The sequence below is a fragment of the Microtus pennsylvanicus genome, chromosome 15 (genome assembly GCF_037038515.1).
Source record: "Microtus pennsylvanicus isolate mMicPen1 chromosome 15, mMicPen1.hap1, whole genome shotgun sequence".
NCBI lineage: Eukaryota > Metazoa > Chordata > Mammalia > Rodentia > Cricetidae > Microtus > Microtus pennsylvanicus.
Window position 1 is genome coordinate 16,818,940 of NC_134593.1, and position 144,179 is coordinate 16,963,118.

At 40.2% G+C, this 144,179-nt stretch overlaps 3 protein-coding genes and 1 pseudogene across 10 annotated transcripts in view; 2 read left to right on the forward strand and 2 right to left on the reverse strand.

The window, feature by feature from the left end:
• The first annotated feature begins 233 nt into the window (after nt 1–233).
• Nucleotides 234–30,028, forward strand: Mphosph8 (M-phase phosphoprotein 8). Of its 2 annotated transcripts, XM_075949450.1 has the most exons (14): nt 234–562; nt 4,933–5,088; nt 6,241–7,092; nt 10,740–10,833; nt 13,980–14,228; nt 14,921–15,046; nt 15,125–15,213; nt 19,594–19,734; nt 19,991–20,077; nt 21,717–21,871; nt 24,397–24,551; nt 28,072–28,199; nt 29,341–29,424; nt 29,727–30,028. In XM_075949450.1, the coding sequence occupies exons 1-14, from the start codon at nt 332–334 to the stop codon at nt 29,766–29,768; spliced, it is 2,589 nt and encodes an 862-aa protein (XP_075805565.1). In that variant the 5' UTR covers nt 234–331; the 3' UTR covers nt 29,769–30,028. The 2 variants fall into 2 exon arrangements, with proteins under 2 accessions (XP_075805565.1, XP_075805566.1); XM_075949451.1 differs by lacking the exons at nt 21,717–21,871; nt 24,397–24,551; nt 28,072–28,199; nt 29,341–29,424; nt 29,727–30,028 and adding an exon at nt 20,890–21,654.
• A 25,147-nt stretch (nt 30,029–55,175) lies between these two features.
• Pspc1 (paraspeckle component 1) lies at nt 55,176–115,406 on the reverse strand. Its single transcript, XM_075949452.1, has 9 exons — nt 114,861–115,406; nt 110,193–110,494; nt 104,885–104,980; nt 101,614–101,810; nt 96,185–96,269; nt 82,351–82,456; nt 61,266–61,323; nt 58,026–58,195; nt 55,176–56,025 (listed from the first exon to the last, which is right to left on the reverse strand). The coding sequence occupies exons 1-9, from the start codon at nt 115,227–115,229 to the stop codon at nt 55,840–55,842; spliced, it is 1,569 nt and encodes a 522-aa protein (XP_075805567.1). The 5' UTR covers nt 115,230–115,406; the 3' UTR covers nt 55,176–55,839.
• On the forward strand, nt 106,045–106,549 carry LOC142836079 (cytochrome c oxidase subunit 6A1, mitochondrial pseudogene; annotated as a pseudogene).
• Nucleotides 115,407–128,616: 13,210 nt separating the features above from the next.
• Zmym5 (zinc finger MYM-type containing 5) overlaps nt 128,617–144,179 on the reverse strand; it is a 15,976-nt gene continuing 413 nt past the window's right edge. For 3 of the 7 annotated variants that reach the window (XM_075949196.1, XM_075949198.1, XM_075949197.1), the window contains exons 2-9: nt 143,402–143,444; nt 142,970–143,056; nt 139,075–139,532; nt 138,804–138,894; nt 134,392–134,674; nt 132,347–132,509; nt 131,407–131,613; nt 128,617–129,964 (exon numbers count right to left, since the gene is read on the reverse strand). In XM_075949196.1, the coding sequence (XP_075805311.1) occupies nt 129,239–129,964; nt 131,407–131,613; nt 132,347–132,509; nt 134,392–134,674; nt 138,804–138,894; nt 139,075–139,455 (1,851 nt within the window). In that variant the 5' untranslated portion in view covers nt 139,456–139,532; nt 142,970–143,056; nt 143,402–143,444 and the 3' untranslated portion in view covers nt 128,617–129,238. Of the gene's footprint in view, nt 129,965–131,406; nt 131,614–132,346; nt 132,510–134,391; nt 134,675–138,803; nt 138,895–139,074; nt 139,533–142,969; nt 143,057–143,246; nt 143,445–144,179 lie in introns of all 7 variants that reach the window. The other 4 variants (XM_075949192.1, XM_075949194.1, XM_075949193.1 and 1 more) reach the window with 2 other exon arrangements.

Here is a 144,179-nt window from a genome sequence, read left to right on the forward strand (position 1 = left end):
TCGGGCAGAGCGACGGCAGCCTGCAGGAGGATGAGCGCTAGCACCACCCCTCGCCCTCTCCTCTGCCGACCCCTTCCGCTGGTCGCCACAGGCAGCGTTCTTCCGCCTTTCGACCCGCCCATCCACTTCCCGTGGGCGTCTCTGGGCTCGGGAGACTGGTCGTGATTGGTTACTATGTGTGTCAATGCGGGGTTCTGAGCCCACAATTGGCTGGCTTTCCTCACGGCCGAGTCACGCCGCTGAAGCAGCTTACGGCGGAGCGGCAGGCGCGCGGAGCTGTCTGGCTGCGCGTCTCCGGCGGTTTTCCGCGTCGGTTTGCAGCGCGTTTGTGATGGCGGCGGCGGCGGGGGCCGCGGCCGAGGAAAGCGCGAGTGTGGCTGCTATAGCAATGTCAGTTCCTAACAGCACCGGCGGGTGTCCCGGGGCCGAAGGAGAAGGCGTGGGAGCGGCGGGCGAAGAGAAGGACGTAGCCCCTAAAGGAGCGGAGGTCGTGGGGGATAGCGAGGAGGATGGGGACGACGTGTTCGAGGTGGAGAAGATCCTGGACATGAAGTGCGAGGGAGTACGTGGGGGGCTGCGCGGCGAGCCGGGGCGGGGGGAGAAGCCGGGCGGGACGGTGTCGGTCCGCTAGCGCCTCGCGCCATCTCGGACGGGACTCCGGCCGCCTCCGCGGAGGATGGATGATGCTTAGGGGAAGTTTCAAGCGTTGTTTTGGCAGAAGGGACGACGCAGGCGCGTGTGATGTTGAGTAGCAGGTGCGAGACAGCTGGCGGCGGGGCTTGGGTTGCCTCCGGCGTTCGGGGGTACGGTTCAGGGCCCTTGGTCTCCTTTAGGACGGACTGGTGGGGATCATATGAGTCGTCATAGTTCATTCTCCACACCGTTGTCCCAATAGCTTCTAAAAGGAGAAAAGTGCTCCGTGGTTTAAATTCAGGAATTCCCGTTCGGCTTCACAATGTAAAACCCCAGTCACACCGAGCGGTTCGGACGGTCAGCGTTTCTGAAACCTGGGTGTCATCCCTTTCTCCTCTTCGCGTTTTATGAATTTAGAGTAAGGTTGAAAGAAAAATCTTAGCACATTCTGCTTGGGCACTTCACATTCTCCTCAGCCGCACGGTGGTGGCGCACGCCTCTAATTCCAGCACTCCGGAGGCAGAGGCTGGCGGAGAAATTCTTACTCTGTCCTTCCAAGTCTCGGGGTCCATCTGTTTGTGATGCCCTTCCCCTTCCCGAACCTTGTAGAGCCAGATACTTTCTCATTTCTGTCCTTTTGGTCTGTGGAGGCCTCTAGTTAAGGCATTGTATTTTCTGCTCTCGATTATGGGCTCTTTTAATTCGGGACGTGGGCTTTTATTTATGTGTTTATTTATTTATTCATTTATTTATTTGCTTTTCGAGACAGGGTTTCTCTGGGTAACAGCCCTGGCTGTCATGAGACTCACTCTGAGACTGACCTCGAACCCACTGAAATTCGCCTGCCTGTGTCTTCCTGAGTGCTGGGAATAAATGCACTCGCACCACCGCCTGGCCCGTGGTTTTTATTAATGTTTGAATCCCTGATATTTATTCCAGTAACGGCATTTGCCAGCTCCCCCCACCCCCGTACTGAGGACTGCATGCAGGGTCTCAGGAATACTAAGCAAGAGCTGTACCTCCGAGCTCTAGCCCCAGCCCTCAGATTATTTGATGGGTGAATGAAATGTGGGTTTGGAGAAAGGAAGCAAGGGCAGTAGATAACTTTCATGCCTATACGATGCTTTGTTTCTGTTGTGTTTTCTGTCGTTTGTGATCTGCCATATGCTGTCTTTCTATCTTTCTTTTTTTTTCTTTCTTTCCGAGACAGGGTTTGTTTCTCTGTAGCTTTGGAATCTGTCCTGGAACTAGCTCTTGTAGGTCAGGCTGGTCTCGAATTCACAGAGGTCAACCTGCCCCTGCCTTAAGAGTGCTGGGATTAAAGTCGTGCACCACCACTACCGCCCTACCTTGATTTCGTTTTCTTTCTTTCTTTCTTTCTTTCTTTCTTTCTTTCTTTCTTTCTTTCTTTCTCCATTGACACACTTTTTTTTTTAATTAACTGCTGTTTACCATGTATTGTGCTTAAGTTGACTTGATGGTAGATTTATTTTTAAGGCTGTGCCTTTCTCTAAGAGCCCCCACCCCCTTGTTGTCGTCGAGATGGGATTTCTCTTTGTAGACCAGGCTGGCCTTAAAACTCAGAAATCTGCCTACCTCTGGCTCCTGGATGCTGGGATTAAACGTGTGTGTCACCACTGCCCTGCTTGATGGTAGTACAGATTCTTTTAAAGATATTTTTTAGCCTTTATTTTTATTTTATGTGTATTGGTTTTCGAACTGTGTATATGTCTATGCACCACATGTGCCCAGAGAAAAGGGCATTGAGTCCCCCAAAACTTGAGTTACAGATGGGTTTGAGCTGCTGCATGAGTACTGGGAATTGGTCCCAAGTCTTCTGGAAGAGAAACCAGTTCTCTTAGTCTTGAAGGCTTGGTATTGGGCTTTCCTCTGCATCTCCCAGTGTGGATCCATTCACCACCTGTGATTTGAGGTAGGATCTCCCTCTGAAGTTGAGGCTGGCCTAGATCTTGAGACCCTCCTACATGTACTGAGGCAGGAAAGTCCTCATGTCAAGGTCGAGTTAAATAATTGAAATTCACTGTCATTATTATGGAGCTAGAGAGAGAGAGTGCCAGAGTTCAAATCCCCAGAGCTCATGTAAGTGGGTGCAAGTCTGTAATCATGCTGTTCCAGCTGGGTGGTGGAAGCAATGCCTGTTGTACCCACCTGTTATAGTGTTGAATGAACAGGCAAGATCCAAGCCTCACTTTGTCCCCCACTGTGTGTCGCATTTGTGAATGGTCACACATGGATTCTGGGTACCAAAGTAGGATCCTCAGTAAGAGCAATAAGCAGCTTTAATGATTGCTCTAGCAACTGGCTCCAGTTTGGGGATTTTTTAAAAATTTTAAGATTATAATAACACAATTTCCCATTTTTCTTTTTTCCCTCCAGATCTTCCTATATATCCCTCCTTGTTCTCTGTCAAATTTATGACCTCCATATCTTAAAAATAACAATGCAAGCTTGGTACGGTAACACACCCCTTTAATCCTAGCTAGCACTCAGGAGGCAGTGGCAGGGAGGTATCTTGAGTTTGAGGCCAGCCTGCTCTATGTAGTGAGTTCCAGGACAACCAGAATTACATAGTGAGACTGTATCTCAAATAAATCAATTTAAAACTCCTGTGAGTTTTACTGATTACTTCTGTGATCTTTGACTAATTACTTATTCTATCTAGCTGCAGTCTTCAGATTCAACTAAGTACCTACTTCATAGATTGTTGTAAAGGTTAAGCTATTGAAAGTAAATATTTAGACAGTGTATGACATTTTGCAAAGCATATCATGAACCCTGTGTTATTAGATCTGTCTGTGCCACATGCCTTCTTTGTATATGTATGTATATTTTTTCTTTTAGATTTTTACTTTATGTGTGTTTTGCCTGAGTGTATGTATGTGCACTGCATGTGTGCCTTGTGCTTAGAGAGGTCAGAAAAGACTAGAATTACAGTTTGTGAGTCCTCCATGTTGGCATCAAACCCAAGTCAAGTCCAGGTCCTCTGCAAGAGCAGTAAGTGCGTTTGTTTGTTTGTTTTGAGAGATAGTTCTCACAGTTTAGCCCAGGCTGGCCTGAAATTTACTATGAAACATAGGCCTTGCCTCAGACTTTGCAACCGTTTCCTCTGCTGCTTCGCAAAGGATTGTGTGTGCACTTGCTTTTGTTTTAAGATTTATCATTTATTTATATGTGCATGAGGATACCTTTGGAGACCAGAAGAGGGCGGCAGATACCCTGGAGCTGCTGGCTGAAGTGAGCTCCCTTTTGTGCTGGTAGCCAACTTCTAGTCCCGAAAGAGCAAGAGCAGCAAAGTGCTTTTAATGGCTAAGCCCTGTCTCCAGCTCCCAGCTGCCATTGTGTTGTCAGAGGTCCGGTTTGTGCCAGAAGCACCTTTACCTGCCAAGCCGTCTTGCTGTCCCCAACTCCTTAAAACTTTACTGAGATCTGCTTGAGGAGTTAATGACATTGTCAAAGAAGTACAAGTGTACTGCTGCTGTGTTTTTTTGTTTTGCTTTGTTTTTTTATTCTAAGCAGTTACTAAAAATCTTTGACTGACTTGAACTTGCCTTTTTTTTGTTTTTCATTGCTATTTTAAGAGTATACATTGTTTTATGTTATATATATATATACACACACATAAATATATATATATATATATATATATATATATCATCCCCCCCCCCCCCCGAGACAGGCTTTCTCTGTAGCTCTGTAGCTTTGGAGCCTGTCCTGGAGGTTGCTCTTGTAGACCAGGCTGGCCTCGAACTCACAGAGATCCGCCTGTCTGCCTCCCAAGTGCTGTGATTAAAGGTGTGCTCTGCTGCCACCACAACCTGGCAAGTCTTTCTCTCTCCCTTTCCTTCCTTCCTTCCTTCCTTCCTTCCTTCCTTCCTTCCTTCCTTCCTTCCTTCTTTCTTTCTTTCTTTCTTTCTTTCTTTCTTTCTTTCTTTCTTTCTTTCTTTCTGTATACAATATTCTGTCTGCATGTATGCCTGAAGGCCAGAAGAGGATGCCAGATCTTTGAACTCAGGACCTTTGGAAGAACAGGCAATACTCTTAAACGCTGAGCCATTTCTCCAGCCTAAATTTTTGTTTCTTTAAAAAACAAACCAAAAAAAGTTAATGGTACTTTTTTCTTAAACCACTGGCCTCAAGAGATGAATATGCATATTCTCAATATGGTGTTTGTTAATTTTCATTTTGATGTACTTTTCAAGTTGTCATGTTCTTAGCAGTTGGGTGGTTTTGAAATTTTAATCAGTAATGTATCTGCTTTTAATTTAATTTGTACTACAGGGTAAGAACCTTTATAAAGTCCGATGGAAAGGATATACGTCTGATGATGATACCTGGGAGCCCGAGATTCATCTGGAGGACTGTAAAGAAGTTCTTCTTGAATTTAAGAATAAACTTGCTGAGAACAAGGCTAAAGCAGTCAAGAAAGATATTCAGGTATCAAATTTTATCTCATACTTTTTTGGTTTGTTACTCTTTTTTTTTGTGTGTGTGTGTTTTTTTTTTTGTTTTTTTTTCAAGACAGGGTTTCTCTGTAGCTTTGGAGCCTGTCCTGGAACTAGCTCTGTAGACCATGCTGGCCTCAAACTCACAGAGATTCACCTGCCTCCCGAGTGCTGGGATTAAAGGTGTGCGTCACCACCGCCCAGCTGGTCAAGTTTTTTATTTATACAAATACCTTATTCTTTATTTTCTGAGACAGGGTTTCTCTGTGTAGCCCTGGCTATCCTGGAACTCATGTAGACCAGGCTGATCTAGAACTCATAGATCCTTCTTATGCCTCCTGAGTACTGGGATTAAAGAAAGGCATATACAAACCCAGCAGTGGTGGCACATGCCTTTAATCCCAGCACTCAGGAGGCAGAGGCAATCAGATCTCTGTGAGTTCGAGGTCAACCTGGTCTACAAGAGCTAGTTCCAGGACAGACTCCAAAGCTACAGAGAAACCCTCTCTCAAAAAACCAAAAAGGGGAAGAAGAAGAAGAAGAAGGAGGAGGAGGAGGAAGAGGGAAGAAGGAAGAAGGAAGAAAAGGAACTATTTAGGATTATAAAACACAAATGAGTAAGATTCCTATGTAGTTAATGTGCTTGTTCCATTGAACTGAAATATAACAAGTTTAAGAACTCAGGGAAAGGTAATAGCTGAGCATATAGGTATGCTTGCTGCCACACCTGGTGACCTGAGTTTAATTCTCAGACATCATATGGTGAAAAGAAAACAGAATTCCTCAGGTAGTCCTTTGATCTCTACATGTATACTGTGGCATTCATGCAATATGCATGCACGCTCACACTAAATAATTTAAAAAGTCAGTTACAGCCCATCATATATGAGACTGTTACTTTTAACTCGTGTTTCAGTTCGATACCTCCAAAGCACATTCTTTTTCTTTGTCTCCTTTTTAAATTGACATTCATCACCTCCAAGTCCTATTTGCTAAGTCAGAAACATAAGTAATAAACATATTGAATTTAGGTAATTTAAAGAAGTCAAATCTGCTTTAAAAATGTTTTCATTCGATTTAATCATTAGTCCTCTCAAAACCCTTGAAATTATATTAATGTTTTAACCCTCTTTGTATTTTACAGAAACTGTCTTTAAGCAGTGAGATATTTGAGGCAGACTGTGACAGTGACCAGCAAAGTGACACGAAAGAAGATGCTTCACCGAGGAAGAAAAAGAAGAAAGTAAAGTGCAAAGAAGAGAAAAGTCCAGATGATCTGAAAAAAAAAAAGACAAAACTGGGCAAACTAAAAGATAAGTTCAAATCAGAGCTGGAGAACACCTCTGAAAATTTAGGTTTTGATGTAAGGACAAAGAAAAGAATTTTGGAAGTCAAGGAAGAATTAAAGGACTCCAAAAAGCCAAAAAAGGATGAAATAAAGGAAACCAAGGAATTAAAGAAAGCTAAAAGGGCTGAAATACGAGATTTGAAGTTTAAAATACGAGAAGATGTCAAAGAGAACCGCAAAACAAAGAAGGAAAGGTCTATTGAGTCTACACTGGAGTCTGAGTCACCTGTACCTTACGAGTCCTTCTGTCCAGCGGATGACGGGGAAGACTGGCTTTCTGCAAACAGAGAAGAGAATCAAAAGATAAAAACTGTAAAAGATAAGACAGGACTGGATACAGTGCAAGAGGGTATTTTTGAGAAACAACTGGATGGCCTTGTAAGTACAGAAGAAGATGATGGTGCTCGAGTTAGAAGGAAGAAGAAAAAGCCAAGGAAGTTTGAGGAACCACAAGAAACCAAGAAGCTCGAGAACACGAATACATTTTTAGAAAGGAAAATGATACCTAAAAAGCAGAGACATCAAGACAAGGGCAGAAGTAACCTAGAGTTAAGTAAGTTACCGTCATCTGTGCCTGCCCAGGCCCTGAAGGGCTCCAGACTGAGTGGGGAAGAGAAGGGCCTCAGGTCCCCTGACTCAGCAGAGGAGGTAAGGGCTGTAGAGAACTTGCAGAGTACAAATTGTTACTGGGTATTGAAGGGTCAGGGACTTTGACAAAGAATGAAGGAAAGGGTCAAACTAGAATAAAGTGTCATTAGATGTGGTGTGACTGGGCAGCTGCATGTGCTCAGGTCTTCATGCTCTCAGACCCCAAATTTACCTCTTTCACCTTGTTTTCTTTTATCAAACATGACAAAAAAAATTTTGTAGACTTATTCAGGTGTTGTGCAACATTGTATAGGTAGGCCTATTAGCTTCATCAACTTACTAAGTTTCATTTTGGAATGTGTGTGTATGTATTCTCTTTAAAAATATTATTTGAGGAGACTGGAGAGATGACTCAGTAGTTAAAAGAGCACTGACTGCTCTTCCAGAAGACCCTGGTTCAATTCCCAGTGCCCACATGGAAACTCAAAACTGTAATTCACTTTCACACATATAGACACAGGCAAAACACCAATGCACATAAAATTACAAGTTATAAAATAGATACTATTTGAGAATGTGATACAATATATTCACCCCCACTCTTCCCCTAATTTCTCCCAGATCCACTTCTACCTTTCCCCTCCCCCAACTGCGTGTCTTTTATATTATTATTATTATTCTCCTTTAGTTTCATATCCAATTTATACTGGCCATATACTTCTAACTGTGGGATCCTCTACTGGCACATTATAGTCTTAATCTAAAAGAAAGCCTACTCCTTAACCGGCCAGTGGTGGCAAACGCCTTAATCCCAGTACTCTGGTGGCAGAGAAAAAAAGCCCATTCCTGGGAATCGCCAACTCAAGAGCTCCTCAGTGAGGGGTGGGACTTGATGTCGCCCTTCCCTTTTGTGTTAGAATGATGCCTAGCTTGATCTCGTGCCTTTCTACCTTCCTTCCTTCTTTCCTCTCTGCCTCTGCTTCTCTCTAACAAAATGTCTTATACTGTAGCCCAGGCTAGTCTTGAGCTGATTCTTCCACTCTCTCCTAGGTGTTGGGGGTGAGGGGTTACAAATTTAGCTTACTTTTTTTCCTTTTTCTTGAGTTGGGAATCTCACGATGTAGCCCTGGCTGGCCTTGAACTCAGAGATCTACCTGCTTCTACCTCCTAGGAATTCTGGAAATAAAGAGCACTGTAACCAACATTTATTTTTAAAAAGATTTTATTTATGTTTATGTATGTACATACTACGTATGTGCCAGTACCTGCAAAAACAAGAGGGTTTGAGATTTCTTGAAGCTGGAGTGCTGGGATTAAAGGCATGCACCACCACCAACCAGCCATTTTCCACTCTTGATTCCTCCCCTCCCCACCCCCAGAAATTTTATGGGACCTTGTATATAAAGTAGATAGATAATACAAATCAAACATTTGGTGATAAATCATAAATTTGCTTTAAAAATAATCTCTGGTATTTATATGCTTTAGCATTTAGTATATAAATTTACCTACTAATGAATATACTTTTTAAAATTTTTTAAGATTTATTAAGTATACAGTGTTCTGCCTGCGTGTGTGCCTTCATGCCAGAAGAGGGCACCAGTTCCCATTATAGATGGTTGAAAACCACCATGTGGTTGCTGGGACCTCTGGAAGAGCAGCCGGTACTCTTAACTCTGAGCCATCTCTCCAGCCCCAGATACACTTACTTTAATATAAAAATTTAAATCTTGGCTGAATATTTGATTCTGCAAAATGTATTTTTTGGGAATTGACCCATATCTTGATTTTATAGTTGTTGATGAGGAAAATATCTCCTTACACAAGTATGTAGTATAAAATAGCAGATAATTTAGGGCCATTTCAGAAACCAAAGTTCTAATCTCAAGACAAAAGATTAGATTATGAAACAAGGTATTAGGCTAGTCTAGAATGACCTGACTGTAGCTGAGGATGACCTTGAATTGAGTCTCTTCAAATTACCTATTCAGGGATTATAGGCAAGTACTAACTTGCCTAATTTACATAACACTAGGGCTTGAACGGAGGTCTTCCTGCACGCTGGGCAAACACTGTCACCTGAACTAGTATAAGAAAAGTTTTTACAGTGAAAACACACAATGGACTTGAGTATGAGGAATCCGGAAGGATTGACTTAATTTGGTGGTACATTTGAGCTTGAACTAATTTTTGGTTGTTGAAATTCAGAAATGTGTTTCTCTTGTAAAATTTTTTGCTCTCTTGACATTTCGGTTAATTGACTCCATCGCTGAAGCTTTGGTCTATAGAAAGATAGTAGGTCCTGTTTACAGGCACATAGCTACAATCTAAGAACTTCGAAAGCTGAAACAAGGATTGGGAATTTGAGAAACCCTGGAACTACATTGCAAGACCCCATCTGAAAAAAATTCAAAAGAATTATTTGTGGTAGTATTATCCTTAGTGAAAAATGAGTAAGCTTGTTTAGCCATGGGGAAAATGATTCAGAAAATACTAGTGTATCAACCTGGGGACTATAATAGTCAATTGAAATATAAGGTCAGTGTATCAGAAGGAAAACTTCAGAAAATATGATAGAGAAAAACCAACAACAAAAAAACCCACACGTACAATGTAAATAAAAGCAAGAGTATTGTCTTGCTTACAAGGATTCAAAGGAATGTAATAGTATGGTTGCTTAATGAACGTTTGGGTTTTGTTACTTTATTAAAAATTTATTTGTATGAATATTTATTCTGCATGGTTTGTGCATCTGCAAAGTCCAGGAAAGCACACCAGATCCCTGGAACTGGAGTTACTCATGGGTGCTGAGGACTGAACTCAGCTCCTTTATTTATATTGGTTTTCTGAGACAGGGTTTCTCTGTGGGACAGTCCTGACTGTCCTAGAACTCACTCTGTAGACCAGGCTGTCCTTGAACTCACGGAGATCCACCTGCCTCTGACTCCCAAGTGCTAGGATTAGAGGTGTGTGCCACCACTGGGCTCCCAGGTCCCTTACAAAAAGTGCTCTTAACCTCCGAACCATCACTGCAACCCCAAGAGGAAGGTTTTTATAGAGTTAATTTTGTAGCAGTTTAGTTTTTATCATACAAAAGAAGGCATTTCACAATGGCATTTTTATACATGTATATAGTAAATTTTGATCATATTCAAGTGTTTTTTGTTTTTTAATTTGTTTGAGACAAGGTCTCACTGCATAGACCAAGCTGGTCTTGAGTTTATGTAGATATGTCCCTGCCTCCCTAATGCTGGGATTAAAGATTTGCATCACTTTGTCATGCTCAAACATTTGAAATAATAAATTCTCTCTTTTTTTAAAATATTTATTTATTTATTTTATTATGTTATATACTGTCTGTGTGTATGCCTGCAGGCCAGAAGAGGGCACCAGATCTCATTACAGATGGTTGTGAGCCACCATGTGGTTGCTGGGAATTGAACTCAGGGCCTTTGAAAGAGCAGGCAATGCTCTTAACCGCTGAGCCATCTCTCCAGCCCGAAATAATAAATTCTTAAAAGAAAATGGGGCAATGAGTATTGGGTTTTGAGTTTCATTTTGTTTAGGCTTATGTCAGAAGGATAATCTTGATTGGAGGACAAGTGGAAGGAAAACTGAATAATCAGCAGCTGTGTGTTTGAGGACTTGTAGATAGACATGGATGCTTGAATATATTGGTTTGCAAATATTTTGTATTCATCTTTTAGGAGTCCAAAAAAAATGAACCCAAAGAAAAATACCAGAAAAGGTATGATTTGGACAAAGAAGAAAAATACCGAAAAGAGCCAAAGGGAATAAAATGTAAGTATAAAAATTAAAATATTTTCATCTTCATTGCCATTGTTTAAGAAATTATTGAGCCGGGTGGTAGTAGTGCACGTCTTTAATCTCAGCACTCGGGAGACAGAGGCAGGTGGATCTCCATGAGTTTGAGGTCAGCCTGGTCTACAAAGTGAGTTCCAGGACAGCCAGGAAACTGCCTCAAAATACATACATACATACATACAATTACTGATTTTATATGTATATGTGTGTCTGGGTGTGTATATATGTGTGCATGTGTAAGCAGGAGTCCTTGAGTGTTCTAAGAGGGCACTGGATCCCTTGGAACTGGAGTTATGGATGATTGTGAGCCACTGTGTCGGTGCTGGGAATCCATGGGGTCCTTTGCAAGGGCTATAAATACACTTAACTGCATAGCCATACCTCTGTTTCATCTTCTATATAAAGAACTTAGTTTACCCTGAAGATTATCTCTTTTCTACCCTGTCATTTTTTTTTGTTTGTTTGTTTTTGTTTTGTTTTTCGAGGCAGGGTTTCTCTGTGGCTTTGGAGCCTGTCCTGGAACTAGCTCTGTAGACCAGGCTGGTCTCGAACTCACAGAGATTCTACTCTGTAATGTTATAAAATTTTGCTCTTCAGGGAATTTAGAGCTTTATACTCCATTTAATAACTTAATTTAAAGCCGGGCAGTGGTGGCGCACACCTTTAATCCCAGCTTTTGGGAGACAGAGGCAGGCGGATCTCTGTGAACTCAAGATTAGACCAGTCTATAGAGTGAGTTCCAGGATAGCTGAAACTATACTGAAAAACCCTCTTTTTTTATTTTATTTTTTTACTTTAAAGGTTGAGTGTCCCTTTTCTGAAATATTGGGGACAAAAAAGTTCCTGATTCTTCATTCTAGTTCATTGATATTTATATGTATTTCTTATGAATGAACCCAAATCTAAATCCAAATTTGATTTTATATGCACATTATATAGTCTGAAAGTAATTTTGTGACATATTTTTAGTGTTCCAGTGTTTTTGTGTCCTGTTAAGAAATTAAGAATGAAATTTTCTACTTGTAGATTTATATTGGTAATCAAGTTTAATTTGGGGGGTATTGGGATTTCTCTAGTGTTTGGTGTATATGTCTGTGGGTGTTTGCCCCATGCACTCAGAGGCTGAGGAGGACATAGGGTTATTGTTCCATCACTCCGCCTCTCTTACCAGGGTCTCCCTTACGCTGAGACTGGGGTGAGTTGCCAGTCAGCAAGCCCCAGCAATCCACTTGAACACACCCCACATAGTTCTAGAATTTCAGACACAGTATACCTAGCTTTTTTTTTTTTTTTTTTTTTTTTTTGAGCTGGGAGATGTGAACTCAGGTCTCGTGATTGCACACAGGCCTTCTTGCACCTTATGCCATCTCTTCAGCTCTCCTGACTTCAGGTGTTTAGCTTCTTTCAAGGCTAACCTCAAATTCAGAGGCCTGCATATCAGCCTCTGCAACTGGGATTAAAGGGATACATTATCTCACCTGGCCAGCCACATACACTTTTAATTCTCCTTTTCATCCCAGGTTAGAGGTTGTCTGCATCTCCAATTGTAAAAGCAGATTTTATCTTAGGTCTAGACTCAAGACATGGCAGTGTTAATGCTGTTACTTTAGTGGCTCATACATAAAGTAACAGTAAGGACTGCATCTATTTTGAACAATACAAGAAACACTACATTTTAGAGATTTGTTGGGGATTCAGAATACTATCAAATCAATATCTGAACAAGATGTCCAGGGTGAATGCTGCTGTTCAGGTGTTTTGAACTAGTTAGACTTCTGTGATTGTGACAAGGGAAATCTCAGCAAACCTAGTCTCAGCCTACCTTTCCTCCTGGCAAAGGCATCAATCAGCCCATGTATGCCTGTTCTGGAGCCTGTGCAGAAGTTGGTGCTAAATGGGGGAAAGTGCATGGTGTAAGAACACTGACCATGCGCCTGATAAAGCCACCAAATTCTACCAGCTTTGAACTAAAACAGAAATGGAAGGAAAACTGGGTAGATCAGTGATGAGTGCTTAACATGCAAGGTCCTGAGTTCTCTCCTGAGTACCAAAAGTGGGCATGGGGATGGGGTAGAAAAAATATGTAAAGCACTAGATAATTTGGAAGGGCTATTATAAGTACTGATTACATAGGTTTATACTAACAGGAATATTGGAAACCAGACCCATTAGTCCACAAATATGAAATAGTTTTATTTAAGGCAAAATATGCCCTTGAAATTGGCATAAAAGATGAAGGATCTTGCAGGGGTGGTGGTGTTACATTCCATTAACTCCAGCACTTGGGACGCAGAGACAGGCAGTTTGAGTTTGAGGTTTACAGAGCTAGTTCCAGAACAAGCCCCAAAGCTACAGAGAAACCCTGCCCTTAAAAATTAATTAATTGATTAAGGGTCTGGTATGATAGAGTGTGTCCAGCTTGCACAGGGAATCCCCTGCCTGCTGTAGGAATTCCTAGCCAAGTTATTGATTATACAAGACTTAAACTCATTAGTATAGGATAATTATTGAAACATTTATCAATGTTTCTTGCTTGATATAGTTGTCCTTATTATATATAATTTTGTATTAGGCTTAGAACTCTCTTACTTAAACAAACAGGGGAGGTGCTGTAGGAATTCCTACTGCCAGTAGCCATTAAGTTACCCACCCACTTAGGCGTGGCCTCTTATATTATTTATGCCTATGTAAAGTGCGCGTCAAGGCTCTTTTCTGGCTGTGGGATTCGGTTGCTGTTCTCTGTTCCAGCAGAGAACTGTGACTTGTAAGTGTACCCCTAAATAAATAACCCTCTATTATTCTCAATTCTGAGCTAGTGTGGGATTTCTTTTAAGCGTCCTTCTTCACATATCCCCTCCCAAAATGCAGGAAGGAAGGATATAAGTCACTCAAGCAAATTTGAGTATACCTTTGTCACAGCTTTTTGGATACTGAGCAGCCAGCAAAAAGACTAGTTAAAATGATTTTATGACTGTAAATCTTACTTTGCTTTATAACCAAGGCAAGTATTCGTAATAATTACAGAAAATACGTTTATTCAATTGAATACAGATTTCTTTTTTCTTTTGATTGTAACAAATTTGCAACTTACAGTTAACCATGGGTTTTAATTTTGACACTAGCATTTAAGGAAATCAGAAGTGCATTTGATTTATTTAAAAAAACAGAAGACAAAAATGATGTTGAGAATAATTTGAAAAGAGAAGAAATACCGGTGGATTATAAAACTACAGATGATCATAAAACCAAGGACAAGTGTTTACTTAAAGAAAGAAGAAATACTAGAGATGAGACCGACACTTGGGCATACATTGCTGCAGAAGGGGATCAGGAAGTTTCAGACAGTGTATGCCAAACGGATGAGAATTCTGGTGAGTTTGCTTGGCATTGTTCAATAGAGTGACTTTTTTAGTTGTGCCCCATACTTTTCTCTCAGAATAAGGATTTTATTTGGATCTCCTGAATACCTTCTAATATTGAAGACTCAGGTCATTCTTTGATATCTAAATGCATCAAATATTTTGTTTTCCAGCTTAATGTTTTTATTTTATTTTTGTTAAAGAAACACTATCTTTTCATTTTCCATTCTTCGATCGAGGGGCATTTAGGTTGTTTCCAGGTTCTGGCTATGACAAACAAAGCTGCTATGAACATAGTTGAGCACATGTCCTTGTGGCACGATTGAGCATCTTTTGAGTGGTATTACTGGGTCTTGAGGAAGGTTGTTTCCTAATTTTCTGAGAAATTGCCACACAGACATCCAAAGGGGTTGTACCAGCTTGCATTCCCACCAGGCTGTGGTGCTGTGTGACTTTAATTCCAGCACTTGGGAGGCAGAGGCGCACAGATCTCTGAGTTCCAGGACAGCTGAGACTACATAGAAATCCTGGCTCAAACCCCCACCCCAATAAAATAAAATAATTACATTTAAATGTAGTATAAATAAAAGTTTGTTTGAAATGTGACAAGTTTAATAATCAGGCTTATGGCTTTATGGTTTTTTTTTTAATAGTACTCCATAAGATTATATGTTAATGATGCTTTCTGTATTTCTGTATTTCAGATGGCAGGCAACAGATTTTGAGTTTGGGTATGGACCTACAGTTGGAGTGGATGAAATTAGAAGATTTTCAAAAGCACCTTAGTGGGGAAGATGAGACCTTTACCACAACAAATACGATTCCAAGTAGTGAGTGATTTGCAAATTATTTGGCACTTGCACAAATCTAGATTCATAAGATCTAATGCACCTTCCTTTTCATCACAGATTTGTTGAGGGATGCCGTGAAAAATGGAGATTATATTGCTGTGAAGGTCGCGCTGAACTCAAATGAGGAATACAACTTGGATCAAGAGGTACTTTGTTGGTGGGGGGGGCTTGGTCTTACAAAGAAGCACGGAAAGTAGTTCTCGCACAGTTCGGTTATTTTTTTAGAAAAGTACATACATGTTCACATTGCCAAGGTTGATCACTCTATAGACCGTGGAAATGTACATTAGAATTCCTGAAATTCCAGCTCTCTAAAATGGCTGGTTTAAGTAGTACATTATTTAATTTTTTTTTTTTTTTCGAGGCAGGGTTTCTTTGTAGCTTTGGATCCTGTCCTGGGACTAGTTCTGTAGACCAGGCTGGCCTCGAACTCACAGAGATCCGCCTGCCTCTGCCTCCCGAGTGCTGGGATTAAAGGCGTGCGCCACCACAACCCTTATTGATACATTATTTTATAACTTTTTAAGTGTCTCATCTTCTCTAGACAAAGATTATATGATTATATTCTCATAGGTTTTTTCTTTAATGATATGTTTTTAATTTTTTAAAAATATTTATTTATTTATTATGTATACAGTATTCTGTCTGTGTGTATATCTGCAGGCCAGAAGAAGGCACCAGACCTCACTACAGATGGTTGTGAGCCACCATGTGGTTGCTGGGAATTGAACTCAGGACCTTTGGAAGAGCAGGCAATGCTCTTAACCACTTGAGCCATCTCTCCAGCCCTGCTTTTAATTTTTAAAGTTTTTCATTAACCTTTTTTATTGATTTGGGGGGATCTTTTTAAAATTTTTTAATCTGTTGGTATAGGTTACCCTCAGTCCCTTTTTTCTTCTTTGTTTTTTGTTTTTTTTTTTTTTTTTGAGACAGGGTTTCTCTGTGTAACAGCCCTGGCTATTGGTCCTATAACTCACTTGTAGACCAGGCTGACCTCAAACTCATAGAAATTCACCTGCCTCTTCCTCCCAAATGCTGGGATTAATGGCAAGTCCCACCACTGCCTAACGCCTTCAATCACTTAAAGAAATTTTTTTTTTCTTTAAAAAGCCAGAGCCATGTAAACAGGCCTTGTATAACCAATGATGACCACACTTGATCCTCCTTCCTTTACCTCCAGAGTGTTTACATCATGCGGGAGTCACGACACTCACTAATGAAATTTTCCTCTGATCATTTTAAATAGTGCTTTGAATTTTATAGGTAGATAATATATGTATATGTTTGTGTATGTATTTTTATGTGTATGGATGTTTTGCGTGTTCACCAAAGAGGATATCAGATCCCCTGGGACAACCGTTAAAGATAGTTGCTAGCTGCTGTGTGGGTGCTGGGAATTGAACTCAAGACTTCAGAAAGAGCAGCCGGTACCTGCTGAACCATCCCCCAGACATTAATTAGTTTCAGTGTGTGTCTGTGCATCATGTGCATGTAGGAGCTGCAGAGGCCAGAAGAGGAGTCAGGTGGTTGTGAGCTGCCATGTGGATGCTGGGAATTGAAGTGAGTCTTCTGTAAGAGCAACAAGTGCTCACTGAGCCTTCTCTTCAACCCCTTAATTTTTTCCTCCTTTGGCCCCAGCTGCCCTAAAATTAAATGTGTATATTGTTCAGGTTGGCTACAAATTTGCAGAAATCCTTCTGCCTTCCAAGTTACATGAGCCATCATACTTGCCACCTTATAGGGTGGTTATACAATTTAATGGCAACATTTATCTTATTTTCTTTTTTTTTTTAAAACCTATCTTCTCATTTTACATGCCGAATCCATTTCCCAATCCCTTCTTTCTTCCTGCTCCCTCCCATTTTTTTTCATTGTTTTATTTTTTTTTTTTTGAAACAGGATCTCACTGTATATCCCTCACAGGCCTGAATCTCAGAGATCCATTTGCCTCTGCCTTGAGTGTTGGGGTTAAGGTACACCACCATGCCTGACAGCAGCCCTTATCTTTCTTAAATCCTAAGAGCTAGGGAGACATTAGTGTATAAAAGGCTTCCCATCAAGTGTGAGGACCCCAGTTTGATTCTCCAGAATCCATATAAAGCCAGGCTCAGTAGCTTGCATCTGTGATCCCAGTGCTCCTAAGGCAGAATAGGAAGTAGAGACGGGAGAAATTCTGCTGTATGTAGTAGTGCAGAAGAATCAACTTTGCCTTTTTTTTTTAAACAATCTTTTCTCATTTTATGTATCAGTCACGGTTCCCACTCCCTTCCTTCCTCCCACTGCCGCCATCCCACTTCCTAAAATTCTCAGAGAGGGTAGGCTTCCTCCCATGGGGAGTCAACAAAGTCTGGCATATCACTTTTGAGGCAGGATCAAGGCTCCCCCCACCCCCATATTTAGGCTGGGCAAGGAATCCCTCCATAGCAAATAGACTGAAAAGCCAGTTCATGCACTAGGGATAAATCCTGGTCCCGCTGCCAGTGGCCCCACAGACAGCCCAGGCCACACAAATGTCACCCACATTCAGAGGGCCTACTTTGATCTTATGCTGGTTCCTCCCCTGTCAGTCCAGAGTCAATGGAAGACCTTGCTTTTAACAGGGTGAAAGGCAAGGGCCTAGTTTGACCTCTTAATCTCTACTTATGTACAGTCCTTATGCCCACACATGTCATACACATCACACACATACACACACATTTTTAAATTCTAGGGCTGGGATATGGCTCATTCAGAAAAGCGCTTTCCACACACGCATGCAGGACCTGAGTTTGGGTTCTTGGCACGTGTATATAAAGAGCTGGGAGGCAGAGATAGGTATAGCCCTTGGGCTTGCCAGCCAGTTCATGTAGCTGAATTTAATGAGAAACTGTTTAAGTTTAATTAAGGGAGCAGCGGGCCACGTCCCGGCTAGCTTAACCCTCAAAATAACCACACAGAAATTGTATTAATTAAATTACTGCTTGGCCCATAAACTCTAGCCTCTTATTGGCTAAATCTCACATCTTGATTCAACCCATTTCTAATAATCTGTATGTCACCACGAGGTCGTGGCTCACCGGGAAAGATTCACATGTCTGACCTGGCAGCTTCATGGCAGCTCAGCTCTGTCTGCTGCTTTCTTCCTCCCAGAATACAGTTCTGTCTTCGCCTAAGTTCTGCCCTATCAGGCCAAGCAGTTTCTTTATTGATTAACCAATGAAAACAACACTAATACTGAAAGACCTTCTACACCATTTCCCCTTTTTCTGTTTAAACAAAAAGGAAGGCTTTAACTTTACCATAGTAAAATTACATGTAACAAAACAGTTATCAAGCAAGAATTACAGTTACAGTATTTATATCTATTTTGTCTTTTATCATAACAATGGAAAACTAACCATAAATTCTTCAACTCCATCAAGACTCTAGAGGGATATAATATTACCTAAGTGAAGAGGAAGTACTTTGTAAGCAGCTTCCAAAACTCTAGAAATGACAGAGACATCTCGCTGCCTGGACAGTCACCCAAAGTTTTTCTGTACCGTTGGGGCATCCATCTTCAGCCTACAGGCCCATAGTATCCAGCAGATATTTCCATGAAGCAGAAAACTTAAAAGACAGTTCAGTCACTTTCTGCTGTGTCCTGCAGAATGTCTCGCAGACTCTTTCATGAAACAGGAACCCCAAAGGATCATCTCACCTTTAGGCAAGTTCAGCAGTCCTCTCTCTGCGGGTTCTTCATGTCCAGTTTATGCAACTGTCCAGACAAGAGCAGTTTCTTGCCCAAATGGGTAACCAACTCCATAAGGAGCCTCTTTTATATCCATCTTCCTCTTGAGGTAGATTGGTGCTGCCAGGAGCAGACGTGTCTCATTGTCACGAAAAGCCCTAAGTTATTAAAACATTAAATGCCACATTCTGTAGTCTTTGAAAGATATGAAGAATGCCTATCTAACTGAAATATATCTCTATATACCTAGAAAATCTAACATGACTACAAGCTTTACTATTATCGATGATTATCCATTAACAACCTATATTTCCTAATTATACATTACATTTTTAAATGAACTACACAATCACAATACTTTAATCAAAATTAGAAATACGCATATAACAAAATTGACCTTAAATTAGTAAACCAAGATTCATCAATGCATATTATTCATATCTATATCAAGAAACCTTGTTTCAGGAAAAAATAAGGTGTAGAGGGGACTGGAGAGATAGTTCAGTGATTTAAGGGTATACTTGCAGTTTTCAGCACACGTGTTGGGTGGCTCACATAGCCTGTAACTACAGTTCCAGGGGATCTGATGTCTTCTGACATGCGCATAACCCCACAGAGATACACAGGCTTTAAGGTGGCAAGCTTTTGAGGAAAACAGTGGCCTTTATTAGAATATTTTAGTAAGCAACCTTACCTAAGTGGATGCTTAAATTAATGTACTTCAGCGATTTCTCATTGAAATATCTTGACAGCAGAGACTGGTGTCTAAAATGTTTCTGATTATAGAATATGTGGTTTCTCCTTAACGAACTCCCAGGATTCTAGTGGGATGACACTTCTGATGTTGGCTGCGGCAGGAGGACAGGACGACCTGCTGAGGCTCCTTATCACCAAAGGTGCAAAAGTGAACGGGCGCCAGAAAAACGGGACTACAGCTCTCATTCATGCTGCTGAGAAGGTTTGAGACCTGACTGCATGAAGGGACACTGAGAATCTGTTTTTGTAGTTAAATAATAGTCATAACATAGCCTTACTGTGTGATTTCAGTGGGTCTGTGACATGTGAATTAAATTTTGACATTAGCAGTACTTTGTAATCAGATTTAGAATACGACTTACCTGGGTGGTAATTTATAATGAGTACAGTTCCTAGGTACACTGACAGTGTACTTTAAAGAATTCTTGGAATTAAATTTGTTTTTTGTTTTTTAATAGAATTTTTTAACCACTGTGGCTATTCTTTTGGAAGCTGGAGCTTTTGTAAATGTCCAGCAAAGTAATGGAGAGACTGCGCTCATGAAAGTAAGTCTTAGTTTCACCCTGGGTATTCATGTTGGTACTGCAGACTGGGTAGTCCCTGGAATTCAGCAGAGCAGTAGAATATGGTGGTGTCAATAATGTACTGGAAGAAACTCAGTCTAAGGGACCCAGCAACAGTCATGGGATGAAGGTGGTAGGCATTGAGTCAGCAGAAGAAACGTATTGGCACGAGTCGGGAACGGAAGGGACTGGGGGTGTTTCAGTGATTGAGAGCTCTGCTGGAAGCAGATGGTGTTGAGTGAGGCAGATAGAGCCAGGATGACAAAGAGTGTAATTTATTAGAGATTTATAGATAGTATCTGTGGTGGTCTCCAGACAAGACAGAAGGAAGAGTTTGTCAGCTAAACTAGGCTTTTCCTAGAAGCAATTACTATGTCTAATACCAGTTAAGAAAATGACATGAGACATCCATACACATTCAGCTGAATCTAGCAGGAATTGGGAATACAACCAGGATCCCTGTAGTCACATGAAAGGGTGTCCAACACCCATCTTCACAGGGTTAGAAGCCTGGGAATAGGAAAGGACTATGAAGTGCTCTCATTATTGTGTATTTGGTGAGTCCACCTCCTTTGAAATTGTGGCTTGCAGATAAGCTTTGAGTTGAAGATTGTTGAGTCTTCCAGCTACCCTGCTTGTGCCCTTCTTTGAGTGGTAGGTTGTATGTACCTCACTGACCGTGGCCCAGAGTGGCTCCTTCCTCTGCAGTAGTTCCAGATTTCTGGCTCCTAGTTTTGTTAGGACTCAGAGGAACTAGTTGTCCCTAGGTGACTCTGTCTTCTCTCTTCCCTGAGGTGCATTTTTGCAGAAGCTCTGTTCTAAGTAGGGATCTGCCTACAATACCACATTCCACTTTGTCAGGTATGAGCGGTGAGTTGGATTGTAGTACAACTCCAGGCTTATCCTGAACCCTGTGTTTTTTACTTCTCTTGGGCCTCCTGTCAGACCCTTAAAGACTTGGTCATTGCTTTGTGAGCCCCTCCTAAACCTGATTTGGGTGGTGTACCCAGTCCTTTTATTCAGGAGTCTGGGCTTGTGTCTTTAGTCTTCAGAGTACTGTCTTACTGAGAAACTGCTAGACAACAGACACTTGCACCTCTGTAGAAAAAAGAGCACAGGACGGGGAGTACAGTATTCTACAGGATCATCAGGATTGGGGTTGTTCCTGAGGGCACAGGACCGGGTTAGTTCGGGAGGGAGAGGGATTCAAGAAAAGAGAGACTTGTAGGAAGGTTCCTGAGGTGACTAAGTAATATTAGTCTGAACCTAAATAGTGACAGGGATCATGTGAGCAGTTCTCCAGTGTTTTGGGGGTAGAATTTGTAGGTGATAGTTGATTTTCCTGAGTTAGGAGCTCTGGCAGCCAGAGGCAAGCAGCAGCTGGGGTAGAAGAAAGTCTAGAGAATCAGGACATTTGTCCTGGGGACTGACTGTTCCTCCTTACTAAAACCTATAGTTTACTTCTTCTGTGCTGTCCTGTTACTAATGCTGTCTTCCCTTTCCTATACAATGCTTTGCCCTCTTGAAAAAGCTGCCAGGTGTGTGTGGAGAAAACTACCCACCCCAACTGAAGTTACTCTGGTTTACAATGAAAAATTGCCACTCTTCTTTTCTGACCTAGGCATGTAAAAGAGGAAATTCAGACATTGTACGCCTGGTGATTGAATGTGGAGCTGACTGCAATATTTTGTCAAAGCACCAAAACAGTGCATTGTACTTTGCAAAACAGTGTAACAATGTGCTTGTGTACGAACTGCTGAAGAGCCATTTGGAAACGTAAGTGTCAGGAGAATGTGCCATGGTTAAGGCAGAGTGAGATAATGACTATTTATTTGAGGATATCATATTTGGAATAGTTTGTGTAAGAAAATGTTTTAAAAAGATTATCCTCGCCGGGCGATGGTGGCGCACGCCTTTAATCCCAGCACTCGGGAGGCAGAGGCAGGCGGATCTCTGTGAGTTCGAGACCAGCCTGGTCTACAGAGCTAGTTCCAGGACAGGCTCCAAAGCCACAGAGAAACCCTGTCTCGAAAAACCAAAAAAACAAACAAAAAAAAAAAAAAAAGATTATCCTCTTGGATTTCTTAGTAGATCATGCATTTCATAATTGGCATACTTATTAGGTGCGTATCTGTGCAGGTTACTAAAATCTTAGAAAACCCTGGGACCATTTCCTTAACATGGTAAATTTAGGAATGGAGCTGTAGCTCGGTAAAATGCATTTAGGAGGTTAGGGCAAGAAGAGTCTTTGCCCGCATAGTTGGTTCATGGCCAGACTAGACTACGTAAGACTCTCAAAAAAGTTGTCTACTCTTAATTTGGCTAACATCTTCATGTGCACATGTGTGTGGAGAGGGAGGAGTGTGCATGTGGAGACTAGAAGTGGACATCTGTGTCTTCTCAACAGAACTCTACCCTACCCAAGTGCATTATTTTTCAAGTGCATTTGGAACCATATTTTGTTTCAAGTTTATGTCTTTATCAGTGAAGAATTCTTTTGTGGTTCTGTGAGCTTTTGCCTAGCATATATGCTAAAGCCTGCGGTTCCATCCCCAGTACCACCTAAAAACAAAATTTTTTGGCAATGCTTGCCAAAACAATGCTTGAGAAGTAAGGTCCTTAGTTTTCACCCTGGACCCTGGTGAGACAGCCTGGAAAAAACAGTCCTTGCCTTCTGAGCTTGAAAACTAAACACCATATATTCTAAACAAAAAGTAAATTCTAGGCAAGGGACTGAGTTGCATCTTGCCCTAGTGAAACTTGACAACCTGTTTCCCATAAAGAATCCCTGGAGGCTAGTTCATCCCCACCCCACTGTTTGTTTGTTTGTTTTTTCTGAACATGTGGGTAAATGCAGAGAGCCTGTCAGGGAGGTGCCCAGCCATCTTCCTTTGCTCAGAACTGAGGGGCTCTCATTTCTAATTTTTCATTCATGCATTAGCCAATCGCAAAGTGAATTTTGTGCCAGACAGTCTCAAAGGCCAGTATTATGGAGAAGACTGAGTAAAAGTTGCCCTTGTGCAACTCCTGTTTGATGAAAAGGAAATTTAAAGGCACTGTCATGAGAGGAGAACTGCGTGGGGCAGAGTTATAGTTCCTTCTCACAAAGGTGCTACTGGGCTTTGTGGTTCGGGTACAATCCAGGTATTCAGGCAGCTAAAGCATAAGGATTCCAAGTTCAAGCACTCCTTAGTCTACAGAGTGAGTTTGAGGCTAGTGTAGACATGAAATGCTGTCTCAATATCAGAAGTGAGGAGAGGCTGGAGACGTAGGTAGCAGATTAAGAGTGCTTGCTGCGCTCCCACATGAGCAAGGTGGGACGTGGTTCCCTTCACACCTCTCACCTTTGCACTGTGAGACAGTGGAGACAGGAGGCTGCTGGGGTCTCTGGCTGCCAGTCTAACTGGATAGTGAGCCCCAAGTTCAGAGAGCAAGCTGCTTCAGAGTGGTAAAGGATGGCACAGCGCTTTCCTCTGGCCTACCACTCACACACAAGCACACGACACAAAATCAGAGAAGTAGTTTCCAAAAGTGAAGTCAGGTGACTGTGTACCTTAGTGGTAGAGCACTTGTTTTAGCCATGTGCAAGGGCCACGGTACTACAAAAAATAAAATTTAAAAGGTAAAAAGTAATACTGAGTGGTGGTGGCTCAAGACTTTAATCCCAGCACTCAGGAGACAGAGACAGACGGATCTCTGAGTTCAGGGCCAGGCTGTTCTAAAGTGAGTTCCAGGACAGCTAAGGATATACAGAGAAACCCTGTCCCAAAAAACAAAAGTTAAGAAGCAAAGTTAGTGGGAAAGCTTTATGGGGCATTGTATATCATAAGTACATCCTTTGGTGGTTTCCTTCTGCAGAGGGGTAAAGGCAGGGCAGGATCTCATGTATGCTAGTCTAGTTTCAGACTCACTGTATCTGAGGATGGAGGATGGCTTCCTTCCTTGACTTCCTCCTAAGTACCAGGACTGTAGATGCATACCATCGCCTCTGGTTTATGTGGCGCTAGTGATCTAGGCTTCATACTGAGCTACATCTGCAACCCCTAATGTGTGTATTTTAAACTTGAGTTTTACAATGTTAAAATGATATAGTACACAAAGTGTAATGATCAGATCAAGGTAGCTGGAGTTTAATTTGTTAATAGTTAATTTCTGTGGTAAGGGTAATAATTCAGTATACCTACATTAACAGTTAAGATAGGGTCTCACTCTAGCCCAGGGTGACCTCAAACTCATGGCATAATATCTGAGTTCTGAGTCACCATACCCAACTATTAACAGTCTCTGTCTTTTCTCACTAGACTTTCAAGAGTTGCAGAAGAAACAATCAGAGATTACTTTGAATCTCGCCTTGCTTTGTTGGAAGCTGTTTTCCCAATAGCTTGTCATCGACTCTGCGAGGGACCAGATTTCTCAACAGATTTCAATTACAAGCCTCCTCAAAACATACCAGATGGTAAGCATATGCTCCCCTTCAAACTTGAGTGTTTGAAGCTATAGTTTGTAAAGATGAGTTAATTCCTAAGTAGACCTTTACTTTAAAGGAACTTTTTAGCAGAATCCACTGTGATAGCTGGCAGAGCTGCTCTGGCAGGAGGCCTCTCCATCCCACCTTAATCACCACTGGAGTCCTCTTTCAAATGTTAGGAGTTGGTTCTTGATAACTGTAGTTGTTTATTAAATCTAACTAGAAGATAACTTCACAACGCTATGCCTAGAACCTTTTTTTTCTCCTAAATTTTATTATCTCTACTGGGTTTCCCTTGTTTTCTTTTTCTATTGCTTATGAGACAGGGTCTCACTGTGTTGTTCTTGTTGGCCTGGAACTTGCTATGTAGTCAAGATAGCCTTAAACTCAAGAGATCCGCTTGCCTCAGCCTCCTGTGTGCTGGGATTAAAGATGTGCCCTACCGTGCCTGACTTGGGTTTTGTTTGTTTGTTTTTTAATAGTCTTGTTCCACTACTCCTGTCTTAGCCTTCTGAGAGCTAGGATTACAGACATGAAACAACCTTGGGTGTTGTGTGTCAGCAATGAGTCCTGTCCCCCCTCCCATTGAAATTAATGACAGAGCTATAAGCAGTTAATGATGCCTAGAGGATCATTGATTGAGTTAATAACCCAGCCATGCTTGAGTAGGCAACCTTAACTAAAGATAGTGGCCATCAAAAACAAAATAGTTCGGCAATGGTGCCTTTAATCCCAACACTCAGAAGCAGGTGCATCTCTGAGTTCGAGGTCAGCCTGATCTACAACACGAGTTCTGTGACAGCCAGAACTGTTACATAAAGAGACCCCGTCTCGCAAAAGCAAAAAAGGGTGGGGTGGGACCTATTGGGAAGAAGCAGTTTACTTGGTGGGGAAGGGAGAGGAATAAGAGGGTAATGATGGCTAGAATATAAGCAGAGTATAGTAGATGAATATATGAAGTTATAAAGGATAAATAAAGCAGAAGGGCTGACCCAAGTTCAAACACAGAATCCACAGTAGAAGAGAACCTATTCCTAAGGGCTGTCCTGTCTTCCACCTTTGTACCATGGCACCTTCAAGGGTGCTGGCTTATGCCACCAAGCCTGATGACCTGAATTTGGTCTCTAAATTCCACATGGTAGAGAGAATCAACTCCCAAAGTTGTCCTCTTGCTGGCCTCCAAACACGTGCTATGTGGGTGCATGCACAGAGAATAAAGTTTCTTGTTTTTTTTTTTTAAAGCATTGATGTAAACTACATCATAATATATTTGACTGACATGCATTTGAAGACTTCTAGAAACTAAAACAGAATTTTGCACATGTATTTATGATTCAGGTGTTATCTTAGGACACTTTTTTTATGCACATATGTGCAAGCGTGCATTCATGCCATGGTGTATGGGTGGAGGTCGGAGAGTAACTGCAGGAGTCAGTTTTTTTCTTCCACCACGTGGATCCTAGGGTGGGAATCATGGTCGGGTATGGTGGGTAAGTGTCCTTTAACTGCCATACACAAACACCATCTAAATATTTTTTAACATTTTATTATTTATTTATTATGTATACAGTGTTCTGTCTATATGCTTACTGGCCAGAAGGCACCAGATCTCATTACAGATGGTTGTGAGCCACCATGTGGCTGCTGGGAATTGAACTCAGGACCTCTGGAAAAGCAGTCAGTGCTCTTAACCTCTGAGCCGTCTCTCCAGCCCCACAAACACCATCTTAAACATTTTTCCTTTCCTTTTTTTTTTTTTAAATTTAACTTTATGTTCTTCACTGTTTTGCCGTGGGTGTCAGTTTCCCTGGAACTACAGTGACAGCTTGTGAGCTGCCATATGGGTGCTGGGAATTGAATCCGGGTCCTCTGGAAGAACACCCAGTGCTCTTAACTGCTAAGCCATCTCTCCAGCTTCCTTAAACATTTTTTTCATGACATTTTTGTTTGTGTGGGGGTGTGCTAATGTCAGGATGTGTGTGCAAGTGAGAATAGTTTTAAGGAATTGGTTCTCTCCTTTCATCATGCAGGTTCTTTGGGAGTGAAAATGTGGTCAGGTTTGGCAGCAGGTGCCTTTACTCACTGGGCCGTCTCTCCAGCCACCTTAGTACTTGTGAGGCGCCAGGGCAGAGTGTTTTTGCTTATTGTGCATCACATAAACTGGGTTTAGTGGCACATCACAATAATCCCCACACTCAGGAAGTGAAGAGGCAAGTTTATCTTTTTGGACAATAGTGAATTTGAAGCTATCCTGGACTACTTGAAAATCCCTTGTCTTACTCCTGACAGTCCTCCTTCCTTGGCCTCTTAAGTATTGGGCTTAGAGCACACAATACCCTAACTGACTCGGGGCTGTTCTGAATATCTAGGCTGTGTGCATTGAAGGAAAGGGGCATTTGGCTTGATGTTACCGTAGGTAGGTAGGTAGGTAGGTAGGTAGGTAGGTAGGTAGGTAGGTAGGTAGGTAGGTAGGTATAGATGGATGATAGATATGCACACACTCATTTTGTTAACTTATCAATTGACATCATGGAAACATCTTATTTCAACCTTATGCTGCTGTAAATGGCACTGATAGAGCTGAACCAACCACGCCTACATAATTATTTTCTGTTTTGCTTTTCCTTACTTGCATGAACCAGAAAGCCTACTAGTCTTGTGAAAAATTTTTATGGCACTCCATGCTTTCTAAGGATAGGAGGTAGTTAGAGCTTAGCTTTCACAAGTCCCTCGGGTCATTTCCATGTACCACCAAAACAAAACTCGTTGTAGGCAAAGTAGAACTTTATACTTCTGGAGAGGCTTTTGATTCCTGAAAACTATAACCATGCATTTCTGTCTCCTAAACCATCTTGCTGGTTCTCAAGTTTGTTTGTAGTGTTGTGCGTGTTACATATAGAGATGCTTGCACACCAAGCCTGATGGCTTAGACTTGATTCTGGGAGCCCACACGATAGGAGAGATCCAGCTCGCATAGGTTGTCCTGACTACCACACATTGATGTTAAACTATGTAAATTTTCTTGTTGTGAAGACACAGTAACTGAGGCCGGAGAGATGGCCCAGTGGTTCAGAGTGGTTGCTTCTCTTGCAGAGGACCTGGGTTCAGTTTCCAGCAACCACATGACAGCTCACACTCTAACTCCAGTTCCAAGGTTTCCTAATCTCCTCATTCTGGTCTCTACAGGCAGCAGGTACAGATACACATGCACACAAAATACTAATTTCAGTAGAAAAAACAAACATGAAAGTCTCTTCCCTGGTGGTTGCTTGGACAAGGGGTCAAGTTCTGTGGTTTGAAAACTGTAGGATAAAGTGCGAGTGTTTTGAGTAGGAGCCTTCTCAGGCTTCTGTACAAGTAGCAGGAGGATCTACCAGGGACCTTCTACTGCCAGCAGGGATGACCTCACCCCCACACACCGACAGCATTAATCTTTTCTACTGCCAGCAGGGATGACCTCACCCCCACACACGGACAGCATTAATCTTTTCTACTCGTCCTTCTTCAGGCTCTGGTGTCCTGCTCTTTATTTTCCATGCAAACTTTTTGGGTAAAGAAGTTATTGCTCGGCTCTGTGGACCATGCAGCGTGCAAGCTGTAGTTTTAAATGATAAATTTCAACTTCCTGTTTTTCTGGTAAGATTTTCTGTAGTTAATTGAAAATTGTGATCAAAAGTCATGTCACTTTACGTTTTATTAAGGTTTTTAATGTGTCTCGGTGCTTTTAAGTGCATGGTAAGTATGGGTGTGCACAGCATATATACACACAGATGCACATACATACAAAATATGTTCATTTTCATAATAGTGACACTTGGACAACTCCCATTTTTTTATAAAAGAAAATGACCAAAATTTTGTTTATAAGTACTTAAATTCACTTTAATGCCACTAATATATATATATTAGTTTATATAGGACCATGTATATATGGCCCTAGAACCAACATTCTGAGAATAAATTCTTAGCCCTGAGACCTTTTACATAAGGCCAGAATAAAATGGTTGTGTTTATGCCTGTTACCTAATGTATAATTCTTTTGACATAAAAGAATGCCTTTTGGTGTGTTTTGGTTTGATTTGGTTAAAATAAAGCTACTACCCAACAAACCTTCAATTCCTGATACTCTTACATGATTGCTTAATTCTGGTGTCAGGTCACATATGTGCACCATCACTCCTAATTTAAAATTTTACATTTTGCCATTTGTGGAATTCTTTCCTGGTGCCATTGTTAAATGAATATAGTCATTTCTTCTGTGCTTGCACTACATATATTTTATGTATTAGAACCTTAGATTTTTGTGTTTTTTAGTGTTTGAGATAGGGTCTCAATATCAAGGCCCTGGTAGGCCTTGTTAACATTGAATGCTGAGTGGAATGTGATCTTAAAATCAAATTACACTACACTGACTCAGAACAAACAAACTTGAGGGTGGGATGTGGGGGACTTGAGTGGGTAAGAACATTTGTGTACATGCATGTCACAGTGGGTGAGGACATGCCAAGTGATTGGCTGACCAGCCTGATCAGTGAGAGATCATGTTTCATGGCAATAAGGCAGAAGGTGATATTTTTGACACCACATTCAGCACATTTAAAAAAACAAACAACCCTAACCAGAAGCTGAGCCATCAAGTCTGAGCTACACAGGGAAATCCTGTCCCAAAACTTAAAAAGAAAAAAAAAACCTCAGTTTACTGATCTCCACTGTAAAAGGTTCTAGGGTTTGTAGATGTCAGAGATGTTGAGTCTGACTTTTCTCTCTTTCCCTCTAGGACAGTCACTTTGTTTACTCCTTCAGCCCTGTCGCTGGCCCCAATAAGTTGTTCATAAGGTTGACGGAATCACCCTTTGCCAAGGTGAAAATCTTTGCTTCATATTTAGGGTAACTGCTCAGGTTGTCAGTGCTCAGGGTGCAGAAGAATCCTCTCTCCTAGGGCAGGGATGTTGGTTCTCTGAGGCAGTGTACCCTAGGTGAAGGTGAAGTCTGAGGGCATCCCTGCAGAGCATTCCAGTCCTGACTTGAGTACTAATCTGCCATTATGGCTAGGCACGATTTTTTTTTTTTTAATACAGTCACTCTTTAGCTAAAAATAGCAGCAACCCAATATTCTTACAAGGTGGGAGCTTTCATGTGTACTAACCCTCATTTTCTTTTTAGGTCAAGTTGCTAATAGGTGCATACAGAGTACAGCTGCACTGACCTAAGTACCAAGACCAGGGCTGTCTTTGAAACAGTGTGGAATCCTGGCGCATCTGAAATGTTCAAATATAGTTTCCCTATAAACTTGCAATTTAAGCCTGTTTGTTGCCTGGTAAGGACAAACAGGGCCTTTATAATGCATAGTCTATGTGTAAGTGTTTGTGCCATTGTTCGAATGTTCAATGTTCTGCATAGTTTATTTCCACAATGTGGAACAGTACATATGAGAACTATTTAATTAAAAACTTTTGAACTTGAAATTTTCTACTAGTCTTTTGAGTAGTCTTTGAAAAAACAGATTCAGGCTGGGCTATGGTGGCTCTTGGCTAACTCTAGACTCTAGTTCAGGGTCAGCCATGCCTACCCACGGCATGTACCCTTTCCAAACAATTCATTACTGTGGAGATAAATCTTTCATCAGTAAGTAGGAATCTCATACATATACACACAGGCATTGTTTAGAGAAGCTCTTCCTACAGAATACCTGTTGGCTCCATTCTGTAACAGGATTACAGGTGTGTCACCTTGTATACAGGCCAAGGTCACCTTGTATATTTGTCTGTGCTTTTTATAAGAGGTTTCAGCCCACCAGGCAGTTGTGGCTCAGCCTTGACTCCCAGCATACAGGAGGCAGAGGCAGGTAGTTAGTTCTCTGTAAGTTCAAGGACAGCCAAGGCTAAAAAGAGAAACTCTGGTTTCAGTCCTAAAGAAAATAATCACCAAGCCTTGAGCAGTCAATACATTTTTACCTGTGTAGGTCTTCTCAAATCCAGTGGCTATATATACAATATACCTAAAGATAGATTTTCCCCCTTTTTATTTGAGCCCTGTCTCTCTTGGAATTCACTATGCAGACCAAACTGTCCTCAAATTAAGAGCATCTGCCTGTCTCCAAGTGCGCCACCAAGCCCTGTCCAAGGTTGTGCCAAGTCATAAATCACCATACCCAACAAAATGGCATTTTCCTAGTTTGTGATGAGAGTAGACTTGTGCCACTTTTGTTATATTTAAAAGTATATCAGACAGTAACTTAGCTTCCTTTATGTTCTTTCTGTATTTCTTTTCTATGTTTCCTTTTTAATCTATACTATAAAGCAGGTGTTTTAATGACAAGTCCACTTACAGGCTTTTTTTAAAAATGTATTTTATCCCTCTTTGAAGGCCACATAGGCCATGCTGTGGTGGCACAAGCCTTTCTTTGATCCTTGTGTGTCCTGCATGTAGATGCTTCTTAGGTCTCAGGCAACACCCTCCCCGCTGGTCAACAGCACCACATCTGCAACAGACAAAACAGGACAGGAACAAGAGAAAACACTATCAGGGGTTTTGCCACGACACCATAAACATCTTACATTGTTAGCATAACAAAACAGGAAATATGATTCTTTCCTAAGCAGATGGGAGAAGAAAGGAACCGTCATTCCTAGCATACATTCTACAACATTTCTAAATCATACTTTCAAAAAGGAACCTAAGGGAAATGTCATAAATCTGGGGCCAAGAGGAGCTCTGAAGCCGAGGTGGAGCAGCATGACCAACCTTGTACCTGAGCAGCGATCCTGCAGACAAGTGCATGTCTTCAGACAAATCTGTTCCAAGAGACTATGGAATTTTCCTGCCACAAATGAGAGAAATCTGTATCCGCTCCTGTAAGACCCTTCTCTCCTTCAGACCTCATTAGACATTTCCAGTCTAGATATCTACCTACTCAGGCTTCACAGTGCTATTTCAGAAACACTAGAGCAGAGCTCCTAAACTGCAGCTTTCTACCTGGCAATGAGAAGGTCCTGGCCCTTTTTGCTCTGAACCCAAAGTCTGGACTCATTCCCCAAGGTCAAGGACAGAGATGATTGTGGAGAGGCAGTACAGACATTGGAGAGAGCCAGTAATGTTGATATCAAAGTGAACATTCGCCAGACAGCCATTTCAAGAATTAACAATGTGGGGGTGCTTCAGCCAAGGTCTCCAAGGAGCCCCAACCAGTGATTAATCTAGCTTGATGGTGAGATGAGTTTGGGGTCACACAGAAATTTCTGTACTGAACTTGGTCATATGCAGCAACATAGAAAAATCTTTAACCCAAAGAAGAAAACCCTGTTTATCTCTCTTTCTCTCTCGTAAGGTCCCTATGTGCAGACCTGGCAATCCTAGAACATACACATACATACACATTCCCCCTTATTTCTCTTGCTCCAGTATACCTCAGAACTACACACATTATAAATGAAAGAATGCAAAAAAGCAATCAAGAGCGTTCTCAAAGACGGCGTGCAAGCATTGTCTCATGGACAGAGATGGCATTGTAAGGTTTCAGCTCAAACTCAGTCAAACTGTCTTCCACAACAAAACATTGGGCCTGGTGGTGTGGCACATACCTTTAATCCCAGCATTAGCAGGTGGAGGCAGAACTTGAGGCCAGATTGGTTTCAGACTTCTAGGCCAGGTAGATACTGTCTCAACCAAAAGAGAGAAAAAAAAAAAAAAGGAAACACTAGAACTCTGACTGGGGCTGTAAGCTCTGGGTTCAAAGCAGAGGACCACCAGGTAAAATGGTTGGGCAGTGGGGAGCATGCCTTTAATCCCAGCACTCTGGAGGGAGAAGCAGAGGATTTCTTGGTTTCGAGGTCAACCTGGTCTACAGAGTGAGTTCCAGACCAGCCAAGGCTTTGCGCAGAGAAACCCTATCTCGAAAACAAAGAGTTAGTTGTACATCCCTGTTGTCCCAGCACTCTGCTGCTTGAGGTAAAGGAATTGAGAGATGAAAATAATACCCTGGCGAGAGACTGGCTGCTCTTCCAGAAAGCCCAGGATTTGATCCCCAGCACCAACACCATGGCTCACAATTGCCTGCAACTCAGTTCCAGGGAATCTAATGCACTCTTCTGGCATCTGTAGGCACAGGGCACACATGGCACACAAAACACACACAAAAATGGAAGAAAAGTTGTAGACTAGTTTGGACTACATAGTGGGTTACATAATAAGACTGTCTCAAACTAGTCAAACACCAACGCTGACTTATCTATGCCAAGGGTAGTAAGTACAATCCATGGGGAAGTGCCCTTCTAAACAAAGAACTGCCACCTAACCGAATGCAGCAGTGTGAGCCCAGCATACCTGGCTTTTAAGCTCTTCTACATTAGACCAGTGCCTGGAATTTCAGCAGTTTCATGTTGTCTTAACAACCTAGGAATAGAAAAATAAGATTTTAGCCATTTAAAAATCAGACCTTATAACTGGTCTCTTAAAAGTTCCCAACAGTAATGAAGACTTCAATAAAACACCATTTGGTGCTGCATGGCCTACTTTTATTTTGAAAAATTATTTTTATTCAGAGGGTAATTTCTCTGATCCAGAAAGAATACTTAAGATTCAGATTTCCTACCTTGGCACTAAACTCTATAAACCTTAAACTCTAAAAGATATTCAGATATATTAACAATTGAAAACTTTTATGGATATTTATTTTGTGAGAAGGCATTCTACAACATAGGTCAGAAGACAACCTCTGGGAGGAAATTCTCCTCCACATGTCAGTTCCAGAGATCAAAGTCAGGCAGTCAGCAGCAAGTGCCTTTACCCACAGAACCATCTTGACGGTCCACTTAAAAGGAAAACCGGGCATGGTGATGCCCACCTTTAATCCCAGCAGTCAGGAGGCACAGACAGGCAGATCTCTTGAGTTCGAGGCCAGCCTGGTCTACAAAGTGACTTCCAAGACAGGCTTCAAAGCCTCAGAGAAACCCTGTCTCTGGAAAACTAAAAGGAAAAAAACAGAAAAGTTTTTTTTTTTTAATTAAGCCTTCATCATCATAGTTCCCTTTCACAGATAACTAGCCTCTTGACACAACTTTAAAGCCTTGTTATAGGAGCTGAAGAGATGGCTCCAAAGTTAAGAGCTGCCAAAATCTGGGGTTTGAATACCAGCATCAATATGGTTGCTCATAAATGACTATAAACTCCAGTTTCCAGAAGCTCCTACACCTGCTGGCCACAGTGGGCACCAGGCACATATGAACTGTCAATACGTGCAGGCAGAACACACATTTTAAAAACTTTCTGTGCTTGTACCAAGGTCAGCTACAGCTATCGTGCTCCATCAAGTACCTGTCGGGACACTTTAGGTATTGTTCTCCACAGAGCATGAAACATGCAATTACAATCTGCTGCTTGCAAAATGTGTTTGGATAACATGCTGGAATCATAAATAAAAAGTAGGGCACAATAGCAGTGTAATAATCACAACTATCAGATTTAGGTTCAGTTTTCCTTTGTTTTGAGACAGGGTTTCTCTGTGTAGCCCTGGCTGTCCTGGACCTAGCTTTGTAGACCAGGCTGGCCTTGAACTCAGAGATCTGCCTCTGCCTCCGCCTCCCTGAGTGCTAGGATTAAAGACACAGGCCACCCAACACACATACACACACACACACCCTGTTTCCTTCTATTTAAAAAAAAAAAGGTTTATGTTGTTTACTTCATAAATAAATACATTAACACTTTAGACAGATAACAGTCTGGGGAAAAAGTCATTATTTGACTAGAAATCTCTTAGGAATTTTGTCTCTCTTTTTTATTTCCAAAGATTTAGGTAGGTAAGAGTGTGTGTGTGTAGATGTGGAGGGAGAGAGACTATGAATACAAAAGGTTCAGTTTTAAGTTAGGAGAGTTAAGTTTTAAGTTATATAAACACAGAAAACCAGACATCTCCCTAAACTAGGAGTGTTTTGAAGTACCACTTAAATCTTACACCTGGCGTAAGGAATACTGTCCCAAATTCAAACTGGATGAAATATTCATGTTAAAAGGTCTTACAAAGTTCTGAACATGCTTACTGGGGATCCACAGAACTGCTGTGTACTTTAATGCTTTATAGAAACCAAGCTTTAGTTATGAAACCTTATAATTTTTTAAAGTGTGCCATAAATCAAACCAAACCACTGTATTGGCCAAGTGTGGGTGTCAGTATTCAGGCATCTGTACTGTGTTGCCCTTGGGGTCCTGACAGGCTATGTCCTGAGAAGAGCACCTCCTGTGGACACTCACTATGTTCCCTTCTAAAAGGGCCCTGCACACCTCCCATCTCTCTGTTCCTTTCTCTCTCCTTCTCTGCCTGTCTGTCTCCCTCCAGCCCTCTCTGCCTCTCTTTTCCCTCTTGTTCCCTCTCCACTAATAAAACCCTCCACGTGAGTTCTTTCTGTTGCACGGTGTCTTTCTTGTGCCATCTTTAAATTCCAACAATAGGAAGGAGCATCTCTAAGGACACAAAGATTTTAAAAGGGGCATTTTATATACTCACATACACAATACCATCCATAATCCTATGATTGCAAGAATATTAAAGACGCCTTCCTTCCAGGAAAAGGCCCATTCTACCAATGTATCATTCCCCAGGCCTTTGAGTGGTAGAAAATAAGACTTTCTCACCAGGTATCAGATATAATACGACACTCAATGTACAAAGAAATAACTGTATAAAGCAGATACCACAGCCCAATATTAGGCAGGCTGTTATTTAAATCATATGTGAATAGTAAAAACTCAACAGTACTTAAAGGCAAACACAATGAAAAAATTCTTGCTATAAAGTAACCTAAAGAAAAGGTGATATTTCCTGACGTCTCTAGTTTCTTAGTAAGAATGACTTTCCACCAGAATGCTCCCTTCTCAACAGCAGGGATTCTTTCCCAAGAAATACGTGTTTAGAGGTCTTATGTTTTAAGGCTGGGGGCTCTGTTAGTAAATATGACAGGAGAGCCCATGAACACTAGACCTCACAACCAATATGACCCTTTCCATTGTAACAGAAAATTCAGGCTACTAAGGCAATAAGAGTAGGATATTTTATAGAAGAAATTTATCTTTTCCTGTCATATTTATGATTAAATGTTTGTGTATATGAGTGTTTTGTCTGCATATATGACTGGAGTTGCAGACGGGTGTGAGTCACCATCTAGATGATGGGAATTGAACTCGGGTCCTCTGGAAGAGCCATTTCTCCAACCAGCTCGTTTTTTCCCCATCAAAGGTTACAGGTAATATTTGATGGTGTGAGCAAAGAAATGTTAGGCTTGCAAATACATAAAATATAATAATATACAAATTGATGTCATCAAATACGATTTTAATTTTGTTTCCGAGGACAGACATTGTGTATCCCACACTGGCTTTACATTATGTAGATGAAGATGACCCTGAACTGATCTTCCTTCCTCCAACTTTCCATGTGCTGGAATTACAAGTGGTTAATATAGGAAGCAAAGATAAATCCCCAGGTTTGGGTCATCAGACTTGAACATAAGCCGGAGCAGTGATAAATTTGAGGCAACTGCCCTGCCCCAGCCTCCTGAGATGATGTCATACACCAGATACAGGGAGCTGGTCCTGGGGGCTCAAGTCTACCACTGAGTTCGCTCTTCTTTTTGAGGAGACAAGTAGATGTCTAAGTTGCCCGAATTACCCCTGCACTAGCTAAGTAGCACGACAGGATTGACCCTGTGATCCACCTGCCTCAGCTCATGGACAGCTGGACTTACAGGGCTGCACCACCATGCCCAGAACTACGAGGCTTTTCAAAAACAAAAATTCAGCACCACCTGTATAGTCAAAGTAAAATACAGTCACTGAAAACCATCAGAGTGTAATCAGGTTTGGCTGACCACACTGACTGCCATTTTTTTCTTTTGCTTATTTTAAACAGCACCCCACTATGAAAGCTAGGCTGGCATGGAGCTGGAGCTCCTGACATGCCTCTGAGTGCTGAATAATGGGCACGGCATCCCTGAACCAGTAAACTCATTCAGTTTAAGGAGGAAAATGAACTTAAAAGAGCTGCAATGTTTTCATTAAAAGTTCAATTTTCAAGTAGATTATTGCCATCCCCAAGAGGTCTGCCAATTTGTCAACCATGCTAATAAAAGGCGCTGGAGGGCTGGACAGACAGCTCAGTGGTTAAGAGCACTTGTTGCTCTAGAGGACGTGGGTTCAGTTACAGCACCCACACGGCAGTTCTAGTTCCAGGGGACCTTGTTTTGGCCTCTTTGGCAAAAGAAACCTATGTGAGGCACATACATACATACAGGTAATGCTCATACACGTAAAATAAAAATAAAATTTTTTCATTAAAAATGTTAAAGGCGCCAGACATGGTGGCACAGGCCTTCAATTCTACCACTTGGGAGGGAGCAGCAGGCAAATCTCTTTGAGTCCGAGGCCAGTCTGGTTTACAGAGCAAGTTCCAGGCCAGGTTCCAAAGCCACACTAGAAACCCTGTCTCCTAAAACAAAATCAAAAACCAAAACAACAACAACAAAAATTTAATTCACCAGACAGGGAGCTAGAAGTGATGGGAAAAGATTCACAACCCAATGCTTGAGCGAGGACATTAGATCAGAACAGAGCAGAGCAGAGGGCTTCACCACCCCAAAATGTTTTCTTTCTCTTCTTAGATGAAGTGACCCACAAAAGAAACAAACCCAGACAGACAAAAACCACAAAGGATCTCAAGGTTAACAGCAACCATCTCATTTCTCACTTGGGTTTCCTTTCTTGTAACTCTGCAGGGCCCCCAACCCACTTCTCTTTGTCTAGGGGAGCAGGTCTAAGGCTCTTCGGTACCTTCTAGGCCTACTTTTTCTGTATTGAGTTTTGGGGACAGTCTCACTACACAGTCCAGTTTGGTCTCAGTCTCACAATCATCCTCCAGAAGACATCACTTTATTTTCAACTTTGGTTTGGTTTTGGCGACAGGGTTTCCTGCAGCTTTGGAGCCTGTCTTGGAACTCCCTCCGCAAACCGCCTGGCTCTACCTCCTGAGTGCTGGGATTAAAGGAGAGCACCACCACTGCCACCCAACTAAACTTTGTTTTCGAAGACAGGCACTAACTACTCAGTTCCAGGCTGGCCTGGCACTCAGAGATCCACCTGCCTCTGCCTGCCTGCCAAGTGCTAGAATTAAAGGGGCCTACAACCACACCTGGCTTACTTCCAACTTAATGCTGGGCCCATTTTGTCTTCCACCCCTTGTCACGATCTTCCACACTGCTGCTGCAACCACTCACCCTCTTACTTCTCATCCTGGCCGCCTTCCAGTTTATTCTCCAGAAATAACGACCTAAAATACAAACTGCTCCCACACCCAGTGTTTTCTCATCTCTCAGGCAAAATCATCACAAGTATCTCCAGTGACAGGGAGGTGGATTATACTTTGAGCAGAAGTAGGTGGGGGTAAAAAGTCTTATTCGAACCACATATACAACCCAGCCCACAAGCAGTGATTTGGGTTGTCAACTTCATTACATTGGAGCAAATTAGAAAAGAAACATCTAAAGAGGCTTCCGTGATGAGAATGACCAAGAGCTTTGGAAATGCTTTGCCAATATGTCTACTGATCTTAGGTGCTAAACTGGTTGGGATATAGAGAATAAAAAATTCCCATCAGTTAGAATAGACATCAAGCTGGGCGATGGTGGCGCACGCTTTTAATCCCAGCACTCGGGAGGCAGAGGCAGGCGGATCTCTGTGAGTTCGAGACGAGCCTGGTCTACAGAGCTAGTTCCAGGACAGGCTCCAAAGCCACAGAAAAACCCTGTCTCGAAAAAAAAAAAAAAACAAGAATAGACATCAAATGGAATTATGACCCAAATAACTAAGCCGCTCCACTGTTTATTCTATGAACACATTCGCACAACACATGCCCACATATGGTAGAACGGGGACACTTAACTGCCCAAAAGACCTTTTGAGTATATAAAACAGCCTATCATGAGGTCTAAAATACTTCAGAGAAATAATGTACATACAGTGTATACATATGTATGTCCTGAATATATCAAGTGTCCTATGTCTGCATGAAAACTTATGGAATACACAAAATCAGTAATGCTACCCTGAATAGTGAGGTTGGGAGGCCAGCAGATAGTTTAGGAACTAGTTATGTGGCATTCTATACCTAACTTATGAACAAAGTTAGTCTACTCTGATTTTTAGTTTCTTCATGCTGAAAACTGACTCATCACAAATAAGAGCATGTATTATAAATACCCCATTCTGGAGCACACTGTGTAACACGAGCAGCTGCAGTTTTCTGAGGGGAGGTCTTCCATGGATCCAAATATCAAACACAGCCTCAACACGGCGCCACGTTTTTACATGCATGTTTATTGAATATGTCAGCACTGTTCAGCTACAAACATTTTACCACCAAGTGACCTGTGTCTCACCTTTTATCCCCCCCCCCTTTGGTTTTTCAAGACTGTTTGTATAGTCCTGGCTGTAGACAAGGCTGGCCTCCAACTAAGAGATCCACCTACCTCTGCCTCCTAAATGCTGGGATTCAAGGCGAGCGCTTCCACAGCCCAGTGTGTCTCACCTTTTCATTATCAACAGCTACCTTTTGAAATTTTTACTGTTCAACTACGTATATGTATCTGGGCGTGTTTGTATACATGAATGCAGTTCCCAGAGGGGACATAAAGGGTTACTGGATCGTCAGAAGCTGGTTGTGAGACTACAGACATGGGTGCTGGGAACTGAACAGGGGTCCTCGGCAAGAGTAACAAGTGCTCTTCACCACTGAGCCATTTCTCTAGCCCAATTGCTACGTCTTTTACTGATGACAGTAAGCGAAGATATTTTCCCTAAGCATCAAGAATTTTTATGTGCATACTTTTAAATGTTGCAGAATCTTCCATCATGACATCGATCCTAATTATCATAACTTGACTTAAAAAAGTCAAACATCAGCCCTTCCCTTCATTTCCCATAGATTCCTAACAGGCAACTAACCAAAGTCCTAACCATAATTCAGTAATAATCCACGGGTCTTCCGTGTTGCTTGGGCCCCAATCTTTGGGCATGCTCCATGTGTTCTACCCTGCACCAAACGGCAGATGTTGACTTCTCTACTCTCAGCACGTAAAGCCTTAACTCTTCTCTGCCTGGAGTGTAAGGTGCTTCAAATTGAAATCTTCCCAAATAGCAAGTTATCTGAAAACCAAATCCAAATGCCTTTAACATTTTTATATCCATGTTGGTGTGTACAGTGCAAATATGTGAAAATCAGAGATCTTGGGAAGTCAGTTCTCTCCTTCCACCATGGGGGTCACAGAGATCAGCACCAAACTGGCTCTCAACTCTTGCCAAGCCTTCCTCCCAAGTTGTTGGGACTAGAGGCACAAATCACTATGCAAGACTTAACCAGCATGAATACCCTGCCAAGAATCTCAATGACTCTTAACAGCAGAAGTAGATCTAGATTCCCAGTCTTAGTATGAGTTTCTACAGCCTTGTACCTACTTCCCAGGTTCCAACATGTCCTATGAGATGCTATCTGGTCATATATATCCCCCAAACAGATGTAACTTACTAGAAAAAGAAGAGGCATTTGTACCCACGCAAATTCCTAGACAAAAGGCCCCCCCCAACTCCTTTTTATGGTACAACAGAATTCTTGAGTTTTCCCTTCTTCACAGTATGGAAACAAGTCTCCAGTTGTTCGAGTCCCAGTGCTGCCTGTTCTTCATTGGTGAACAGTGTGCTACCTCTATTATCTTTCAGAGATCTGGGGTTTCTGGCAGAAAGGAACCTGCCATCTATTTCATGCTGCCTTTGGCTTCAGAAGAACATTTGTTGAATGGACCTTTTTACCCTGTCTGCCACGCCCACTACAGAAACAGACGTTCTGGTGCCTTTTGTGAGACAGGTCTTGTCATGTAGCAGCACAGGAACTCATGATTCTCCTGCGTCAGCCATCTGCATGCTGACATTAAAGGTGCACACCACTACATACTGCTTCTTACCTATGCCCAAGCAATCGACATCATTCACAAATGTAACTACTAGTAACATCTCAGAATAATTCATCCCTAAGCCCCGCACAATTTAAAATCATTTATTGACCAAATACTATGTTTCTTTTATTGCTTCATCAGAGTGGCCTAACAGCCCCAAATATTTCTATTAAATTAATGTTTACTTCACATTAAACATCCCATAGCACAATGCCTGGGAACAGAATGTTTTGGGTTCTGCAATTTTTAGTGGGAAAGAATTCAGGGATGTTTGTATATGTATAGTAAGTGGGTTTTGTTTTTGTTGATTAGATAGGGCTTCACTATGTAGCCCTGGGGCTACCCTAAATTTCACTGTGTAGATCAAGCTAGAATTAATTGATCTACTGGAGCTTGCTGCCACAGTCAGCAAGTGACAGATCTAGGAAAAGCGATTCCTGCAGGTTTTACGTACAGAGGGAGCGATGCACAGCATTCTGATGACCCTGCTTTCACTGTTAGCCCTCAGTCAGGGAGAATTTCTACTTGTGGCATCATGCCAATGGCCTAAAGTTTCAGATTTTGAATCTTTTAGATTTCAGACTTCCAAGAAAGGTCTAACCTCCAACTCATGACCATGTACCTTGTATTCCCATTACTAGGACAAGGTGTATGCCAACATACTTAACTCTAAATCACTTTAACAAGGTAGTCAAATTATTTTGAAGGACCCCAAACTCTGTATTATTTCTATATATATATTACCCAGTTAATTTTGTTTTTGACTCCGATGGTCAAAAGAACTATTGAAGGACAAATAAAAACAAAAGGAAAAACAAAGCAATGAGCCAACTATCCCAGCAGTCAAGTGGCCTAATTGAACCTGCATTAATGTGGCCAAAAGTGCTTCTATCCCAGAGGGGCATTTCTGGAACTCCAGATAAAATCAGCTCAGAACTGAGTAGAACAGGCAGACCTGCCTATAGATGGGAGCCTGGGTGAGGTTAAGAACCAGAGACAGGCTAATAAAAATAACATAGGGTATTAGGGAAATAGTAAAGACATTGAGTTTCTATACAAAACAATCTATTAAGTTTGTAATACTCCACAGAGCTAATTCTCTCTCCAAACTTGTTCCCTGTTTACTCTGGTATACAAGAATAAAATATTTAACCATCATTTTATTAAATGTATTAAAATATATTTTATATCTCACATATTATGTATGGCTATGTAGAACAAACTGGTTTTAGCTAACTTGAGTCCACTCATTTCTGTGGAAAAGCACTAAAGATATAAAACTAGTGGAACACTGATGAACACAATATCAGCAATATAACTTGAAAAGTTCCAAAATCCTTTCAAATATGAGGTACCCCCCCACCTGATGTGTAAAGAACAGACCCTCCAGCATGTGCACACTGACGCCAGCTGTCAGCTCACTTTGGAATGCAGAGCAGGCACTAAGGTGACTTTACAAATGAAGACCAAACAAGCCAATACACCATAAAGAAAACTGTCAATATATATCATAAAAAAACCTGACATCTTATAAACACGAAAAATAGTTACAAAAGCTCATTTTTAATAACTTTTAAAGTATGAACAACCACCCAGTGAATAGTACCAGGCATTAGCCCAGGGGGAATGGTGGCACAGCTTAGTAGGATATGGGCCTAACACACAACCCTGGGGTTTACTACCAAACACCACAGTGGAAACCCAGTGGCCACTGTTAAGGAAGCAGGCATGTGAAACGCCAAGGAAATCTGGTGACTTGAATTCTCCAAAGCATTTTTGGTTTTGGGGGTTTTTTTTTTTGACAGGCAGAGTTTCTCTGTTGTCCTAGAACTCACTTTATAAACCAGGCTGGCCTGAAACTCAGAGATCTGCCTGCCTCTGCCTCCTGAGTGCTGGGATTAAAGGTATGTGTCACCGCCACCCAGCCTCTCCCAAGTATTTTAATAATAAACACAAAGACCAATCTGGATATTTTGCTGTTTTGCAAGTAACACCTAACTATGAATTACAGATTTTACACTGAGCTTGGTAAGGTTCCTGGGGACCTCGGGCACATAGGTCAAGGGTTTCTGCACTAGACTATACCCGAGGAGTAGCTCAGATGGGTTTATAAAATACCCACTTGCTCATCCAAACATGTTCAAGGACTCAGTCCTGACTACACCCCGACCTTGAAATCATTAGTTTCTGTAAGCAGAAGGTAAGTGTGTGGAGCTGTGTGAAGGATGACCACCAGCATGGGGTGCACTGGCCTCGACTGCTAGACTAACCTTTCACATCTGAGTTCCTAGCAGCTAATTCTTTCCACCTTTAGTTTCAATCTTCTCTTCAATGCAGAAAAAATAAAACAAACAAAATAAAACCGGGTTGGCTTAGCTTTACACTTAAAAAGAAAGGCCACTTTTCCTGCAGATACTGTCGTAGGCCCAGGAAACTTCTAGATCCTCCAGTCTTCCAGCTTGGGAATCCAACACCAAATGCCACTGCATTTTGTAAAACTGACATACAAAACACACTGTAGTTTTAGTTTTAAGTTTCTCTGATACTGCCAGTCTGATCATTCACTCTCCAGCCTCAGAGAACGATGTCTTGATGCTCATCCATTCAGCTTTTCCCTGTCTTCCACGTGCTTATTCTTATGTAATGCTTTATTGAATGAAAACTGGGTGGCACATTGTCTGGCTTTTCTTGGTCTTAAATAATGGTGTATTTAAGAATCTGTTTATGGGTTTTCTTCTCATATTTCTCTTGCCGCCTAGTAGACCTCAAACTCAAAAAAGGACCCAGTGTATTTTCTTTATTGTTACAGGCACAGGCTGAGACAGAAATGGTCAATAAATATTTATTGAATGAGTACACTATCAGAGTTTCTCATTAGCATACTTTTATTGATACTGAAATACCCACTCTTCACTGTGTAGATTAGCCCAGGCTGGTCTTGATGAGAGGCAGAATTACAGATGTACACTTTCACACTCATTTTAGGAAAACTCATTTTAAAATTTAGATTATATATTTTTTTCTTGAAATTCCCCTTAGAATCCTATGAACACTCTCAAGATACCAAAACACACCCATGATCAGGTCCCTAATTAAGCAGTGAGGACTCTGCATAAAACCTATGCCATGTCCTCACATAGATTTCTAAACCACCAGTTACTTACAGTCTAATAAAATGCTACATCGACATGAACTATTATGTACTGTTTAGGGACTAACATAAAAAACCCTTTAAGTATGAACCAAATGTTGACTGAATCCATGAATTTGGAGTCTGTAGAGAAAGGGCAACCTGCACTAAATGGCAAGCACTGTGTGCTAATAACTTGAGTACTAATAAAGATAAATAAGATGGAGGCCTAAGAACTAAATGCATGTACACTTACAGAGCATGAAATGAAAAGAGTGACGAAATACTACCTGAGCAACCTACTAAATAGGGAAACACAAGGCACCAAACAGCTTAGGGAACAAGGTGGGGAGGTACTGAACTGAGAAGACTGAGGACAAATCAAAGTCCTGTAGTTTCAAATAAATCTTTCACATTATAGATGGGGAGAGGCTGCATTTGAAAAAGAAAAGGGAGCTGGCTCTAAAGCTATAGAGAAACCCTGTCTCGAAGATAGAAAGATGGAGAGACAGAGACACACAGAGAGAGGGGGGGGTGAGAGAAAGACAGACAGACAGACGGACGGACGGACGGACGGACGGAAAGAAAGAAAGAAAGAAAGAAAGAAAGAAAGAAAGAAAGAAAGAAAGAAAGAAAGAAAGAAAGAAAAGGAGACCAGATGTTACTCCTTTAAAAGGATGTACTCAAGACTTTGTGGAGACAATTACAAAAAGAAGAGAAATGGTTAGCTGTTGTCATGGTCTCAGTAACTAATGATAATACCTTGAGAATAATTTTTAAGTTTATTTTTAACATACATGCATATTTTGCCTGCATGTATGTCTGTGAATAATATGCATGCTGTATCCACATGCCAGAAGAGAGTGCTGGATCTCCTGGGAATGAATTTACAGATGGTTGTTAAGCCACCATGCAGGTGCCTGAGAATCAAACCCATGCTCTTAACTGTTCAGCCATCTTGCCAGCACCTGAGGATACTATTTATCACACAGGAAAGCTTTGCAGTGTTTTAATGCCTTTCGACCCACTGCTGAACACCTGCTTGCAGTAAAGAAGCGGAAGCTCTTCTTTTAGAGTTATCCTTCCGCCATCGCTCCTGGACTTACCTTTCACACTACAAACTCCTGGAACGCTTTGCATCTTCCTCTCTCCTGGCAATACCCAGCTAAATTCACTCTGCATTATTTGTATAAGAATCTCAAATACTCCCTACTGTCATTAAGTGTCCTAACCCTGTGTGTGAATATTCAAGTACCCAAGGTCTCTGCTTCCTAGAGCATTACTATGAACCCAGCCAGTTTAAACTTAGCTACCTAAAGACACCTACATGATCTATTTAAATGTTATCATCCTCGTGCCTTCTTCCCAAACTTCCCAGAAGTACTTTTATTTGCTTCCAGATTGTCAAAGTGCTTTCTTTTTATTAGTACTATGCATATAAAGTCCCAAGATGAGCAGGAGGCCATTTTCTCCTTCCACCATATGATCAAAAGGCTTGCACACAAGCACTTTCTGTGTGCTTTATTACTAACACAGTACCACTTTCCACATACCACTAAACTTGAAATCCTAACAACAGGGACCTGAGTTGCAAATTTGGGTACATTCACTAGGAAATACACAGCTGTGCTTGAACTGGCCCTTCATTCACAATCAATAAGGACATCCTAGGAAACAATGGTAAATCACTATGTAATGGCTAGGGTTCCTACTTTGTTCTTTTTCTTCTTGTGAGACTGGGAATTGAATCATGAGCCTCAACTGCTAAACAAATCCACTACCACTGAGTTGGATTGCTGCCATTTTTGCTGATGCTAGTTTTCTTGCAACAAGGTCTGGTTTAACTCATACCAGCCACTGTCTAGCTGAGGATGACTCTGAATTTTGTGATCAACCTGCCTTACCACACCGGGCAGGCCTGGCATTGAAATGGAACAAAACTGAACATTATACATTTAAGAGAAATTTTGTATGTCGAATCCTTTTCAGGATATATGCATCCTGTACTGACATTAGATTATCAAGCAGGCAATAGATACAATAACAACAGTGAAAAGGAGACAGCATAACTCACTGCCAGAGAACTGTGAGCTACAACTCGTTCCTTGCTCAGTTGGCAAACACCCACTATTTTTGCTTAAAGTAACAGATCTTTCACAAATTCGAATCCATAATAGAGGATATTTAAACTGTTTTTTTATGTTTTCACAGGGTAGGGAGCATAAGAGACTTGCTCATGCTTCAATAACCATTCTGTTACAACCCAGCACTGAAGGGTCAACCATATATCAGCATAATTACGGATTCTAGGAACACAAATCGTGAGATAAAATTTGGCAAAGTCACTGTATTAGGATGAATCCTGTCCAGTATAAGAACATTTCAAGTTTCTAAAAACAAGAGATAAGACTACACAAATAGTTTGTTTGAGCACAATATATCCAATTATCACTCCAATAGCTAAAATAAGCTACTTTACATTTATTGGTATTAGCCTTTCTACATGTAATTCAAATACTCAATTTTCTTTAAAAAACTTGAATATGGAAAGTGAAGGTACCAAAAACAGATTTAAAAACTCAGCTTCAGGGGGCTGGAGAGATGGCTCAGAGGTTAAGAGCATTGCCTGCTCTACCAAAGGTCCTGAGTTCAATTCCCAGCAACCACATGGTGGCTCACAACCATCTGTAATGGGGTCTGGTGCCCTCTTCTGGCCAGCAGGCATACACACAGACAGAATATTGTATACATAGTAAATAAATAAATATTTAAAAAAAAAACTCAGCTTCACAGGCTCACAAGGTTCAAATACTCACTCAATAGCCAGACAGAACACCACTTGACAGTGCAGCTCAAGCGAGCTCACCTCACCCGACTACCCCTGACTCTACTAGCACTGATTTCTTCTTCCAAGTGTTCCCCACTCTTAGCTGAAAGAGGGCAGCTGCATTGCTGCTTCCCTCGCACCCACACGCTAAGCTCTTTCCACGGCATTTGCTCTTCTCAACTACAACACATATGCTATGGGGGTCCCTGGGAAAGCACTGGCTACACGAAGCAGCAGAGTGGCTGTGGGAGATCAATTCTGGACTAAGAATTCCAGATAATGCCTAACGTACTCAACATATACTTAATGGTATACCAATTTATAAGAGCATAAGCAGCAACTTGTGACAGGTTATCTTTCTTCTCCATTAGTCCAATATTCTAAAGCAACTCACATTATAAGAAACAGGGTTTCCATAAACACTGGACCCAATGAGTGATCTCAAAGGGGGTATGAAACCCTGAGGCTTAGTTTACTTTACCCCTATTCCCTGTGGCAAAATCAGCAAATAAAATTAAACACATTTTATTTCAAGGAAGAAATTAAAAATATCAATACATGTCATTTTCCAAAACATTTTAATTTCCCTCATTTTTATAAAATTGCAGTGGCTCCAAATAAATCTTGCCATGTGACAACACATAAGCAACAATGTTAATGTGCCAGCTAATTCCAACACATAAACCTAAATTCCAGGAACGTAACAGACAGAATCTAAAGCTTCAATGCAACAGTAAGTAGTTTGGGGCTGCTGTAAGTACATGTGGGGTAGGGAGGAAAAGCATATTTGGATTCAGAAGATTTCAGTCATCTCGAGGATAGCAAACGCTGATGGGCACGCTGACTGCTTTTTAAACTGTTGTCAGTAGGACCAAGAGCACAGTTCTGAGAGCACTTGCATACACATGAAGCACCTAGGGTAGCCCCAAGAGCCACTTCCCCATTCTTACCAAATTTTTGTGTTTAAAAGTAAAGAATTGCCGGGCGGTGGTGGCGCATGCCTTTAATCCCAGCACTTGGGAGGCAGAGGCAGGTGGATCTCTGAGTTCGAGGCCAGCCTGGTCTACAAGAGCTAGTTCCAGGACAGGAACCAAAAAGCTACGGGGAAACCGTGTCTCGAAAATTAAAAAAAAAAAAAAAGTAAAGAATTGACTTTTGGAAAGATTCAGCTCATTTTAGTGTGACAGGACTCAATCATTTCTTGAATAAAGAAAATTAACAACAGATAATTCACTGTTTACTGTGTCAAGGAACTTAATTATTGGATTTAGAAAAGGGTTTCTTCTCATGAGTCTATATTAATAATATTAATCTGGAAATAGGTTCATTAGCTAACCATCTTTGTGTAGAAAGTATCTTAGTCCTGGGATCCCAAGAACAAAAAACTGACTCTTAGAAAAAAAACAAAGAAAGTGTGCCTTTGCTATGTTACAAAGCTAGAAATATGGGACTATAGAGTGTGTAAAACACTGGCTGCTCCTTCAAAGGACCTGGATTCAGGTTCCAGCATCTACATGGTAGTTTACTATCTGTAACTCCAGTTCCAAGAAATCCAACACCTCCTTTGACCACCACAGGCTTCAGGCACATACGGTGCACAGATATACATGCAAGCAAAATATTCACACACATAATTTTAAAAACTCTTTTTAAAGACTAGTTAAACAAGGAAGGTGACGACTTTCTTGATTGCAGATAAAAGAATCACCACAAAGTCAAATTCTTAGGTTGGTGGGGGGAAAATCACAAAATGCTTCAACAATTAAACTTCTGGCAAAATTTTTGAGACACAAAAATTCTATGCAAGGGTGACCTTTGGAAAGTAAGGCAGGTATCTGGATTCCAAATGAAAACACGGTTCCTACATGGATTGTCTTAGTACAAGTTGACATGAGTCCATCTGATATTACAATGCTCATTGTTTGTATTTTGTTTTGAAACAAGGTCTCATTAGGTAGCCCGAGCTGACCTTGAACTCAGATCCCCCTGCCTCTGCCTCCAGACAGCTGAGCCACATCTGTCCTGCCTTCATATTTGAAACAAACTACTGCCAATCTAGTATCTATGGGCTATCATTATAAAAATCTTAATATACATAATTTTCAATTAATAAACACATAGATGCATTTAGAATACATTCTTTGTTGGTCTCAAAAATAAATAAGATTACTTATTTTCCTCTTTAATTACTTGATGGGTACTATTTTCTAACATGACTAATGAAAAATACGGCCAAGAAACGAAGATTGTTTAGAATACTTATACACTTAGGAAATGCGGTTACCAAAGTCAACCCATTACAAACACAGCAAAATGCTATCATTCTGGGCATGCTAATCCAGGATGTAAGCAACAGTTTCCAGTGCCTCTTCAGCTGGCATTAAGGACTCCAAATATACCAACTCCAAGGCTGACCTGGTAGCTTGTTTTATCACTAATATCAGTACAGACAAGAATGAGCAGAGGGAAATTCTTAGTGGGACTTTCAGAATGTACTTATTTAGGTGTGTACATATGTGCAGGAGCACATGAGTATGGAGACAAAAGTACTTCAGATGCTCTCCACTTCCCCTATCTTGCCAAGTGGGCTAGCCTGGCTGAAATCCAAGCTCAAGGAATCTATTCTCTGCTCCCTCCTCACAAAATGTACTTTTCAACGTAATCATCTTCATTTTGTTAAGAAGGTTTGGAGCTGGGCGGTGGTGGTGGCACATGCCTTTAATCCCAGCACTCAGGAGACAGAGGCAGGCAGATCTCTGTGAGTTCGAGGCCAGCCTGGTCTACAGAGTGAGTTCCAGCCAAAGCTACACAGAGAAACCCTGTCTTGGAAAAAAAGTTCGTTTGTGAACACAATAAAACAAAAATTCAAAAAAGTGTGACAAAACCTGTCAATCTAATATGAAGCAACCCAGGGGCTATTACATTTTCCAATCAGAGATACCATATTTGGCAGGGCTTGTTGATTGTCAACAAATACTCAGGGGTGTATTAGATTGGGAGGACAGAAATCTTAACCTACAATATACTATGACATTAAGCTATGAGCAAAATAAATTTAAAAATTACATAACCCAAAATGCAGTTCTACCTTTTTGGGTGGTGGCAGGGATCAGATCCAGGGACAGGCACATGTTTCTGCCTGCCAGCTCTGTACCTGAGTAACAAGTCTAACACATTAACCAAGGAAGATCACCAAACCACCAGCACCAGTATCACGGTGAGACTTTGGTACAAAGAAATGTGTGCTCCTTGGTTCTGCAATTTTACTGAAAATCAGACACTGGGGTAGAGAGCCCAGAATCTGTTATGGAGGCTCAGAGATCTGTGTTTAGAGAGCCTCCTCACTCAGATCCCAGAAACACTGACAGAAGGACGATCATTGCTGCTGTCCCATAGAAGACCCAGTTTTTGCACCAATTTATCTTTTTAAAAAGCTGTTCATTTTTAGTCTGCACGCCAGCTACAGTCTAGTGCACACAGAGGTCAGAAGGTATCAGGCGCCTGGAACTGAAGTTACAGCTTATTTTGGGTTGTCAAGTGCATCCTTTGCCAGTGCCCTGAATGGCTGAGCCATCTTTCCAGCACCCAACTGTGCAGAAACTGTTTGGCTAAGAAGACATCATTTGTAGACAATTATTTCAGTGATCATTTTCATTCTGCTAAATTAATGGGTCCAAAATGAAAATAATGTGTAACATATTCAAATTCAGGTAAGTGCAAAATTTTCTAACCAGTTGAAAGAATTAACAGAGGTTAAAGTATATTCTGGAGAAATTTTTGATATTGCTAACACCAAGAAGTTCAGAAATTACTAACAATTACAGAATAATTTAAGATTCAGTTTAATGTTTCTCATTCATTCATAAACGTATCGATTAACATTTAAATCTAAGAAATCAGTGAAATAATTATATAGTAATTGAAAATACTCAAAAAATGATCTCTAATTATGCTGTTAAAATGCATGCAATGTTTTATATATTTTTGCATGAGATTACATAACTTGTAATGTAGGTAACCCATAGTCAAATACAGCAAAGGTAATATACATAAGACTTACACAGTTCTTTGAAAACCCAGAAACATGCAGAATCTCATTTAGCCGGTGGAAGCTAGAACACAGAATTACTTCAAAGACCCAGTAAGAAATAAAGCATGGAATGTAACGAGTAAATGTGGCTTCTGAAGTTTTCACGCTAATGTATTTATGTACCTTAAATGATGTGCTCAATACATGAATTAAATTTAATGTGAAAGGGCCCCAGACATTACCTTACTGACTGAACTTTAAAATATGGGAACAATGTATTCAAATTTAGTATGCTTGCACTTAATTCTACCCAACTGTACTAATCCTAATCTTAATTTGAGATCTGAAGTCCCTCACAGGGAATTGAGGTAGGTAGTTTCTACAAGACAGGATTAAATGCCATTGCAAATACTGAGCAGCCCCTGTGAGAGACCTGTTTCTTTTATCTTATGAGTGTAAGTGTTCTGCCTGCACGGATGTCTGTGTACCGTGTACACCTACTGACTGCAGAGGTTATAAGAGGACACTGGATCCCTGGAACTAGCGTTAATAAAGGTAGTTATGACTGGCCATGTGGATGCTGAGAATCAATCCCAGGTCCTCTCTATAAATCAATGCTCTTAAAAACTGATCAATCTTCCCAGCCCCTGGTAGTTGTTTTTAAAACAGAAAGACACACACTGAAAACGAACAACACTGCCTTTAGCCATTTTTAAGTGACAAGTAATTACGCTCTTGAAAAGAGGGAAGTAGTAAGTAGTACCAATGGTTATTTCAGTCATGCATGTCTGAAGGGATCCTTTTTGAACCTGTATATGTACCTGAATACTTGCTACATTGAAATTTTCGGTAACTCAGACCTGGAAATAACAGATTATTTCTGTTCTTCAAAAAAAAAAAAAAAAAAAAAAAAAAAACAAAAGAGAAAATAAGGCATAAACTTCATCGTGTAAATAAACAACAATGAAAAGGAACTTTTAGAGGTGGTCATAATCTAGACAGTTTTATAAAAACATCAAAACGGTAGCAGTCACAGGAATTTTAAGTGTCTTCAATGTTTAAAGTTTTATTTTATTTATTTGTTTGTTTTCAAACAGGTTATCTGTATAGTCCTGGCTGTTCTGGAACTTCCTCTGTGGATCAGGCAGGCCTTAAACTCATCCACCTGCATCTGCTTCCCTGGGATAAAATGTGTACACCACCACAGCGCAACTAAAGCTTTATTATTCAGTAATCAAGAAATCACCCCACAACAAAAAAACATACTGCTTATGACAAACAAACAGTGCATTTGATACTTAAACAAAAAGATAACTTTAAATTTCTACAAACAAAATAATTTCATAATGATATATTTTGATTTGATATATACAAATTAACATACTGTATGACGGTGGCCTAAAAATGTTGGTATTTTTAAAAGATGCATGTAAAATTTTATTTAGCTATATCCATTTATTTCCCACCACCAATAAAACAAAGAAAATTTTGCCCACAAATGTCTATGTAGAAGGTAAACACAGGGAAACAAAAGATAAATACGCACTGCTTTCTCTTGAGACTTGTTTCCCTTTCATTCAGTGGAACTGGAAAATGAACCCAGTGCCTCAGCTGGGAAAGCATCCACCTAATGAGAGCAACACTGGAACCCTGACCACAGGGCGTGGCTTTTCCTTATGCCCTGGCTGCCTGGCACAAGCAATTAAGTCCAAACTAGCCTTCACCTTGAAGCAGTCCTCCTGTCTCAGCTTCCCGAGGGAAGGGATGATACTTGACAGCACTTTGGTGGTTTATGAATTTTATTAATTTTTTTAAAGGTTTTATTTTTTTTCCCCCTTAGGAGAGGGTGGGGGGTTACATCTTATGAACCTGCATGTGTGTGGCATATGCATTCAGAGACAACAGACAACGAGCCAGATGTTTCTCTCCTTCCACCATGTGGATTCTAGTGTTGGAACTTAAGCCATGAGGCTTTGGTAGCAAGTGCCTTTATCCAGTGAGCCATCCTGCCAGTCTTAAGATTACATTTTACTACCCGAGAAGCCCTAACTAAATTAGTATCAAGAGAACATTGAACCACCACTCGATTCTTCAGGAAGCCTTCTCCATTTACCCTAAAAGACACACCCCACATATCTGTATCAACGGAACAGTTTACTGTATCCCAACTGGTCTCGTAAACAGCTGCACAGCCAAAGACCGGAGGAAACAGTCTAAGAATGGAGTTGTGAGGAAAAAAAAAAACGAGTCTTGTGACCTCTATAGAAAAAACATTTCTGCCATGTGCAGCTTGTCTGCCGCAAGCAACTTGTGACAGGATACTTTAATCGCGTGATCCTCTTAACCCTCAGATAGGAACTGTCTGGTGCTCTGACAATAGCTACTGCATCAGACTTTAGTTCCCCTCATTCAGCAGCTCAAACCCCCAGGTCCACCGCCTCAACAATGGTAAACAAAGGATAAAGAGCTTTGATTTTGGGCTAGTGTCATCTGACACTGCATTTCAGTACTTTTAAAGCTTCGACACATATCTGATCATATTCCTTTACAAAATCTCATTCGTTTGATAACACGGTTGCATCCTTTTCCTCGTTAAAATCGATGTTTTAACTGTCAATTTAGCTTCCTATTATTAGTCACTCAGTGATACTTAGCAATTTACATAAAAATAAGTTACTCTAATATTCAAAGATATTTTTGAATAAACTTTAAGCTACAATTTAGTGTTTGAGAAACAAGAGCCAAAGCCTGGCCCCTGTCCATATTGTATTGCTAGTAAATACCAATCACACCTAACATAATACCCCAAATACACTGACATTTAAAAAAAAATTGATATTTTACTGAATGTTTGGTGCTGAACATAGATTATAGAAATACCCAAAAACAAAGAATAAAATTTACAAAATACAGATAAACCAAGCTTTTTTTAAAAAAATCTCATCTGTCAAGAAGAAAATTGTTTACTTACAAAATGAAAGCAAGAAATTCCAAAACAATGATAAAATTGGATGTTCCTTTATTTTATATGGACTACAATTAGCATACGCATCCTGAATTCTGCAAGACTTCAAAGTTAATTATTTCAAGACACAAAAAAATAAGACTGTAGTATTCTAAGATTAAAATAATATCACGTTAACTTTTGCTGAAAGAATTGATAGCATACATGACAACTTCACACTAAATCAGAAAGTGGAAACTGTTTTCTATACTGCATTTTTCCTACCAGCTTTACGCAAATCACCAATGGTATGCTAATTAATGAGGCAAATGGAATGAGACAGCTGAGACACCAAAAGCACTAACAACTGGGTAACAAGGAGGTCATGGGTCACTCAGAGGCTGACTCTTCTGGGGAAACCTTCTGTACTAGAACAGGGTTTTCTTGATGTAGGAAAGGAAGGCTGTGCAGACTTTTCTTGGAGCTACAGTAGAGCCTGAATTCTAAACTCTCAGGAGACTAGGACCACTCAAATGTTCTTCAATAAATTACACAATTTCACAGCCTTGGACAAAGGCAGCTTGGTATTAATAACAAATGATTAAGCATCTTGGAATCTTAATTCAGAATTAAATCAAATACTGGAGGAGAGATAGTAACAGAAAGACAGTTAAAATATTAAAACAAATCAATTAAAATTGCAATTAAGAACTCATTAATTCCCAAATTGTTAAAAGTTAAAACAAGTTCCATGTCCCATCACCTTATACTTATGAAAACTGTAATGGGAATTAGAGTGGCTATTATTTTACAATCTCAAATTTATTATTTTCAAGTAATTGCTAAACACAAAATTTCTGAATATTCCAAACATTTAGAAAATACTTTCTGTCCTCTGCTTTGTCTGAAAAGAATAAAAACACTAAACAACAAAATGAAATATTATTTGGTACAAAAGGTTACATCTTAGTCATGCTTTACAACCAATTGCTTTTATGTAAAGTTTTGATTGACTGAAGTCATCTTTCCATGACATACCTTTCATCAAAAGGAGGCAGGAACTATTTACAAAAATACCATCTACCCCAGAACATTCTACTCTGCAGACAGGTGTTCTGTAAAAGGACAACATACGAATACACAGAAATTTTTATGTGAGAAATACCACCTATGATCATTAGCTGGTCAACTGGATATGTTAAATATGAGAATCTACATCTACATATGAAAACTTAAATACTATGGAATGAAAACCACAACATGGCATCAGTTTCTCCCAAGTACTGAAAATGAAAATTCAAAAATGGACTTTCCTAGACGAATCTACTCAGATGCTACTGAGCCTACCAAAGGTGGGAGGGAACATGAACCAGCATTTGAACAGTACTAACATCAGGCGGGGTTACTGGGCAGGCTTAACACAAGGAAGTACTTCCAACACAGCAGCGTCACACTATGTTTTAAAATACTTCTAGAAAACAAGAAGAAATGCTTCAGTGGCTAAGCGAACTCCACTTTCACTGACATTCTAGTGATACTGTCTGTTTGTGGTTGACTGGTTGGTTGAAAGCTTAACACTAACTCGTCAAGTGACAATAGGGGAAACGTAGGTACTGATACTAAATAAGTGATGGAACAAGATTAAAACCAGGAATTATTTTATAATCAAGAGAGATTTACCTTCAAACATTTTTGTTCAAGATTCAAAAGATTTATTTGAAAAAAATCAGCACAAAACAAAGAGATCCTTAATAACCTTTCTCAGAATATATGAATAGTCAAAATCTATATGAAATGTAAGCAACAACTCTAATTTTACACAATATGGATGGTTTATACAATCTGAAGCCGCATGCCTCCCACCCACAGATACACTACAACACTACACTATTGATCCCCACTGACATTAGCTTTCACTAACAGTCTGACTTCGGGGTTATTGGAACAAACAGAAAAGCAAAATCATTTCCACTTTTAAATAGGATTAGCTAAAGCAACCACAGCAAGTTTTATAAAGTCATGAGGGAATACCACTAAGAACATTTTTAAATTAGGCAAAATCATTTATTTATTGATATTAAGTAACTACATAGATTTAATAATAATGTGGCATAGTTATTCTTAGCTATGATCACAACACATTTCAACATTCACAATGATGGGCATCTTTATCACTAACCTAATCTACAAAGCTTATGAAAAGAAAATACAAAAAAAAAACCTCAAGCTTTACAAAAGAAAAACTTCAATCTACGTACGTTAACAATAAAACCATTTTTTTCCAGGTAACAGACAACGTGTAAAGGCATACCATTGAAAGTGTTTTTCTAAACAGCCGGGAATGAAAGAATATTTAGTATCTCCGACGCTTATTGGGGCCTTCAAAGTTGCCCCCTTGACTTCCTCTACCAAAACCACCAGGACCTCCACTCACAGGACCTACACCACTGATTGGTGCCTGTGGAGTTTCAGAACCTGTTCTATTTCCCATAGGCGAACCCATCTGGGACGGAGGTCCTTGAGGAAACCTATCATTGTGCTATAATGACATATAGTAAAGTCCATTTGGAACACGCCAAAATATAAGTGACAAGAAAAATTGGCAAAATCCCAAGTGGTGATGTCAGGAAGTTCAGCAGAAAGTCCAGCAGAGTCAGGATCAAACATAGAAGGAAGAAAGGAGCAATTTAATTAGTTCCTGTTTTTAAAAAAATAAATAATAATAAGCATCTGAAGATTTACAAGTTGCTAAGCTATGCCCCATTTGGTGAAAAGAACTGATTCTGACATAAGCAAATGCCTCCTTATGCCCAATCACACTGCTCTGATCCCTTTTTAAAAAGCTTATAACTACATTAAACTATAATGTAAAAAATATATACATTATCATTTTGCTCTGAGATGGAGTATATGTAGCCCAGGCTGGCCTCTAACTCATGATTCTACCTCTACCTTTACCTCCCAGGTGCTGGGACTATAATATAAACATGCGCCATCTGTCCTGGCAAGAAAGATACTTTTTAAAAAGAAATCAGAGATGTAAAACTGAGGAGCAGCATCATACTATTTTATAAGTAAACATTCTATAAACTTGAGAATCAATGCTTTTAAAACACAAAGCACTAACATGAACATCACAAAAAACTGGGACTTAATAGAGACATATGAAATACTTTCCTTTAAAGTCTAGTATTAATAAGATTAAGTTTCAAGAACTGTTTAACAAATTATTGAGAACACATTAAACATCTCTATCATTTACTCTGTGACACTTTATAATAGTTAATCTCAAGTGATGAACAGAATTTTGTCTTAAAAAAAAGAAAAAACACCAAAGATGACATTTAAATTAAATTTACAATTTTAAGTAATGTGTAGGAATATAGGTTGGTTATGTCTATGTTACTGCTAACAATTAAATGCTAAAGAGAAACTTAACCAACATACTTCAAGTTTCAGGAGTTACATTACAAAAATGCTGCCTCTCCTAAATGCATCGACTTCTTTATGTGCCACCTGACTGTCCTAGATACTATGACCCTGCTTTTTTTTATGACCCTTGTACAATAAATTTTAAAATGATATCAAGAAAACCAGTGCATGCTTCATTTCTGCAATGCACAATGTATTCCTTTTAGTCCCTTCTGATCACCACAGACGTAGCATGATGGCATGTCTAAGTTAAATGCTAGTGCATCTTCCTTCTTAGCCATCAATGGAACTTTAACTTTTGGTATGGTAAACCAAACACCAAACACCCTTTTTGAAATCTAGTCACCAATTTTACTTTTCAGAACAACTATCAACAAACATTACACGAGGAAACATTTTCCTACTCTAAGGCCTCAGAAATAGTAAGAGGCACCTTTCCTGCTACCTGATATGCAAAGATGACAGAAATTACAACTGAGAAAGTCAATTTTCATGTTTTACCCATACAAAGGTATCTTCACACTCTTGGATCAAGACCAAAAAAAAAATCTGTATTTTTAGGTTACTAATACAAGCAATTAATACTTTTCATAAAACAGTACCTTTTCTACTGAAGATAACAGTGTACCTTTAGAAAGCTTTAGAAAAATAAAGTTTTAGTGTTAACTATTTTCCAGTGAAGTAAATGGTCTGAAATAAATTATACTGTTTTCATAAAAACTAAAATCTGTCATTTCATACATAGTAAAGTTTTGTTTCCAAAGGTAAATAGTCTACAGAGAAAAAGCACAATATAAACACTTAGTATTACATCCATACACTCAAATACAGATGTAAATTAAAAGTACTGAAGAATAACTGTAGTGGCACATATCTTCTATATTGAGGTAGCAAAGTAAGTAGTGATGGCAATACTAACATAACATCTGGCCACTTAAAACTGTCTCAAATAAATAAAAACTTAACCAAGTTGCTTTCTCTTTGTTGGCTGTACATCTGTACTGCCAAAAGCAATGATGTCTGGCTATAGTAAGTGTGAAGTTACCTTTGGGGCAGAAAAATGTTTAGTTATAAAATAAAATCAAAATAATTTTAGTGATACGTTACCACTGTGCCATTATCGGGTATCATTGGAGTTCCCATATTTGCAGCTCCTTCTGGTCCCATGGCAGGACCAGGGCCCATTGGTGGGCCAGGTATAGTTCCTCTGTTGTTCATATTCATACCCATCATTGGAGGAGGCCCTTGGGTACCAGCAGGTGCTGGGCTAAATGCATCTATGCAAAACAATCTACACTTAGAGCTGTCCTATCTTAGTTTAGTGAACATTAACAACTTTATAACTCATAAAAACAAAACTATTATCAAAACAATTTTCCTTCCTTAAGAATGGAACACTAAACCATCAACAATACAGCATCATATACACAGTAAAATTCTCTTTATTAAAACAAGCCTACAAGAAATAAGTAAAGCCATGTCAATTTTTTAGAGCAATTGAGACTAAGATATTCAAAGTTTCAAAAATCAGAAATACTAAGTGTAGCTTAATTTAAAGAAATGACCCTTGATAATTTTACATTCCACCAGCCTTAATAAACGGTAAAGGGTTGGCACTCAAAAACTAAATACAGCTAAAACTATTAGCATATCAAAACAATGAATCTTAAGAAGGAAAATTAGCCCAGGGAATTGAACAACATTAGCTATAAAAAAAGAATCCCTTGGCTTTTACAAAATTGTTAAAACTTACCAAAGAATGGCTTTTCAATTTTATATTAAAATAAATAGTCTAAACAACAACAACAAAAAAATCTTACCCAGGTCAAACCAGGTTTTAAAACACAGTTACATCCAAACAGAAAATGATTATTAGGGAGTACTTCTAAAAAGTGAAATTCTGAAAAGAGGCATAATCAGACTTCTAATTTGGTCATTAAGATATCCACCTGAGTCATATTACAATACTGTCTGAGCTGTACTCCAACATGTATGGTAGTCTGAAATAAAACATTTTAAGGGATGATTTTTTTATTTTTAATTTTTTATTTTTTAAGGGATGAGTTTTTTAACCATAAAACTCCAAAACCAAAAACTAATGCCAAAATCAAGATTTCTTCTACTATGTCAATACATGGCCAGTTTTCAGATATTCAGAACTGACCCTCTTAAGAACACACTAAGTCCATGGCACAGGACCTAAAGCAGCTGAATACTGCAGTGTCAAGACTAAGGAGCAGGAGAAAAAAGGAAGTCACACTCCTCACCAATCCATGCTATTGCTCTTTGAACTCTAATCCAAGAAACAACCAATTTCAAAGGAAACTAGTTCCTTAATCCCAACATATTCTAATTAATCAACACTTAAAGTTAACAATTTCTACTTCCTCAATACGGTTATAAACATGCATATAACAGAAAAGAAAGGCAGATGGCAACAACTACAAGCCCTCTTAGTTCAATTTTTCCTTAAAAAAAAAAAACAGGTTAAAGGCCTTTGTTTTCCCTCATTTTTTTTTTAAAAGGGAGGTCTTGTGTGTAGCCTAGGGGGTTTGCTGTCACATACTCCTGCCTCAGCCTCTTTGATGCCAGAATTATAGGTATGAGACCCCCACGGCCAGCCCCCTTCTCTTTATTAGTAATATGAGAGTTCAGACAGTTAATGATACAAGTCAGAACATGTCAAGTAATACTCCCAGCTATCAGTAACATGGACCTATTTTCTGCCTCCTACCTGTACAAATCTAAGAAATGTTGGCATTATCTGGTGTGTCAAAAATGATGATGCCACACTATCAACAGCAATAGGATTTGTGTGGTGCAAATACAGGGCCTTGAGCTCAACCACTGAGCTACAACCCTAGCCCATTTATGAAACTTGATGCACTATGACAGTTTTAGCAACTCAACAATTCAACAAGATGGGAACTGCAATAAACCATCAAGTCTTAACACTGACTGAAGACTTTAGGAGAGTTGAGTGCTAAAAGGCATGTTATGATTTCTTAATAAATGTTGCAAAATTTTATTTTTCTTCTAAATTAAGTAATACAAAAGGGTATTCTCATAAAGGTGGTTAGCAAAAGAATGTTTTCAGATCTCTCTGCACTACCAAAAAATGTTTAAAATTTTACAAGTCAAAGTTTGATTCTGAGATAAATGGCAAAAATTCTTTGAAATTGAACTTCATAATCTTACTGTCCTTAAAAAAATGCCATCTATTACCTTATGCATTACCCATAAATTACTATGAAAAAAATACTGAGTCATATCACCATTGTATACAAAGCTTCAACTCAGAAATCTTGTTATACTAATGATTCCACATGTCCACACACTAACGGCATAGATAGGTTCATGGGGCAAGGGCCACGTTTCATGCTTCCTTTGCATACCACAAATGCTAAGTCACACACTGAAGGCCAAGAAAAGTGACCAAAAGGATAGTAATAAACTATTCTAGATTATCTGACTAAGAATAAAAGAACTAGAATTACAAGTATTTTTTTTTTCATGGCTAACTTCAGAAAATATTGATACAATTCCTTATTCTCATATGCTACAAATCTTAAGAATATATTAGTTGGTAATGCATTATATGTTCTGATAGTATATTTGTTAAAACAACATGCACATATGAATTATACAAGTTTCAATTTCGTGACGTTTCTATGGGACAATTTAATATAAAAGTTATGTAAAATGTAATTCATTGGCCAATGATTAAAGTATACCACTTCAAATTTTAAGTTTACTAATAAGAGTCATGATATCTATACACTTTTCCCTTACCTTATTTATGATACTATTTCTTAACAATTTTGCAATTCCTCTAAAGACATGTAAGGCATCTGATTTCCTCAACAAGCCATAGAAGACTATGAAGAAATACTTCCATGCTAAATACCGTAGCCATGAAAAACATTTAAAACATTTTGTAAAGTAAATAAAAAGGCTCAGTCTCAAACAAAAAGTAAAAATTTAAAATAGGAACTCTAAAATCAAGTGAAAATACAACTTAGAATCTGTCAATTTCCAAGGGAAAATGACACTTGGTTTGTACAATATGATAGCATTGTATTTAAGCAAAATGGTTAGAATTGTTGCACCCTGCATCAAAACCTAGTTTAAAAGCTTCTTTCACAGAATATATCAAATTGTATTTTTCAGCTATAAAATATTCTTCCTAGACACTTCTTAAATCCATTTATTAAACATAAGAAATATCACCTTCATAATTGGTTCCATGTTTCAGGTTCTCAGCATACAAATACCATGAACAGCATATAGTCCCAAAATATTTACAAGTAAGTTAAGTTACATAAGTCTTTTGCTTCAAATCCCTACCTCCCATGTTTATTGCTCCTCGGGGACCCATATCACCCATTCTCATTTCCTGTTCTCTCTGTAAGTAAACATAGTTGTCAGAGTCAACCTATCGATCTTATGACTTGACATTTCCCATCTAAAATCAAACAGAAAAGAGTGAGTTGGGATATCACTTTCCATAAAAAATTCTGAAATTTTCCAACATTATTTACTTAGCAAGACTACTAGAAAAGAGGAAACGAAAGGGAAAAGTAAAAAAAAAAAAAAAAAACAAGACAAAAACAACAACAAAAAAACACTCCAAGCATCCACGGCTTAATAAGCATTAAGTGCTTAGAATATTCACTTGATACAATAAGACCAGGTTACAAATGAACCAGCCTACATAAAATCTGCTAGCTTTTTAATGCTGTCACTCCAAAGAAACTTTCATCAAAGATACACCTACCCTGAATAACGCCAATTATATTTAACTTCCACGTTACAGAATTCTTAAGGTTACAGGCTGTTTTTATTATATAAAACTTATGAAAGATCCATGAGATTTTACTCAACTAGTCAGGCATTCATCCACCTCTGGTCTATATATATACCAAGTCTTCGGTCTACACTAGCAGTTATAAAAAGATTTATGTAATATTGCTTTCCTTTAAATAAAGCAGTGGTTTTATTTAAAATATGAATAAACCGTTTCTCATTTTCCAAGTTCTGAAATGATGCACTGTACAATTATAACACAAGAGTCAGGTCATATAAATTAACATTTGAAATTTCATTACATAGCTACTTTATAAAAATTATTTACTGCCAGTTACTTCAAAATTAAGCCAATGAAATTAATCAATAACAATGAAATTGCAATACCACTTTAACCAAAATATTAAATGCTGAACCATAAAAAGTACTCTAACACAAAAGTACCAATGAGTGTTTCAATTCAATCCATGGCTGAATGAAACAACAATTATTCTTGGGAAAGCAACTATTGTTAAACATAAATGCTTAATGATGATATAATGCTGGAGAAAACAGCATATAAAATCAAGGGCCTAAAATGCTATAATGTAAGAATAAATGGCATTAAGTAGTAAGTAAGCTCTTTAAAGACATCCCAGAGTGGTAGGATGTAGGATTCAGTAGCACAGCACCTTTCTACCAAACACAGAGTCCGAGGTACGATCCCCTAGCACAGGTATGAGGTGGGAAAAGTCCTGCCCGCTTAGAATCGAAGAAATAAATATTTTAATAAAGCAATGTGAAATGAACAAAGGTACGATACAGCCAAAAGAAATGTTTTATCATATTATTTATAAAATGTAAATACAACTTTCTAAGAAATATGTTTTTTCTTCTCATAAAATTTATGTGTTAACAGATACTACATTAACATATGAAAAGGCAAGAATAAGTAAGGCTGGACATGTAAAGCAAGCCTTTTGTCCCAGCACTCCCATAAGGCAGAGGGAGAAAGGTATCTATTTCTGTGAGGTGCAGGTGAGTCACGTCTATGTGAAATTCTGTCTCAAAATGAAAAACACAAGATCATAAGATCAAAACAATGACCAATCAGATGTTATACAGAAAAAACTTTAAACATGTTAAGTATTTATTAGTTAAGTTGCCTTCTCATGACTTCAGGAGATTGTTATGTTCCAAATCTATTGTCACAAACTTCTACTGAAATACAATAGCACAGTAACATAAGAACCTGAAAGTGAGACTCGGGGTATTGTCTATTCACACCAACCTAAAGAATTCACAACTGTGTGCTAACCCAAAACGCAAGAGACCCTTCTCCTATAAAAAATTTCTTTTAATAATGTTGGAGATCAAATTCAGGGTCTCAAGTAGGACAAGCAAGAACTGAGCATTAGCCTCAGGCATGAATAGCTTTTAATACATTTTAAAACAGATAAAAGTTAACATTTTCTTAGATATTGGTGATGTTTTAACTTTGTCGTAAGTATTCATTATAGTGTAAATTGAAAAACTGTAACCAACATCTCAACAGTCTTTTAATGGCGACTAGAAAAATGGCCCATCGTTAAGAGCAACTGCTACTCTTCCAATGACCTAAGTTCAGTTTCCAGCACCCAAACCAGGTAGCTCATAACCATCTCTAAGCAGCAAGGGATCTGGTGCTCCCTTCTGGTCTCCAAGGTATCTGTATATATATATATGGCACACATATATATACATAAATTTATTTTTTTTAATTTTTGTGGTTTTTTCCTAATTTTTTATTTAACTTTATTTTATGTGCATTGGTATGAAGGTGTCCGATCTTGTGGAACTGCATTTTCAGACAGTTTTGAGCTGCCATGTGGGTGCTGGGAATTGAACCCGTGTCCTCTGGAAGAGCAATCACTGCTCTTAACCACTGAGCCATATCTCCAGCCCTACACATAAATTTAAAAAGAAAAAAAAATCTTAAAAAAATAAAAGACTTTAATTCAAGAGGTCTAGAGAGATGAGTCAGCAGTTAAAGAGCATGCAAATGGATGGCTCATACTATTAGCAAATCTAATTTTAGGAAAACTGAAAGCCTCGTCTGGTCCCTGTAGGCACCTGCACACATGTGGTGCACATTAATTCATGTAGGCAGGCAGAGACACACATTCACACACACACGTGCACACATACAAAAGGAAATCTTCAAGATTTTCATGCAACAAAATAAAACTACAATGAAAACTCAAGTTTTAAAATAGATTCAACCCTATCTATCAGGCAGAATGATCTTTGTGTGTGTACACAAGTGTATTATATGCAATGTTCAAATGGCACATCAAGACCCAACTGGTGTGCTTTCTTGATTCCTTTCCATTTTTTTTTTTAATTTGGGGGTGGGAAAAAGACTGAGTTTCACTGTGTGAACCTGGTTGTCCTAGAATTTGTGATTAGAAGAGACTGGTCTCAGACTCACAAAAATGCAACTGCCTCTGCCTCCTGAGTGCTGGGATTGACAGTGTACGACATCATGCAAAGCCTTCCAGCATTCTTTTTTTGAAACCCTGGCTGGCCTAGAACTTACTATGTAACCTTAGCTGGCCTCAACCTTCTAGTAATCAGTCTGTCTCTGCCTCCTGAATGCCTGGGATTAAAAGCACATGCCATAGCACCAGGCCCAGCTTTTTATTTTGAGGCAGAATCTCTCACTGAACCTCAAGTTCATCAAGTGTGAGAGGTTGGAGTCTCAGAAACTGAGCCCCAATGCCCATCATGTACACACACACCAAGGCTGGAATTACAGGCTTACATAACCATTTATGACTGCAACGCCTGGCTTTGTAGATGGGTTCTGTGGTCTTGTGCTTGGACAGCATGCACTTACCAACTGCACCACTCCCCGGCCTATTTCTACAACCATCGAACTGTAGCAGAAGATATAACAGATAAAGAGCTAGTAACTAACTTGCTCGAGGCAATACAAAGAGAAAATGATTGAGTTGTCATAAAAATTCTGCTAACAGAATTCTTAAAATTTTGCCATTACAAGAGGCCGCCATTCAATAACCCCAACAGTAAAAACCCTACCTAAAATTAACTTAAACTGTAAGACATTGTCTTTCCATAAAAGAATTATAAATTAACAGATGACAAAATAAGAAGCAAAGTACAACTGTTTTCCAAAGCCAAGTACTGAGAGAAGTAATCCCACCGTAGCAGAAAAGTACTTTCAAAAAGTACCCCTTCAGAAAACATACAAAGTAACATTTAACATTGAAAGTTCTAATACTAAATTTATAATACTGAATTTTATCAAGCATTTTCACAATACCAACATTCATGAAATTCCAATATGGCAAAAACAATGGTTATGAGAAATTCCTGATATTTCAACACAATCAGGGGACTTGAACCCACTGTGTACTCATATTATTAATGACATACATCTAATTTAAAGCATGATTATGAAGATTTGAATGAAGCAGCAAAAAAAAATCAACTAACTTTATTAAACCCATCAAAGACTTTATTACTACCCTGTATAACTGAACAGAGCACACAGACAGCCTTCTACTACATTATAAAAGAGGATGGTTATTTTAAAAATAGTTTCTATGTGATTGGGTCTCACAATAGACAAACCACTTTCAACACAAAGTAACGTTTTTACCTAGAACTTCAACATCTGATTGCTGACATATTGAGAAATATAGTTTCTGTGTAAAAGAGAGTAAAAATTAGATGATTTGCTTAAAAGACCAATAATTTTTTACATGATGCCTAAATTTTTTTCATGATGGAAATTCTACTCCAAGTTCAAGGCAGAACAACAGGCTTTAGTTCAAAAGCATTTCTAAGAAACTGCCATCCAAGTATTATCCATGTAAGAAATTATTATTATTATTTTTTTGCTGGTGGGGGGGAGGAGTGGGTGGCAGAGAAAAGATAAAAGTCTCCCTGTATAGCCCTGGCCAGCTGCTAGGAATAAAGGTGTACATAAGCACATTTGACTTCATGGATAGTTTTGCAATTCATGAAATACAAAAGCAAGCATGGGAAGATAACTATTTGATATGTCAGAATATTAAACAAATTTACAAATTTACCATTTACACTTCACAAAGTTATTCAACATTAGTGACACAGAGTAAAAATAAGACTCCATTCCTTAAGTAGGGATGTAAAATTCTTTAATTTACTCTATACTATCTCTATTTGTGTGTGTGATGTATGTGCATGCCCACAGAAGTCAGAAAAAGATGTTATGGGTGGTTGTGAGCCACCTGATAAGGGTGCTGGGAGTCAAGCATGGGGCCATGGGAAGAGCAGCAACTAAGCACTGGACCATTCATCTCTACAACCTCAACATGTTCTAAATCACTGCTGTAATTTGTAAAATGGCAACTATAAATAAAACTAAAAAACTCTTTCATGTCTTGAGTAAATTTTAATTAATATAAAGGAACCTGGACGCCATAAAGATTGAGAACCTACTGCTTTGTTGCTGTATATCTTTTTGTTTTGAAATAAGGTCTCATTTAGAAGAGCTGAACTGGGCCTTACTAAGTAGCCGAAGTTGGCCAAAAATTCCATACACTCATACCTTCAATTCTCGAGTGATGCAATACAAGCATATGCTGCTAATCTCGCTTTTAAAAACTTTCTTTTAAGAGTAGATATTTATCTATTACTATTTTATACAGAGAGAGGTGTGTTGCCTACATAAATATCTATGCACTACCTGCTTTCCTGGTACCTGCAGAGGTCATAAAGGGGCATAAGATGACCTGAAACTGGAGTTACAGACAATTGTGAACCACCACGTGGGTACCGAGAATCAAGACCTGGTACTCTCGGGGAGCTGCCAATACTCTTAATTGCTCAGCCATATCTTAAGCTTCTATTTTATGTTTTACCATGCACATATCACATGAGTGTGAGTTACAGGTGGTTCTGAGTCACCTGACATGGGTGCCAGGAATCAAACTCTGGTCCACTTGGAAGAGTAACTCATACTCTTAAATGCTAGCCCATCTTTCTAGACCCAAGAGAACTTTATTTTTAAGATTATTTGTTTATTATGCTTTCAGTGTTCAGTCTGCATGTATGCCTACAAGCCAGAAGAGGGCACCAGACCTCACTACAGATGGCTTTGAGCCACCATGTGGTTGCTGGGAATTGAACTCAAGACCTCTGAAAGAGCAGACAATGCTCCTAACAACTGAGCCATCTTTACAGTCCCCTCCCCCACGAAGAGAACACTTTAAAGTTCTAATCTTCCTTCCTACCTATAAAAACATTAAGTAGAAAAAAAGTCTACACCAACATACATTAGTCCCAAAATTATTCCCAAAGCATGGTTAATATGTCACTATTGGCACCTAATACCACTTTCCATTTAATATTTAAGCTAGAAGTATGATTTAAAATATACATTTCACATAATCAAATGGTGTGGTTGTTTGTGGATTTTACAATTATCTGCATATATTGAGTGTGTATGTACATATAAAACAAAGGACTTGCAAAAAAACTGGTTCTTTTCTTCCACCAAGTATACAGGGATCAAGGGCCAGGCTTGACAGCAAGCCCCTTTACATACTGAACCATAATACTTACTGAGTACTAAGTATTGCTAGCTTGCTGTGTTTTATTTTAAGGCAATATAATTTAGAGGAATCACAGAATTTGCAGGGCAAAAGTGAAGTATATTTTCCTTTTAAAGCAATCTCAATGGCCATAATCAACAATCTTAAGAAGTTTGTAAGAATTGTCTAGGGAACAATTTGCGACACTTTTAAACATTTGAACACATGCAACATAGAAAGAAAAGTTCTGATAGTTAACAAGATCCAATCTTATCCATAAATATTTCTAAACCTAAATTTATAAATATGTCTACCATACCTACAATTTATTTTCTTTGCTTTAGTAAGGAAATTTGTGTAACAGGGTACTAACCAGTCAAACTTCCATGAAAAAAATAGTAAATAAATACTGCCAGTAAGCAAGTGTTAGCTAAAATACTCTTGCTAGGCACAAAGAATAGCACCAAAACTATCATCATGTAAGCTATCAACCAAACAAAATTAGGAAAAGTTTTGCAGAGACTGACTGCTGCCAACCTAATCAACATAGGAAAAAGCTAGAAAAACCTGGCACTCTCCAGTCTCTTCTCTCCCCAGCTTGCTTTTCAAGCTAGCCTTAGCCTGGCCCAGATTGACCTCCCATTAAATCAAGTTTCCAGTGTCAGTCTCACAAGTGCAGGGATTACAGGCTCAAGCCATGATCCCTAGCTAGTTTAACACTTTTAATTTATATCATTGAAAACGACATCCAAAATTCCATATAATGCACAATTAGAGAAGGAGTAAATACATGACGAAATATAAACTCCCAGAATATAACTGTGACTTTCTGCCTTCAATCTGAATACACGCATTCTAAAATACTCATACTACAGGTAGTGGTATTCAGTTTTTTGTTTTTGTTTTGCTTTGTTTTCTTAAAGGAACCGGAGTTACAGACAGTAGTGAACTTCCATGTAGGTGCTGGGAACTGAATCCGAGTCTACCGGAAGAAAAGTCAATGCTAATAATTACTAAGCCATCTCTCCAGCCTCAGAAGTCCTCAGTTTTATCATGATTAAATGAAATTCCTAGCGCATATCATTAAAGAATCAAAATTTAAAAGAGGCCAGAAAGATGACTCTGTTATTAAGAGCACTGGCTGCTCTTACCAAGGACATAGGTTTAATTACCAGGACCCACTATGGCTCATACCATCCATAGGGGACCCAATGCCCTCTTCTGGCCTCCCCAGGCGCCAGGCACACCAGACATACATGCTGGCAAAAGATTCATACACATAAAACAAAAATTAATAAGAGACAAAAAAAGGAGGACAACAAAAGGATTCAAATAGTAAGAGAATGAGAGAGACAAAGTATTCAAATATTCAAAGTCCAATAATCAGTGACATTACTAAATGCTAGTATAGCTGAGAAGTAACTGGAGGAATCATCGGTCGTTATTGCAGAGAAAGCAAAATAGCATCAACACTGTGAAAGAAGGTCTGGTGGTGACATAACCCTTTTACCCTTACCATATGATTCAAATCACTTCCTTGTATTTACCCAAGGGAGTTGAAAACAAAACTGTCCATGAATGTTAATAGCAGCTAAACCTTGAAATCAACAAAAATTTCTTCAAATAAATTATGTTAAATCTAGGAAAGAAGAATTATTGCTCAACACTAAGAAGAAATGACCTGTTAAAATTTTAAGATCCAGAGAAAATTTAAATCTTAAATGAGGAACAACAAAACATGAGCACACTAAAAAGATCAGGGAGTGTAAAGGATAAGGAGGAAAGACTAAAAACAGAGCAAAGGTATACGTGTAGGTAGGGGTGTGTAGGTGGGGGGGGTGCGCGCACGCGCGCACACAGGCACACAAAAATACTCTGTCCAATATCAGAATGGTAAAAGCCATACAATTTTTCAAAACCCTCATAATCGTAACACATGGAATAAACCCTAAACTATTGTCTATAATTGTTATTGATGTGGCAAGATGTGCTCACCAAACATCCCATGCTAGTACGGAGATAGTGGAAGGATACAATAGAGGAGGCATGAGGGAAACCTCCATCCCATCAGTGTGGCTAGGAATTTAAAACTACTTTTAAGAGTCTAACAAAAAAAGGAAGAAAGCAAGGAGGGAAAATCAGAGACAAGCGAAAGTTGGATAGGAAACCTAGCCTCCAAAATAAAATTTTAATAATCAATTATCAAGTTTATTCTATTACTCATAAAAATAAAAATTGTTCTTTGTCCAATCAAAAATTCAAGTAAAAACACGCACGAAGATTACTTAAAACCTAAGAGCTTTCACTCAATAATAGATTTTTAAGCTTTAAAATGCAGGAAAATCAATAGTTGTTTTTTAGTACATTGTATATTTCTGAGACTGAATTGCATATAACCATATAAAATCAATCTAATAGGTATCAGCAGACAAGAGAAAACACACATTTTACATAAATTAATATACGAACACATATATTGCATTGAGAATATTTCAATGCACTTACATGATGATATATATTCATGACATAATTTTCAATTGTCATAGCAAATTCACTGAAAAAAATTGTTTTGTTCCCTGAGATAGGGTGTTCGTGAAAAATCTTGATCTTCCTTTCTCAGTATAATTACTGGGATTACATACATGTGCCACTAAAAAGATGCTTTTGGTTGCTAGAATATATCAGCAATACTTAATAATTCTTCAAATTTAATTTTTTTTAATACCAAACTACTAAGGCTATGATGCCAGGTGAAATTATGAAAGATGAACTAAAGAACAAAACAAAAACTGTACAAGAGACAATCTAAAATTGGTCCCAGGGAAAGGCAATAATGGAAGAAGAAAGCAGTATACAGTCCAATGTTATGAAGAATTACACATATACTTCATGAAGGAGAAAATATGTTTGCTTGCTGTTTAAATCATGCCAATAGTTTCGTAGAAGCACTAATACGTTGACAAATATTTTTTTCTAAGTAGGTAGCTCAAAATAACAGAATTTAAAATTTTAGATTTTAAGTACTAAATAAAAATTAGTTATATCAAATTTGAAGTTGCAAAAGACACAATTTAAAATACAGAAGACGTAAGACAAAAAGTAAACTTACCAAAACTTTGTTCTTTCAAATTATTCAAAAAGTCTTTGAAAACACAATTATAATTATCAATAATATAACTTACGCATATCACCAGTAGAGAATGTTTACAAATCAAGGTTTGCAGTGCCCGCCAGAAGTGAATATTAAAATACTCATTTATCTAGTTGAATTCAGAATTCTTGACATTTGGGTGATACTATATAGCTTTATGCCGTCGGTATTAAAGCTAAAAGCATTGAAGAATATAACCACCAAGTAAAATAATTCCTGCAAAATGGCTCTACACTAAAGTCACAGAGCAGAAGTAACAAGCTTCTTTAAATGTTACTAATTGAAACCCTTACTAAATCAAAGTATTAATTACATTACAGATATTAACAGCATTTCCAAAGCATGTTCAGACCAACCATTTCTTTTCTCTATTGCTGACTCTCTTATCCACTTACTCAAAAAAGGTAAATATTTGTTAAAAAAGATCTTACCATCTGAATCAAAAATTACTAAAACTTACCATTTCAAATGAAAAGACATACAGTACACCTACAACACAGTAGAATAATAAACCAATTTTATCAGTGAAAATTTTAAAGAAAACCATGAAAATAAACTCTTCCAATAGAGAGAATGCTTCTCTAAACCAGTAAGAACACTTTAGCTGTACCTCTTAAAGGTCCTTCTCTGTCTACATACTCTGTACCAAAATTCCTATAGCACAGGAAATAATAGGAATTTTCCCCATCTAAATGGAAAAATCTTTCTGTAATGGAAACCAGTCTTAATGTAAAGTGAACAGAATCCTCACATTAAAAAGTTAGGTATGCTGAAAATCAAACACACAGATAAAAAAGTTGACTGACAGGATTTTTTTAAAATTATATTCATTATGTGATTCCATTATGAAAACCTATGAGTCCAGTAGCTTTATCTCAGTGCCATTCTGTGTTTTTCTAACTATCTACAAAGGACTTGATCTAAGAGAATACACAAAGGCACGGTGACTCATAAAGTACAGCTAAAACTATGCAGATTATCTACCTACCTATATACTTACCTACCTTTTTTAAACGATTTTATTTGATTCTTTTATTTATTTTTTGCTTTTTAAAATTTATTGGGGTTTTTTGAGCTATATATTTTTCTCCGCTCCTTTCCCTTCCTCCCCCTTCTACCCTCTCCCATGATACCCACACTCCCAATTTACTCAGTAGATTTATTCAGGAGATCTTGTCTTTTTCTACTTCCCAGCCTACCTATTTTTTAATCTACAACATCTCTCTATGTAGTACATACTCCCATGGTGGGGCCTCAAATCTGTGATCCTCTTGCCTTACCGTAAGAGTACTAGGGCTACAAGCTTTAGCCCCTATGGCCAACACTGGTATGTGCCCATAGGGAACATAAACACAAAAGAACTATTTGATTCTTTCAGCTTACATCTAACTAACTATAATACACATGCACAAACCCTGACCTCTAAAGACTCAGCATAACAGCAAACAAAAACATTTTAAAACTTAGAATCTAATTTGTAGGCACTAAAAATCAAACAAGAGGAAAAGGCTGGGTTGAACAATTAGAGGTGATATACAAACTGTGTTTATACAGTTTATATCTATAGACAAACTCCAGGAATATGAGAGGAGGAGGACGAGAGATATGATGTATGTCTGAAACACCAACTTGTACCTTAATACGAGGGAGAATGACATATAAGATATTTAATAACTTCCATTAGATGTGTTCAGAAAAAAAAACTTTTATATATGAATCATAGAGCAAAGAACCCCATGTTCATTAGGCTTGGCCGTGTGATTCTTCTAACAAAGCTAATTTTGTATCTTCTATTTTTAAAAGTAATTTAATGCTGGGTGTGATGGCACATGCCTTTAACTCCAACATTTGGGAGGAACAAGTAGGCAGGTCTCCAAGTTTGAGGACAGCTAAGACTACTTAAAGGAAATTTAGAAATATATATATTCAGATATATATATTCATATATAAACATATGTATAATTTTTATGGAAACTTCTAAGTTTAACTTGTAAGCTATTAATAAAATCAAAATTTTAGCATAATTAAAGAATTAAATATCTAAATAAAAATGATCAATATGTTTTACTGGATGTTTTCCTGCAGGTACACCACATGTATGCAGTGCCCTTGGAGACCACAAGAAGGCATGGATCCCCTGGGACTGGAGTTACAACAGGCAGTGAGCCTACCATATAAGTGTCAAAAATTAAGATCTAATTTAGAAGAGCAGCCAATGCTCCTAACAGCAGAGACATCTCTCCTGCCCCCGACCAATACTTTCAGTCAGATATATCTAATCATCAAAATCTTAAAGAACATTTTTAATAACATCAGCAAATATCATAAGCTTAACTAGTGTATTTTTATTTAATTAGAAGTCTGTTTCAATTATGTACCCCAAGATACAGACAGCTTTCTAATTAACAACCTAGACTCTGTTCTTTTGTTATGTACACAATAAAAACAATTCCTGAAAATACTGTATACCCTCCCTAATATTTACAAGTCTTTTGCTTATAGAAAGAACCAGTTAAATAAGTGAAAGTGTAAAAAACCAAACTGGCCTGGCAGTGGTGGTGCACGTCTTTAATCCCAGCAACCAGGAGACAGAAACAGGCGGATCTCTGTGAGATCAAGGCCAGCATGATGTACAAGAGCTAGTTCTAGTACAAGCTTCAAAGCTACAGAGAAACCCTGTCTAGAAAAACAAACAAAAAATTGTCTATTTAATTGGAAGCATGGGTACCATGGAAGAGGGTAGGAGGGGAAGGAAGAGGAAGTGAGTTGAGTAGAGAAAAATATATAGCTCAATAAAAAAAACTTTTAAATAAGCCAAACTGGTTACAAATACATTAAGACCATTACAATCACTGTATCATTTGTTTAGAGTTTTATCAACATGTCCAAGTCTGTTGACTAGTTGACCTGCAAGTCAGATCAAAGTCCAAACCTTTAGTACCATCCCTTCAACTATTCCCACAGAATGAAAAGCTATGGAAACTAATTGTAACATTCCTCTGAATGGTCAGCTATTTGACTCCTTTCCACTCCTCTAAAAAAGGAAAACATTCTATTACAAGCCAATCAAATTAACTCATTAAATAATTTAGAAGGAAAGAGGAATAGCCATGTAGAAAAATACAAAATTACAACTTATCTAAAACATGCATACATCATTTCAGAAAATAAATGTGTACCTACCAACCATATCATAAATAAGAAAAAAAAGGTGTCATTTCTCCTTGTTAGCTCCGATTAATGACTTTTATTATTCCCAAACCTCCTGTTTTTGGTATGCACATGTTACACCAGGGCAAATCAATTTTATAAATAAATCATGGAGGTAATGGAAAATATCCATACAAAATACAAAAAAAATGACATGGAGGCATCAACACAGTAAAGTTAACACTACTGATTAAGAGGAAGCAACATCAGAAGAAAAATTGTTTAAACCTCTACTGAAGAAAACTAAAAAAAATTGGAAACCAGAAAGAATAGCGTTTGGCAGCATCTCTTTAGCCGTTGCTTCGTTAACTCTTGCATTGACTTATAAATAAGACTATCATGAACCTAATATGGATTCCTCAGGAACCTTGGAGCTTACGATATGAGCAGATCTGCTCAATAGGCCTTCTAAAAGCACTGGAAAGGAAACAAAAATTAATTAATTTGCATTGTAATTTACAGACTGTTGACTTTGGATAATCTGAGCCTTTTCTTTAAGATCCCCCCCAATTACTATACTGACTTCAGATTAGGAATCAGCAAACAGGGCCAAGTAATAAATATTCTAGGCTTTGCTTGCCATACACTCTTGATATAATATTATTGTTCACATCTAGTCAACTTAGACTCTGTAGGGCAAAGCAGATGTTAACAAACTAACCAAAGTGTTTCAATTCATTTTACAAAAACAGAAAGCATGCAGATGAACATGACCTTCTCCAATCTACTGACCCTTAGTGCAGATGAAGTCACTAAAATCTTAAAGTACCATTACTTGAGATCATCTCCTGCATATATATAGTACGAAAGACCAATTCATGCTTGGCATCCAAGTTCAAAAAGCACTATTCATAGAGAACGCTGTACTATTTAAATTGTATATATGAATTTCCAACTCTTTCCCATGTTTCCTCAAACCCATTTACTGCTTAAAAACTTGAACTATACTACCACAGTGATTTCAACATATTTAAGGGCATCTTAAGCATCACTAAAAAAGTTGTTCAACATTTTAAAATCAAGAGCTGAGTTCCAGCATAAACCTAATGATTCAAAATATTGATGGATCTCAAGTACTTTTCAATAATTTCATGAAGGTATCACACATTGTTACCTACTAATTTAGCAAAACTATATTCCCAAGTACACAATGACAGAATCTTCTCTAATCAGACAAACATAAAATTATTTCTAGGTAAAAAAAAAAATGTAAGGATTTACTAGGCAAAGTGGCATGCACGCTCTTAATCCCAAAAATAGGGGGGAAGAGAAGTTGGGAGATCTCCTTTGAGTTGAGGACCCGCTGTCTAAATAGCAAGTTCCAGGCCAGTCCAGGCTATACAGAGCAAGACCCTGTCTCTAAAACAAACAAAAAGCACAACCAAAAAAAAAGATATAGGAAATCACTCTGTGTATCAAGTACTCGGTAGGAACTATGAACCTTAAGAAAGCTATGCAGACTGTCACTAAACTGTATTTCTAGGCTAGCTTTGAATTTGTAATCCACCATTTCATCCTCTCAAATACTGGGGTTATAGACCCCGAGCCAGCACGTATAAGGTCACTGTGAAATATTTGTAACTGTGCACAGTTGTATTTGTTGTGACTGGTGTAATGAAAAGCTGAACCGGGGGGGGGGGGGGGGGGGGGGGCGGGCTGGAGAGATGGCTCAGAGGTTAAGAACACTGGCTGGTCTTCCAGAGGTCCTGAATTTGATTCCCAGAAACCACATGGTGGCTCACAACATCCCTAATGAGATCTTGTGCTCTCTTCTGGCCTGCAGGCAGACATGCAGGCAGAACACTGTATACATAATAAATAAATCATAAAAAAGGAAAGCATGTAATAGTTTTAAAACAATTAATTAATTAATGAAAGCTGAACAGCCAAGAGCCAGGCAAGGAGAGAAAAGAAAGAAAAGGAGAATCTAGGCACAAAAGGTGAGACAGTACGGAGATATAGCATGAATAATAAAAACCTAGAGACAGATACTGGGTGCAACCTGAATATCAGAAAAGCAAAGCAACCAGTCACTGGCTCTTACCTCTACCTCAAAGTGAAAATGAAAAATCCTGCCTCCCAGAACCTCAGATTGAGAAACTGAAGGTGAGACCTGTCTCCTCCCATTTTATATTCCTCTCTAGTGTGGGGATTAAAGGTGTGCACCACCACCTCCTGGCCTCTATGGCTAACTAGTGTGGTTGCTGGGATAAAGAGAAGTTGGGAGATCTCTGAGTTGAGGACCCGCTGCCTAAATTGCAAGTTCCAGGCCAGTCAGGCTATACAGAGCATGCCTGGCCTGTACGGCTGACTAGTGTGGCTGCTTTGCACTGATCTGCAGGCAAGGTTTATTTATTGAAAAATAAACAATATATGGAGAGGAAACAGGAGGTACAAGAAGATGGAAGAGAGGTAACAACTCATGATAGAACATGGATTCATATAAATGGGTTAGTTTAGGTTATAAGAGCTAGTCAGGAACAAACCTAAGCTACAGGTTGAGCTTTCAAAATTATTAAGTCTTCATGTCACTATTTGGGGGCTGGCTGACAGAACAGAGAAAGACACGTTACAAGGTGATACTCATAATTTTAAAGAGTTCTTCCTAGCTGGCCAGCACGCCTTTAATCCTAGCACTCAGGAGGCAGAGGCAGGAGGATCTCTTGATTTTGAGGACAGCCTGGTCTACAGAGTGAGTTCCAGGACTAGTTTCTAAAACCCTGTCTCCAAAAATCAAAGCATTCTTCCTAAGGGATTTGAAAAATAACGTTCATGAATAAATATTAAATCACTGGCTCACTATATTTTCCTCTTCCAACAACTGTTCGGACGTGCAGGTTGTTTTTTTTTTTTTTTGGTGTTAGGGACATACTGCCACTCAATTATAAATAGGTCATCCCTGGGTTTTACTCCTCTTTTTTTGAGCCACAGTTTTACGTACCCAAGGTTGGTCTCCAACCTAGTATATAGCCAATAAAAAGCTTGAAATTCTGACCCTCCTGCCTCCACCTTGCCGGTACTGAGATTACAAACCTGTATCACCATGCAGGTTTGCAGTGTGGGATGGAACTCAGGGTTTCATACATGTTAGGTTAAGTGCTCTCTTGGCTTAGCTTCATTCTCAGCCCTATTTCAAGCCTTGATATGGGTGTTACAATGGAAGTCCGATGTTAAAGTAACACAGCTTGAATAAATAGCTGACATAGCATATACTATTTCCAAGTTCACTGTGTGCATGTATCGTCAATTCCAGGGAGTAATGGTATATGTCTATAATCCCAGCAGTCCAGAGGCAGATGGATCTCTGAATTGCAGGCCAGCCTGATCTACAAGTTCAAGGACAATCAGAGCCACATAGTAAGACCTTGTCTCAAAAAAAAAAAAAAAATCAACAAAAAACCCCACAAGTAATGTATATATTTAACTTAATGTAGAATATCTGGAATAGATATGAAATGTTATCCCTTTCGTTAACGAAAACCAAGCATTAATATTTACTTTGTTAGAAAAAAGAAACTTCATATTTAAGTCTGATCCTATATAAATTATATCAAAAAATAAAAGACTTATGGTATCCTACACTACTTGACAGCTGAATTTTCTTAACTTATAGCATATGAAATAACCAAATGTGAAAAATCACAAGACCATTATAAAAAATAATCTCATAAAATTCCCACTGATTCTGAAGTAAGTATGGAATGTATAAACACTGTACATCTATCATATTTTAACCTAAATACTCTTCACACCATGGTCAAATACATTCTAAACTGATAAATTAACATGCATACATACATACATATACATGGGCTATAGAGATGGATCATTGGTTAAAGAACACTGGAAGCTCTTTCAAAAGATCTGGGCTCAGCCAGGCAGTAGTAGTACACGCCTTTAATTCCAGCACTCAGGAGGCAGAGGCAAATGGATCCCCGAGTTTGAGGCCAGCCTGGTCTACAAAGTGAGTCCCAGGACAGCCAGGACTATTACGCAAACAAACATTGTCTCAAAAAAGCAAAAACAAAACAACAAAAACTGGGCTCAATTCCTAGCAGCCATGTGGTAGCTCAAAACTGCCTGTAACTGTAATTCCAGGGAATCTGAAGTCATTTCCTGACCTCCAGGGGCACCAGGCACATGGCACACATAATACATTCAGGCAAAACACAAGTATATGTGAAATTTAAAAATTTAAATGTATACATATACATGCTCGCTCTTTTTTTTTCTCTCATACACACACAACATACACACACTTCAGATAGTGAAAAGAAAGACATGTTACAAGACTGAAACTATCAGAGTTAATTTATAGTAACAACAGCTATTCTATTATCAAGGAGTTTGACATTTTCTAAGCAGAAATTAAGTACAAAATAAGAATGACAATTTAAAGTTAACTATATCCCCAGAATTCCAAAAGACATGTATGACAAAAAAATAACTATTTTAAGGCTGACTTATCATATATCTAAATATGTTAAGTTCTGTCCTTCATCCTATGCTACATTATTACTTAGGGGTTGTTGGCACATGCCATTAATCCCAGCACTCAGGAGACAGAAGTAGGTGTATCTTTGAGTTTGTGGCCAGCCTGGTCTACAAAGTTCCAGGACAGCCAAGGCTATACAGAGAGACCCTGTCTCGAAAAAGAAAAGAAAAACAGAATTACAAATATTCCAACCTATGGTTCAACATAATTCAAGTATTTTACATGAATCAGAATTAGTCTCAAGAATATTTCTTCTGTTTTTATTCCTTTTCTTGTTCATCCATTATGCATGTGTGTACATGTTTATATACTTGGAAAAACAACTTTTGGGAGCTGGTTCTAACCTACTGTGTAGTCAGTCTTAGAGAATATAATTAAGGTCATCCGACTCCAAAGCAAATGCCACTTTTACTTACTGAGCCATCTCATCAAGCCAGCTTTCTTCTTTTCCTCTTATTATTTTTATTGATTTATTTGTTTACTTATTTTCGTGATAGGGTTTCTCTGTATAGCCCTAGCTATCCTGGAATTCGATAGATCAGCGGCCTTTGCCTCCAGAGTGCTGATATTAATAAAGGCATACGCCACCACTACCTAGCCTACAACTTTTTACTTTATGTTTTTCTGAGACAGGCTAGTCTTGAAGTTGTAGTAACTATCATGCTTTGACCTACAAAGTGCTTGGAATATAGGTATATGCCACTATCTCCAACTTTCAACACATGGGCATGTGTGTGTGCGTGTACCCCTGCTCGTAGGATGCCATAGGAAGGCCAGAAGTTGTTGGGGAAATGTCTTCCTCAATTACTTCTCTTTCACTGAATCTGGTGCTCACCTGGCCAGCAACCCCTGGAGATCCTGCAGGGATTACAAACATGCCTGGTCATGCATCAGATTTCAAGTTCTCATGCTTGCACAGTCAATATTTTACTCTCTGAGATACCTCCCCAACACCAACAGTCCTTTTGTGTTTTTTATTCACATGTCACAGAGCATGTGAGAGGTCAGAGGACAACTTCTGAAAGGTGGTCATGTCCTTTCACAGTGTGGGGCCCAGTAAACTTAGGTCTTCAGGCTTGGCAAGTGCTTTGACACAATGACCCATCTAAAAGTACTACTCCCCAAAATCTTTCAAAAGCACAAGTAGCATGTTGTCTTTTAAGGTTTGGTAGGATGAAAAGGGACAGTCAAAGACTATAATTTGCTATTCTCATCAGACTTTTATTATGTGGCTGTAAGTATGCAAAACATACTTTTTCTAATAATTTGAAAAGTAAATGTTTAAATCCAATTCTAGTCTAGTAAATAATCGTGTGAAATAATAATCTACTTTAGAAATGACAATAAAAGCAGCATGAGTATTTTTGTTTGTTTGTTTGTTTGTTTTGTTTTTCGAGACAGGGTTTCTCTGTGGCTTTGGAGCCTGTCCTAGAACTAGCTCTGTAGACCAGCTGGTCTCGAACTTACAGAGATCTGCCTGCCTCTGCCTCCTGAGTGCTGGGATTAAAGGCGTGCGCCACCATCGCCCGGCCCAACATGAGTATTTTATGACTAATTCACCTATTCCCAAAGATCACTAGATAGCTGTAAAATTTTATACTAATTTAAAAGATTTCTGGGGCTGGAGAGATGGCTCAGTGGTTAAGAGCACTGGCTGCTCTTCCAGAGGTTCTGAGTTCAATTCCCAGCAACCACATGGTGGCTCACAACCATCTGTAATGAGATCTGGTGCCCTCTGGTGTGTGGACATACATGGAAGTAGAATGTTGTATACATAATAAATAAATAAATCTTTAAAAAAAATAAAAGATTTCTGAAAGAAAATTATTTTTTTCTTATGAATTTAAGGAGCTGAAGAGATGGCTCAGCAGTTAAGAATACTTGCAGTTTCTCCTGAGAAGCAGGGTTCAGATCCCAACAAATATGTCAGCAAGTTCACACAGTCTACAAGTCCAGCTGCAGAGAATGCTAACCTGAACACACGCTCTACAGTCACACAGAAACATACACCTACTTTTTCTTTCCTTTTTGAAAGAAAAACAAAAATTTACATAGCCAGCATGATGGCTCAACAAGTAAAAGCTCATATACAACAGACAACTGAAGTAGGTTCCATATTTGGAAGCTATGGTGAAAGGGAAAAGCCAGCTCCCAAAAGCTGTCCCCTGATCTCCATACCTTGCTGCCTACATTCACTCATAACACCTCCCTACACACACATAAATTTTACCCTTCCAAAACTTAAGGAATTCATAATTCAATTTTAAAATAAAAAATGTTTCCAAATTAATTCTACAAGCAGAAAAATAAAATTGAAACTAGTCATTCATCATTAATATCTAAGTATATTAACATCTATATTAATATTCACTAAGCAAAAAATGCAGCTACTTCAAAAAGTATGCAACTGCATTAATGATGCAACCAACTTATGTTTAAAAATAAGAAAATTCTTTAAAAGCTTAGAAATGTAATATTTTACTTCTTCCTTTCTAGTCCACTAGAATGGCATTATTAATAGCAGCACAAATGATTATGTTCATTATAAAACATGTAAAGTTCATGTCGGGAAAAACACCAAGAAAGTTAGTATATACCAATTTTATTATGAAAGAACCCTTTAGTAAATATTCAGATAAATAAAAAAGTAGGTAGAATTTTTTAATCCTCAGTGGAAATTCTTTAAGAAATATATATGGCTTACACATGATGATTATTTGAAGAGTAATAAACCAATATTAGTCTGGAAATATGCTAAATTCTACTTCCTTTTACATTATTACACAGCATCTTCACAGTTAAGAACAACAGATTTATGTTGAAAACTACTGAGACTGCGAGTTTAAAATAAGTCATTAAATGCTTAGTATCCAAGAAGGAAAAGATAATTGAAAGATAAAGCTAGAAACTAATAAATAAAAATTCAAAAGGCTTTAAATTTTTTTCATTGGTTAATTTGTTGATAGAACAATTACAGGCATTTCTCTAACTGAATTTACATGCAAAGAATACTTAGGTGATAGTAGAACAAACACTTCCTGTTACTATAAGATTTCTTTTACTATGTGTTTCTTCATTTTATTAAAAAGAAAAAAAAATCATTCCCAGATACAAAAGAATGAGAACAGAGATTTGAAAAAAAGCACCAAAGATTTAATACTTTCAGACTCAGAAACTTACTAAGTAAGTTTTAGTTCTTAAAGTATCTGGCTTTTGAAAAGAGAAGAAAAATAACAGTGGATATTTTTCAGAAGTCAAGTAAACAGTGAAACTCTTGCTTAATTATCATTAAGAACTTAGAGAATTTAGTATTTTTGAAGTATTCATGGAGCCACCTTTATTGTGAAATAACAAACAAAAATCGTGAGCCCGGCGAGAAGTCATTTGCTGAAAGCAAGCCTGGAGACCTGAGTTTGATCCCCAGAATACATATAAGGTATAAGAAGGTTGTCCTCTGACCTCCAAACACAACCACAGCACAAGCTCCCAAGTCCTAATAAATAATTTTCAAAAATTTAAGCCTGGACTACTGTGAAGGAAATTCAGGAACAGAAGAGTTGTGTTGAACAACCTATAACCAGGAAAAGTCCATAGAAGAGCTCTAGTCTACATAACGGTGCACAGTGTGAAAAGAAAGGAAGAAAGGAGGAGGAAAGCTCCTACAAATTGTAGCTAATGGGAATACATCAGACAACATGAAAGGCCCACTCTACAAATACACTTATAAGACCTTTTCAGATGTGGACTTAATAGTAACACACTGATTAACAAAATTGAATAATGCTAAGTATTTTATACAAAATAATTCAGAAAAGGAAATGTACAAAACAAAAAGTTCAGCTGTGTTTAGAGGTATTATGGTTGACACTGCATATATCTAAAACTTTCAAAAATAAATTCTTGAAATGGTACAGTGCAAACATCAGGTAGAGATGATGCCTGTATTATCAAGGTATCTTACTGAAGAGCATGTATTCTTACCAATCAATTAAAACAGAAAAACTATAACAGCCATTTTATTAAGTTATAAATATTACTTCAATGAATGTATTACTTAAAAGACATTAACACAATCACTTGTTTAACAACCATAAAAAAATTCAAGAATCAGAAAGTATACTATTAAATACTACAAAATCTAAAAACTTCTGAATGCACACCATCTAACATACTAATGAAATCGTGTTGATTAAGCAGTCTTCTACTTACATTTTCCATGTAGTTTGGTTTAAAGCCCTCCTGCTGTCTCCTCAACTCCTCCTGCTCTCTGTGTCGAATCATCTCTTCTTCACGACGACGATGCTCCTCCTCGTGTCTGCAAACATTTTTTAAAATTTCAGCACTATGACATTTGAGCCATTGGAGAAAAAGTAATTTGAATAAATTCTGAAAATTACATTATGTATGCCAAGTTTGTAACTAAGGACATCCTATATCTCACCTTCTAGTTTGTTGCAAGCCTTCAAATCAAGAACAACTAAAAATCAGAGTCACAACATGTACCTATGCTTCTATCAAGGAACTCCAGCCAACTTGGTGGCAAAGCTCTGTGATCTCATCAGTGGACCACTGAGACACAAGATCACAGGATTGAGTCTAGCATGGACTAGCATGGAGTTGTCTGAACTAGTTCAAGGACAAGAGATGTAGCTCAGTGATAGAAGACTGGTCTAGCATGGACAAAGAATGAACTGAGAGGGGTTCAATCTAATCCAACACTAGGAAAGGATAAAAGAGAGGAGGAAAAAAAAAGAAAAGTCTGTATTTATAACCTACATAGCAAAATTCACAGACATTCACAGATGGGAAGAAGGGAAACAATGGGAATAAATGGGAAGCAAGAAAGGGTAATGTGCTTAAATATGGACAAATTATACTACATACAGGTGAAAACGTCATAATGAATTGTTATATATAATTAATATATGCTAATAAACTTTTAAATAAGGAAACTATAAGAACATTACCACAAAGAACTGACACAAAAATTCAATTATGCATAGGGGGCATTATAAATTCTTTTTTCTCTATGTTCATCAGCCCACTAAGGAAACTCCCTGGAATAGTCAATACAAAACTGCAAATGAGTCATTTTCTGTCTATGGATAGTTTGAGGCCACAGTAGCAAAGCAGTTGAACTACACACCAAGACCTAACATAGTCACTATTTTGTGCCTTTCAAGAAATATTTATGCTCCAAAACCACAGAGAAACCCTGTCTCGAAAAACCAAAAAAAAAAAAGAAAGAAATATTTATGACAGGCAGCAGAGGCACACACCTTTAATCCCAGCACTTGGGAGGCAGAGGCAGGTGGGTCTATCTAAATTCAAGGCCAAGTTCCAGGACAGCCAGGGCTGTTACGTGGAGAAACCTAGTCTGGAAAAAAAAAAAAAGAGGGAAGGAGGGAGGGAGGGAAGATTTGCTATGTCTATAGAGATGACTCAGCAGTTAAGAGCATCAGCTGCTCTTACAGAAGACCAAATTCAGTTCCCAATACCTACATGGCAGCTCACAACCATTTGAAACTCCAGTTCCAGAGGATCCTTCTGACCTCCAAGGGGCACCAGGTATACATGTGGCTCACGTACATACATACAGGCAAAATACTAAGACACATAAAATTACACACACACACCAAACAGGATTTATTTATGTAGCCATGGCTGTCCTTGAACTTGCTCTGTAGTTCAGATAAAGATTCACCAGCCTCTGCCTACTGAATGCTGACACCACCACCACCACTCAGCTAAAAAATATTTTTTGAAAGAAAAATGTTTACTGACACTTTCTAAAAGAAAGTAAACTTCACTATTTTGTATGTGTATAATATTAAAATAATAAACTACAAAATGATTAAGAAAATAAACAGATGATAATACTAAAGTAATATTCTCTCATGGTATTGGCATTAAATCAAGTCAAATTGAAATATTTGTCACACACACAAACAAGAAAAATACTACTTTAAGCCAGGCAGTAGTGGCACATGTCTTTAATTCCAGCACTTAGGAGGCAGAGACAGGCAGATCTCTGAGTTAAAGGCCAGCCTGGACTACAGACTGAGTTCCAGAACAGGCTCCAAAGCTACAGAGAAACCCTGTCTTAAAAAAACCAAAAAATGGTAATTTAAGTAGTGGATTAAGCAGTAAAAATACAGTGACACAAGTCATTAATCTAAGCACTCAGGAGACAGTGGCAGGCATCTCTCTCTAAATTCAAAGCCAGCTGATCTACAAATCAAGTTCTAGGCCAGCCAGGACTACATAGTGAGAACCTGTTCCCAGAAAAGTGAAATACATGTTCCTATAGTATATTGCCAATTTTTATAATACTCTTTTAAATCACCTTTCTATATTAAGAATCACCGCAAAATTCTCAAAATGCAACATACTACTGTATGGTTTATATACAATTTTACCACAAAAAAGCATGTTTACTAAAGTATTTCTTCCACTACCAGAAGGAAAACTCAGGAATTCATGGCAAATTTCTGGGGCTGGAAAGATGGCTCAGCAGTTAAGAGCATTTCCTGCTTTTGCAAAAGATATGAGTTCAGTCCTTAGCATCCACATAGAATGGAACACAACTGCCTGTACCTCCATCTCAAGGAAATCCAATGTCCTCTTCTGACCTCACCAGTCACTCATATCCATATTCATATCGCTCTTTCCCTCCACATCTATACACACATCTACACACACACACACACACACGCGCGCGCTCATGCTCATGCTCACACGTACACACACACAGAAAAACAAGAGGAGGAGGAGGAGGAGGCGGAAGGAGAAGAGAAGGAGGAAGAGGAGGAAGAGAAAGGAGGAAAGCTAGGTAAGCTGGTGCAAACCTGTAATCCCAGCACTCAATAGAGAGAGGAAGGTTTCAAGAGTTAGAGAATAGCCTGGGATACATAGTAACCTCAAAGCTAGCCTGCATTCAAAGCTATGCCTTGACAACAAAGCAAGCAAGCTATAGTAACAAAGTCAGACAAATGGGCTATCAACTTCCACAGACATTATTAACATATTAAGTTTTACTGTCAAAATAATACTTTCAGTTTGACAGGATGGTACTATAGTTAAAGAGCTTGTTATTCAAAAACAAAGACTCCAAATTCTAATCCGCAGAACTAAGGAAAAACTGAACAAGGTGGCATGAGTCTATAATCCTAGTGCTCCTACAGTAACATGAGAGGCATCCCCAATAACAACAAAAGAGATTCAGTCCTAAAAAAAAAGATGGAAGGTATGGACAGACACTCACGATTGTCCTCTGACCTCCACAGACACACCATGGCTGGAGAGAAGTGTCATCAGCTAAGAGCACGCTGACTGCTCTTTCAGAGGTCCCGAGTTCAATTCCCAGCACCCACACAGCAGCTCACAACCATCTGCAACTGTAGTCCCATGGGATCTGATGCCCTCTTCCAGTGTGCAGACATACACACAGATGAAACACCCATATACATAAAATAAATACATAAGTAAAATCTTTTTTATAAAAAAGTACACTGACACATATCAATCTCCCCACTCACACACCCAAACACACAAATTTCACATTCATATACTGTGGAAAAAATACTTTTTTAAAGTTTTATTTTGTTTTGCATTCTTTATTTTATTTTTCTAGTCTGGGTTTCTCTGTGTAGTCCTGGCTATCATCGAACTCTTCTTTGTAGACCAGGCTGGCCTCAAACTCAGAGATCTGCCTGCCCCTGCCTCCCAAGTACTGCACTTTTAGGACAGGGTTTTGGCTATTCAGCTAGACTGTCCACACACTCATGACACAGTAGCCTCAGTTTCCCAAGTGCTGCAATTACAGGCAGGAGCCATATGCCCCACTTAAAATTTCCCATATTAAAAGACTGTAAGAGCCAAAGGCAGGGACAGTCTCTGTGCATTCAAGGCCAGCCTGCTCTGCATAGTGAGTTCCAGGATAGCCAAGGGTACAACAGAGAAACCCTGACTCAAAAGTGTCAAAGACAACAGGAGCCAGGGTATTTTAATACCATTTTTTTCTAATTTTAAAACGTCAAGGCCAAGGGGCCAAAAAAATGGCTTAGTGGGTCAGATTAAAATTACTTATCACCAAGTCCATGCAAGGCTGAAAACCTAAGGTTCAATTCCCATAACACACACAACAGTGGAAGGAAAGACCCAGCCTTAGAAAGCTATCCTCTAACAGCCACAAGACACATGTTGACACATCTATACAACTTCCTACCTACCCATCCACCACCTTTCTCTTTCTCTGGAACAATTTTTTTTTTAATTCAAAGCTAGGCATGATAGTGCATACTATAATCACAGCACCCAGGAGAATCAGGCAGGGGGACTGAAACCAGCCTAGGTTCACAGCAAGACAGTCTAAAAATAAACAGAATGAAGAAAAATATAGTAAAAATATGACTTGCATTCCTTGTGAAATCTGGTGCGGCACCCCATAATCAAACACATGTATTTTCTACAGTAAAATAAATATTTACACCCACTGAAAAGAACAAAGGTATCACATAGTTACATGAGCTCAGGTCACTCCTTGCCACAAAGCTCATGTCAGACTCTGCCAAAAATGATGTAAGGGGTTGGAGAGAGCTCAGGCTGCTATTCCAGAGAACCTTGGTCTGATTTCCAGCACCTACATCTGTAATTCCAATTTCAGTGGATGCAAATGCCCTTTTCTGGCCTCCTTGAGCAAAGGGCATGTATGTGATGCACAGACATAAATGCATAAATGTAAAGATTTTTTAAATAAATAAACCAAGGATATATTTTAAAAGTTTGGTTTGGAAGCTGATACTGTGGTATACCTAGAGTTAGCAGAGTGCTCGCCTAGCATGTATGAAACCATGAGTTTGGTGCCCAGCACTTTATAGTAGATGTGCCATGGTACTTGAGTGTACCCCTGGTACTGGGGAGATGGAAGCAAGAGGATTAGAACTTCAAGATCACAAAAAAGGGAAGAAAAAAAAAACAGTACTCAGTAGGCAGAGGCAGCCGGATCTCTAAGTTCGAGGCCAGCCTGGTCTATCTACAGAGCTAGTTCCAGGACGTCCAGGGTTATTACACACAAAACCACCACCACCACCACCACCACCCCCCGTCCCCGCAAAAAAAGGATTTCAAGGTCACCCTGGCGTAAATGAAAACCCATGTCTGCATAATCAAGCTTGGTGGCACATGCCTTTAATCCCAGCAAAGGCAGGCAGATCTCTGTGATTATCTACATTGCAAATTCCAAGGTAGCCAAGGGATACTACATAGTGAGACATTTCAAAATATTAAAAAATAGAAACAAAATAAGTGTTGATATGATGTCTCAACCGATAAAGAGCCTATTTTACCAAGTATGAGGACCTGAGGTCAGATCTCCAACACTCTCAAAAAAGATAGACAGACTGGTGTACATCTGTAGCCAACAGTGAGGGAAGGTGCATGTGGAGAACAGAGGATGAATAACATCAGGTATCTTCCTTCCTTAATATCTCTCAATTCTTTTTGCTGAGAGGCAGGGACTCCTGATTAATACAGAATTCATTTACTCAGACAGCATAGCCAACTTGCCACACTGATTTAGTTAATGCCTTGTTTCCACTTTCGGCATTACAGGCATTTCCACCCTGGGATTACAGGAAAGCTGCTAAACCTGGGCTGCTTTAGTAGGTACTGGGGATGCAAACGGAGTTCCTCAGAACTGCACAGCAAGTACTAAGCCATCTCCCCAAATAGAAATCATCATCACATCCCTTTCTTTCTCTTTTTTGGTTATTTTTTGAAACAGGGCTTCCCTGTGTAACCCTGGCTGTCCTCCAACTCAAAGTTCAAAGAGGTCCACCTGCCTATGCCTCCTGAGTGCTGGGATTAAAGGCGTGCGCCACCACAACTAGGTAGTATAAATTTCATAATTTATTTCTTTTGTCCACTACCTTATACCAACACTGAAACAGTTTTTCATTCTAATGCTTTTTTTTTTTTTTTTTGGTTTTTTAAGACAGGGTTTCTCTGTGGCTTTGGAGCCTGTCCTGGAGCTAGCTCTGTAGACCAGGCTGGCCTCGAACTCACAGAGATCCGCCTGCCTCTGCCTCCCGAGTGCTGGGATTAAAGGCGTGCGCCACCATCGCCCGGCTCTAATGCTTTTAAATTTATAGAAAAGTTACAAAAGCAGACTTTATCCAACCTCCCATGGTATTAGCATTACAAATAACCACCAAGCAATTGTGAATGAATGAACACAGAAACAATGTTAAAAACACATTTTTGTTTCTCCATTTGATTTCAATTTTTTTTTTTTTTTTGGTTTTTCAAGACAGGGTTTCTCTGTAGCTTTGGTGCCTGTCCTGGAACTAGCTCTTGTAGACCAGGCTGGCCTCGAACTCCCAGAGATCCGCCTGCCTCTGCCTCCCGAGTGCTGGGATTAAAGGCGTGTGCCACCACCGCCCGACTTGATTTCAATATTTTAAATTTTACTTATATATTTGCGTGTGTGCATGCACACATAATATGCCACCATGTACACAGGAAATCAGAGGACAAGTGTAGGGGCCCATGTGGGTCCAACACAGATTACCTAACTGGACTGGAATGGAGTCGCGAGAAATCAAACCGACACAGCTTACACGGTCATCATGGAAGGGCCAGATCTCTCTCCAAAGATCTCTCGTTTATTCTTCAAACACCTTATACATCATCACATAAATTGAGCGGGAACACATTAGGCTGTCTCCTAGGCAACCAGGTGCCTGGGCTCAGGTCAAGGCCGGCCGCGTCTACCTGTATTCTAGCAGTCAGGAAGGCCATGAATTAGCATCTCTATAAGATATCCTCCAAATTACAAAGGGAGGAAGCACCAAAACTCTCAACTCTTAAGTCATCAGCTTTAGCCAACATCTCTTCTCAGGTAATCTACATTATAACAAAAGAAACTAGGAGCAGTACATCCTGGCTATTGTTAAACAGAGACAGCTTATCAGTAGAGTTAAGTGATCAGCTCAGACCAGGCTAATTAATGGCTCTTGTGCCATACAAAATATGGGCCTACAGACAAGTTACAGAAGAGTCCTCATCTTCCCTCAGGTGGGCTCCAACGATTAGAGATCCTTCACTGCCTTTAGCCATCTTGACACAAAGTAAATAAAATCCTTGATTCAACTTTCACCAAAGTGCCCATCTACAGCTTCCTTATGTTTTAGGCCTTATTAGGAATTCCATACTACATTTGGTTATTCTCTCTTTTTCACATTTATGTATTGAGATGGGGTACATATGTGCCACATCTTACAAATCAAAGTCAGGACAACCTGTGAGAGCTGGTTCTTTCCACCAAATGGTTTCCAGAGTTTAAACTCAACTCACCAGGCTTAGCAAGGTCCTTTACTGCTAAAATATCTTAGGAGTTTAATTATTTCTCTCCAATCTCTTACAGTTCAGTCTCTTTTATGAAGAGACTTGCCCCCTTTTATGAAGATCAAGGAAGATATTACTAGGAGTTTGAAAAACAGGGCAAAGAAGCTATAAATCTTTTCAGTTGCTAGAAAAAAGGAAACAGAGAAAGGGAAGATATATTGCCATGTTTTTTAGTTTGAGAGCAGTGAGCATCCTCAATAGAGGAAGGCAGGCAGCTGAACAGTGGGAAATCAGAAGCATGGTGAGAAAGGGTATAAGTAGATCCTCAGAAGAATAAAAAGGAAAAGATGTCAGGGAAGCATAACTAGTATTCAAGTACTCAAAGAAAAACAGATAGAAAACAAAATTTACTCAGAAAAGCCAGGCAGGGAGGGACTAGAGAGATGGCTTGGCAGAAAGTTACTGATCTTGCAGAGGACCAGAACTAGATCCCCAGCACCCATGATGGCAGTTCACAATTGAAACTCCAGCTTCAGGAACCTGATGCCCCATTCTAGCTTCTGTGGGAACCCACATGCACTGGGATTACACATGCACACACACAGAGACACTTGCACATAAATAAAAGTCTGAAAAGAAATGAAGCAGGCAGTCTGCAATGATACATGATGAAAACTTGCAAAAGATTGCATTATTTACTTACTACTTATTTATTTTGGAGACTTTCTCTCATTCAAGTTACCCTCAATTTCACAGTACTCTTGCTACCTCAAGTAACTATTTGTTATTTGAGTGCTGAAATTACAAACATGTGCCATCATGGCTGGCTTGAAATGATTGTACGATTGATTTTGTTTTGTCGATTTTTTTAAACTTTGTATTTGCTTCTGTGTATGTACATCACAGTCCATATATGAGGTAAGAAGCTGTCCTTCCACCTTGTTGGGACAGGATCTCTCAGTTTTGCCTTCCTACTACATCCTCCAGATTACTGCATGTCCCAAAAGTCTCTATTCTACTGTGCCTGCCTTCCATCTGGAAATAAAAATGCAGGGATTACAGATGTCTGCCACCTTAACCAGCTTTCCATCTGGGTTCAGGGATCCAATTCAGGTGGTTAGGTTTGCACATCAAGTGTTTTTGACCCACTAAGAAACCTCCCTAGCTCTTTCTTCATTAGGTGTTTTAAGACAGAATTTCTCAGTGTAGCTTTAGAGCTTGTTCTGGTACTCTCTCTGTAGGCCAGGCCAGCCTCGAACTCATAGAAATTCACTTGTCTCTGCCTTCCAAGTGTTGGGGTTAAAGGCGTGCACGCCACCACTGCCTGGCCTCAGGTTTTTTTTTTTTTAATTTACTTACTTTGAAAAAAGATAAAAGGCTGGATGGTAATGGCACACACCTATAATCCCAGCACCTAGGAGGCAAAGTTACGTGAATCTCCACGAAGTTGAGGCCAGCCTTGTCTACAGGGAGTTCTAGGACACCCAAGGCTACACAGAGAAACCTGTCTCATAGGGAAAAAAAAAGATCTATTAATTTAGTCAGGTGTGGTGACACATTTTTAATCCCAGCACTTGGGAAGCAGAGGCAAATTTCTGAGTGCAAGGCCAGCCTGGACTACCGAATGAGGCCAACACAGCCAGGGATACACAAAGACAAAAACAAAAACAAAGGTTTATTTATTACCTTATTGTGTATGAGTGTTTGCTTGCCTATATGTTTGTATGTATACGTGTACAGATACATGTGCATGCATGCAGAGGCCAACAGATACTTTGGAACTAGAGTTACAAAGAATTCTGAGCCACCATGTGAGAGCCAGGAGTTGATCCCAGAATCTCTGTGGAAGTATGACATGGTTCCTAACCATTGAATCACCTCTGCAGCCAGTGTTGGCTTCTTTTTAAAAAAAACTGAAGGCCATTGAGTCTATTCAGGATATACAAGTGCTTGCCCCTATGAGCTGGAGACCCCAGTTTAATCCCTGGACCTCAGAAAATAAAAAAGACTCCAATAATTTACCCACTTAACTCTACAAGATCACCATGGCAAGTGCACATAAACACATTATACATACACACACACAGAGGGGGGGTTAATTTTAAAGAGAATTTATTATTTTGTAGACAACCCTTTAATTTGCACTCGTCTAGTTTTTTCTCCTGACAAGAAAGGGATTATGCATGGCAAGAATATCTGAAAAGATATCATATGCTATATCCTTACTGAGAAATATCAACAAATGCATGATATGAAGTGTCGCATTAGGATAATGAAAAATTCTGACATTTAGTCACAGTGCTGTCTACTAAGAATCTCTACTTTGAATTTACTCTTTTTCCACTTAACCTTAATACAAAAATTTAAGATTTTTTTTTTTTTTTGGTTTTTCGAGACAGGGTTTCTCTGTGGTTTTGGAGCCTGTCCTGGAACTAGCTCTTGTAGACCAGGCTGGTCTCGAACTCACAGAGATCCGCCTGCCTCTGCCTCCCAAGTGCTGGGATTAAAGGCGTGCGCCACCACCGCCTGGCTTAAGATTTGTTTTTAATTGTGTATGTAAACATCTATGCATGAATATGTGAGTGCAGATGTCCATGAAGGCCAGAGCATTTTGTTCTTCTCCCAAGTTAGACATTATAAGTTGCTTGACATGGGTGCTGGGAGCAATTAAAAGCACTGGCTACTCTTCCAGAAAACCATTCCCAACACCAACATGGCAATACAACTATTTGTAATACAGTCCCAAAGAGTTTGGTTCCCTCTTCTTGAATCTAACAACACTCCAAGCATGCATGTATGCATATCATACATAAACATGTAAGCAAAACACCCATACACATTACATAAATAAAATTAAAAATAGTAAAAAAAAAAAACTTTAAGGAGAGCAGTAAATGCTCTTTACCACTAAGCCATCTCTCCAACAATAATATACCATTAAAATATTTTTTTAAAAAACATTTAACATGTATCTGTGCACTGTGTGCATGCAGTGCCTGAGGAGGCCAGAAGGGGGAACTGTATAACTGGAGTTAGAGAAAGTTGTTAACTGCCTTTTGAAGTGTCTGAATGGAACCTGGGTCCTCTGAAAGACCAGCACGTACTTTTAATCTCCGAGCCAACTCTCCAGCATCCACCATATAAACTGTTAATGATGTCAGTTTTATTTGTATTAACACTATGCAAAAGTCCTGTTGTTCAAGAATTTGTCCACTTTCACATTCATCAGTAAATATTATCTTCTAGGTATGGTAAGGCACACCTGGACTGCCAATCATAGAGAAACTGAAATAAGAGGACCCCGATGGAATACATAGTGAAACAAAAAAAGAAAAATTGTCTTTTCTATAATTATTACTATACTCTTATCAGTGATTTATCACCTTTACTTTTTAATTTGACACATGAAATTCTACTTCAAAGAGCTGCTTTTTTCCTGTTATGTATTTAACTGTCTGATACTTTTAGCAGTATGGAACTTATATAAATTTTGTTCTATGGTTTAAAAGCTAATGATCTCATTCTCTGTTTCTGTCTCAACCTCTCTACCTTTCTCCCTTCTTTTGGTTAAACTGTTGGCCATGAGAAGCTGTCATGTTGGTTTCCAGGTTCTTCTGACATAATCTACTCTTGTTAAAGTCCCCTTGTTAGTAGGTACTTCCTTACTATTAATACAATTTCTTCAAAAACCATGGCTTGTTTGATTAGGGAAAATCACTTACAAGAATGTGAAAAGTAGGTGTGCTCACTGTTGCTGACATCACTGCTTCTGGGGTCGTTTAGTGAATAGCGCTATGAAAACATTAGTTTAATCACATACTTGTACATCTGCGCTTACCTATCAATATTAAAACCCTCTGATCTCACAGTAGTGATTCTAATATAACATACACCGTTCATCTTGTCTTTCTTCATTCTCCAACAGTGATAACCTGGGTCTCATACTACAGTTCCTAAACTGTTCGGAATGCTGGATATGGAAGCACACACCTATGATCTCAGCAGTTGAAAAAAGGAAAGACAGCCTGTAGCATAGAGACCGGTACACATTCAAAAGTGCATGCCGCCCCCAATACAAACACAAACACCTATACCCTTAAAACTAGATTACAGAATAAGAGGCTACTAAGAACAAGAAAAAACAAGGAGTTGGGCAGTGGTGGTGCACACTTTTAATCCCAGCACTTGTGAGACAGAGGCCAGCCTGGTCTACAAGAGCTAGTTCCAGGACAGGTTCTGACTTCAGGGAAACCCTGTCTTGAAGAAAAAAAAAACAAAACAAAACTAGATTATGGAATAAATGTATGGCTTGCCCTGCATGCATGTGTGTGTAACTATTTTTTCTTTTAGAAGCAGTTTTGTGTGTGTTTTCTTTTTTGTTTTTGTTTTTCGAGGTTCGTAAGAAAATTGAGTGGTAGATTATATTCCCAAATACTTCCTTCCATACCAAAATCCACAACAACCTACTGTCAACATTCCCATGAATGACACATTTGTTAAAATCCGTTAACCCCAATAACACATTAACATTCAGAGTTCAATGTTTCTGTTAGGGTTCAGTTTTGGTATGCATGTTGTAGGTTCAAAGAAAGAAAAAAGGTAGGATTATACAAAGCAGTTTTATTGCCCTACAAATCTGAGTTCCTGAAGAGATGACTCAGAGGTTAAGAGCACTTGCTATAGCCAGGAGGTGGTGGCACCCGTCATTAATCCCAGCACTCAGAAGCAGAAAGAGGTGAACCTCTTGAGTTGGAGGCCAGTTTGATCTACAGAACTAGTTCCAAGACAGCTTGGGCTGTTATGCAGAGAAACCCTGTCTTGAGAAACCAATCCATCAATCAATAGAGCGCCTGCTGCTTTTGTGGAAGACCTGGGTTCAAAGAACCCATGAGGAGGCTTACAACCACCTGTAACTCCAGTTCTGGGAATCTGATGCCTGTTTCTGACTTCCACAGCATACATACAGGTACTCTTCATCACATGAAAATAATCTTTAAAATAATTTTCCACATCATCACCTCCATTCTCTAACCTTAAACACTGATCTTCCCATCTCCTTAGCTTGCTATTTCTATAGTAATTGGAGTCATACAATATCTGCTCTTTTTAGATTGTAAATAGTAGATTCTTCTACTTAAAAATAAACATGTAAGGGGGCTGGAGAGATGGCTCAGTGGTTAAGAGCACTGGTTGCTTTTCCAGAGGTCCTGAGTTCAATTCCCAGCAACCACATGGTAGCTCACCACCATCTGTAATGCGATCTGGTGTCCCCTTCTGGAGTGCAGGCAGATATGCAGGCAGGATACTATTTATACATAATAAATTAAAAAAAAAAAAGCATGTACGACGCCTTACATGTCTTCTCCTGGCTTGATAGTTCATTCCTCTACAGCCCATGACAAATATTCTATTGTCTAAAAATTTCAGCTTACCGAGTCCATTCTTTTTTAAGGCCAACTGCAGCTACATACTAACTTCAAGACCAGTTTAGGCTACATTTGAAACCAGTCTGAACTACAAGAGACCTTGTTTCAAACCCAAACAAAATAACAAAAGATTATTTAGGTTCCGAACCACATTTTTCCTTTCTTTTCTTTTTCTCTTGGCTGGAGGAGTGGGAGGACCTCCCGCAACACCTTACTACTTTTATATAAAAAAAAATTCAAATTTGTTTTATCTATCATAGCCTTGTTTAAAAACGTTAACTTATGCTAGGCGGTGGTGGTACATGTCTTTAATCCCAGCACTTGGGAGGCAGAGGCAGAGGATCTCAGTGAGGAGGAATTCAGTGAGTTAGAGGCCAGCCTGGTCTACAAAGTGAATTCCAGGACAGTCAGGACTGTTCCACAGAGAAACCCTGTCTTGAAAAACCAAAAAAAAAAAAAAAAAAAAAAATTAACGTAAGTTTTTTTTGAAACTTTGAAGACTAAGTGATTTTTAATGCCCATGCCCCTGAGCAGGGGATGTAGCTCAGTTGGTAAAGTATCTACCACACAAGAGCCCAGGCACTGCATAAACTGAACACAGTAGCATGAACCTATACTTTTTTTTTTTTTTTTTGGTTTTTTTGAAACAGGGTTTCTCTGCCTACCAGTCCCGGTGTCCTGAACTTCCTTTGTAGACCAGGCTGGCCTTGAACTCACTGAGATCCACCTGCTTCTATAGCTCCGGTGTCCTGAACTTCCTTTGTAGACCAGGCTGGCCTTGAACTCACTGAGATCCACCTGCTTCTACAGCTCAGAAGGGTAAGGATTGAAAGGGTATGCCTCCATCGCCCAGCGAGTCTATACGCCCAGCGAGTCTATACTTCTGGAGTTTTGGGAAAATAAGGCTCGATGTTCTAGACTTTGAGGCCAACCTGGTAGACAATAGCAGTGACAAGCCAACTCAGGTTACACAGTGAAAACCTATTTCAAAACAAAACTAAAGCAAAATAGCAATCTAAATGTATCTATCTCTGGAAAAAGTCTGGCAAATCACTGAACATTCTTACAATTAATTACATGCAACACTTAACCTCAAAATCTGTGCAAAGAGTGCCCTTTACCAGCAAAAGAAACACAATTCTAATTTCCTATGTGTGGATGAAAAAAAAGGTTTCTTCAGTATTTTTACTATTTTCACAACTTACAAAGGATAAGAGAATTTTATCAATAAAACATACAACGAAATACATCTATGTTAGGTATTAATTTACCTCAGTTGTATTTGCTTCCGTTTTTGCAATTCTTGGTTTCTGAGTTCTTCTAAGCGTCTGAGTTCTTCTTGACGTCTCATTAGATCTAAAAAAAAATATTACTACATATTAGAATTTTTTAACCTTCCTTTTCTGAGTTTTCACATCCAAGCGTGGAATGTCTATTACTGGAGCATATAAGAGCTAAGAAAATACTGGTTCTACTGCTTTCTATTTTTGTTTCAAAGATTTATTTTATATGTATGAATAGTTTGCCTCCAAGTTTGTGTCTACAACACGCATGGCTGGTATGCAAAAATGCCAGAAGAGGACATTAGATCCCCTAGAACTGGAATTACATACAGCTGTAGGTACTAGGAATCAAACCTGGGTCCTCTGGAAAAGTAGTCAGTGCTCTTAATTGCTGAGACATCTCCCTGGCTATCTCTTTTTTATTTTAATCCTAATTTTTCGTGGGTTGTTTTAAAAGATAGGGTCAATCTATTCACAGGAGTCATCTAAGACCATGGGAAAACAAATATTTACATTATAATTTATAAGAGTAGCAAAATTAATTATAAATTAGCATAGAAATAATTTTATGGTTGAGGGTCACCACAGCATGAAGAACTGCATTAAAGAATAACAGCATTGCCGGTTGTGGTGGCGCACGCCAGTAGGATTTGCTGAAGGAGGCAGAGGCAGGAGGATCACGAGTTCGAGGCCAGCCTGGGCTACACATTTAAAAAAAAAAAAAAAAAAGAATAACAGCATTAAGAAGGTTGAGAATAACTGCCCTAGAACAAACTAAAACTCACTATGTAACCCGAGGTGGTTTCAAACTCACTACAATCCACCTTCCCTAAGCTTCAAAAGTGCTGGGATTATATACAAGAGCAACGACATCTGGTTTTTTTTAAGATAATGCATTGATAAATTATGTAGTCTTGGTTGACCTCAAACTTAGAATCCTCCCAAGTCCTTGCAGAGTTCTGCCATTGGTTACAGGTACACAATACCATATGCAACTTCTATGCCACTTTAAAGAAATCAATAAAGAATAAATATCAGACAAAGATGATCATAAAGTGATACCTAAACCTAGAGTTAGTACTTCTATACAGGTGTGGTGTGGTGGCACACTTTAAATCCCAGCATTCAAGAAACACTCTGGGAGTTCCAGGCATCCAGAGCTACATAGCAGAGAGAACCTGCCAATAAATAAATAAATAAATAGTTTCTGTGTGGGAGAATTATGATTGGAGAACATTACATTAGCTGGGCACTTGGGAGGTAGAGGCAAGATCATCTCTGTGTATTCCAGACCAGACTAACTAAACTATATAATTATAGAGTTCTAAGCCAACCAGCACTATATAGCAAGATCCTATCTCAGAGAAAGAAAAAATTGGAGCTGGAGAGATGGTTCAGCGGTTAAGGGTATAGCCTGTTCTTCCAAAGGTCCTGAGTTCAATTCCCAGCAACCACATGGTGGCTCACAACCATCTGTAATGAGGTCTGGTGCCCTCTTCTAGCCTGCAGGCATACGTGTAGGCAGAATATTATATACATAATAAATAATTTTTAAAAAAGAAAAAAATAAAGTAAGACATATAAATATACATACATAGTCACAGAGAAAATCAAAGAATTGGGCAGGAGACATGGCTCAGTTTAAGGGCACAGCATATATTGTTCTTGCACGGGCACTGAGTTTCATTCCCAGTACCCACATGGAAAATAAGAAACTCTGTAATTCCATTCCAAGGGGACCTGACATTCTCTTCAGGACTCCCTGGGCACACATGTACTTGGTGCACAGATATACATGCAGACAAAACACCCATACACACAAAAATCTTTAAAAAAGGAAAACTAGCCACTAGCCAGGGGTTGGGAGCACATGCCTTTAGTCCCAACACACAGTGGTGAGAATCAGGAAGATCTTCATGAACTGGAGACCAGCCTGGTCTACAGAGTGAATTCCAGTCAGGACTACACAGAGAAAACCCTGTCTTGAAAAAAACAAAACCCTTATGACCCAGCCCCCCAACAAAGGGAAAACATAGGAATTATCTCCTACATTAATAATCAAAAACATATGGAAACCAAGTTCAGTTTGTAGTCCTACCCTCTGAAGAGGCCGTGACTACCACCCCCCCCCCAAAAAAAAGAAAAAAAGGGGGGAGTGCTTGAGTCTAGAAACTAGAGCTCATGAATGCAGAGGACAACAGTGAGATCTATTAAAAACAGAGTCCTCTATTTTATCCTAACAGAAATTAGAATTTAGCAAAAGGATTTAGAGATGAGTCATCAATATTTTTTCTTTTTTCTTTTGGTAATAGCGGAAAGGGGTATTTGAGACGAGACCTCATAAAATCCAGACCAAATTTTAAATCATTATATATAGCAGACAATAACCTTAAACTCCTGATTCTCCAGCCGGTATGTGCCAAACGTTGAGAATTCAAGCATATGGTACCACATAACAGTGAACACTTGTCACACCAGGCATAGTAGTTTACACCTATACTTCCAGCACTTCAGTGAACAATCAGGAGCTCAAATTTATCCTCCACTATAGCCAAGTTTTGGGTAAGCCTGGGCTACATTGAGACCTCCCCTCCTCTCTAGCCCTACATCTCAAAAGGAAAATTGAACACGCCTTTAATCCCAGCACTCCGGAGGCAGAGGCTGGCAGATCTCTGTGAGTTTGAGGCCAGCCTGGTCTAAAAAGCTAGTTCCAGGACAGGCTCTAAAACTACAGCAAAACTCTGTCTTAAAACAAAAAAACAGCCGGGCGGTGGTGGCACACGCCTTTAATCTCAGCACTCGGGAGGCAGAGGCAGGCGGATCTTTGTGAGTTCGAGACCAGCCTGGTCTACAAGAGCTACTTCCAGGACAGGCTCCAAAACCACAGAGAAACCCTGTCTCGAAAAACCAGAAAAAAAAAAAAAAAAACAAAAGGGGGGGGGATACTGATATACTTAATTCCAGAATTTAGGAGTTGAAGGTAGGAAGAGTAATCAAGGTCATCCTCTGCTTCAGAGTTAGAACTTCAAGGTCATCTAGTTACAAAACAATCTACATTAAAGAAAAAGAGAGAAAAAAAAAACAGGGCTAGAAGGTGGGCACTGGTGCTACACTCCTTTAATCCCAGTACTTGAGAGGCCTCTAGAAATCTCCATTGTGAGGCCAGCCTGGTCTACAGAGTGAGTTGCAGGACTGCTAGGGGTACACAGAGAAACCCTGTCTTAAAGTGAAAAAAAAAAGACCGCTCTTGGGGGCTAGAGAGAGCTCAAAAGAGCACTGGCTGCTCTTCCAGAGAACCTCATGGTTGAATGCCAGCACCTAGGTACGAGTACTATGACAGCTCACTACCACGGGTTACTCCAATTCACGGGGGTTCAATGTCCTCGTCGGGCTTCCAAGACAATAGGCATACACTGTGTTACAAAGACATGCATGCAGGCAAAATATATATGTATTTAAAAAAAAGTTTGTTCAAAGACTGCTCTTACAAACTGAGTTATAAGTTTCATGTTCTTCCCAGTTTTTAAGAACCTATTCTTAGCAGGGTGGTGGTGGTACATGCCTTTAATTCCCAGCACTTGGGAAGCAGAGGCAGGCAGATCTCTGTGAGTTCAAGGCCAGCCTGGTCTACAAAAGCTAGTTACAGGACAGGCTCCAAAGAAACCCTATCTCAAAAAAACAAAAAATAAAAATTTTTAAAAAAGAAAAAGGACCTAATCTTTCTGATTCCCCAAAGTTATTTGAACACATAAATCTTTTTCTTCTCTACCAGTTATCATTTGATACTCCCTCCTCCCTCCCCAAAACCTGAGGTCCAACTGGGGATTGAATCTGTAGCTTTGTGTATGCTTAAAAAAAGTACTCTATAATTTAACAAAAATCATAGCTCCATTTTGGTGCTCTTCTAATGCATAGTAATATAACCTTAAAGCCAGTACTTAATCATAATCTTTCTACCAAATAAAATTTTACATGTGGCTCTGGGAAGTGGTGATGCACACCTTTAATCCCAGCACTCAAAGGCAGAGGCAGGCAGATTCTGTGAGTTCGAAGCCAACCTGGTCTACAAAGTGATTTCCACAATAGTCAAGGCTTCACAGAGAAACCCTGTCTCAAAAAAAAAGGGAGGAGAGGGGGATATTTATTTCATTCCTATCTTACACAAATTGTATACTATGCTTCCCTTTCTTTCAATGGAATGATATCTGTATTACTACTAAAGTTAAACATCCTTCAACTACCTCCAGCAATGCCACTCACGTAAGAAACTCAAAAAAAATTTTTCAGGGCTGGAGAGATGGCTCAGTGGTTAAGAGCATTGCCTGCACGCCTAAAGGTCCTGAGTTCAATTCCCAGCAACCACATGGTGGCTTACAACCTTCTGTAATGAGGTCTGGTGCCCTCTTCTGGCCTGCAGGCATGCATGTAGGCAGAACACTTGTATACATAATAAATAAATAAATCTTAAAAAAAAAAATTTTTTTTGTTTCAGTGTCTCTTGTAATCCAGGCTGCCCTGGAACTTGCTAACCAAGGTTAACTTTGAAATTCCTATTCTCCAGTTTCACCCAAGTCCTAGAAGTACAGGCATTCACCAACCACTTCCACTTCAAATATAACTGTGGGCTTTATTCATTCTAGTCATGTAACCTACCAACAGACCCAGCCTACTAACACCTTTTTCCCCCTTATTTTCATGTGTTTGGGTGTTTTGAGAGCGTGTATGATTGTGAACTATTTGCATTCAGTACCCAAGGAGGCTAGAAGAGGACATCGGAATCCCTGGGATTGGAGTTTTAGACAGTTGTGAGCTGCCATAAGGGTGCTGTGCTGGAAATCAAACCTGGATCCTCCAGAAAAACCAGAGCTATCTCTCCAGCTCCCTCACACTTTCAGAGGCTGAATGAACATTCTACATTGGAAAAGCTAAAACCCAGAAATCCAAATCTGAAACAAATCTGTTACCAAGCTTTCTGGATGAGGGATACTCAATCCTACTCAACTTCTGGGGTTTTTTGTTTGGTTGGTTTTTGTCTTTAAAACTCTCATCAGGAGTTGTGGCTTACATCTACAATCCCAATACTCAATCTCAATACTCACTACTCAATACAATCCCAATACTCAAGATGGAATTCAAGAAGAATTCATAATCAGGAATTCAAGAAGAACCTGAGTTACCAGGTAAGACTCTGTCTTTTAAACAATCACAAAGGTTCTCATGAAAAGTTTTTAACTAATATATTGAATCATAACTCGTTTCTGAACTCCTAATTGGCAAGTTAATGCAAATGCACAGCACTCAGAAGGCAGAGAAAAGCAGAACTAAGTTCAAAGCCAGCTGGTATACATAGAAAGACCCTATCTCCAAAAACACAATCACAACAAAATACTAATACATACCAGTGGTACATCTCTTACCTTGCCTCATTAGCATTAATTGATGTTCATGTCTAGCTGCTTCCATCTCTGCCTCCAGTTTCTCTTTGGCTTCTCTGATGTTTCTATCAACCTGTTCACGCTGCTGCTTTTCCATTTCATCAAGAGCCTTCCATCGAGATGCGTATTCAAATTCAAATGTCCCGGGTTGAGCAAACCGTGGTGGCTGTTCTCTTTCCCTATATTAACATTAAAAACGTACAAAAATGTATGCTTAAAAGGTAAACCACAATAGAGAAAAATAACAACTATTACTTATTGGACATTTATAGTATTTATGGCCTGAACAGTGAGGCATAATACATTGTCTCATGACAATATCATGAAAGTGTCTATATACATGAATTTATGAAACTTCCCAAGAACAGCAACTAATAAGTAATAAGACAATGATTCAAACTTACAAAATGCAATACTCTAACCCATGTTATCATTACTACCTCCCATAAAGACTTTCTCATTTTCATTCAACAACTATATATAACAAAACCTGCAACATACAAACCCAATGAGTCTTAGAATCAGATTTTCTTAGTAATAAAAATATTTTGTTATGCCGGGCGGTGGTGGCGCACGCCTTTAATCCCAGCACTCGGGAGGCAGAGGCAGGCGGATCTCTGTGAGTTCGAGACCAGCCTGGTCTACAGAGCTAGTTCCAGGACAGGCTCCAAAGCCACAGAGAAACCCTGTCTCGAAAAAAAAAAAAAATATTTTGTTATGTACCAAGTTAAGTAGTTGGGTTAAAGATAACAAACTGATATCACTCTGTCTGTAGTTATACTTAACAGCTGTGCTGTTGTAACATAATTTATATCACAACTAAGTATATACTTATTTTCAATACCCAAATAATAAATGAGCAAACAAATAACTAAATGAAAAAAATGGGCCGAGCTTAGTGGTGCATGCCTCTAATCCTAGCACTCAGGAAGCAAGCCAGGGGGATCTATCTATGTGAGATGAAGGCCAGCCTGGTCAACACACTACTTTCCTGGCCATCAGGGCTACATAGTGAGACCAATGTCTCAAAAAAAAAAAAAAAAAAGGCTGGGTGGTGGCAGCACACACCTTTAATCCCAGCACACAGGAGGCAGAGGCAGGTGGATCTCTGTGAGTTTGAGGCAGACTGATTGAGTTCTAGGACATCAAGGAACAGGCTTCAAAACTACAGAAAAATCCTATCTCCAAAAAAACAAATTAATAATAATAATAATAATTAATAATGGCACAATTTTCATCTCTTCTACAGAAACCTCACAATTGGAATTTTCATTTTACTTGTAATTAAAGGAAAAGATGAGCTGAAGCAACACAATTCCAAGCACTAACGAAGAAAATTATCATGGAGCAAAAGGAGGCAAATAACAAGAACCATATAAAGGCCAGGTGGTGGTGGCGCATGCCTTTAATCCCAGCACTCAGGAGGCAGAGGCAGGCGGATCTCTGTGAGTTCGAGGCCAGCCTGGTCTACAAGAGCTAGTTCCAGGACAGGAACCAAAAAGCTACGGAGAAACCCTGTCTCGAAAATCCAAAAGAAAAATAAAAAATAAAAACAAGAACCACATACAAGGACTGGGAATTTAGGTCAGTAGTAGGCATAGGATTTGATATTGGGAGGGCACGCAGAGTATAAGAAAGGAGGGGAGCTGTCTGAATTTAAGACCCTATCTCAAATTGGGGTGGAGGGAAAAAAGGAAAGAAAAGAAAAATAAGAGGTATGGTGTTGCACAAATTTAACCCCAGCTTTCCTAAAGCAGAGACAGGGAGAGTCTAGTTTGAAACCAGCCTGGTCCACACAGAGAGGTCCAGTCCATCCAGGGCTACACAGTGAAACCCTGACTCAAAATTAAAATAATAACAAGAAAATTTAAAGAAAGAAATGAGAAGAAATGGCTCAGCACATTAAGAGCACTCCCTGCTCTTACAGAGGACTAGAGCTTCATTCCCAGCACCCATGTCAGGCAGCTCAACAACTAAGCCTCTATCCCAGCTCCAGGGCTCTGATGCCTCCACTGACACCTGCACTCATGTGCACATACCCACATGCAAATTCCAGACCAGCCAGAACTACACAGTGAAGATTAAAAAAAATAAAAAGAATTAAATAATAAAAAGTAGAAACTTGCCAGGCGGTGGTGGCGCACACCTTTAATCCCAGCACTTGGGAAGCAGAGAGAGGTGGATCTCTGTTCGAGGTCAGCTTGGTCTATAAGAGCTAGTTCCAGGACAGGCTTGGGAAGGCTCCAAATCTATAGAGAAACCCTGTCACGAAAAGCCAAACAAACAAAAACAAAAGTAGAAACATTTCTAAGTAAAACTATCATGTTTTATCTATGTTTAAAAAGGGGAAATAATGTGGCTAAAGAAATGTGATGGGGGAGAGTCTTCTGGCTTGTGTTAATTTCATTGGTTAAATAAAGAGACTGCCTTGGCCCTTTAATAGGACATAAAATTAGATAGGCGGAGTAAACAGAACAGAATGCTGGGAGAAAGAAGCTGAGTCAAGGAGTTGCCATGGTTCTCCCACTCCAGACAGACACAAGTTAAGATCTTTCCTGGTAAGTGCACCTCGTGGTGCTACATAGATTATTAGAAATGGGTTAAGAGGCTAAAACTAACGGGCCAGGCAGTGTTTAAAAGAATACAATTTCCATGTAATTATTTCGGGTAAAGATAGCCATGCGGGCAGCTGGGTGGCAGGAAGCGGCCCGCCACCCCTACTATTACAACAGAAATGGCTCGAAAAACCAAAAAAAAAAAAAAGAAAAGAAATGGCTCAACAGTTAAGAGCAATTACTACTATTGCAAAGGACCCATGTTTGGCTCCCATAAGCCAGCTCAGAGCCATCTGTAACCCAGTTCCAGAAGCTCCAACACTTCTTCTGACTCCTGCGAGCTCTTGCTCACATGTAGTGCATATACGTAGCCTTAGGTATATACACATAAAATTAAATAGTTTTTAAAATAAAAACAACATTCCATATAGACCAAACCACTCTATTAACCAAATTATGCTCTAATAGTACTTTAGAAAAATGTAATAAACCACGTTGGGCAGGGGTGGAGTACGCCTTTAATCCCAGCACTTGGGAGGCAGAGGCAGAGGCAGGCGAAATCTCTATGGCCAGCCTGATCTACAGAGCAAGTTCGAGGACAAGTTCCAAAGCTACAGAGAAACCCTGTCTAGAAAGACCAAAAAAAAAAAAAGTAATAAACACACACATCTAAAATAAGTTTATTAATCAAGTCTTACTTATGATATTGCTGAGTCTTCTGCATTAGCTTCTCTGGTAAGCCATCTTCATCATCAAACTGCTCCATGGGTTCCACAATTACTGGACGAGGTGTTCTGGGTAAGTATAAAGGCATTAATGAAAATTAATTTCATGACTACAATTAGCATTCTCCTAAAATTTATAATAATGGCCAGGCGGTGGTGGCGCACACCTTTAATCCCAGCACTCGGGAGGCAGAGGCAGGCAGATCTCTGTGAGTTTGAGACCAGTCTGATCTAAACAGCTAGTTCCTAGACACCCGGGCCACACTGAGAAACCCTTTGAGTTTGAGGCCAGCATGGTCTACAAGAACTAGTTCCAGGACAGGCACTAAAAGTTACAGAGAAACCCTGTCTCAAAAAACAAAACAAAATAAATAAATATATAAATAAAATTTATAATAAAATATTCACTTGAAAAATGTCACAGTAAAGAAAAATGTCCCAAGAATCATGCATATCCATATATAAAAATAAAGCCAGGTGTGGTGGCACAAGCCTATATATAACCCCCAGTACTGGAGAGGCAGAAGGATCTTTGAGTTCAAGATCAGCCTGAGTTTCCACATGACAGTCAGTGCTACACAGTGAGACCCTGCAACAAAATCAGTTACTTTTTAATATCTGGGTCAAAATAGGTAGCCAAGATAGCTGTGTTGGTTAGTTGTTTTGTCGACTTGACACAAACTTTCTAGTAGTGGTTTAAAGGAGATCTACTGGACTGCAGGCATACATTCCGGCAGAACATTGTATACATAAAATATAAATAAATCTTTAATTAGAGCTACTTCCGGAACAGCTAGAGACTTATTCAGAAAAACCCTGTCTTGGGAAAAAAAAAGGGGGGGGGACGGGGGGGGGTGGAGAACTCATTTCAAAAAAAAAGGGGAGGAATGGGGCTGGAAAGCTAGCTCAACAGTTAAGAACACTGCTGCTCTTCCAAAGAACCCAGGTTGAATTCTTAGCACCTACGTGGTGACTCATAACAGAGATCTGACTCCCTTTCCTGGCTCTACCAGTACAGACATACATGCAGAAAAACACTTATACACCTAAAAAAAAAAAGCTACTCTCGAAAAACTTAAAAAAAAAAAAAGATTAAAAAAAATTAAATAATTTAAAGAAAGGGTAGTTCCAAGATGGTGTGGTTGGTGTGCGGGTCTCGGGTGTCAGGGCTGCTGGGCAGGGCCCCCCCACGGGTGGGGCAGCCCATGTCAAGAGGAGGATTCAGGTCGCATGTGGAAGGCCCTGACCTACTTCGTGGCGCTACCCGGGGTGGGAGTGAGCATGATCAACGTCTTCCTGAAGTCGCAGCAGGGAGAGCACGAGAGACCCGAGTTCGTCGCCTACCCTCATCTCCGCATCAGGACCAAGCCCTTCCCCTGGGGAGATGGTAACCATACCCTCTTCCACAACCCTCATGTGAACCCACTTCCGAGTGGCTATGAAGATGAGTAAAGAGAACCTGGACCTTCCCCCAGGCAGCAAGGGACCACAGCACTGGTTTGGACCATTACTTTGTGGACCATGAAAGCGCATGGGGCGATAAGCTCATCTTTCCTTGTATCCTACAGTGACCATTACACTGATCTTCCATCCCTTTGCTTACAAGAGGAGATGGCCTAAATAAATAACTTAAAGTTACCTTCTTCATGAAAAAATAATAATAATAATAATTTAAAGAAAGAACAAAGAAGAGGGCAGAAAGGTGGAAAATTATTTCTTTTTTTTTTTTTATTTATTTATTATGTATACAATGTTCTGTCTGTGTGTATGTCTGCAGGCCAGAAGAGGGCACCAGACCTCATTACAGATGGTTGTGAGCCACCATGTGGTTGCTGGGAATTGAACTCAGGACCTTTGGAAGAGCAGGCAATGCTCTTAACCACTGAGCCATCTCTCCAGCCCCGGAAAATTATTTCTTGCTGGGCAGTGGTAGCAGAAGACTTTCATCCAGAAGGTAGAGGCAGGTGGATCTCTATGAATTCAATGCCAGCCTGGTCTACAGAGCAAGTTTAAAGACAGCAAGAGCTACACAGAGAAACCCTGTGTCAACTCCCTCATATGATAACACCCCCCCCCCAAAAAAAAGATTTCTCAGGCTAGAGAGATGGCTTAGCATACTGAGGAGTATTAGCTGCTCTTCTAGAGGACCCACATAGCAGCTCACAATTGTCTGTGTCTCCAGCTCTAGAGTATCTGAACCTTCAACAGATATAAATCCAAGCAAAACACCAATGCACGTGGGCGGGGGGGGGGTATCTCAATGGTTACTATGATTTACCTATAATCCCAGCACTAGGGACTATGAGGCAAAAATGATCTCAAGTCCATGTCAGTCTGGGCTAGAATGAGTTGTAGGGTAAAGGACCCACAAAAACTGAAACAATCACACTGCTTCAATAATGAAAGGCCAAACCCATCTGTCAAAAAAAAAATTATTTACATTTTTCTTATGTGTATGAGTGTTTTGCTTGCATGTATGTGAGTACAGTACATGTATGTCTGGTGCCCATAAGTCAAGAAGATACCAGCTTTCCTGGAACTGTAGTTAGGAATGGTTGTGAAATGCTGTACATGTTAGGGAACTGAATCTGGGCCTTCTGCAGGAGTTACAAGTGCCCTCTCTAGTCCCATTAAAAAAAAAAAAAAATTTTTTTTTCCGAGACAGGGTTTCACTGCAGCTTTGGAGCCTGTTCTGGAACTCACTCTGTAGACCAGGCTGACCTCAAACTCAAAGAGATCCACCTGCCTCTGCCTCCCAAGTGCTGGGATTAAAGGTGTGCACCACCACCACCCAGCTCAAAAGTTTTTTAGAGACTCAAGAAGGAAATACACTAAGTACCTCTAACAACACATCATACAATTCAGAAATGACAAGGTTAACTATATGAAGCCAAAGGATAATGAGAATCAAGTTCAGACAGATACAATATAAAAGCCAGATGGATCTCCGTGAGTTTATGGCCAGCCTAGTCTACATAGGAAATGTTAGGATAACCAGGGTTACATAGTGAGATCCTGTTTTAAAAAAAAAAAAAAAAAGCCGGGCGATGGTGGCGCACACCTTTAATCCCAGCACTCGGGAGGCAGAGGCAGGCGGATCTCTGTGAGTTCGAGACCAGCCTGGTCTACAGAGCTAGTTCCAGGACAGGCACCAAAGCCACAGAGAAACCCTGTCTCGAAAATCCCAAAAAAAAAAAAAAAAAAAAGAAGGAGGAAGGAGGAGATGGAGGGAACATCCAAGCATGTCAGCATGTCAGGTACTATAAATTTAACCTTTACCACTAGGTAACATTAAGGAAGAAGGGAAGGATAACCTTCGGGAACCGAACTTGACAAATAAAAAATTTACAATGCCAAAAAAAAAAAAAAAAATTTTACAATGTCACCCTAATTCTCCCTTTTGTTGTTTCTAAATAGTCTCAGAAACAAATGAGCAAAAATCAGTCACAAGCTCCATTATCACATCACATACCAAAAAGAATGAGGAGTAAGTGGTGTGGAGTTAAGTATTTAAGGGACTGCCCCGTCTTATCTTTAATTGGGAAGGTGTTAACATGTCAGCACCTGTGGTTTCATTATGCTTACCACTCCTTATGGAAGATTCCTTTGTCTTTTATCTCACTTTAACTTAAATTTCATTCTACATGACAAAAGTTTTTAAATCTTGACTTAAATTGCATTTATAGGCACAATTGATATTTATTTTATTCATTTTTAACAAATATGGGAACATGTAGAAAAAATTACTAAAAAACACAAATGAAGTGCCCAACTGATGCCAAACCCAGAGTTATGGGACAAGAGAAATGGCTCAGTCAGTAAAGTGCTTGTCATACAAGAATGATGATTTGATAGCCGGGCAATGGTGGCACACGCCTTTAATCCCAGCACTCGGGAGGCAGAGGCAGGCGGATCTCTGTAAGTTCAAGACCAGCCTGGTCTACAGAGCTAGTTCCAGGACAGGCTCCAAAGCTACAGAGAAACTCTGTCTCGGGGGAAAACAAAAATTAAACTACACACTACAAGACTGGCAAAGTTCAACGACTGAGCCTGTCTACCAAGTGCTATCTTCCCCAGCACTGCCCATTCTTCCTAAAGCACAAGCCACTAGCTGGACATGGTGGGACACATCTTTAATTCTTCAGAGGCAGGCAATCTCTGGGAGCTCGAGGCTAACCTGGTCTACATAAACAGCACATAGTGAGACCCTGTTTCAAAACAAAACGAAAATGCAAGCCACACACTAAAAGAAATATTTACAATATTTATGTGTACCTAGATTATGTAATTCAGGAAAAGAAACAAACAACACAATTTTTAAAACGGGGGGGGGGGGGGTTTACATACTTCATGAGGAGATGCACTGACCAAAAAAGCACACAAAACCTTAGTTATCAGAAAAAAATTAATTTAGCCAGGCAGTGGCGGTAGACACCTTTAATCCCAGCACTGGAAGCAGAGACCAGCAAGTCTGTGAGTTCAAGGTCAGCCTGATCTACAGAGTGAGTTCTAGAACAGGATCCAAGGCTACAGAGAAACTCTATCTTGAAAAACAAAACAATCTAATTTAACCTCCAGTGAAATACAAAGCTGTCGTTCATTGCTGATGAAAAAGAAGAATGAGAAGTGACACGACCACTCTGCAAAACAGTCTGACAGTCATTAAGCTGAACAATCAGCAATTTGTCCCCAGATGGGGCATGGACACACACCTGTCATTCCAGCAACTAGATAAATTAAGCTGTTCTAAGTCATCCTCAGCTACACAGTACGGCTAACGACAACCTGGTCTACATAGTAAGATTATGTCTCAAAACAACAACAAAACTTACTTCATTGAGCCAGTGAGGCACCACACATGCCTTTAATTCTAGTACTTGGGAACCTGAATAAGGAAGATTATAAATTCAAGGTTTGCTATACATAGAGTTCCAGGCCAGGTGGTGGTGGTGCATACCAAACATCCCAGCACTCGGGAGGCAGAGGCAGGAGGATCTCTGTGAATTTGAGGCCAGCCTGGTCTACAGAGTGAGTTCCTGGACAGTCAAAGCTACAGAGAGAAACCTTGTCTTGAAAAGCCAAAGTCAAGCCTGGTGGTGCATGCACAGCTTTAGTCCAGTTGCCAGCCTGTCTCCATAGCAAGCTCTGAGTCACCCAGAGCTATGCAGCAAGACCTTGCCTCAAAAAAATTAATATAATAAAATAAACCAACAAACATCAGAATTCCAAACAGACACACTCTATATTTAAGAGGACATAGGAAAAGACAGTGAAAACTTACGTTGTTAGCAAGAAGGCCCCATCACCACATCTCTCCAGAGCCTTTCGTGCAGGAGGTTTCGCTGCAAATTCTACAAAACCTTTTCCTGTAGCTCTACCACGATCATCCACAACCACGACAGCTTTCTCTACTGGACCAAATTGTGAAAATGCTTGTTCTAGAAGCTCATTGGAAACAACTGGAGAAAGGTTCTTGACCGTGAGGGCTGCTCCATGTGTAGCAAAGCGAATTCGGAGAGGTCTGCTCTTCAGTATGGTGCCATCCAGCTCTGCTTTTGCAATTTCAGCCAGTGTTCTGGATTCCTTTTTAAAAGGAAAAGTTATTTTTAAAGTAGAATAACAAAAAAATTAAACTAGTGGTTTAAGCTCTAAGGAGTCTGGGTAACACTGGGTCTCTTTTATCATCAACTTGCTCTTTACTAGGTATTAAAAATATCATTGTAAACATTTCTAAGCTAAAAAAAAAAAAAAAACCTCAGTCAGGATGTGTGTTGCACACCTTTGATCCCAGCCAGCACTTGAGAGACAAGAGACAGGTGAATAGCTGAATTCGGCCTGGTCTACAAAGTGAGTTCCAGGAGAGCCAGGGATGGATACACTGAGAAACCAGCCTCAATAAATGAATGGATGGATGGATGGATGGATGGATGGATGGATGGATGGATGGATGGATGGATAAACAAATGTAAAAATGATGTCTTTGAGAATAAGTATTAGTTTCCAGAACTACCACGCAAACAATGATTCTTTATACATACCTCAGTATTTTAGATACTGGTTGATTAGTTCATTTATTTTTGGGCTTTGTTTTTTGAGAGTCTCCCTATGAAGCCTGGGCAGGCCTTAAAGTCGCCCCTTCCACCATCCCTGCTTCTATTTTGTGAGTGCTGAGATACAAACATGTGCTACCATGCCTGGCTGACACAGCATCAAATCTCCACTGTCAGCCTCATTCACATTATTTGCAAACACTACCATTAGCTCTTGTAGGGTTTTGATTTCCTTTTGTTGTTGTTTTTTTTATTTTGTTTTGTTTTGTTTTCGTTTGGTTTTTCGAGATAGGATCTGTGTAACCCTGGCTGTCCTGGAACTCTGTAGATCATGTTGGCCTCGAACCCAGGAGGTCCACCTGCCTCTACCTCCCAAGTGATGGGGTTTAAAACTATAAGTCATCACCATCCAGTTCACAATTGCTTCTTTGTTTTATAAAGACGATGTATGTATGTATGTATGTATGTATCTATCTATCTATCTATCTATCTATCTATCTATCTATCTATCTGTTATGTATATAGTGTTCTACCTACAAGTAGGCCTGCAGGCCAGTAGAGGGCACCAGATCTCATTACAAGATGGCTGTGAGCCACCATATGGTTGCTGGGAATTGAACTCATGATCTCTGAAAGAGCAGCCAGTGCTCTTAACTACTAAGCCATCTCTACAGCCCTCACATTTGCTTCTTAACAGGAAGGCAAGAACTGTTACAGTCCACAAATTACTTGCTACTTGATTCTTAATGAGACCCTATCTCTCCAAACACTGGAACAGTAAGATGGCTCAGCAGGTAAAGGCGCTTATTACCAAGCAAAATGACTGATGTTTGATTCCTAAGACCCACAAAAGGTAGAAGAGAACAGACTTCCAAAGGTGTTCTTTGACCTCTACATGTGTGATACTAATGAGAGTACGTGTGTGCACATGCGCATATACAAATTTAGCAAAAAATCCAAACAGAGGGTTGGAGAGATGGCGCAGAGATTAAGAGCTGCTTGTTTCTTCCATAGGTACTAAGTTCAATTACCAATAACCAAATGGTGGTTCACAACCATCTATAACGAGATCTGGTGCCCTCTTCTGGCCAGCAAGCATACAGACAGAACACTGTATACATAATAAATAAATATTTAAAAAATAATAATAGTAAAAGCTGACATGGGCAGGGAAGGAGACGACTAGCAGGAGGGGGGAAAGGGAAACTGCAGCTGGGATGTAAAATAAAATGAACTTACTTAAAAATAAGTAAGTAAATAAAAGGCCAGCAAGATTGCCCTGCAGGTAAAGGTGATGCCACCAAGTCTGATAACCCGGGTTCAATCCCCCGAACTAACACTCCTACAAGTTGTCTTGTGGCATCTACACTTGCACTACGTTTGCATGCCCAAAACATTTACAAACACACAAATGAATGTAAAAAATTAAACTTCTCACCAGCTGGTGGTGGCACACACCTTTGATCCCAGCACCCAGAAGGCAGAGCCAGGAGGATCTCTGTGAGTTCGAGGCCAGCCTGGTCTAAAACAGCTAGTTCAGAACAGCCAGGACTGTTATACAGAGAAACTCTGTCTCGAAAAACAAACAAAAAAATTCTCCTGGGGCTGGAGAGATGGCTCAGAGGTTAGGAGCGCTGACTGCTCTTCCAGAGGTCCTGAGTTCAGTTCCCAGCAACCCACATGGTGGTTCACGGCCATCTGTGATGAGATCTGGCGCCCTCTTCTGGCCTGCGGGCATACATGGAGGCTGAACACTGTGTACATAATAAATAAATAAATAAATCTTTAAAAAAAAAAAATTCTCCTAAAAGTAGATAAATGTTTGCAATCTAAAAACTATATTCTTCTGGAAAATCCTATCTATAAAACTATTTTTATAAATAACACTAATAAGTCCAACCTATTCAGGGATAACCAAAACATTTGTACCTTGTCTTAGTGGTTCAGGCCTATAATCCCCACTACTCAAAAGGCTGAAAAAGAGGATCATAAATTCAAAATTTAAAATTATGGGGAGGGGGCGCGCTAAAGATAGTTCAAATGTTAAGCATGTGTACTTGTTCTTTTTTTTTTTTTTTTTGGTTTTTCAAAACAGGGTTTCTCTGTGGCTTTGGAGCCTGTCCTAGATCTAGTTCTGTAGACCAGGCTGGTCTCGAACTCACAGAGATCCGCCTGCCTCTGCCTCCCGAGTGCTGGGATTAAAGGCATGCGCCACCATCGCCCCAGCGTGTACTGTTCTTGTATGGATCTGTTTTCAGTTCCCATCACCTACACGAGGTAGATCACAACCACCTCTGACTTCAGATCCAGAGAATCCAACTCCCTCTTTTGGATGGGAGGGACACCTGCATTCACATACCACCACACAGACATATACAAACACACGTAAGTAAAAATAGTAAATCTGGCAGTGCAGTGGCGCACACCTTTACTCCCAGCACTTGGGAAGAGGCAGGTGGATCTCTAAGTCTGAGGTCAGCCTGGTCAACAGAGTGAGTTCCAGAACAGTCTTCTCCGTGTAGACAGAGAAACTGCCGTGGGGGCTGGATAGATGGCTGACAGCCCTTCTAGAGGACCCGCGTTCAATTCCAGTACCCTCAAGACAGGTTACAACTCTCTGTAACTCCAGTTCCCGGAGACCCATAGCAAAACACCAATGCACATAAAATAAAAATAAACTCATGCACAAATAAAAATACCAAAAGAAGAATTTTAAAAGAAGCTCCAGTGGAAAGCTTCCACAAGACCTCTCAGTAGTGTCTGGAACTCCAGTACACACAAGACCAAGGTCAGAGGATCCGGAGTTCCAGGTCAGTCTGGGAGATATACTGAGGCTCTCTCTCAAAAACAGATAAAACGTATACAAATTGGGCAGTGGTGGCTCACAGCTTTATTTAATCCCAGCACTCAGGAGGCAGAGGCAGGCAGAGTTCAAGACTAGACTTGTCAGGACAGCCAGCACTATAGAAAAACAAGGAAAAGTCAGACACAAAGGTCTAACCGTAAAAACAAAAACCACTTCTGTGTATAATGCATGCCCCCCTGCACAAATGGTTGTTAGTGTGGTAGTTTGAAAAGGTGTGGGCTTCTAAGGTTTCAAAAGCCCAGCCATTCATTCCCAGTTAGCTCTTTTAGTCTCCTGCTTCTTGGATCAAGATGTAAGCTCTAAGCTACTGCTCCGGCACCATGCATGCCTTCCTGCGGCTGCCCCGCTGCTCACCGCGACGGTCAGACCTCTAGAACACATGCTACAAATGCCATGGCATGCATGTATGCCCCCGCACACACGCGGTGATAATAAAACTGCTTCAAACAGATAAACTAGGAATAATCTTGCCTTACATACTGACAGTTTTCTTCTTTAAAGAAGCTGTAGGATAATACTTAAATGCTGGATTAAATCAAATACAGCGTAGCACCCATTCTTGCCCCAATTACCAATGTCAGGAGTCTGCAGACCTGGGTGACTTAGGGTAGACTGTAGGCAGTCAGTGCAGGGGGAGGGGGAAATCTTGTTAAAATGTTGGCGATGGAACCCTGGACCTTGAGCATGCTAGGCCAGCGTTCCGCCACCGAGCTACATCCCCTGTCCTTCAACACACACATCCCCTAAAGAGCAAAAAGATGAGGTGGATCATTCTTTTAAGGAATCCGCAGCTCAGATTTCTCATCAACTTCGTTCATTCCCCTACCTCCCCCAGTTCACCTCGTGACAACACTAATTCAGTCTGGCCAGACCGTCAACCGGGACCCCGCCCCCCTGCGGGTACCTGGGCGCTCGCAGCGACAAACCTGAGGCTGGCAGGGGACAGAAACGCTGTGGCGCCCCCACGCCGAGCCGCAGCCCCCGCAGTCTTTTTTTTTTTTTTTTGTCTCCTCGCGCCCCGCCGCAGACTCACCAGGCGGATGAAGCCGAAGCCTCGGTCGCGGTTGATGAAGACCTCGCTGGGCTCGCCGTAGCGCTCAAAGAGCCTCTTGAAGTCCTCCTCCGTGATGTCGGTGGGCAGGTTCCCCACGAAGAGGCGGCAGCGCTGCGTGTACGTCTTCTCGCCCGGCTTGAGGAAACTCTTGATGTCGATGGTGAAGCCCAGCTCCTCGTCCGGGTGCTCTTCCGAAGGCGCGGGCGGCGCCGCCTGCTCCCCGGCCAGCGTCAGCGCCATGGCCGCCGCGGCCACCGGCTCGCTCTCGCCGGCCGCCGACTCCAGGGCGCGAAGGCGAGCGGGGTTCTTCTCAATGCGTACTTGCTTCAGGTTTCCTCTTAACATCATCGTAGCGACTTCGCCCCGGATGCTGGTGCGGCCTAGACGTCGGTACACGCCCGTCTCCACATGTATCTATGGAAACGAAGCAAGGAGAGCCAGGTAAAGGAGGGGAGCCCTGCCTCCCCGCAATCACGCCCGCGGTGGCCGAATGCTCAAAATGGCGCCGCTTCAAACTGCGGTTGGGAGAAGAGACGCGGGCTGGAGGCCCGCCCCTCCGCTACGCGCCTGCGCAAACTCCGCGCTCGTGGACCGTTTGCGAGCTGGGCGCGTGCGCACATGGGGGCGAGCCGAGCGGTGCAGCCCACTCCGAGGGGCCGTCGCGTCCTAAGACAGTGGAGACTTCTCGGGTAGGGGGTTGTTTTCCGTTTTTGCTTTTTGCATCTGTACGCGTCCGTGTCTGAGGCTGGCCTTGAACTTTCGATTCTCCGGCCTCAGCCCTGAGACACCAGGTCAGAAACTGCATGTAAGGAACAAATTATATGTGTGCACTACGGTGTGAAATATAATAATTTCGGGAATGTATTTACCCTTTTGGATATTATGGTAATTATCATTGGACAGGAAAATGAAAATTTGCATGTTTTCAGCACTGGGTAGACCGGGGAAGAAGGATACAGATTTCAAGGTCAGCTCAGGCTGCGCAGCAAAGTAGTGTAAAAAAGAAAAAAAAGAAAAAAAATGTCTTCCTACCTTTTTCTTGAGACAAGGTTCTCTGTATATCCCTGACTGCCCTTCCTTTTTTAGACCAGGCTAGCCTCCAACTCGTGATCCACCTAGTTGTGTTGGAATTAAAGATGTGTACCACACCACACCTGACACCACGGGCCACCACCACCCTGCAACTTAACATATTTGTAAACAACGTTTAATAAAACATTACTTCCAGCTGGGTGGTGGTGGTACACACCCTTAATCCCAGCTCACAGGAGGCAGAGATTGGCAGATCTCTGTGAGTTTGAGGCCAGCCTGGTCTACAGAGCTAGTTCAGAATAGCCAGGGCTTCACAGAGAAACCCTGACTCAAAAAAAACAAAACAAAAAAATGTAAATAAAACAATATTTTCAACAAATAAAAAACACCTTTTGACATGTATGGTAGCTCACACCCATAATCCTAGCTAGCTCTTCAGAAGCAGAAAAGCATGACAAAAATAATAAAATTGTTAAAAATAATTTCCTAATTAAGCAATCCAATTTTATTTTTTCAGAGCTGTGACCTGAACGTGAGTCTTTGCACATGCCAGCACTGAACTTTGTCCAAAGCCTTACAATCCAATTTTCTGAAACAATTGTTTTTGGGTTTTGTTTTTTTTGGGGGAGAGGTTGGTTTTTTTTTTTGTTCGTTTGTTTGTTTGTTTGTTTTTTTGAGAGGTCTACGTAGCCCTGTTATCCAGGAATTCTCTCAGTAGAGCTTGGCCTTGAGCTCACAGAGACCCTGCCACCACTGTCTTCGCCTCCAAGAGCTGTGGTTGAAGGCTTGCACCACCGTGCGGATGTGTTGTTGATTGTTGACTTCAGACAAGAACTCCAAGAAATTACTTATAAAATTAGTATAATCCATGAAATTACTTATAAAATTAGTATAATCAGAACCTGGTGGTGGTGGTGGTGCTCGCCCTCAGTCCCAGCGCTGGAGAGGTGCAGGCAAGTGGGTATCTACGAGTTCAAGGCCAACCTGGTCTACAGAGTAGACTAGTTCTACTACTTGTCTACTAGTAGTAATAATTCCAGGCTAGCCAAAGCTATACAGAAACATACAGTCTCAAAAAATGAAACAAAAAAAAAACCAGAAAAAAATGAGTATAAACAGATCATGAACTTCTATGGACCACAGACGTAAACATCACAAACATTCTCTAAGGATGCGAGGAGCAAAACTTTAAGATTTGTGAGCAGTTCTGAACCTCTCAACTCAACCCTATCGAATACACTTCCTGCCACATACAAAGAGAATCCTCAAAGGCCATGAAAACTAAGCTCACATGCCACCCAAAAGAACTTCAGCAGCTTCTCATTAAAGTTAATTTTTTTTTAAGATTTATTTATTTATTACATATACAGTGTTCTGTCTAAATGCATACATACATGCCAGAAGGGGGCACCAAATCTCATTACAGATGGTTGTGAGGCACCATTGGTTGCTGGGAATTGAACTGGGGACCGCTTGAAGAACAGTCTGTATTCTTAACCTCTGAGCCATTTCTCCAGCCCAACTTCAACTTAATATTTTTTTTACAGTATGAAACTCAAGAATGGGACAAGTTCATTAGGCATCCTGCGGATGAGGTGGTCCCAAAGTCAGGCGCTGCAGGCTGAACCCTGAGATGCACTCCCATGGAGGTGGGAGTGTCAGGAACGCCTGAAGGATGTGTCTGTGACTTAGATGACTGTGTCTCCTCTGGGTGTGCTGCAAGCCTGCCAGCGTTGGGAGCCTGTTGCGACCCTGGTTTGTGGTTAGGGTGTGTGATTGTGTGCGTGCCTGACTGGAAATGTTTCTGTGACAGTGATTGTGTTGGCACCACGTGTATAGCGGAGGAAGGGTGCTGTAACCAGGTGGTTGGATGTGTGTGTATCCTGCGCATAACTGGTTTGGCTGTGAAGGTGGCTGTGATGGCAGGGCACTGAGGTGGTAGTTACTGGTTTTCGTGGCCTGTGACTTTCATGTTTTTTCCATCTGGGTGATTGACGTGTGTGTGTGTGTGTGTGTGTGTGTGTGTGAGAGAGAGAGAGAGAGAGAGAGAGAGAGAGAGAGAGAGAGACTGACTGATTGTATGTGCTGTTTTCATGAATGTCAATAAAGTAGAATTATACCCTTGTTAAGGAAAGAAAGAAAGAAAGAAAGAAAGAAAGAAAGAAAGAAAGAAAGAAGAAAAAAAAGAAAGGAAAGAAGGAACTCAAGAGCTGGAGAGATGGCTCAGTGGTTAAGGGCGCCAACACCAGGTCCTAAGCACCAGGCATACACATGGTACACATATATACAGGTAAAACAGTCATTTCATATGTGTGTGTGTGTGTGTATTATAGCAACTTTTTAAAAATTAGTAAAAGTATGAAACCTTTTATTATTAATTAAATTTATTCATATTTTTTACAATCCGACTGAAGATTGCCCCCCTCCCTCCTATTCTCCCATTTCCTCCCCTTGCCTTCCCCCCTGAAACCTATTCTTAAATTTTTATTCAAGAAAAATAAAAAATATGGGGGCTGGTGAGATGGCTCAGTGGTTAAGAGCACTGACTGCTCCTCCAGAGGACCCGGGTTCAATTCCCAGCACCCACATGACAGCTCGCAGCTGTCTGTAACTCCAGTTCAGGAGAATCTGTCATCATTATACCAATGCACATGAAATAAAATTAAAGTTTAAAAAAAAGAAAAAGGAAAAATATGTTCATGGGACTTTGTATGCAAATCTTCTTAGGAGCTTTATTTGTTTGTGGCGGGGTCTCCTACACTTTAGGCTGACTGTGTAGCTGACAGTGACCTTGAAATCATCATCAGTACACCTTCACCCTTCAAGTACTGGCATCACAAATTTGTATCACGATGGCAAGCTGCAGAGGGTTGAGAACACTCTTGTACTTTCGATGAAATCAACAAAAACTGTAAACAAAGCCTTGCACTGGTAGGGGATTAAGCATTATACTTAGTGGTGTGGTTTTGTTCTTGGCTTGTTGTTGTTCTGTTTTGAGACAGTCTTACTAGTAGCCGTGGCTATTCTGGAACTTGCTATGTGAATCAACCTGACCTGGAACTCAGGATCTACCTGCTTCTGCCACCCAGCTACTGGGATTAATGGTGTGTTTCTAAAGGTAACAGAAACAGAGACACTTTATTAAAAAAATAAAAAAAGTTACCAGGTGGTGGTGGTGCACGCCTTTACTCCCCGCACTCAGGAGTCAGAGACAGGCAGATCTGAGTGAGTTCGAGGCCAGCCTGGTTTACAGAGCTAGTTCCAGGACTTTCACAGTAACACAGAGAAACCCTGTCTCAAAAAAAAGAAAGAAAGAAAGAAAGGGAAAGGAAAGAAAGAAAGAAAGAAAGAAAGAAAGAAAGAAAGAAAGAAAGAAAGAAAGAAAGAAAGAAAGAAAAAGAAAAGGGCATTCCCAAAGACGGAGTGAGCTTGAGAATGGGAAGGGCACCTGCTTAGAAACCTAAACAGCATGTAATTGTGGTAAAATACTACTCAGAAACAGACTACTGGCTCGAGTAGCACAGTGACTCAAGCAGCTCCATACTGGCTGGATGTGGTGGCGCACACCTTTAATCCCAGCCCTGGGGAGACAGAGGCAGATGGGTCTCTCAATTCCTGCCCATCAAGGACTAAAACACTGATTCTTTGAATGATTGTTAATCCCACCAAACAGGAATGAGACCACTATCACAGCTGAAAGTCAAATTTGAAGCAAACTTTAACTACTGACCAGGTGGATGGGCTCTGGGCTGGTCCATACCCAGGTTCCTGGGAAATGGACTAGAATCATGTATGGCAAGGAATTAAGTAAAATCCATAATTCATTGCATTTCCCACTAGGTCCAATCAGGGGCAAGCATACATCCTGACATATATTTCCTGCCTACATAGCTCTTGCCCGTGTGATCAAGCACATCCAGAGCAGGTATTTATGGGACTGAAAACATGTGGCTTGTTATCTCCCATAAACAATAGCCTCCCAGCATCTTATGAATATCTTATACAGGGGGCTTGCAGATCAGAGGCTTGTTTCATGGATTTCTTTGGTTTTTCAAGACAGGGTTTCTCTGTGTAACAGTCCTGGCTGTCCTGGAACTTCCTTTGTACACCAGGCTGGCCGCGAACTCACAGAGATCCGCCTGCCTCTGCCTCCCGAGTGCTGGGATTAAAGGCGAGCGTCACCATTGCTCTGAGATTCTGTTGAATAATTTTCTAGGTGCCAGTGAATCCAAAGCTCAGATGGTTGGTTGTTCCTCATGGTACAATCAATGTCACAGTTCTATTTACCCTGTTGGTTATTCCTGTTCCTAGAGGTAGCTTAGTGCTCCTGTGCTTTGGTCTGCTCCCTTGAAATTTGCTATCTCAGGGCAAATTTGGCTTAGGCTGCTGGCTTTGACCTGTATCTGTAAATCCTGGTCTGGATTCCCTCCTGCAGAAGTCCCAGAGTTGGAGTTGGAACTAAGGTTTCTGGTTCCGGTCTATTTCCTTGGAGGTCCCAGGCTTGGATGCGCCTGAACACGCCACAGAGGACCTGCTTACTTCCTCAGATGTCTCAGATTTGCCCTGGGACCCGCAGGGGTTCCAGGTTCTTGCCTATTCCTTTTGATGTCCCAGACCAATGCCCCAACCCGCAGAGGACCTGGCTCAGGCCTACTCTCTCTGAGGTCCCAGACTTGCGTTTGGCCCCGCTGAGATCTCTGGTTCCTGCCTATTCCCTTGGAGGACCCAGATTCACTCACGCCCAGGCTGATAGTGGTCCTGGCTCCGGCCTAGTTCCTGGGAGGTCCTAGACTCTCGCTCAGACCCACTGGAGTGTTGGCTTAGGTCTACTGCCTTTAATGTCCCAGATTCATGTCTGGACCCTCAGCAGTCTCTGGCTCACTCGCTCAACATTACTCCCTTGTACCTGTTCCGGTAGAAATCATTGACTCTGGATCTGATCACTGGCTCAATCCTGATCTGCCTGTGTCCTGGGACTGGGTTTGCTCCTGGCTTCTGCTCCTCGTGGAGCTTGTTCTGTGTCTTAGGTAACTGGTTCAGTCCCACTCTGGTTCACTTGGAGATTGCAGACTCTCTCAATGATTTTTTTTTTAAAGAGGTGAGTTGTAGGGCTAGAGAAACAGTTTGGTAGTTAAGAGTGCTAACTGTTCTTCCAAAGTACCCAGGTTCGATTCTTAGCATCGACATGGCAGTTTACAAGTGTCTGTAAACCCAGTTCCAGGGAATTCAATACCGTCATGTAGACATATATGAAGACAAAGCACTAATGCACATAAAATAAAAAATAACTTAGAAAAGAGATGAGCTATGAAGGGGGTCTTACACGCTTACAGACAGACAAGACCTGCCAAAACCAACTCATTCATCATCATCTTTTTCTTTCTTTTCTTTTTCTGTTTTTTCCAGACAGGGTTTCTCTGCGTGCCCCTGGCTATCCTGGAACTCACTCTGTAGACCAAGCTAGCCTCAAATTCAGAGATGTATCTGCCTCTGTCTCCTGAGTGCTGGGATTAAAGGTGTGTGCCACCATGCCCAGCTATCATCTCCTTCATCTTCTCCCTGCTCTTCCTCGACCGTTTTGTCCTCCTCTTCATTTTCCTGCTCTTTGCAGCCCTGACTACCCCTTTTCTCTGCATCAGGTGTCTCTTAGCTCTGTAGGCAGCAGTATTCTTTTCCTCCTTTTCCTTCTTCACAGCCTTCGTTCCCTTGTGCTGCTTGTTATCTGCAGTCATGTTGTTCCACATTGTTAAATGACAGAATTTTTCCTGAGGGATACAACATACATGTTTACTCACTCCAGATAAGGAGCCCACAACAGGCCAAAGCACAGACACCACCAAAGTCCAACTTGGTGAACCAGAGTATTAGGGTTACCTACAGGAATATGGGTGAGGGGACACTTGTAGGAGCAGAAATGACTCAAAGACGGCTGTATCACCAAGGCTCACCTCAGGTTGGGCGATAGCTCATAAAGCGAGGAACCTAGAGCACAGTCCACAGCCTGCAGGCAGCTCAGTAGATTGGAGATTGTCCTTTCCTCAGTTGATCTAAACCGCTTCCAGTCAGCTCAGCTGGTGTCTGCTCCTTCCAGGCAGCTGGTCTGCTCTCAGTCTTCTTCGCAGCCCTGCTCCTTCAGTCTCCCAGGAACTCTCTGAAGCTCCTTTGAGTTGCTGGCTTTTCTGTTTAAAGAGCATCCTGCAGGATGGAGTGTTTCAACCTCAGAGGAAATTATCACAGAACGCTCATCTCTCCCAGTTTCTTCAATGACGAACCAGGATGAGCTCGGCTGGGCGTGGGGCAGTATTCAGAACAGACCAAGAAGAAGGCCTAAAAAAAATCTTGGGCACACTACAGTCCTTGCATTTCTTTTCTTTTCTCTCATCTTGAAGGCAGAATATAGGTTTTCTTTTTTTTATTTTTTGAGACAGGGTTTCTCTGTGTGTGGCTCTGGCTATCCTGGAACTTGCTCTGAAGACCAGGCTGACCTCAAACTCATATAAATCTGCCCACTTCTGCTTCTGACTGCTAAAATTAAATGCATACACTACCACTGCCTGGTCATAATTTTCCATTTTTAAAAGTTTCATTATTATTATCATTTATTGCTATTTTGAGACAGGGTCTCACTATATAACCCTGGCTGTCCTTGAGCTCCCCCCAATGTAGACCAGGCTAGCCTCAAATTCACAGAGATCTTCCTGCTTCTGCCTCCCAAGTGCTAGGATTAAAGTGTGGCCACTTTAGATTTCCCCTTTTCTTCAGCAGACATGGTCTGTCACCTCTCTGAGCCCCTCTTAGAGAACTAAGAAGTTAACAGAAGCATCTGGGTACTTCCTGTGCTCCCAGAAAGGAAGGTACGCACAGAGAATGCGTCTGATGGCATTGGCCTCTTTGTTTCTTAGGCTCTCCTTTGCCTGTGTATAGTTGGCTTCTTCAAGGCACAGAGTGGCCCAGCGCCCATCAGTCTCTCACTTGCTGGGCTCTGTCTCTGGAGTTCAACGTGCTACAACCCCTGACACTTTCTAAAGGCAACCTTTAAAAGCTAGTAAAACTGGATCAGTAAAATACTCAGGCGGAAGACTGCTTTTTGTTGTTAGGAAATCACTCTAGCAGGTGATTGAAGGAAAGAGCTGTCATAGAGGAACATAGCTTCCAGATAGAGAGCAGGAAATTAAGTCAAGAAAAAAAGTAAGTTCCAGACTGTGATGGCACACGCCTTTAATCCCAGCACTCAGGAAGCACAGGCAAGCGGATCTCTGTGAGTTCGAGGCCAGCCTGGGCTACAAAGTGAGTTCCAGGACAGGCTCCAAAGCTACAGAGAAACCCTGTCTCAAAAAACAAACAAACAAAAAGCTGAGTCTTCCCACCAAACTAACATAAGATGATGTCCCACAGACATGCTAAGGACCTGTCTCCACAGACACGCTGAATGAATGACCTGTCTTCCACAGACATGCTGAGTGACCTGTCTTCAGGTGACTAGATTTTGTCACACTGACGACACTTTACCATCACAACTGAAAACACATGTTGATTTAGCCCCTCCATTCATACTAAGCAAGGGAACAGGTGCTTTTGTGTTGTATGTATGCGTGTGCAGGTACACAAGTCTTCATGTAGAGGCCAGACGTCAGTCTTGGGTCTTTCCTGAGAAGCTGTCCATTCTATTTTTGAAACACGGTGTCAAACTACTTACCCCCTATAGGGTATCAATGATAGACCAAAGAAACAATATTCCAATATCAGTTTAGTAAGTCAATAAATTTATTGGGGCTATCTACAGCAGTATGGATGAAGGTTTAGTTACAGGAGCATGGGTGACTCAAAGGCTGCTGCTGTGTCACCCAAAGCCTACCCCAGCCTGGGTGACAATTCATAGAAAGCTGCATACTTAAAGCTCCCCACAAGATCTCCTCTTCCAGCAATATATACAATATGTATGTATGTATATGCATATTATATATTTACTGTACCTATATGGATATATTACTATACACGCACACATAAATAGAGACGTGTGTGTGTGTTTCTGTCTCTCTCACTGGGGCCTAGAGATCACTGATTAAATGAGACTGGCTTATAGGCCACTCCATCCCCGGAATCTGCCTGTCTCCGCCTCTCCACCACTAACGAGGATTATAAATGCATGCCGCCATGCTGGCTTTTCATCCCAAGCATTTTGCCCAGTGAGCTATCTCTACCCCCATGACATGGCCTTGATATGCAGCCCATGCTGCTTTTGAACGCAGTAGGCAGCTAAGGTGGCCCCCAAACCTATGGCAATCTGCTCAACTTCCCAAATCCTGGAATTACAGAATGCCACCATACTGGGACTCACAGCGCTAATTTTGTTTGTGCTTGTCAGTGGAAAAGTCAACACAGCAAAAAGGTAAGTTCCATGCCATGATGAAAACACTTTTGATGTCTGACTCTTTGAAAAAAAAATTGTTTTCTTTTTGGTTTCAAGATAGCGTTTTTTCTGCATAACACTTGCAGTCCTGAACTCGACCAGGCTGGTCTTAAAGCTCAGAAATCTGTCTGTCTTTGTCTCTAAATGCTGGGATTAAGGGTGTGCACTACCACACCTGTCTCCTGAAAATGTATTGATGGCTTTCATGGACCATCCAGGGAGGATGACTCTAAATACAAGGCCATCCTTTCTGCTATGTAGTAGAAAGTTGGAGACTAGTCTAGAATACATGACACCTTGTCTCAAAAAAATAATATAGATGGAGCAGGTAACATGGTTTCTAGCATTTAATAACAACATCCCATTAGGACTAGAGAGGGCTCTGTTTTTCCAGAGAACTTGGGTTCAATTCCCAGCACCCACACGGCAGCTCACAACTGTCTGTAACTTCAGTTCCAGGAGACCTGACATGCATGGCAAAACACTAATTCACATAAAATAATAATTAAAACATGACATCCAATTAAACCATCTCACTGGTTTTATGTGTGTGTACATAAACACACATACTGCAAAAGGACCCCAGACCTTAGCACAACGGACTCCATCATGAAATATCATTCAGGCTGTAAAACTCAACACCTAGACAGCACCACCTACTAAAGTGAAGACAAAGACATAATCCATCAAAGTTCATAGTTCTAGGGACGTCTCTTAATGTATTAACCTTGAGTTTTGACTTCTGCAACTCTACTTCTGGATAACTGTTCTTGCTAACTGAAGTATGTCAACCCAGGACATGGTTTTTGTGTTTAAAAGCTCACCCTGAGAAAGACTTGGGGCTACAAACACCTGGAGTAGTTGCCAGCCAGCTAATCAGCTAATAAAGATTTTGTATTGGCTTAAACCCATGTCTGAGTATTCTTTTCTGGTGAATTCCCCACAACAATATGTATGTATGTATGTATGTATGTATGTATGTACGGATGTATGTTTTGTTTTGTGAGACAGGGTTTCTCTGTGCAGACCTGGCTGTAGGAGGAAGCCACTTGTTCTTTCGGCTGCCCAGCTACCTTAGACCTGAAATAATCACATAGAAACTGTATTATTCAAATCACTGCTTGGCCCATTAGCTCTAGCTTCTTATTGGCTAACTCTTATATTAATTTAACCCATTTCTATTAATCTGTGTATCACCACATGGCAGTGGCTTACTAGGTAATGTTTCCAGTGTCTGTCTCAGGTGGAGGATCCATGGATTCTCTCTGTCTCTGCCTCCTTTCTCCCAGTATTCCGTGTGTGTCTGCCACCCCCCCCATGCTCCCCAATCCTAGCTCTGTTCCCTTATAGCTCTGCTATAGGCCCAAAGCAGTTTCTTTATTCATTAATGGGAATCACAACATACAAAGGGAAATCCCACATCACCTGGCTGTCCCAGAATTCATGCTATAGATCTTGAACTCAGAGATCCACCTATCTCTGCCTTCCCAGTGCAGAAGTAGTGCTGAGACTAAAGACATATACACCCTGCCTGGCTAAATTTACTGTTTCAAGGATACCTTGGCTACTTGGATTTTACATTATTTCTAAATTTAGAATAATGTTTTTTAATTTTATGAGGCAAGGTTCCTCTTTAGCTTTGGAGCCGGTCCTGGAACTAACTCTTGTAGACCAGGCTGGCCTCGAACTCAGAGACCCTCCTACCTCTGTATCTTATATAACACAATAGCTCATGTTTGACTGGAACTCATTATGTATCCCAGGTTGGTCTTGAATTAATAACAATCCACCAACCTCAGCTTCCCTAATGCTGGGATTACAGGTGTAAGCCATCATAAATGATTTAGACCCAATCCTGAATAATTAAAAGTAATTTTTCTTTTTTTGAGATAGGGTTTCGTATACCCCAGAGTGACCTGACCCTTGCTGATTGCTTCTACCTCGAGTATTGAAATTATAGGCCTGCTGCCAAACAGGTTAATGCAATGTTGCAAGACCAAACCCAGGGCTTTTTGTGTGCTACGCAAGCACTCCACCAATTGAAACTGCATCCTTGGCTTGAAACAAGGTACAATTTAACACAAATGATTTAGTGGGTATTCTGACAAATGCTCTCACGCAGTAGCATCATTGAATGTGCAAGTGTTCCCACGGAGAAGGAAGCATCACTTAGGTCATTGTTAATAAAGACAGTTTCACAAGAAAAGCCCTGTCTTAGGGTTTTATAGCTGTGAAGAGACAAGACACCTAGACCACGGCAACTCTTATATTTAATTGGGTCTAGCTTACAGTTCATCATGGTGGAAACATAGCAGTGTAGTCAGACATGGTGCTAGGGAAGGAGCTGAGAGCTGAGACCTCAAAATCCACCCATAGTGACACACTTCCTCCAACACGGCCACATCTTCTAATAATGTCACTCCCTGTGGGTCAAACATTTAAACAGGAGTCCATGGAGGCCATTCCTATTCAAATCACAAGCCCCAAAGGTGGGAAAAAAAACAACTCATACATCCTAAGAATTTAATAGGTGATAAAATTACTATCAGAAATCAGAAGCAAGAGAAAATTATCAAATTCAGAGTGATCAGGAACCTAGATGGCCATCAAAATTTTTAGATTTGCTTATTTTCTTTGGGAAAACATCAAATGACAGATGATGCTAGTCCAAGAAGGGCATGGAGAACCCTGGAGTCCAGGGTTGGGGGAGGCTTCGGGAGTAGCAGTAGAGGTTGTGGCTGTGGTCCAGGCTTCCAGAATTGTGGAGGTGAAGCCAAAAACAAGGAATAGAAACACATCACCAAGCTAGGCTGTCTAGTCAAGGACATGAAGTCTGTTGTGGGATATTTGTATACTGTGTGAAAATTATGTTGTTGTGATTGGTGTAATAAAGAGCTGAACAGCCAATAGCTAGGCAAGAGAGAAGAGGTGGGATTTCAGGCAGAGAGAGGAAGTCAGAGGGATGAAAGGCATCGGGGACACCAATGGAACAAGTCAAACACATACATGGCAGGAGAAAAATAACCAACCCCACAGAATAAAGGTGAATAGAAATAGAAGAGCTAGTTTAAGTTTCTGTGGGCTTACTACCAAAGTCAAGATCTCCCTGTTCTCCCTGTCCATTAAGGAATCTTAGATTACTTTTTTCCTGGGTTCATCCCTAATGGATGAGGTTCTAAAGATCATGCCAGTGAGGAAGCAGACTCAGGCTGGCCAGCAGACCAGGTTCAAGGCTTTTGTCACATTTTTTTTTAATAGATTGACTATGTATAGTGTTCTGTCTGTGTGCATGCCTATATTCCAGATCAAGGCACCATGTAATTGCTGGGAATTGAATCAGAACCTCTGAAAGAGAAGCAGTGTTCTTAACCACTGAGCCATCTCTCCAGCCCCTTGTCACTATGTTTTGGGGACTACAATGGTCATGCTGGTCTTGTTAAGTGCTCCAAGAAGGTAACAGCTGCCATCCAAGGGGCCATCATCTTGACCAAGGTTTCCACTGTTCCTACACAGAGAGACTACTGTGGGAACAAGATCAACAAGTCCCACACTGTTCCATGAAAGGTGACAGGTCACTGAGACTCTGCTGGTATGTCTCATCCCTGCCCCCAGAGGCACTAGCATCGTCTCTGCTCTTGTACCCAAGAAGCTTCTGATGATGGCTGGTATTGACTATCTAAAATCAGCCAAGGGCTGCCACCCTGGGCAACTTTGCCAACCTTTGCCATCTCTAAGACCTACAGCTACCTGACCCCCAACGTCTGGAAAAATACTGTATTCACCAAGTCTCCTTATCAGGAATTCACTGGCCATATTGTGAAAACCCATATCTGAGTCTCTGTCCCAAGTTCCAACTATGGCTACCACATAAGGATTTTCATACAAGAAAAAAATACAATGAATTAAATCTTGAAAATTTTTTTCTTAGATTCATAATTTTTCAAATTTCATACATGGAATATACTTTCACAGGAAAAAGTATACCACTGAAATGTTAAATATACACACACACATTTTTGTTTAGTTTTTAGACAGGGTTTTTCTGTGTAGCCCTGGTTGTCCTAGCTTGCTATGGATACCAGGCTGGCTTTGAACTCACAGACATCTGCCTGCCTTTTGCCTTCCAAGTGCTGGAAATAAAGGCATGTGCCACTACCATGCAGCTACATACACACACCTTTTAATGATTCTTGTATTCATACTAACATAAAAATAGCTATATATTCTTTATAATTATAATTCTCATATAACAAAAGCTAAAACATTTACAGATTAAATTGAAAACGAAAAATATAAAACCAATAAATTCAAATTACCTTTATTTAGTGTAACAAATGAACTGATTTGCACAAAGAGAAAAATGTTTTAAAAAAAACAAGAATTTGGTTTACTAGCAAATAGCTGTAGCTGCAGATTCTATTCTGTTCTTAAACTGTTTGAATGTTTTCTTTTTTGGTTTTCCAAGATAGGGTTTTTTTTTTCTGTATAGCTCTGGCTGTCCTGGAATTTGCTCTGTAGACCAGGATGGCTTCGGAACTCACAGAGATCCACCTGTCTCTGCCTCCCGAGTGCTGAGTTAAAAGGTGTGCACCCCAACTGCCTGGCCTGAACATATTTCCTTTAACAATGTCAAAAATTCTTATTACGTATGTATCTTGAATTCTCTGGCTCTTGGGCCGTTAAGTGGGAGTCCTCTGAGAATAACTTTAACAAGGTTAAACTGCTTTTAATAATCACTCCAATTGTCTTTGCATCTGGACAGGAATATTTTCACTACTTATTTGCTATTGGACACACTGGAAATGAACTCCTGTAAGAGCTCCACTTAAGAGTGCCACAGTGTAATGGTACTGGCTCCTGGTACTAAACTTTTCTGGGTGATGCAGACACTGTCATGTCTAGAGCAGACAGGACATTATGTGTACAACAGCAGTACACCATTTTCCCCATCTTCATAAAGTCTGTCATCGGCTTTACTTTCCAGGTTAGATTTTAACTTTGAATACTTAACGCTGTTGTTGATGTGCATCTCACTCTCTTCGTGTTTACTAAGAATATGAGACAGATGCTGCCAATCTCTGCACCCATTCTCATTTCTCAGTTGATTTTTCCCTTCCCCGAACAGTCTGCAATACAGGCAGAAGACCGCATCTTTGGAGGCTGAATAGAGCAGCCAGGACCTGGAGGCCTTCTCACCACTGGGAAGGATCCGTGTGTAGTACGTTTCAGAAAACTTCCTCCCCGTATTGTCCTTTGGAAAATGAAAATTTCTTATTTGAGGTGGATCATTTTTGACAAGAATATCACGTTGTTTCATATTCAAGATCCGGGGCCAGGAGCCTGGATCTGAAGATAGCACACCTGACATACCAGAGTCTGAACTCCCGTCTCCCAGGTGCTCTTGAACTGTATCAGGCATTGCTGTCTCAGGGGCTGAGTTCACATGTGACTCCTTCAATGTGTCTAAGCTACATTCCGCTGCAATTTCTATTACCTCTGAAATCTTCTCCTTTTTTTCTGGTATTTCTCCTACTTTCTCTGAAAGTGTACTTGATTCATATAATCGTCTTTCATTTTCTTCTCTGACAGCATTCCTTTTTCTATTTTGTAAAAGTGATATTTTTGATTTTGTTTCCATTATCTGTAAAGAAATAGAGATTACAATTTTATTGACATTTAAAAACTGAAATACATAAATAAGATCAGGCAATGGCTCACAGTTAGCTATCAAAGACATAAGGTCTACCAAGATCTGCACTCAGTGTACGAAGACACATGAAGCAGCGCACTCACACTGCTAAATATAAAACCAAGCACAACTAGGCAGAGCACACCTATCAGGACGCTGCAACTGACAGGCAGAAGTGGAAACATAGGGACACAGTGAAAAATGACAACTTCACGAAAGCTCTGGTAGGAATTAAACAATGTGCGTTGAATTGGGAAAGAAGTTTGGCAATTCATCTGACACTTTTGAAACATGATCCATACATCATATATTAAAAAAAAAATAAGTATAAAGTCAGGCATTGGTGGGCATGCCTTTAATCCCAGCATTTGGGAGGCAGAGGCAGGTGGATCTTTTCAGTTTGAGGCCAGCATAATCTACAGAGATAATTACAGAACAGCCAGGGCTATGTAGAGACACCCTGTCTTGAAAAACCAACCAACAAAACAACAAATAAAAAACTAAGCATAAACTGGCTAAGACAGTAAACACCTTAAATCCCAGCACTAAGGAGGCAGAGGCATGCAGATAGTGTTGCTTTTGAAGAGGGCCTGAGTTCTGTTCCCAGAACCAATGTTGTACAGCTAGCTCCTAAATGCCTGTAACACCAGCTCCAGGGGATCTGATGCCTTCTTCTGACCTCCACGGGAACGACCATCACATGCACACAATCTCACACAATCACTCACACTCACACACACACACACACACACACACAATTAGGGGCAGGGCTGGAAAGAGAACTCAAGAGATTAAGAGCACTGGCAGTTCTTTCAAAGGTCCTGAGTTCAGTTCCCAGCAACCACATGGTGGCTCACAACCATCTTTAATGAGATCGGGTGTCCTCTTCTGACTTACAGGCATGCACGCAGGCAGAACATTGTGTACATAATAAATGAATCTTTTAAAAAAAAAATTAAGGGGGGCTGGAGAGATGGCTCAGAGGTTAAGAGCATTGCCTGCTTTTCCAAAGGTCCTGAGTTCAATTCCCAGGAACCATATGGTGACTCACAACCATCTGTAAGGGGGTCTGGTGCCCTCTTCTGGCCTGCAGACATACGCACAGACAGAATATTATATATATAATAAATATTTTTCTTTTTTTTTTTAAATTAGGGCTAGAGAAATTCCATAAGCAGTTAAGTGCACCGGCTGGTCTTCTAGAGGATCTGGGTTTGATTCCTAGACTCACATGGTAGCTTCACATCTGTCTATAACTACAGTTCCAGAGGAGCCAACATTCTTTTCTAGCCTCTGAGAGCATCAAGGATACATATGATGCACAGACAAACATGCACGTAAAACACCCATGTACATGAAATAGTATTACAGAAACAAATGAAACAAGGAATTACCTCTTTATATTCACTGGCACAATTCTGGCAGCAGAAGCTCTTTTGCTGACCCGAAATCAGAACCTTGTGTCCAGTATTCTTGGGAATATACTTGCCACACTGTTCACAGCAGTTCATTATTAGACCATTAGTCAGTCTGTATTCATTAAAGCAATTGTTACTACACAGTTTATGTGTTACACTGTTAATACTGATTTCATGACGAACCTAAAAGAAAACAAAATTTCTTAAGACAGTATTTTACAATTTATTGCCCTACAGTATTTGAATCTCTTTAAAATATTTGGGAGGTGGATGAAGGGAATCATCATCCATGTGTAGAATGTGTCTGTGCATTTAGCAGTAAGGTGGTTCTAAAGCTGTAACTAAAATACATTTATGTCTTTCATTTGAATGGCCCCCAGTTACTCAACATCAGATTTAGCTACTGAGGATAATATAAAACAAAGACTGCCTGAATAATATCTGGTTCCTCCTCTTGAACATGTATCCAACTATTTACCCCACACATTCTTAGGATCTGTTGCTTTCTTCATTGTCCTTAAATTACTGAATTACAATTAAATCCACAGAAACAGACACGTATTTTCTACACTATGAAAATGATGTATATCTATCTCTATGCATAAATATCTTTTGAGGGGAGAGACAGATCTCACTATTATATAGCCTTGGCTCTCCAGGAACTCACTATATGTAGAGCAGTTTGGGCTCAAATTCAGAGATCTCCCTGTTCCTGTTTCTCAGATGATGGGATTAAAGGTGTGCACCACTACTCAGTGGTAAATCTTTTTAATAAACAGAATTCTAACATCTTAGTAGTTTCTCCAACCTAAGAATCTAGAATCTAGACATTATGTAGATGACAGAGCTCACAGTGGGACTTAAAGCTCAGCACTATGCCTATGAGCCTAAATAGTAGTTGTATAAAGAATCAGACCTCTCCTAACTTATTACACATGATACATCTTGACTTCGTAAAAACTTCTTTTCTGAGATCCTGGTAGTATTCACAGGGAGACAGAGATGCAGTATAAAATTCTGGTGAGGACTTGCTTGACTCCACTGGAGGAATAACCGTTGCTGTCTTCATAGGAGAATCTCTGTAACACAAGGGAAAACAAACGTCTTAAGATCACCATGATTTAAAATCCACTCTCAACTTTACTTCCACTATATTCCCTAAATAATACAGAAGAAAACTCAAGTGTAAACTCTCTAGAAATGCACAGAAGGCCAGGCAGTGTCGGCAGACGCCTCTAACCCCAGCACCTGGGAGGCAGAAGCAGGCAGAGGTGACTTTGAGGACAGTCTTGTCTCAGAGCAAGTTCCAGGAAAGCTAGGCTACGTAAGGAAACCCTATCTCAAAAAAAAAAAAAAAAAACAAAACAACAAAAGCACTAAAATTCTTAGCATTCTAGAAAGATTTAAAAATGCTGTTCATTGGGGCTAGAGACAGCCTAGTGGCTGTACTGGGTGTGGTGGCACACACCTTTTATTCCAGCACTTGGGGCAAGTCAGGCAGATCTCTTTGAGTTGGAGGCCAGTTTGGTCTACAGAGTGGCTTCCAAGACTGCCAGAGATACATGAAGAAACCATCTTGAAACCCTGACTCCTCCCCAAAAAAGGGTACTGGTTACTCTTGCAGATGACCTAGGTTTGGTTCCTGGCACCCACATGGTGGCTCATAACTGTCCATAACTCCAGTTCCAGTGAACCTAGCGTCCTCTTTGGGCCTCTGAGGAAACCAGACATGCACAGAGTATACTGAAGACACAGGCAAAACACTCATACACATAAATTCTTTAAAAAAAAAAAAAAAAGCTAAAACAGGCAAACAAACTAAACCATTGGTAAGAAAAAGCAAAACCAATGGTGCTAAGCAGATGGCTCTTGGGTGCATGTGCTGCTGTAGAGAGAACTTAAGCTTCCACGGGGCAGTTCAGTACCAGCTGTTAACCCTAGCTACTGGGTGATGCAACATCTATGAATTTTGGGGCATTTGTACCTACACACACACACACACACACACACACACACACACACACACACACTCTTAAATTTTTTTTCTTTATTTTCATTTTTATATGTATCGTTATTTTGCCTGCATGTATATTTATCACATGGATGCAATACCCATTGGGACCAAAAGAGGGTGCTGGATTCCCTGGGACTGGAGTTAACTATAGTTAACCTGGATGCTGGAAAAATCAGAGCAGCCAGTACTCTAAAGCACTGAGCCATCTCTACAGCCCCATAAAAATAAATTTGAAGCTGGCGGTGGTAGTCTAAGCCTTAAATCCCGCACTCGGAGGAAAAGAGGCAGGTGGATATCTGTGAGTTCGCTATGTGAGACGAGCCTGGTCTACAGAGCAAGTTCCAGGACAGGCTCCAAAGCTACAGAGAAACCATGTCTCAAACAAACAAAATTATATATATATATTACATTAAAAAAATAAGCCGGGCGGTGGTCATACACCTTTAATTACAGAGAGGCAGGCAAATCTCTCTGAGTTCAAGGTCAGCCTGGTCTACAGAGTGGTTCCCAGGACAGGCACCAAAGCTACAGAGAGAAACCCTGTCTCAAAAAAAAAACCTAAAAAAAAGGGGGGGGGGCACAAACGTAGCACCTAAGAGAAGGGAACTAAGTACCCCAATTTTTAAAAACCTGAAAATGGGGGCTTGGGACTGGAGAGACGGCTCAGTGGTTAACAGTGCTGGCTGCTCTTCGAGAGGTCCTGAGTTCAATTCCCAGCAACCACATGGGTGGCTCACAACATCTACAGTAGCATCTGATGCTTTCTTCTGGTATAAAGGTGTACATGCAGATAGAACACTCATATATATAAATAAATCTTTAAGAAAATAAAAAACAACTTGAAAACATCTCTGCAACATCTACAAGTCTAGCTTACAGTTGTATCCAGAGTATTTGTTTATATTGGTGGCATTAACCCACATGGAGAAACGCTGAGGTCTGCTTACTTTTTACATGCTACATTCCGTGTCTTTCGAGTCCGTTTATGAGAGAAAGAAGAAAGGCAGGTGGTTGAACAAAAGAGGTGAGCTGATCCTTTTCGTTGATAAGCTGTCTGCCCCTTCTGTAGAGGATTTTTGCAGTTTGCACAAGTGATTTTAACAGGCTTAGTAAGATGCTGGTTTGAGGGCTGGAAATTCTGTTTAGGAAGTGAGGCCACTGGTGATAAAGAATCCACCCCTTGTTGTTTCTGGTTACGAGGAAATGATGCTGACTGGGAAATCCAAGAATCTTAAAAGCAAAATGCGTAAGAAAAAGTCATAGAATAAATAAAAATATACATTAGGACACATCTGAATTTAAGGCTTTAAGAGACTCAGAAGCATGTGGTTAAGGTAAAATAACTTTACAATCAATCCAGCATTCCTCCTACTGTTCAAATGGGTATGAGATGTTTCCCGTGGGTTCACCTGTTTCCACAATTGTCTCCATCTGGTGGATACAGGGCCTACCTGGTAGAGACAGGGGCTAGGGGAAGGGCTTTCCTGTTATATACTGAGATTATACTTAATTCCCTAGTGCTGTAAGGAATAAATGGAATACATACCAACTGTAGAGTAAATGGAAGTTACACTGGGATCACTTCCTCTGCTTACTTAAACTTTAACAGCCAACCAGACTTAAGCAGCAGCAGGAAAAAACCAGCAATTTTTACAAGATTTGTCATTGCTAAGACTATGGGGGAATAAATCCTCAACTCCCAAAATAGTTGTGTTTTGTGGACTTACTGATACTTAAGGGAAGCACATTTTTACATAATTAGGAAACAAGGATATCATTTTTTTAAAATTTATTTAACTTTTATTTTATGTGCATAGGTGTGAAGGGGTCAGATTCCAGGGAACTGGAGTTTCAGGCAGTTATGAGCTGTCATGTGGGTGCTGGAAATGGAACCCAGGTCCTCTGAAGAACAGCAGTGCTCTTAACCGCTAAGCCATTTCTCCAGGGCTAAGATACCATTATTATATTGCCTAAGATGGTAATTTATCTGATAAAAAATCACTTTAAGTTTGGCACATACATAAAGTGTGTACAATTTTACAAGGCGAATATTTAAATTCCTAAATAAGAACTTCTGGCTGGGTATGGTGTTGCAGAGGCCAACATGACTGGCTGAGCTCTAGAGCGGCTTCAGTTCTGTATATCCTGCCTTTAAATAAATCAGTTAATTTACCAACTGGGAGGGGGGAGAGGGAAGTATTAGTGTTTCTATTCTACTTAAAGTCTTAGTCAAAATTTCTTATGCCACATGTTCGGGATATATTTTAAGACCGGAAGAAGCTGTCTTAAGTCACTGTTCTATTGCTGTGAAGAGACATTATGACCAAGAGAAGTCTTTTTTTTTTTTTTTTTTTTGGTTTCTCCAGACAGGGTTTCACTATAGTTTTAGAGCCTGGCCTGAAACTAGCTCTTGTAGACCAGCTGGCCTCGAACTCAGAGAGCTCCTCCTGCCTCTGCCTCCCAAGTGCTGGGATTAAATGTGTGCGCCACCACCGCCTGGTTCCAAGACAAGTCTTATAAAAGAAAGCATTTAATTAGGTGCTTGCTTACAGTTTCAGAGGGTTAAGCCCATGATTATTAAGGCTGGAAGCAGACAGGCATGGTGCTACTGGACCTTTGTGAGTTTGAGGCTCTCGTATTCTATATAGTGAGTTTCCAGACAGTTAGGAGCTATAGTGCGACCCTGTCTCAAAAACACAAAACAAACAAAACCACAACACACACACACACACACACACACGGGAAATTAAGACCTAGAGGTTAGACAGTTCATCCAAAAGTTTAGCAAGCAGTAGAACCACTGTAAAATCTGTGGCCATTTCTTCCACTGACTGAATTCAGTTAATCTGACTACATAGCTTGCTCTAGGGATTGCAAGATTCCATTTCCCATGTGCTAGGATTTTAGGTAGGCTGCCACACCACACCCACTCAGTTTTTATGTGGAGTCTAGGCATTTGAACTCTGGTCTCCATGTTTAGGCAGCAAGCATTTTATTAATCTTTTTTTTTGTTTGTTTCCTTTTTGTTTTTTTTTTGAGTGTTTCTCTGTTTAACAACCCTGCTGTCCTGGAACTCACTTTGTAGACCAAACTACTTTCGAACTCACTGAGATCCACCTGCCTCTGCCTCCCAAATATTGGGATTAAAGGCATGGGCCACTACCGCTCCTTAGGCAGCAAGCATTTTACCTATGAGCTATCTCCCCAGATGGATATTTTATTAGTTTTTATCTTATTCCTAATTAAGTTTCAGGTGAAACAGTAATTACCTAGTTACTAAAAGTACAATGCCTTTGAATCATCATGGGGGGAGGGAATGGGGAAGGAGGGAGGAGAAACTGTGATTGGGGTGTAAAATAAATAAATTAAATCATTAACTAGCTAGAAATGTTTATAAAGCAAAACAAAAAAAACACAAGGATGAGAAAAAAATTCTATAGATTTCTTTCGGAGGCAACAGAATCCCACCGTGTAGCCCTGGTTGGTCTCAAATTTGCTATATAGATCAGGTTGATCTTAAATGCAGAGATGCACCTGCTTCTACCTCCCCACTGCTGGAATGAAGACTTGTGACGCTGCACCTGGACTTTTTCATCAGTTTCTTTAGATAAAGCTGCATGTGACAACAGCTACCCATGAAGTGGGTGCTAGGGTTACAGGTATGCACCACAAACCTAACTTTGAGTTGTTAGGTCCTTAAAAGTCAACACCCTAAAAAAAAGCACTAAATATCAAACAGTATATTCATCCCCTTCTCAGCCACATACATAACTTTAGAAAAGCCCTAAGAGTCACTGATTCAGCCCTTAAAAAGAGTTAAGATATACATTACTTTAGATTTTACAAAAATTACCCTCTCCAAATTCCAGATACAAGACTTCAGAAGTATATTAAGGGCCAGGCGGTGGTGGCGCACGCCTTTAATCCCAGCACTCCGGAGGCAGAGGCGGATGGATCTCTGTGGGTTTGTGGCCAGCCTGGTCTAGAAGAGCTAGTTCCAGGACAGGAACCAAAAAGCTACGGAGAAACCCTGTCTCGAAAAAAAAAAAAGAAGTATATTAAGTAACATTATCTTCATATGAAAGCCAATAAATTATTGTATATAGAATATAACAGATATGAGTTCTAAAAAGAACAGCGATGGGAGCTGAGATGGCTGGCATAACTAGTAAAATACTGTCCCACACTGTGCAAGCATGAAGACCTGAGTTTGATCTCCAGTACCCACGTGAAACTAAATAAATCAAGTGGGAAACAGAATAAAACAAACAAAAGGCAGGCCAATGAGATGGCTTAGTGGGTAAAGTCACTTATAGCCAAGCCTGACAACTCGACTTGCATACTCAGATCCCATACAGTAGGAGAAAACTGATCACTGCAAGCTGCCCTCCTGACCACTACATGAGCTGTAGCAAACACGCAAACACAGACACACAAACACACACTATAATCTAAAATTTTCTTTTTAAATTAAACCAATAAGCCGGGCAGTGGTGGCGTATGCCTTTAATCCCAGCACTCAGGAGGCAGAGGCAGGCAGATTTCTGTGAGTTCTAGGCCAGCCTGGTCTACAAGAGCTAGTTCTAGGACAGGCTCCAAAGCTACAAAGAAACCCTGTCTTGAAAAAAAAAATATACACACACACATACACAGATAATTTTTAAGACATATAGATAGATAAGAGATAGACAGAGAGAGAGAGATATTAAGCCAGTAATGGTGGCACATACCTTTAATCCCTGTACTCAGGAGACAAGAGACAGGAGGATCTCTGAGTCTGAGGCCAGCCTGATCTACATAGTGAGTTTCAGAGCAGCTAATGATTACATAAAGTTAAAAAGGAAAGAAAAAGATCTCTGAGTTCAAGGCCAGTCTTCTCTACAGAGCAAGTTCTAGGATCGCCAAGATTACACAGAGAAAAAACAAAAAAGGAGCATTTATCTATAACATCATTGTTTGGAAGACAGAAAAATAGATCCCTGGGGTTTGCCAGGTAACCAATCTAACTGAACTGGTGAGCTTCAGGGTCAGTACAAAAAAAAAAAAACTATTTCAGGGGGCTGGAGAGATGGCTCAGGGGTTAAGAGCATTGCCTGCTCTTCCAAAGGTCCTGAGTTCAATTCCCAGCAATCACATGGTGGCTCACAACCATCTGTAAAGAGGTCTGGCGCCCTCTTCTGGCCTTTAGGCATACAGACAGAATATTGTATACATAATAAATAAATAAATAAATACTATTTCAAAAAATAAGGTAGAGACCAAGAGAGGAAGACAGCCCTGACTTCCAGGCACATGAGTACAGACTCACAGAAATCTAAATGTACTCAATACAAGGCAAATAATACAACTTACTGCTTACCAGGATTGGGATGTGCTGCACACCTTCCATTCTGGAGCACATCTGCTACATCCAGTCTACCAGGATTAAAAGGTCCTACTCCAGGCTTGGTCTGTGAAGTTAAAGATGAGGATGTTTGTACATTAACACTAAACCCATGAGTGACATCTCCTAAGTTGGTAGTGATGTACAATCTTTTCGTTCCCTATCTCACCTGCTTCTAAAACTGTAACATTAGAATTAGTAGAGTCAACTCTGTAGTGATACTATTAGTACCCATTCCTGAATTTACCTTACTTCTTGATAGACTGGAAATGAAGAAATCCAAATTTTTGGTACTGTTTTTGTTTCCACGAGGTCCCCATTCAGTAAAATTGGTAGGATTTTTCTCCTCTCCTCCATCTGTTTCTGTGTCCCCTTCATCATCAATAACAATTGTTTCACATATATTTCCCTTATGAGACGTAAAATCTCTTAAAGGAGGAATTATGGAGTAATTTCCTTGTGGATTTTCATGTTTTGAAGATGCAACTACAAAGTTTCTTTCCTCAGCTACTGCTAGAGCACAAATTGGAGGCTGTATTGATTCAACGAACACAACATCATCATCTTCCACTGGTGAGCTTCCAGATGCACTGGCTGAAGAACCCACATCTGTGAGGTGAGCTGCCATGGCCAATTTTCCTAGGAAGGCATGAGCCTGTACCGTCAACTGATCTTCCCACTGAGTGTTTACCCACACCGAAGAATCTGTAAGAGATAGAAAGGAGCATTTTCATTTTACTGCAGTAATAGCACTGATAAAACTGTAACAAACAACTCAAGTGATACTCATTCTATTTTCCTGTTCACCACTTTGTTAAATTCTACTTCTGGTGTTTGATGGGAATTATGCAATTTGATGCTAACAGTGCTCACTTTATGCTACTCTCCACTTACAACAAAAATAGCCTAGGCTTTCTTTAAATTTAAAATAACAAAGTTTGCGATGGAAAGATTGCTTGGCGGTTAGGAGTTTGTATTGTTCTCTTACATAAGACCCGAGTTCGGTTTCCAGCACCTCTATCAGGAGGCTCACACCTGCATTTAATTCCATCTCAGGGGTTCTGACACCCTCTTTCTAGACTACACAACCACCTACATCCACAACTGCACATGTCCACATAGACACACAAGTAAAACAATAAACTTGAAAAACAATATATATATATATATATATCTCAATCAGCCAGGCATGGTGGCACACACCTTTTTTTTTTAAATGTGTTTCTTTTTCTAATTTCATTTATTTGGTGTTTTTTGTTTGGTTGGTTTTGGTTTTTTGAGGCAGGATTTCTCTGTGTAACAGTTCTGGTTGAGATCTGCCCGCCTCTTTATTTATATACTTTTTAAATGTATAAATACTCTGCATGTATACCTGTAGAGCAAAAGAGAGCATCAGACCCTATTATAGGTGGTTGTGAGCCACCATGGTTGCTGGGAATTGCACTCAGGACCTTTGAAGAGCAGGTGGACCTTTGCTCAGCACTTGAGAGGCAGAAGCAGAGGCAAGAGGATCTCTTGAGTTTGAGGCCAGTCTGGTCTATATAGCAAGTTTCAGAACACTCAGAGCTAAACAAAGACCCTGTCCCAAAAACAAACAAACCAAAAAAAAAAAAAAAACCAAGAAAACAAAAACAAAACTAAAGCTGGAGAGATGGCTCTGTGGCTAAGAGCACCACGCTGCTCTTCTAGAGGACCAGGGTTCAAATTGCCAGCACCCACAAGACAGTACACAACTATCTTAACCCATCTCCATTAATCAGTGTATGGTCACGAGGCTGTGACATTGAACTTACTGAGATCCGCCTGCATTTGCCTCAAGTGCTGGGATTCAAGGCAAGCGCCACCACTGCCTGGTTCAGAAACCTTTCCTTTATTGAGATTCTCTACTAACTGATGCATCTAGCTTGTTGACATGAAACCATTCAGTTACTCTGCTCAAAAGAGAAAAGTTACTGTTTGACCACTTAGTTATATTACACTGAGCAAGTTACTACATCTCACTGAATTAAGTTCTCTGGATTGTAAACAAAATGGGGGTATAAAACAAGATTATAGCTTAATATGTTCCAAGACTGACGTTAGAACCTTACACATGCAAGGCAAGTGTCATACATCGAGTCTATATCTCCAGCCCTAGATATTTTAAATCTTGACGGGTTACTGTTCTCTGATTTTATTTTTCCAATAGAAAATTTTACCTATAAACAGTAATATTTTTTAATTAATAGGATACCTAGCTAATAGATAAACTGGAAGATTCTGATTTTTTTCAACATAGTGAAAACTGCCATTAAAAAATGAACCAGAGTTTGTGTGGTACACTTCCTTGATCCCAGCACTCAGAAAGCAGAAGCAAGTGTATCTCTATGAGTTCAAGGCAGCATGGTTTACTTTGAGAGCTTAAGGACAGCTAGGACTACAGAGATGCTGTCTCAAAACAAATAAACAAAAAAAAAAATGATTTGCAGCATTAGGAAGGTTGGGAACCACTGACTTACCAAATTCCAGGACAGCTAGGTCTAGATAACAAGATCTTGTCTCAAAACCAAACAAAAAAAGCAAAAAAAAAAAAAAAACATGAAATGGTAAAGTCTCTAAATGTATACTGGCAATGTATAGGCAAATACTTTAAGACTTCTATCTCATGAGGTCCAATGAAACTGTGGATATATGATTAACAAGTGGTGCCTCCCAGCATACCAAAAAGGTCTGCTGACCTCCGGGCCTTAGGTGCCTGCAGATCCTCTCTCCTCTCACCCTGACCCCACCCTAAACCTCTTGGTTTCCCATCCCAAGTTCTCATTCCTATATAACCTGGCCATTCTGGCCCTCTTAGTCTCTTCTCTTTGGTCCCCCTCCAAGTCCGTGATTCAAACTATTCTGAAGGCCCTGCTCTGGACTATTCCAGATGCCTCTGCCTGTACTATCCTCAAGGCTACAATAAAAACCTTCTCCTCAACCATACCTTGGAGCAGCCACATCCTTTGTTCATTCAATGTTAAGCTTTACCGTTGTTTAGACCTTGGGTCAATTTAATTTTGTTATGTGGTGCTTTTATATGAAAATTTAAAAAAGAATAAAATTGGTACATGCTCTCAATCAGACTGGCCTATAGGCAAGTCTGTAGGGCATTTCCTGGGTTGTTGAATAATGTAGGAGGGCCTGGGGCAGTGTGGGTGGTGTCACCCCAGAGGCAGGTGGTCTTGGGTTGTAGAAAACAGGCATGGGGAACAATCAAGCAAGTAGCTAGAGTTTCTGCCTTTAGGTTCCTGCACCAACTTCCCTTCACGATGAACTGTAAATGTAAGAGACTGAGAAGAAAAATGCAGTTGATAGCAGCCTGATGTGTGAAGTTTCAAAGGGAAGCAAAGGCTGACATAGTCATTTTCCCCCTCCTTTTTTCTTTTGGTTTTTTGAGACAGGGTTTCTCTGTAGCTTTGAGGCCTGTCTTGGAACTAGTTCTTGTAGACCAGGCTAACCTCAAACTCACAGAGATCTCCTGCCTCTGCCTCCTGAATGCTGGGATTAAAGGAGGGCGCCAGGCTCTCTCTTAGCTTTTAAGAATGGAGACTGAACTGTGTGTGGTGGTGTATTCCTTTGATCCCAGCACTCACAAAGCAAGGGCAGGAAGATTTCTGAGTTGGAGGACAGTCAGATCTATACAGCAAGTTCCAGGACAGAGAGGGCTACACAGAGAAACCCTGTTGGATGTGGGTTCCTAAGGGAGGTGGGACGGAGACTAGGGAGATGGAGAGGCTCAGCAGTTAAAAACACTAGTAACTCTTGTAGAGTGGGGGGGGGGGTGTAGACAGAGAATTCTACTGTCTGATACTATATCCTACATCGGACAGGGGCTAGATAGATAGATGTTCAGCTGTTAGGAGCATTTGCTGCTTTTCCAGAGGACCAGCATCCAACTGACCCTACTGGTAAAGACCTGTAACTCCAACTACAGCAGATTCAACACCTTCTTCTGGCTTCCTCAGGAACACAAAGACAACACACACACACTAAGTATTTTTTAAAAATAAAAAGATACGTCTAAGAAGTACTACATGAGAGATCACAGAGGCTACATGGAGAGAAGGTTCAGTGGTTAAAATAACTGGCTGCTCTTCCAAGGGTTTGACGCATCTCACAACCTGCTCTCCAGTTCCAAAGGATCCCCTGCCCTCTTCTGGTCTCCTTGAACACTGCATCCAAATGGCACAAACATACAAGCAGAACACCTATACACGGGAAAGAAAATCTTTCAAAAAGGGAAAGAACTGTAATTCGCTAATTTGCTCTTCCTCAATCTTAAAGCATTTGTCAGTAATTTTTTAGGTGTTTAACTTTTACTTTAAAACCTCATTTTAATGAATTCGAGCTTAGTCTCATTAAAGAATTCTAAAAAACAGCAACGTTAGTGGTACTTACGGGTGTGACTCTTGCCATAGATTGCACTGGCTCGGCTTTCCGGCCAGAGACCACTCACTCAAGCAGCAATTTTTCGAAGTAACAGAAAAGCAAACTTCATAAGCAACAGTCTATTCTAGTAGTTTTAAAAAGGAAAGATACGCAAAATGACTCACAAAGGAGATGTTTTCCTTACTTCACCAGAATGGCTTGAAGGTTCTAGAATAAGAAAAAACAACAACAAAAGCCTTTAGCACCAATAGCGAGGAGGTAGCACCAACCCTGACCACCAGAGGAGTCAGTATAAAGGTGAAATCATTCCAGAGCTTTTCTAGCAACTTCTCCAAAAAAACAGAGACCAACTACTAAAAAAATTACAGCAAATCAAGCTCGATCTAGTCTTTCCAGTTTCAGAATTAGGAAGAGTGCACAGCTGCGCAGAAGGATAAGCGCGTCCTCCAAGCCAGCAAGGGATTCGAATCCTATTTCTCCCATGTCCACCCTGCGTCACCGCCACCAATTTAAGTACCAAGAAGGTGGAAGGTGTTCAACAACTGATTCCATTGGCCGCAAGCACTTGCCCGGGACCTAAGATTCCTACGCCTCTGGAGACCACGACATGCACAAGTCAGACATAAGAAATTGATCCACTAAGACTAGAAGCTGCTGCGCAGCGCGGTGGAGAGGAGCGAAAGAAAATACCCCGCAGGACTTAAGCGGCTCCCCCCACCACAGAAAACTTGGGAGCTAGATCAGACAGACGAGGTGAGAGTGCAGCCACTAGGCGGGAGGGTCTAACGGGCTCCTCACCCGACTGCCCACACGCCCACGCGCTCACCCGCCCACAGCAAGGAAAGGAAAACACCCCGAGACCTCCGGCCGCCGCCACCCCCACCCTGCGTCCCCCCGCCCCAGCATCCGCCCCACCCAGACGCTCCCGCGCCCCTCAGCCTT

What these genes read in the sequence shown, in the direction of transcription:
- Mphosph8 (XM_075949450.1), top strand. Translation starts at nt 332, where the DNA reads ATGGCGGCGGCGGCGGGGGCCGCGGCCGAGGAAAGCGCGAGTGTGGCT. An exon ending in CAGTCAAGAAAGATATTCAG is followed by an intron (nt 5,089 to 6,240) that starts GTATCAAATTTT and finishes TGTATTTTACAG; the next exon opens with AAACTGTCTTTAAGCAGTGA. An exon ending in TCATTCATGCTGCTGAGAAG is followed by an intron (nt 19,735 to 19,990) that starts GTTTGAGACCTG and finishes GTTTTTTAATAG; the next exon opens with AATTTTTTAACCACTGTGGC.
- Pspc1 (XM_075949452.1), bottom strand. Translation starts at nt 115,229, where the DNA reads ATGATGTTAAGAGGAAACCTGAAGCAAGTACGCATTGAGAAGAACCCC. An exon ending in AACCAAACTACATGGAAAAT is followed by an intron (nt 61,324 to 82,350) that starts GTAAGTAGAAGA and finishes GTTTACTTACAG; the next exon opens with AGAGAACAGGAAATGAGAAT. An exon ending in TACCCGATAATGGCACAGTG is followed by an intron (nt 56,026 to 58,025) that starts GTAACGTATCAC and finishes ATGTCATTATAG; the next exon opens with CACAATGATAGGTTTCCTCA.